The sequence below is a fragment of the Sceloporus undulatus genome, chromosome 4 (genome assembly GCF_019175285.1).
Source record: "Sceloporus undulatus isolate JIND9_A2432 ecotype Alabama chromosome 4, SceUnd_v1.1, whole genome shotgun sequence".
Lineage (NCBI taxonomy): Eukaryota > Metazoa > Chordata > Lepidosauria > Squamata > Phrynosomatidae > Sceloporus > Sceloporus undulatus.
This window is the reverse complement of record NC_056525.1, coordinates 91222498-91366676: the sequence shown is the minus strand read 5'-3', so window position 1 is coordinate 91366676 and position 144179 is coordinate 91222498. Positions and strand designations below refer to the sequence as shown.

General features: G+C 40.1%; 4 protein-coding genes across 7 annotated transcripts in view; 2 read left to right on the top strand and 2 right to left on the bottom strand.

Moving 5' to 3' along the window:
- Nucleotides 1-3682: 3682 nt before the first annotated feature.
- Nucleotides 3683-29594, top strand: SERBP1 (SERPINE1 mRNA binding protein 1). 2 transcript variants are annotated; one of them, XM_042462131.1, is made up of 10 exons: nucleotides 3683-4239; nucleotides 9964-10117; nucleotides 10639-10785; nucleotides 10908-10997; nucleotides 11442-11516; nucleotides 13611-13788; nucleotides 17730-17777; nucleotides 19573-19746; nucleotides 21671-21709; nucleotides 28017-29594. In XM_042462131.1, exons 1-10 carry the CDS (start codon nucleotides 3810-3812, stop codon nucleotides 28071-28073), a joined length of 1392 nt encoding a protein of 463 aa, XP_042318065.1. In that variant the 5' UTR covers nucleotides 3683-3809; the 3' UTR covers nucleotides 28074-29594. The 2 variants fall into 2 exon arrangements, with proteins under 2 accessions (XP_042318065.1, XP_042318066.1); XM_042462132.1 differs by having other exon boundaries at nucleotides 3684-4239; nucleotides 10926-10997.
- Nucleotides 29595-33564: 3970 nt separating this feature from the next.
- On the bottom strand, nucleotides 33565-74144 carry IL12RB2 (interleukin 12 receptor subunit beta 2). 3 transcript variants are annotated; one of them, XM_042464703.1, is made up of 22 exons: nucleotides 74053-74144; nucleotides 69865-69979; nucleotides 69008-69089; nucleotides 63676-63844; nucleotides 63390-63501; nucleotides 62715-62790; nucleotides 62407-62490; nucleotides 60596-60635; nucleotides 59218-59495; nucleotides 56443-56557; nucleotides 52621-52790; nucleotides 52168-52310; nucleotides 50201-50339; nucleotides 48327-48463; nucleotides 46484-46691; nucleotides 45322-45519; nucleotides 43659-43760; nucleotides 43426-43581; nucleotides 42244-42378; nucleotides 40078-40180; nucleotides 38146-38242; nucleotides 33565-37387 (listed from the first exon to the last, which is right to left on the bottom strand). In XM_042464703.1, the coding sequence occupies exons 6-22, from the start codon at nucleotides 62725-62727 to the stop codon at nucleotides 36866-36868; spliced, it is 2640 nt and encodes an 879-aa protein (XP_042320637.1). In that variant the 5' UTR covers nucleotides 62728-62790; nucleotides 63390-63501; nucleotides 63676-63844; nucleotides 69008-69089; nucleotides 69865-69979; nucleotides 74053-74144; the 3' UTR covers nucleotides 33565-36865. The 3 variants fall into 3 exon arrangements, with proteins under 3 accessions (XP_042320637.1, XP_042320638.1, XP_042320639.1); XM_042464704.1 differs by lacking the exons at nucleotides 60596-60635; nucleotides 62715-62790; nucleotides 63676-63844; nucleotides 69008-69089; nucleotides 69865-69979; XM_042464705.1 differs by lacking the exons at nucleotides 62715-62790; nucleotides 63390-63501; nucleotides 63676-63844; ... (1 more) ...; nucleotides 69865-69979; nucleotides 74053-74144 and having other exon boundaries at nucleotides 60595-60635; nucleotides 62407-62491.
- Nucleotides 74145-95610: 21466 nt separating this feature from the next.
- Nucleotides 95611-137075, bottom strand: IL23R (interleukin 23 receptor). The gene is given in 16 exon segments (XM_042465016.1): nucleotides 95611-95878; nucleotides 95881-96462; nucleotides 97916-98006; nucleotides 99499-99604; nucleotides 104036-104113; nucleotides 109921-110004; nucleotides 111009-111206; nucleotides 113013-113226; nucleotides 114754-114836; nucleotides 117763-117922; nucleotides 120072-120143; nucleotides 120145-120218; nucleotides 122218-122381; nucleotides 127612-127735; nucleotides 129204-129494; nucleotides 136946-137075. Coding segments are annotated over 16 exon segments (2463 nt in total). The 5' UTR covers nucleotides 137046-137075; the 3' UTR covers nucleotides 95611-95836.
- A 6656-nt stretch (nucleotides 137076-143731) lies between these two features.
- LOC121929792 overlaps nucleotides 143732-144179 on the top strand; it is a 19116-nt gene continuing 18668 nt past the window's right edge. The window contains exon 1 of the mRNA XM_042465704.1: nucleotides 143732-143849. The gene's annotated coding sequence lies outside the window, so the exon portion shown is untranslated. The remainder of the gene's footprint in view (nucleotides 143850-144179) is intronic.

Below are 144179 nucleotides of genomic sequence, written 5' to 3'. Positions count from 1 at the left end.
GTTACTGTAATTGAGAAGGTAGGAGGAAGGAACATCAACAATCTATGATATGCAGATGACACCATACTACTAGTGAAAGGCACTGTAGACTTGGATCAACTACTAAAGAAAATTAAAGAAGAAAATGCAAAGGCAGGCTTACTGCTGAACACCAAGAAAACAAAAATAATTATAATGTAGGATCTACATACATTCAACCTACACAATGAGGAAAGCAAAATAGTCAAAAGATTTCCCACACCTTGGATCACATATTGATCAGAATGGAGACTGCAGTAAAAATATCAGAAGACTAGGAATGGGAAGGGCAGCTTTGAAATAACTAAACAAGATCCTAAAGTGTGAGGATATGCTATTGAGCACTCAGGTTAGAATCTTCAAAGCCATTGTATTCCCCATCACCATGTACAGATGTGAAAGCTGGACAATGAAGAAAGTGGATAGAAAGAAAATCAACTCATTCGAGATATGGTGCTGGAGAAGAATGCTGAGGATACTGTGGATGACCAAAAAGACAAATGGGTCCTTTCTGGATCAAGCCAGAAATCTCCCTGGAAGCTAAAATGATGAAACTGTGGTTGTCGTACTTTGACCACATAATAATGAGACGGCATGACTTATTAGAAAAGACAATAATACTAGGAAAAGCAGAAGGTAGTAGAAAGAGAGGAAAACAGCATGCCAGATGGTTGGACTCAGCCAAGGAGGTCATGGCCTGAATTTGAAGGACCTAACCAGAGCAGTGGAGGATAGGGTGCCCTGGAGATCTAGGGTCTGTGGCGATCCATAGGGTCACCATGAGTCAGGGTTGATTCAAGGACAGTTAACAAGAAGAACAATAATGACTTTGTATAATAAGGAGTTGTGTTGATCATATATTGCTTGGTCTCATAGTACTTGGTTCTGCATCTAAATGCTTTCTAGTTTGGACCTTGTATATAGGTTTGACTATAAGTAGTACCTTTGCGACTGAGTGAAAGACGCTATAGCATAAGCTTAGGGTCAAGCAGACGGGCCAGAAAGTACTTACTGTGTGGGGGCTGTGGCAACCACACACACCTGGCCCTGATCTAGGCCACTGCCACAGTTTTTCACATAACCTGGAAAAGAGCAGCATTTTACCACTTCTTTTTGGCCCAGTTCTTTGGGAAAGACATGGCCTCAGCATGGTTTCCAGCAGTGTGCAGGGCATGTGGTGTCTAAATGCCACTCATCCAACATGGCCTGGTGGTGGACCTTTTGGCTCTCTGAGACCCTGGTCTGCATCCTCAGATGCAGATGTATTTTTTGTTAGCTTCTATGTTTGCTACTTCAGTTAGGAAAAGCAAATAAGATCTTATGTTGCAAAAGTATCCACATCAAGGACAATTTGCATTTTTGCACATTAAATCCAAAATCTAGTTTTTAGTCTCAACTGGAATAGGCACATTTAAGTAAATGGGAACTTGGTATGTAAGCCCTTATAAATATCACATTGACTCCACAGGCTTGCTCTTGTTGGGACTAGAAATGGGATTTAGGCCATATATTTCTTACTTGAGAAAAGTATAGAGGAAATAGGGCATCTTTTGGCTATACTGGCGGGGAATGATGAGAGCTGTAGTCCAGCACACCTGTGGGGCACTAGACTGAGGAAGTCTAAACTACAGGAATGTGGGAAGATGGCCAGCAGAATCTAGATTTTAATGATATGACTATATGGTCAAGTGGAAGTGACATCAAGCAAAGCTAGAAACCATGTATTTTGCTGTTGTGATGAGCATCCAGTTCCTAATTCCATATCATTAGATTGAGATTAGTATTTTTGACAATCATGTTTAGGAAAATCATGTGGAACCACATGTTAAGAACTAGTTAATTATATCTCTAATTGGAACTGTCACAATGCACACACCTTCTCCTGCCATTTGTGCATTCACCAGTCTCAAAGTTATTTATTGCACATCAAATCTTACAAAAGGAGACATTATTATATTTTTACTCTCTAAGCATGAGAGGAAGGCAAAGACAAATCTCCACCAAACAAATTTTGCCAAGAAAACCCTGTGACAGGTTCACCTTAGAGCTGTCATAAACCGGAAATTACTTGAAGGCACACAACAACTAATAAGTGTACCCAAAATTTTTTGCAGCATCCAGATTACAGGTGTGTGTAGGACAGTTTAAAAATCACAACAGCTGAAAATGACTGTTTTCAGGTAAAGCCTGGATCTAAGGAGGATACAAAATTGAATCAGAAGTAGAAATTAGATATAACATGGGTTAACATCATAGCCTTATGAGGATGATTTTGGGCAGTTTGTCACATATCCTTTCTGGTTCCTAGCCAACAGAGACTGCAATTGGCTCTCCACATTTGTGGATTTGATTATTCATGGATTTGATTAATATGTTCTCTCTAGATCTTTCAGCACATCTCTGAGGTCAACTTCCACCAGAAGTCATGATGGAGAACCTATAGATTCCTAGAGAAGATGCGGTGGAGAATCTACAGATTCCTCAATGGAGAACCTACAGATTCCCATTTCTCTAGGCATTTGTAAGTCCTCCAGTGCAATTCTGTGCTCAGTTTCTGGCAGATGTTGATCATGGAGTTGTGCTGGAGAACCTGGATTCCTAGAGGCGTTGTCTCAAGTAAAAAATACTGTAAAAGTTTATTTGCAGTTTTCCCACTGTCATGGGAGCCCTGTATCCCTAACATCATCAGTGAATGTGGAGGGCCGCCTATTGTATATTCCAAAACCTCTTCCATTCATATGGTCTGGCCTTAGGTAACATTTTTCCTCATGCCTTTGGCCCTCAAGGCTGTTAGAACTGAACTTGACACTCATCACCATACCCACAGGTTTTGCATTTCTATGGCTATTTGTACAGTCCGATTATAAAGGTCCCTCCCTGGGCAGCAGTTGACACCATGCATCTGAGGAAGTCTGTGAAAGCTTATGCTACAAACGCTTTTGCTCGGTTAGTCTCAAAGGTGCTACAAGATCCATTTGCGTACTGAAACAGAAATAATAAGTGACTGAAAACGGGTATTCCTAAAAGCATTGGATGTTTGGGCATCTGCCTTTTGCAATGAAGTCTGTTGGAGTGGGAGAGGTAAGCAGCCTCCAACTGTTCCAGGATTCCTTGGGTCTTGGTATGGAATATACAGAATGATCCTGAGGGAGAAGAGCGGTGTTGTTTCTCCAAACACTGTTCAGTGTGAAGGTGGCAGGTGTATAGATCAAGACATTTTCTCTCTTCTCAAGCACCTCTGCCTGGAGAAGAGAAGGTTAAGAAGTGATACTATAGCCTTGTATAAATATCTGAAGGGGTGTTACACTGAAGAGGGATGCAGAGAATAGGACCCAGAGCAGTGAGTTCAAACTACAGGTTTTTGAGGTTTTCAATAATCTAAACTGGAGGAATAACTCGGTTTGGCACCGCTTTAACTTGTTGGGCCCCACAACAAACTCCAACTCCCAGAATTCCACAGCTTTAGAGCCAGGAAAGAGTTAAAGCGCTGCCAAACCGAGTTATTTATCCGACATGGCTGCAGCCCAGAGTGTTTTCCATGGGAAGCTGGCCCCCCTCAAGAGCCATTCTCCCTCTGGCGCAATGCCTGCCGGGAGTTGTAGTCCGCCCTCAGTCCCGGCCTCCATCTCCCGTGATGCCCCGTCCCTGTTCCCCGGATGTGTCCTCCTCTTGGGCCGGAAGAGACGCCTGCCTGGCTGCTTGGGGGGCGACGGCCATTTTGTGTGTCGAGAGGCGGCGCGGGGCCTGGGCAGCTGCGGCATCCGAGGGCATCGGGGCCACCGGGGCTGACCATGCCCGGACACCTGCAGGAGGGCTTCGGGTGCGTCGTCACCAACCGCTTCGACCAGCTCTTGGACGACGAGTCCGACCCTTTCGAGGTGATCCAGGCGGCGGAGAGCCGCAAGAAAGAGAGCGGAGGAGGAGGAGGAGGCGGTGGAGGAGGCGGCCATCAAGGGGGCCGCGGCGGAGGCCCAGCGTCCCAGGCTAACTCCTCCTCGGCTGGCGGAGGCGTCGGCGTCGGTCTCTCGGGGCAGTCGGGCTCCGGGAGCGCGGCCAAGCAGCTGCGGAGGGAGTCGCAGAAGGAGCGCAAGAACCCCTTGCCGCCCTTCGCCCCCGCCTCGTCCGGGGCTGGAGGGGCAGGGGACCGGCGGGGAGAGGATGCCGGAGGCGGAGGCGGAGGAGGAGGGCAGCAGCCGGGCGCTGCGCCCCTCAGGAAGGAAGGTGAGCCCCAGGGAAGGTCAGCCCAGCAGGAGGAGGAGGAGGAGGAGGAAGGCGCCCTCTCCCACGTGGGGTGGCCTTGCCCCGCGACCTCCCTCCCTCCCTCCTCAGGCGCCTGCCTTTCTTGGCCTGCATCCGCACTGGAGGAACAATAACCCGGTTTGGCACCGCTTTAACTCCTTTTCTAGCTCTAAAGCCATGGAATGCTAGGAGTTGGAGCTCTGCTCCGGGCCCCACAACATGCTCCAGCTCCCAGAATTCCACAGCCCTTGAGCCAGACGGAAGAGTTAAAGCGGTCCCAAACCGGGTTGTTATTATTTCTCCCAGTGTGGATGCAGGCACAGAAAGGGGCCGTCCATCCGCGTGTGTCAAAAGAGGAGGAGGAAGGGCTCCGTGGCCTCTGGGGGGTTAAGGGCCTTTGGGGTGCCAGTGGGGAGGGAGGGAGCCTGCAGAGAGATCTGGGCATGACTCTGTGAAGGGATCTTGTGGCACCTTTTTGAGGCTAACTGAAAGAAAGTCCTTTCCGACTTGTGGCAGCTGGCCAGTCCCTTGAGGCTGAGAGAGTGTGACCTGGGAGCCCTGCGGGGCCAGGGAGGTCGGGGTCCCTGCAGGGGAGCCACGTGCTCGGCCCGCGTGCTGCTTCTCCTCGGCCAGGAGGAGGAGGAGGAGGAGACAAAATGGAGTCCCTTCCGTGGGCTACACTTGCAGGTGGGCAGCATGCATGAAGCCCTTCTGCATCCACACTGCGTCTTCAGTGAAACGTCTGCATTGCCTTTGTGGCTTCTTCACTCTCAGGTGATTTGTGCTCCTTCTGAGGCGAAGGGGTCCCAGCAGTGCAGCCCAGTCTGAACCCTCCCTCCCTCCCTGGCTTTGCAGTTACATTTTCACGCCGTGTGCCCCGTGCTCTTCATAGGGATAGATCAGACTTTCAAAATATTCATTACATTGTAGGCTGCATCCACACTGGGGAAATAACCCAGTTTGGCACTGCATTAACTCTTAGCTCAAGGCTATGGGATTCTGGGAGTTGGAGTTTGTTGCCCACTCTGGGCCCCACAGCATACTCCGATTCCCAGAATTCCATAGCGTTAGAACCAGATAAGTCAGAAAGAGAGACCGCTGTGCATTCTTTTCATAACACTGGTGCTTCTGAATAAGAGAGATGGCATGGTACAGTGCTTTGGATGCTGGATCAGGTGGGCCCTGGGTGGCCACAGTTGGGATTCCTGCTTGGCCATGGAAAGTGGGTGGCCTTGGACAAGTCACACTCTCTCAGCCTCAAAGGAAGGCCTGAACAAACCCTGTCTAAACAGATTCACCCCATGATCGGTTCACCTTATGCTCCCCATAAGTCAGAAATGACTTGAAGACATGTGACCAATAAGTGTTCCCAAATGTGTGTTTTCTTAAAGAACATTCTTGTCATGGACCTTGATGGTTTTAAACATTACAAAGAGTAGCTTACTGTCAAAAAGGTCATGCATAAAAATGTCCTTAAGTATGCAAACTAAATAATATTTGTTTATATCAAGTAAATATTTTTAAATAAAAACATACTGTACTGTATAGTGCACTTAATATAGCTATTTTTCCCCTAAAGAGCACTTAGGATGTATTTTACAGACTATGTAAATTAATAGATATTAATTGTGTTTAAGCTACTGCTTTTTTGTACAAATAATTGTGTATGTGGCACACCAGGTCTTTTTAATACACACACACACAGAGAGAGAAATACATATATTAAAAATATGCGATGTGCCATTAAAAACGGATTGACTGACATTCTTTTGGTTAAGTGCAGTTGGAGTATACCTTTTCAATTAATGATTCAGTGGTTATTCAAAGATAGGTAACTGCTATTGCTTTAATGCAGTGGTCCCCAAACTCTGTTCTTTAAGAGATTTTGGACTTCAGCTCCCAGAAGCCCAGCCATGTTGGCCAGTGGTCTAGGATTCTGGGAGCCGAAGCCCAAAATCCCTTAAGGAGCACAGTTTGGGGACCACTGCTTTAATGGGTCTACTTTACTTGGCAGTAATAATAGGATTGAGGCCAGTAGTAGTTACTAGGCTTTCTACTTGTGGGAGTCTCTTCTTCTGGTAGATATTAATTAGTATAGCACTAGTGTCATAGTTGGTCTCAGATATTTTGAATAGTGAAAATATTGAAACTTTATACTGATGATCATACATAAGATTTTCCTGTTTGCTGGCCTAGTAAAGAAAGCTCTACCGCTAGTGGCTGGTTTTATACCCTTCTACTGTCTTAATTCTTCAGAGAGAAAGGCATAGAAGAACTGTGTGAGTTTCCACTATGTATTTGATATATTTTTATCCTGCCTTTCACCTGTCGTGGGAGTCAAGGTGACTATGCAGTCAGTTACTACCCCATCCCAAAACAAATGGAGAGGGGTAAGGGGTCCCTATGAATGTGGGATGTCTGTGGCAGTGGGCCTTTTGTGTACTTGTGGAAGGAGTTTGTGGGAGGATTAGCATGTTGCCAAAGCTTGATTTAATAAAATCCTTTTTTGTGTAGCAACAGATAGAGGTGATTATAGGCTGTAGCAGAAAGTTGGCAGAAAGTTACTCAAAAATATAGCTTAATGAATTATGAAAACATGCTCAAGCTGTATTTTCTTAACTGGATTTACAAATGTGTTTTACAAAATCAAGTTGAGACAATTCTGCACAGCCAAGATCCCTCAATAAATCTACCTTTGAAGCCAGGTAGTACATTCTCTCCCCCCCCCCCCGCCCCCATTTCCAGAGCACTGAAGAACTGGGCACCGAGTAACGATGCATCCAGGAGCATTATGCCTTGTTGATGGGGAGAGGGCTGGATGCCTCATAGCTCAGAACCTGCTTCTTCAGCATTCAGAAATCCTTTGGGGTATGTGTGACTGCCTGCCTTCAGGTTTTTGAGGGTGTTTAGGGGGGTTGCAAGGGTGCAACGACCATTAACATTAATCCCAGTGGTGACAATGTCATATCTTAAGTTTATAATATTGTAAATACTGGACAGGGTACAGTTCATACTTTTATTTGCTTTATCAATAGTTGGGATATTTAAATTTGGGCCTAGGTGTTGAGCCTGGTATCGGTTATTGTGAGGCTTTCTGAGGCACATGCTTAAAATTCAGCAGGAGCATCTTAGCACTCACACTAATACCTGTACAAATCAGTCACATATTTATGTAAGTGGGTGGAAGTACTTGGCCTTCCAGATGTGCTTGGCTTCCATTGCCATTGGCCATGCTGACTGGGGCTTCTGAGAGTAGAAGCTCAAAATATTGGCGAGAGCAAAAGTTCCCCACCTCTGCTGTGTAACTTCTATGGTTACCTAGGAAAATAATTTTCTTCATATTCCTATTCTTGAATGTCACCTAAGGTAGGAATATTTAGTTAATGTTAGAAACTTTTGGCAAATGTATGGAAGTTTATTTAGTTCATATACTATTTTTCATGTTAAATGTGTAATGCGCTTACAAAAGGGGGGAAACCAGATTTAAGGGGCAAAACAAACCACCCTGAAACGGCAGTCTGGAATCGCCTGTTTTAACTCCGGAGGGACGCTGCAGCAGCCAAATGGCGCAGCATTCCTCCAGAGTAAAAAGAACTTGCCATTGGTGCACCAGTGACGTATGCAACGTGCAGCAAAGTCTGTATGCTGCACATCCCTTACATCATCTTGGTGACACCTGTGTAGATGGGACACCGCCATGATTCTGGCACCTGTATGGACTAGGGTTCCCGGAGCATGTTGCGCGCTCCGGAACCCTAGTATCTGTGCCAGCACACAGCTTTGGGCCCATCTGTCATGGGCCTAAGATAATTGTGTTTCAGATCCCCATTTCAATGTGAAATTTATATATCTCTGAAAATGTATTTATATAGTCCTCTTTCTCCGGAGAATCCCAGGCTAGTCTTTGTTGAATGCTATGGCTAGGTCAGATCCTGCTTGTCATCAAGATATGATACCGTGGCATGTTCTGTTGATATTTCATGTAATTTATGTTTTTACAGTAAAATACTTTCTTCCAGGCATATCTTTTACTTATTTGATAATCAAAGTGGTGGAAGGTATTTTTGAAAAAGACCCTTTGCATATTATTCTATTACACTACACTTGTGAATATCAGACTACCTAATTATATGATCATCTTATAGAGGAAACCAGCCCATACCTGCATTACCACCTTAGTACAGAATTTTAGTGCAGTTGATACTTGTGATGAAAAAGCATCAAAATACTGTAATTTCTAGAGGGTGGTAGGCAAGGTATGGTATACGCTGCTCACTTACGAGTTAGCATGTGTCAAATATCCAGTATGGGCATCCCTTCTTACCCAATCCTGGAGAGGGAAGGCCATCTCCTTTTGTTCCAAAGCACATCTTGATCTGTCATCCCTTTGTCTGGCAGCACAGAAGTTTAAAAGGAACAGTGGCAAAGGCTAATCAGAATCTAGTCATTCTATCTTTTGAGAGAGAGAGAGAGAGAGAGAGAGAGAGAGAGAGAGAGACGTAAAAATAGTAATAATAATAAAATTTATTTTTATCCCGCCCCTCTGCGCAGCGCAGCCAGGCGGCTTACAACATTAAAATATACATTCCATATCCCACACAAACCCCCTTAAAATACAACATGAAATTGTGGGGTTGCCATAAGTTGACAGGCAGCTTGTATGCTCTACGTTCCATGTCTTGGGACAACTTTTAAAATGTGAATTTTTACATGAGAGATGGTAAACAGGTTCAGTATAACAGGACTTCAGCAGTAATTGGATCTTTAAAATCTGTGCTGATCTTTCAAACCAGAGTTCTTTTCAGCTTCCTTAACGAGCCTAATAACTGCAGAAAAGCTATTTGGTCAGTTTGCATATTGTTTGCATATAGTGTCTTTACATCATTACTACATCTGCAGCCTAAACCAAAACTGACAGTGGCTTTTACTACCTTTGACTTCAAATGTGGTGCAAGAACAAATGTCACTGGCTTGAATTCATACTAAATTAGTCCTCATTTAGTCCCATTTGAAATCATTAGGACAAATTAGTCATTAACTCTCTTGATAGTAAAACATGACTAGATTAGTGTTCTAGCTGCACCTATGTAATGCTTTCCGACATAATTTCATACTCTGTGATTTGTATTTCATTATTTTAAAAATTGAGTTATTCCACCATTGCTTGAAAATGCCTCACAACATTTTGAGCTCCAGGTTTCAGTGATCCTAGCTGTCCTTGAAAGCCAAAATTGGAAAAGGACAGCAGCTCCATCTCTCATTGCTGCAGCACAAGAGGTAACAATGGTATGCGTTACTGCCTGAAATAAATATTTTATAGAGTGCTTCAAAATGAAAGTATACCACTAGGTTAGTGGGCAGTAACTGTTTGTGGATTTTTGATAAAATAGAAGTGGGAGGAAATTATGTTTGAATATGTTTCAACAGCGGTTGCTTCTGGTTGCTTGCTTTTGGCTTTTCCAGATAAGAATTTCAAAGTAGTGTAATAGCTGCAAAGCTAGTTTGGCCAGAACTCAGGAAACAAAACAAAATCACAGTACTCCATGGGCAAAGGCAGTTTTAGTATTGTAAATACTGCTTCCAAGTCTTGGAAATATTATTTTCCAATCATCTGTCTATAAACTCTGTAGTGTATGGTAATAAATAGCAGTTGTTTTGTGGAAGTAGATAAATGACTTAACTCACGTGGATTGTCTTCTATTTTAGGAATAAGGCGAATTGGCAGAAGGCCTGACCAGCAGCAGCCTCAGGGAGAAGGCAAGCCTATTGAGAGGAGGCAAGAGAGGCGGCCTCCCCGTGAGCGGCGATTTGACAAACCTGCTGAAGAAAAGGGTGAAGGAGGAGAATTTTCCGTTGACAAGTGAGAACGGAATGCTTTAGGATTTAGGATTGAGTGGAAGAGAAAATGTGTTCTGGTTCTAATGCAGAAAACGCATTATGCAGGCTTTTGAATTTTCACTGTTGTCTTCATTAACAAAGATGTTAAAAACCATACAGGAGAAATGTGAAGTTGTTAGAGTCAGAGGCCTATCTTATGTCTCAGATCTTATTTTATTTTCAGTTAAGATGCTATTGAGGGATTTTAGTGGAAGCAGTGTTTTTAAAATAAGGTTTTGTTCCTATATGTTAATAAAAATATAGTTAATATTTGCTTTAAGAGGATAGTAGTTTTAAAGAATGTTAGTAGCTCAAAAGCAGCTCCATTGTAGTTTAAAAACTAATACTGTTGTAAGATAGGAAAGCCTAGAAAAGATCTTTCCTAATATTGTTAGGTTAAAATAATTGTGCCTAATTGATAAAATATTTCAAGGGGATAGGTGTAATCTTTGTTATTGGAGGAAATTGTAAATATAATTCCTAATTGCACTTCTTTTATGACAGACCAATTATCGATCGTCCTATGCGTGGCCGTGGTGGCCCAGGTGGAAGGGGTGGCCGTGGTGGCAGAGGGCGTGGAATGGGTAGAGGAGATGGCTTTGACTCCCGAGGCAAACGTGAATTTGATAGACATAGTGGAAGTGACAGATCGTAAGTATTAAACCAAGTAGTTCTTACTTTAAGATAGATTTATTCTTAACAGTATAGAGCTTTCAAAATTTGCTTTTGAATTGCTGTCTCTCAACACTATTATGTTAACTCAGTTTTGTTAGTTCTCTTTCACATTTCAGTGGACTGAAGCATGAGGATAAACGCGGTGGAAGTGGATCACACAACTGGGGAACAGTCAAAGATGAGCTAACGTTAGTATTTTGCTTTGAATTACATTTTGGAGTAAATTTAAATGATAAGCAAAGCTGTATGTTACGTTGACACAACAATGTAGAAATATATTATCAGATTACATTCAGCGTGTTAGGTGTCACAAGAACATGACTTTATAATACAGTGCAACAACATAGTAATGAGCAAGCAGGTTTTTTAAAAAAAATCAGCCTTATAATTTTGGTGGCTGAATATGTCTGCCTTGAATCGCAAATGACACAAGACCATCTGTTTTATTATCTCAGTTATTTGCAGTCTTGAGGAAATACTGTAAAGTTCCTTGGAAATATAAGAAATCATTGTTAGAGAAACTGAAAATCCTATAAAATCATTACATATATTTTCACACACTATGCATTTTGATAGATGTATAAAATGTGCTAATTTTAAGCATCAGTCATTAAAACAAAACTTAATTTCAGTGACTTGGATCAATCAAATGCAACAGAAGAAACACCAGAGGGAGAGGAACATCCTCCTGCTGACTCAGAGAATAAGTAAGTACTGAGTTGAGGAACTTCAGTGAGCACTTAAAGATAAGCTCTTACCAAGAAAGACAGTTCATAAGGAAAAGGATTATTTTGTAGAAAGTTTACTTGTTAAAAACAGATACCTGTACGTGCTGATAAAGTTACCTTTTAGACATAATAAACTGATTAAAATTGGCATTTCAATTCAAATGAAAGTTAATCTAAAATTTTGAGGCTTGTGAAACTTTTAGTGTAAACAACAAGGGCCCAAAACACACAGGCCCAAAGTGCCAGCTTTGGGCTGATCTGGAGGCGTGGTGTATAGATGACATACACCCCTGGCTGGGGCCAAAGATACACCCGGCCACCAGCCAAAGGAGTGCAAAAAAATTCTCCTTGCTGGTGGCCTGTTTGGGGCTGCAGTGTTGGCCAGCCTCAGGACTGTGGTGTCTGGTCGCTGCAGTCCCATGCCAAATGGGGAGTAACCAGGGCTGGACTCCAAGATCTGCTTTTGAATGATAGATGGTGAAACTTGTGAAGTCCAGTGTTGGTACTGAGCAGAAAGTAAAGCAATAGCAGATTTCAGGGAATTGCATTTCTGTCTTGATCCTAATTAAATGGGACAAAAAATTAAAGTGGAAGTGTTATTTGATCAGGGTTGGCATAAAATCATTGCACACATTCACACAACATGACAAGCTGCAGGAATCCTGCTTGTATTGAACAAGCAGCATGCTCCTTCGTGCAGCGTTGGTTATAATAACCACAGCTTCACGTCACAGAGTTAGCGGACAGTTTTATTTTGAAGTTGATTGCCTCCCAACAAAGCACTAGAACAATCCAGTATTTACTCTTTTTTAAAATTTTCTTCTTATTATTGGTGATGCTGAGGGTGGGAAACAGAAGGAAAGGAGGTAGTGCCAGGTGACATGACGAACTACTTATGGCACATTTGGTTTGTTTAGTTGCTCCTAATGCCACATGAGCATGTTGCTTGTTAACAAGAAGTCAGGATTCCAGAAATTCTCACTTCTCATCCAGACCCATTTTGTTGATGCATATCTGTGTGTCTGACAAACCTATCCCTTTTTGATGTAACAGCTTTGTGTACTCTGGCTCACAGCACTTTATGCCATGCTTGGATGTCGCATGTACGAATTTAGCCCATGCACTTTCTTTGGATATCGATCTTTTGTTTTTGAACCTTCTATTGAAGCTCATATATAAATAAATAACATGTTTCATTTAACTTGAGTTGTTTAATTTGTGCTCCTCAAGATACTGTTGGAGCTGCATAGCCAATGATCATGGTTAGTGGATAACAGTTCACCAGCATTTCCAGGCCACAGGTGGTCTACCACCGACGTGAACCATGACTTTGATGTATTTATTTACATCATACCAAGCAGTTTACTGATCACTATTTTAGATAGAAATGTTTAAAACGTGGCCATGGAATTGTTATGCAGTTCAAATCAAAATGTCTTGTAAGTCAGCTGTTTAAATTACTGCACATAATTTTGCTGTTTAATGTGCTTTAGATCTGGTATCTTAGATGTGGTGTACATCTAGTAGCAGGTTTGTGGGAGTTAGTTCAATTTAATTTTTCCTTGTAGCTGCCTCTACATGTAGGTTGTCTAACCTGCAACAGTATAGAGAGAAGGGACTTCAGAAGCTATAAGGGACTATTAATGGAATGTTAATGGCACTCTTGGGAATAAAAGCAATTGAGGAAGAACTGGGAATAATAAATGATAGCGTACAATTATTTTTTCTGTTAGGGATATATAATGTGACTTAATTCATAGCTACCAGTTCTCTGCAGTATATTTTGAGGATTAAATTGTCCAAGAGACAGATGTAATAATGCACTGGGTTGTAAGATAGGTGATAGTAAAGATGATGTGTTCAAATGATTTCTGGAAAATTATCATTTTGTCTGAATTTGAAATGCATTAAAATAAAGTTTTTTGTGTAAAGGGTATATTCTAGCAGTGTACATTTTATTTAGGTGGCCTCCCCATTTCCTTGTAGTGTTCATGTGTTCAGACTTCACTATTTAAATGTATACTGACTGCAGAATACGTGAAATGAGCACCCATCACTATAAACTTCTTGCAGAGAGAATGAAGTAGAAGAAGTGAAGGAGGAGGGGCCCAAGGAAATGACTCTGGATGAATGGAAAGCTATTCAAAACAAGGATCGTGCAAAAGTTGAATTCAATATCCGCAAACCAAATGAAGGTGCTGATGGACAATGGAAAAAAGGTTTTGTTCTCCATAAGTCAAAGAGTGAGGAGGTAGGCTATTTCTGAATTGTCTTGTATTCACGTTTTATTACAATAAATAATTTACGTTATACTAACAGTATTACATTGTGTTAACTTTGATATTACCACGTGAGCATAGTAACTGGTATAGGATACATTAAACCTAAAACTCGCAGTATTTGTTTTGAAGCACAGCTTTTTGATCTTGGCAGCTAATGAAAAGAGCTTGGAAATGCATCTGGCAAAGACTCAGACAGGAATTCCAGATGTGTTGAAATCCGAGGTGTAGATTGGGATGGGCAGCATGTGGGCCCTCTCTCCCCATTTATTTTTTGAATAAAACATGGAACATTGCAGTTTGGGATTCATGAATCTCCTTAAGATCAGAGTGCACAGTGCCCATGTGCCCTGTTCTGGTTTTTAACACATCTGGTTTTGTTGGGAGGATGTAGTACATCTTGTGGTGCGTGGTGGTGGTGGTGAAAATTGCTTCAAGGCATTCAAGAATTACCTTTGTTGTTGAGTACCTTAAAGTTGTTTCCAACTTATGGCGACCCTAAGGCAAACCTATTGCAGAGTTTTCTTGGCAAGATTTTTTCAGAGGGATTTGCTTTTGCCTTCTTCTGACACTGAGGGCTGAAACAAATGGCCTGGTAAAGCTGGCTTCTAGCTAGCTTGGGAGTGTGGTGTTTAGACATGCCATGCCCCCAAGTCGCCTGGAAGCCACACTGCGATTACATGCCGGCTGGCTTCTGGGCGATTTGGGGGTGTGGCATTCAGATGCCAGTCACCTCAAAGCCGGCAAAAAGTTGTCTCTAGAGGCATTTTGCTGCTTCTTTTTGGGCCGGAAAAATGCTGGATCAGGGTCACGGTGTGTGGTTGCTGCAGCCCCAAACCGGCGCTTATACAGCCGTTTGTTTCAGTCCTGAGAGACTGACTTGCACAAGGTCACTAAGTGAGTTTCCATGGTCAAGCTCATCCCAGTCTACACTCAGTGGGTTTCCATAGCTAAGCTCTTGGGCCTGCACCCGCCCCTTTCCCCAATGGATTGGGGCCTGAGCAGCCACAGCGACAGCCCTGGAGGCCCCGGTCTGCCACTTTTCCAGGCCTCGGGGAAGCAGCAAAACGCCGTTTCCCTGTGGCCTGGAAAAGGGTGTACTTGGGGCTTTGTGCCCCAGGACACCCCAACAGCGGCGGGGAGAGAGAGAAAGGGGCCACTTGGCTCCTTTCTCTTCCGTATTGCTGGCGCGGCCATATAAAGGCTGTACCAGCAATACGCATGCGAAAGGGCGCCACAAGTGCCCAGTAGCGGCGCCAGTACGTCACGGCCGCGCCATTTGGATGCAGTGCGGCTGTCACATCAAAATGACGGTGTCCATGTAGACAGGGCACTGCCATTTTGACGTACGGAGTGTTAGGGATGATGGGAGTTGTAGCTCTTCACCTCTGGCTTGAACTCACCACCTGGTTGTGCACCGCGCTGACCAGTTTTGGCCAGTGGTTATAGCTTAGCAAGAGTTACAGAGAATAGGCTGAAGACCCTGACAAACTCTCCAAGCCTTCTCACTCTTGCTTCCACAGAAGTCTTCACCCTTCTTCTTGAGGATCCAGCTGGTTCTTGTAGCTTCACCCAAGACACCAGACAACTCAGTAGTCTTAAATAAAAGATCTACTTTATTCTACTATATACAGCTCCAAAACTATCCAACACAACAATACTCTACTCCTCACTGTCCACTACTACTACCCACTACTACCCACTCTACAACCCACAAAATACATTGGGATGCATAGTCATTATTATAGTCAATGCATGGTACCACCCACTGTTGTCTGTTTCCACCCAGTAGGTGTGTACAACATTCTCATTGGTTCGCTTGGTTCATCCTACAATTAATGATTTCATTATCTCAGCCTTGACCACTTAACAATTGTCAGGTGTGTCCAATTATCCACTTTACATTTCTTGTCCTTGGCATTCAGGACTTGTTAATTGTATTACCATTTACACCTGTGTGGTTCTCAATTGGCTTCTGCTGAGTCACCCTGACTCTCACATACATGTTTTATTTCATTTGCTGTATATCCCATGTTGCTTTTTCCTTAACACGGAGGACGTACTAGGGTTAGGGAGCGTATGAATGGTGCACTCTCCCTAACCCTAGAATTGCTGCCGCCATGCTGCGTTTTGGCGGTATGTATCCCGCTTAAAATGAGCATGACATCTGCCCACTGGCATGTGGATTTGCACCCACACTTCATTGAAAATCTGGATCTTGGAGCAAATTCAGACCTGCAGGAATAGCATATGTTTTCATGGTGTGGTTTTGATGTAGGTGCATAATTCAGTGTTTCACTGTGTATATAGATACGTCTATAGAAAGTACACAGTTTCATAGGACATGTGTTAATTTACTTGAAGTTTTCCATTCAGTTTTGTTCTTAATGAGTAATTTCAGGGTGATAAATGTTAATGCTAAGGAAGGTGTTTAGAACAAGTCATTGATTTAAATCAAATGTCCATCCTTTTAAAACTACCTTCTCCCCAAATGGAAATGATTGTCTACGTTGCTAGATGTGGGAAGTACATGTTTGTGAGAGTTACTGAAATAGTGTAGGGGTTTAGGGGTAATTGTTTTCCCCTGAGCATTGCCTGTCTTTGTGGTTTGCTTGCCTTTTGTGCTTCTTATATTTTTCTTGCCTGTCCCATTTTTTATGGTAAAATGTGTCAATGGAAGTCCCCCCCCCCCAAATGACTATCTGCTGATGGTATTCTGCTGGTGGAATCCTGTGGAACTGCACTTTGGTATTTCTGGACCTCCTCCCACAGAAAAACTCCCATGCGCTCCCAAAACTGTTCTGGAACCCATCTAATGCTTCATTCTGGAAATGCTGAGAGTGTGTAGGGAAAGGGGAGGAAGATTTTTCTGCAGCTACCAGCAGTATGTTAAATTTCACTCTTTCAGACTATTTATGACCAGCCTTTATTCTTTGGAATTTGTTGTATATTTTCTCATAGGTAGTAAGCCCTATTGTACATATTTACATCGCCATCATATATGCATTGGGGAAAAGTGATAATAGAAAGTATTATGAATATAAAAATAGATAGAAATCCAAATATAGTATTATTATCATTATATAACTCAGAGAAATGGAAAAAAGAAGAAAAAGATATGGTAACAAATTTGATTACAGCAGCAAGATTAATTATAGCAAGTTGTTGGAAAATGAAAATAACTGTAGAATTGGAGGACTGGTATAAAGAGGTATGGATTAATGATTAATGATAAATTGACATGCAAATTGAAAGTAAAAAAGGGATTATGGAAAAGAAGTGATTTTGGTGGAATTTGGAAAGAATTTATCGAGAATGTATTGAGAAAAGAAGATGGAAGATTACCTCCACAAAAGGAACTGAGATTTTGGATGGAATGTAAGGGTGAAAATGGCTGTGGGGAAGGGGAGCACTGAGGTGGGATATAAAAGATATTTAGACAATTGTAATAGGATATAGGAAATATATATACAGAATTATGTATTATATAATAATGTATGAATGAATGAGTTTTAATAATAAAAATAATTAAAATTAAATTTTAAAAAATGAGTGGGGCTTATTCCTGGGGGTGAGGAGTGTGGTTCAGATTGCAACCTAGATATATTTTAAAATTCTGGATCTGAGTACTGAGACTGCATATTAATGAAAGATAAGATTCTGATATAATTTCATTTCTGCTTTTATTTGAAGCTAATCTTGGCATTCTTATTTGGCATGACTTTCAAAATAACAAGCTGGAAAACCTGTAGTTGCACAGTATCATTTTCCGCTTGCTATTTTTTACTTAGTTGCTTTGTCCATCCTCCTGGTTCACCTGCTTAATCATAGAACATTTTATTTCTGTGATGTAGAGTCTCATTTTCTTCTTTTTGTTTTTATCCCTTGCGTGTCGACATACAACTTGAATCAGACAAAGGGGATGACAGAGATGCAAGGGAGTCAGCTGGAATCCAATGAGGTATTGACAATTTATATGTATTCAGTGGATGAGGAACAAGATAAACATTTAAAAGCTGAATTTTAGAAGTGTATGATGAAAATACGGCATATAGCTCCTGATAGTGCTTTCCTTCATTTTCGATAACATTGCTGCTTCTCTAACAAATATGTTTTGTTACTGATAATTCATCTGTACCTTCTTGTTTAACTATGGCCTGTTACAGACTGCCAAAATAAAGCTGCTTCGGGTCTCTTTGGAGGTATGCTATTTAAATGATGCATGGGTCCTAAGAGTCCGGAGGTCGCGCCAAAGCCCCACTTCATTCCTAAGCACTCGAGTGCAGCTTTGGTACAGCTTCCGGATTCTTAGGATGCATGCATCATTTAAACAGCATACCTCCAAAGAGACCCGAAGCAGCTTTATTTTGGCAGTCTGTAACAGGCCTTTGTTATTTCCAGCAACGTGAATGTGGATCTGTTGTAATAATTCTCATACTCTTACATCTCTGTAGATACTGGCACCCAACTCCTAAATACTGGTTAAGGCGAGTGCTGTGAAATGAGAGAGTGATTCTTTCCTCTTCCTTTGCAGATCAGGCTACAAGCAGTTGCTTATGTAGCTGGAACAGTAGTGTGTATGCATATAATGGAGATAGCAACTTTGGGAAAATTCCTGGATTTGTAGAATAAAATCTTTGGGACCCCCCCCCCCCGCCCCAGTTGGGAAGGCTAAAAACAGTTTGGTGAAGTCTTATGTTGCTCAGCGCCTGCTGAATACTAACAAAATAGTTTTGTGTTTTATGGTGATTTTTAAATTTATTTATATGGTGTTTTAGTTATAACTATATTTACTCTGTACTTCCCATCTGTTAGTATCATTGAAACTGTTATTTAAGTTGCAACATGGCATATGGACATAATAAAGTAAAGGAATATCAGGTCTCATTTGTTTTATGAAGTCAGGTGTCCTCCTTAATTATGTTTTATATATTGAAAATGAGATTTCGAAGTTCTTACTTACAATAAAGCAGGAAAGTTCTAAGATGAAAAGCAGATTTATGTAAAAACTTGGAGTGTTGTGCAGAATGGGATCCATTGGTGATAGAAGTTTCAGGAAAGCCCCTTGGATAGCTTTCCTGCCCTGATGCCTTCCAGCTCCTGTTGGTTCCAGTAATCATGAGCAAAGGTCAAAGGTGATGGGAATTGTAGTATGTGGGTTGCCCTATGGTGAGCCTTCAAACCAACATCAATCAAAGCACATTGTAAGCAATGTGTAAAGAACAGGAAGGAGATAAAAGATATAAACTCAGATTGTAAAAAGAAACTATTGGCTTGATTGGTGTTTCACATAGACATTTAAAAATGATATAAGATATCAAGATATAGCATCTTTAAAAATGATACAGTGTTGCCTGTACACTAACTCTTGAGAGCAAGAACTTCCTATAAATGCACAAAGTCTGCCCAGCCCCAAGGAGTACATTGAAGAAGTAGGCACAATATGAAGCCATTAATTCTGACCTCCCCTGTCCCACTTTTTATGCACATCTCACCTACATTCATACATAAAAATGATGCTTTCTTAAAAGATGTATATAAATGAAACTGCCTGGTAAAGCATTGTATACTTTTGCTTTCAATTTATTTTATCTTGCCCTAGTCTCAAAACACCCTGGGATCAGTTGTAGCTTTTCAAGCTGGTAACAGTGGTGTAATAGCACAGTAATCTTGTTGAATTACTAGATGATTTAATATCCAGTGAAAATACCTTTAAATTACAGTACTTGATTTGGCATAAACTCCTTTCGTTATAGTCTCATGCTGAAGATTCTGTAATGGATCATCATTTCCGTAAGCCGGCAAATGACATCACATCTCAGCTGGAGATAAATTTTGGGGATCTTGGTCGTCCTGGGCGTGGTGGTCGAGGTGGAAGAGGAGGCCGTGGACGTGGGGGAAGGGCTAACCGTGGAAGCAGAACTGATAAGGTAATTGTTTATTCTTTTCTAATACGAAGCTGCTTAATATTTTCTGATTGCGGTAAACCCACACTGCACAAGGCTTCTCAGGAAAAGGGTCATTTGCAGCCATAGAACACAGCATTGGACATTGTTTTATCCTTCCAGGCTTTGCCTTTAGCCCAGCTTGCACTTCTATGCCCTACGTGTTTTTATAAGAGCAAGAAGCAGATTTAAAAGGTCACATACGTCACCTTGCGACCATAAGCATGGATATTTGCCCATGGCTTTTCCGCAAACCTCTGTGCATGGGAAAAAACAATTTTGCTAATACTTTGAATGTGTTCCTGGTGGCTGCCTCCTCTCCAGCAGCAGCAGTAGCCGTTCATGCCCCTAATATAGGTTGAGTAACTCTTATCCAAGTCTGTGGTTGTTTGGCATCACGATCATTCCAGACTGTATTGATTCTTACACTTATTTATACAGAAATACTGAAGAGGAGAAAATAGAATATATCATTAATACAGTGAAAAAATAATGTGTTTAGGGTAACTGAGCAGCACAGTAGTGTCATCAAAATACCTGTAGCAGGGGGTTGAACAACAGCAACAATAAATGTAAGACGTTTTACACTGCTGGCCTTTTTCTCCAGCAGCTTGACTTTCTGCATCCTCTTTTTCTTATCACTGCTACCCATAGGAGTACCTGCATATTTTAAATATTTGCAACAATACCTTGAAAACACATTTTCAAAAATATTAAACATTGGATATACAGTCTGCCCTCCCCATACGAGGGTGATCCATTCCGGACCCCCTCCCCTCCTCATATGGAGAAAAGCATATGCTCAAGCCCCATAGAAAATAATGGGGCGCATGGTTGCGAGAGCACATCATGAGTACGTGCCCCATTATTTCTGCTGGGGCTTGCCTTCTGCATAAGCTCCAAGCCACGGAAGGCAAGCCTGCTTATAAGGAGGGCCGACTGTAATGAACTGCAGGTTCAAGATGCAGTAATTAATATTCAGGGGTATGAAATACAGAAGATCGTGTGCAGCCAGTCACAGGGCAGCAGCAAAGGTGGCAACAAACACCAGCTGCACATTCTTAGGACTTCCCCATCTCTGGGGAGCTTGCTAGCCACCAAGTGCCACCTTGTGAATGAACAAGCAAGAGTGCAGTAGTAGCCATCTTGAAGGCAGAAGTGGGTGATTGGTGGGCTCACTAGAGGTAGGGAAGCATGAAGAATGCACACCTTGCAGCTAGGGCTTTTCAGCTTCTCTACTTCTGTCCTATAAGGACTTCAGGCACCTGCAACGCGTCACATGAAATGAGGTGAAATTTTCCACTGGTGGTGTTGTGTTGATGCTCAGAAAAAATTAGAATATTTTTTTCAAAACAAATAGTTCCCAGTTCATGATAGCATTTTCTTTAACTACGCTATCCAGATTACAGTTTCCAAATATAGACTGATATTCCAGTCAGTGCTAGAGTCATTTGCACAGAAGATAGGAATATTAATCTACATCCCTGAATGGTAGAACTCTAAAGGGTGATTCTGTTGACAGGCGTTTTTCCTTAAACTGAACTGTGGGTTGCCCTTCCGTTAATCCCCTATTCGTTCCCAAAACGTTCTCTTGAAGCCTGGGAAGCCATCATGATTTTTGGTGGGTGCATAGGTCTGCAGAGGGAGGCAGAGAAAAATCCCAGTGTACTAGCAGTTCTACTCAGTGCAACATTAGTTTTAAGACATCACTTAAGTATAGTACCATTGTGCATAAGAGGGGGGGGCATCATTGTCTCGTTAGTAATTCAGTTCACAGGATTTCTTTCTGTAAGAGTTCTCACCATTGACACTGCTTCTCAAATCATTTGTTATCAGAACCTTGTTCTTTTGTTTTTGTTCATTACAAATTTGTACGCTAATACTTGTGTTTCACCATATTTCCTTCTAGTTGGTAAAGGAGTTTGATGTGATTCACACACCCAATCAGGTTAGTGATTTGATACAGTTTTATTTCATGGTTTATGCAAGTTTTGAAACCTCTTCCCTCCCTCCCTGCCCCTGCTCCTAAAATTATGTACAAAATTGATAGGAGCTAATATATTAATACCTTAGGTCTAGTTATACATTTATCAGTAACATAAGTTGTCATGATAATGCTGAAGGTTTTTTGGGCTTACATGAAGCATCCTTCCCCACAAAGTGGTCTCTGTGTTTACAGGAATTCAATCTTACTGTCTTATCCTCAGCCTGCTTTGTAATTTGTGTATACATGACATTTCAGTATGTGTTTACTGTTGCTTGTTGGTGGTGATGGAGAGACAGTGCTTAAAAAAACAGGGAAAGTTAGGGCAGTTTAAGATATACTTGTATAATAGATTCTTTTTTTTAGATACCAGTGTAAGAGGAGCCAGCACTTGTGGAGCTGAGTAAAGAAGTGTCAGAACATACATGTAATGTGATGATACGCACATACACTGTTGTTGTTGTTGTTGTCGTCGTTTAATTATAGCCTGCTTTTTCCCTGGTCTGGGACCCAGGGTGGCTAGGGTGACTTACATCCGTTAAACATAGCTCATATGAAAGTTAAAAATATAATTATCAGTAAAATGAAACTAGTTAAAAACATAGCCATTAAAAAAAACAAGTAGAAAACACTGCCAGGCCTGTTTTACTTTGGAGATCAGTCTTCAAAGGTCTGCTGAAACAAAAAGTTTACCTTCAGAAAGACAACAAGGAGGACACCATTCTAAACTCTAGGAAGCTAGTTCCAGAACCTGAGAGTAAATGCTAAGAAAACTCCTATATTCTTACCAGATGTATCTGTGAGGGTGGTGGGGCAGAGAGAAGGACCTCTCCAGAAGATCCCAAAACAGGTATTAGAATATGGGTCCTTCAGATAACTTGCATCTGAGCAATATAGGGCTTTATAGGTCAACACCAGCAGAAAAACTCCAGGTTCAAGGCTGAGTCCAGTACACCCAGTCTACAAACATGCATCCTCCAGAGGAACATAATCCCATCCAGCATTGGTTGAATCCCTATTCCCTGATCTGCCTTTCTGCTGGCCACTTCTGTTTTGTCTGGATTAAGCTTCAATCTGTTAGCCTTTAGCCAATCCATTACTGATGTCAGCCAGTGGCACAGAACCAAAACAGCTTTGTTATCCCACTATTCTCCCAATATAAATACAATACAGTTGTTCATGCTAAAGTTAAACCACAATTAAACTAAAGTTTGATTTTAAAATCAGAAAATAAAAACAGCATTAAGAATTTTGGAACACAATAAAATAAAACGCTCCCCCCCATTCTGCCACAGTTTACTAAAAACCAAATGACTCTTTAAAATGGTTGATGGAAGGATATCCGGGAGAAGCCAATTGAACCTCCTAGGGAAGAGACCTCCACAACTTGAGAGTAGCAACTGAGAAGGCCCTTTCTGTCTTGTGTCCTCAGGAGATATGCCCGGGATGATGGTAGTGGGACCCAGAGAAAGCCTTCCCTACAGATCTTACAGCATGGGCAGGCTCATTACAGGGAGATACAAATATATTTCATATAGGAAGATGGTTTTTCAGATATTCTGGACCCAAACTGTGTAGGGATTTAAACTATAAGCAGCATTTTGAATTCTATCCAGAGGCAGATTGGGACCCAGTGGAATTGTTTCACCAACCTGGCTGCAGTATTTTGGACCTGCTAAAGTTTCGGAGTAATTTCCAAAGGCTGCCCCACAAAGTATGTTTGAATAATCCAGATAGAATGTAGTCAAGGCATGTGACTCCATAGCTAGATCTGACAACTCAAGAGACAGGAGCAGCTAGCACACCAGTTTTAACTGCAAATCCATTCCTGGTCACTGCTCAGATCTGAGCATCCAGGCTCAGATCTGAGTCCAGATCCATGCCCAAGATACAAACCTGAAATTTCAGGAGAGTGTGACCCGATCCAACACAGACAAAATCTGTTCAGCCTTTCAACTGATCTGTAGCACCTGTCTTGTCTAGATTAAGTTTTAGTTTGTTTACCCTCATCCAGTGGACAACTTACTTGGAATTTGATGGAGAGAGAGAGTTAGTGTCATGTAAATGTTAAATAACATGGGGGAATAAAACGCAGCCCTGGGATACCCCTCAGGCCAGTGGCAAAGGTGTTGAACAAGAATCCCCAGCACTACCTTTTGAGTTTGCCTCACCAAGAAGAACTGAAACTACTGTTGAACTGTGCTCTCAAGTCCCATCTTAGAGACGTGGCTCGGAAGGATACCATGGTTGGTGGCTCACCATACTATCCAGCACAGAAAACCCAATCTGAATGAACTCCATTGCCTAATGGCCACAGGATCAAACAGATGTCCCCAGCATCACTCTGGCCAAGATATCCTATCAGTACTAGCATTTGAGTGCTGTTTCAAGCTTTGCAGGATTTATTATTATATTTATGCATATAAAAATACAGAAGGATTCCACAAGGGCAGTTAATGCAGTCTTGGCTCAGGAATGGGCTCGGGCTGTCTGGGAGACCTTGGGAACTACAGTACAGTACAGTGTTACCCCGGGATACGAATGCGCCGCCTTACGAAATTTCCGGGTTACGAAAAAAATCCATTAAAAAAAACTGTTCCGGGTTACGAAGGTTATTTCGGGTTACGAAAAAATTTTTGGTGCTTTTCGGCGCTTTTTCGCACGAAATCGCGGCTTTCGCTATTAGCGCCTATGGGGCTTCGGCTTGCGAATGCTTTTCGGGTTACGAATGGCGCCGCGGAACGAATTAATTTCGTAACCCGGGGTACCACTGTATTCCCCATTGCAAAGCTGAAGAAGTGCAAGGATTCATTCAAGTTGGCTGGATAGAAGCTTCTCCAAATAAGAATTTACAGTATTATTTAAGAACCTTGGATGGCCCATGCTGAACAGGGATGGAGAAGCCCCCTGCTCAGTTGGAGATTTATTACAATCCAGTGTGTAAACACAATTTGTATCATAAATATTTGAAGTGCCCCATTAAGAAGTACAGTATTTGAAAGTGAAACTAAGAGCAGAAAGAGATTTGATAGCATACTGTAGCACTTAAAAACTAAGCAGCTATTTGGACTGGAAAGTAAAATAGAACTGGTGTTTACAAGAGTTACTGTATATAATCAGCTATAAGTTGACCTCATGTATAAGTTGAGGGCAGGTTTTGGGGCCAAAATTATGGATTTTGATATAACCTGTGGATAAGTCACGGGTAAAACTTAAGGCCACGTAACAAAGGATCTAAAGGATGAATCAAAGGAAAACAGTGCCAAATGAATGTAACAAAATTTCAACTGTTTGCACTCTAATCCTAAAAGCTGGATGGATGAGAGAATAGAGCGAGGTCAGTGCTTCCAGGACAGATTATTCTCTTGCCTTTCACCAGGGGACGGTACCTATTTTAAAATAAGAATTAAAGTACAATACTAACATTGATCCATGGATAAATCAACTCTGGTTTTTGGGTTCAATTTTTTTGACTAAAATTTGTAGACTTAATCATGAGAATCCCTAGCCATCACTTCTTTAACCAGCTTCAAAACAGAGTTGAAGACCATCCTGTTCAGTGAAGCGTTCCCAGGCATTGCACAATTGTCACTTGCTATTTGATGTTCTTTTGATGCCTGTTTTATCAAACCATTTCCTGTATTGCTATGTACTTTATATGTATTAGCCTGCTAGCCACACCACCTTTCCCTTCTCTTTTTATGTCATGTCTTTTTAGATTGTAAGCCTGAGGGCAGGGAACCGTCTAATTAAAAAGATTGTATGTACAGCGCTGTGTAAATTTACAGCGCTTTATAAATAAAGGTTAATAATAATAATAATAAATAAAGTGATGGTGGACCTTTTAGAGACTGAGTGCCCAAACTCAAAGGCGTTCCTGCCTTTGTTACCCAGTGCGGGGGGGGGGGGCGTATGGGGGCGGGACTTCCCTGGAGACAGCGAATGCCTGTGAAGGTGGAGGGAAGACAAGGAACAGGTTCTCAGGCCTTCAGCTGCCTCCCCAGAGAGACAGCTAAAGGCACGGGAGGTCAAGGGAAGAGGAAGAACAGGTGCGTACCTGTTCTTACTCTTCCCCTGCCTTCCCATCTCTCCGCATGTCCTCAAAAATGATGTTGCATGCCTGAGAGGGCACACATACCATAGGTTTGCCACCACGGCCCTAGCATCATCATCCGCAATCATCCTGAAGGATGGAAAGCCAGTGTAAAACTGTGCCTTCAGATCCCATCCCATGGATACAATCCATGGTGAGAGGTATCAAAAGACACCGTAAGAACCAGCCGAGTCTGCAGGGACATGGTTCCCCACTCATTTCCCAGATTAAGTCACCCTCCAAAGGTAGAGAAGCACACCCTGGAAACGTCAACATTGTCCCCTGCAGATCTAAAGAATTGCAAGAATTCTTTAAAGTTGGCTAGATAGAAGTATCTCCAAATAAAATTTGGGGAGATCAATAAAAGAAGAAGTGAACAAAAGTTATTCATGGAAATGGAATATAAAATTTTGGTGGCAAATCTGCCTGGGAAGGAAATGGGAGTACCCAAATTTTTATCCTAAACTCAGATGGGCTATTTTGTAACCCTGTCAGATATAAAATGATCATAGTTGTTACTGTTCTAAGCTCTGCAAAATCAAACATGCCTAATAGATTCTAGTTTGAGGGATCATGGTTTCCAGTTTAAAAGTTTAGGGGGGAAATTACAAGATATTACAAAGCTGCTTTTTTTTCAGCTCCAAATGTGCAGTTTTTCTAGCCCCTGGGGTATCTTAATACTCTTCTGCAAAATAGAGCTGTTTACTGGCAGCATACAGTACAAAACATTTGTGTATCTAGATAAGTATGGTACCTTAAAATCCAGATACATATTAATGCCCTAGGTAAAACATAAATTTACGCTGATATTAGATCAGTTGGGGAGAGAGTGTAGATCGTGGGTAGCAGTAAGTAAACAGCTGGGAGAACAGTATGTGCTGAGATGGGTGGTGTGTGTATGTGAGTGTGTGTGTGTGAAGGTGAAGCCATATATTTTTTATAAAAGGAATTTAAAAAATACCCTGGAAAAACCAGTGCAAGTAAAAATGCCAGTTAAAATTACCAGCTCACTGCTGCTGAAGAATTGGGGAAAGTTGACAGTCTTAAAGACCAGGAAGTTACACATTTGCTTTTGGAAAAATATAGATAGATCAATTTTGGATCATACCAAATGCCCCTGGTCCAGCACTGTGTTCTCTGAATGTAGCTGATTGTATCTCAGTAGAAAGCCACAAACAGCACATGAGAGCAGTAGCATCATTCCACTTATGTTGTTAGGTGTTGATGTTGGATGCATTCATTTACCATGGCAAGTTGAAAATCAAGAGACTCCCTTCTTACAGTATATTGGTGATCTAGCTTTGACAGAAGCTAACTTTATGTTTTGCCTTTTTCTGTGACAATCCTAAGAAGTGATGGTTTATGTGGCTTGTCAAGGACAGACCAGACAGGTGGTTTGTGCTGGTTTTGTAGCTCAAGATGAACAAACATGGAATGAGGCCTGAGATTAAGGCACTGCGAGCTCAGAATGTAGGCAGCATGCAGTACATGAATCATGTTTTACTGTAACGTCTAGCCCAGCTGCTGAGGGAGGTATGCTTCCGACATGGGTAGCATATCACCATTGTGTTTGGTATGTCATTTAAATCCTTATCCTCCATGAATGTATTTATCTGATCTCTCAAAGCTGGCCAAGTGGTAGAATTGCTACATTGGGTCGGGATAGTGTGAAGTGGGCCTAGGTACTTCTGTGTGCCCCTTTTGCACCTTAGAGCACTTGAGGGAAGGCTGAGACATTTTTGCCATGTTGGTTGCCCCCTGTTCTACTTTAGGCCCAAGAGATGCCTTTTTTCCAATTGCTAGTTAACCTAGAAGTTGATTTCCAGGTCACATCTTGTTGTGAAAGAGGCTTCTCCTGGTCCTAAAACAGGCCAGGGCCGTAAAGGAAATGCCTCACCACACCCACTAAAAGTGTTGGAGGAAGATTTCTTCTAACCTTTGGGGTGATGTGGTCCTCAGAGGTGCCCTGAGCCCTGACAGTTGCACATGCTTGTGTCTGTAACTTACAGAATATATAGCTTGTGTGCTGTACATGTTCATTGCAGTTCTTTACTTTAGCTATACTGTATACTATGTGTTCCTTTAATGCAAAAATTTCACTGCCTTACATAATGCTGCAAATAAAAGTGACAGACATAATGACTCTTTGGCATAATATGCTTCATGTTTTTCTTTCAGTCGAGTGCTTCTGCTCCTGATGTTGATGATCCAGAAGCTTTCCCAGCTCTGTCCTAAACTGGATGCCCTAAGCCAACCCTGCCCCTTGTTGGGCCCTTCTCTTCAAGGCTTGCATGCTTAAGGATCCTAAAAACAACTTAAGAAATTTAAAAGGGGACTCTCATTCATACCATTCACACCTGAAGACTGAATTTACCTGTTTTGAAAATGAACTTCTCTTGCTACACAGAAGCAACAATATGGTAGTCAGTTTTGTATTTAGAAATGTAATGGTAGCAGGGATGTTTTCATAATTTTTTTCGGAAATTATGCATTCTTCATGGATACTTTTTTGTATTGCTGCTTGAAAATATGCGTTTCCAAACTTGAAATATAGGTGTGAACAGTGTGTACCAGTTAAAGCTTTCACTTCATTTGTTTTTGTTTTTTTTAAGGTTAGGATTTTAGATGTGTTTCCCTAAACTACAGACAATTTTAATTCTTGCACACTATCTTTCTTTTAATACTGTTTAGCAGATAATTTTCAGTCCACAGTCAGCTGGGATATGTACAAAAATTGTTAGTACTGTGTGGAATACTAACATTGGAATATTTTGAGTTTTTAATACTTAAATTCAAACTTGGAAAAGTCCATTTTCTTCTATCTTTGGTAGTTTGTGTATTCAAAATCTTTATACAAAATTGATATCAGATACTTGAAAAATACTCAAAGCACATTGGTTTATACTCAATACCTGCTTATGAATCTAGCAGCTGTTTGGATAATTGGTCTAAGCCATTTTTTTAAAAAAACAAAATTGTGTTATACCTCCCATATCCACCCTTTTAATCTTAACCTGTTTTTCTTCAACAAAAGCTAGTTGTCTGTTAGTAAAACTTCATTTAACCTTGTTCATATTGTTGCTACCAAAAATACCCTGTAGACTGGAGCAACTTTTTTTTCAAGACATGGGAGATTGGGAAGGGAGTGGCATCTACTTCTTAATACAGTTGATTTAAAGTCCATTTGATATTTGTCTGGCAGTGCAGTATATCTACATATACATGCACCTATATTTGGTGCAAACACTTGTATTAGCTGCATCATTGATCCTAAAGAAGAAACCAAAGGGCATTGTGTACTGCTCGGGAGGAGGATTATTTGGCTCATGCAAGTCGGAGAACAACATACATCATAATGGGACGGCTGTGGTCTCCGTGGGACATAAACCAAAACCTCACCCACCTAATTGAAATGTTGTGGATTTTGCTCGGTTGCTTCAGCTTCTGGTCTCTTCTGGATGACAAATGAATGTTTTCTTTTCAGAGGGTGATTGTAAGAAGTTCTCCTTTCCAATGTAGAATAGTTTAACTTAATCCTGTGAACAGGAATGTTACCACTTTCAAAACACAGAAGGACTTGAGAAGAGCAAATAATAAAAAGGACTACTTAGGGTTTTTTTTTTCTGTCTGCAACATTTGTTAGGAGGCTAGATCAGGAATATCCATTTATTTAAGGTATTTACACTTTGAGCAGCTTATTACATTTGCAGGTTTCTTAATGGGGTGGAAAACTAGTGGTGGTGCCCTATTTTTTTTTTTTTTTAAACTGTGCTGGGCAGTCAAAAGTATTAAGACAGCTGAATAGGAAACTGCTTGCAGTGTTCAGCTGGATTACATTGTCAGAATGATTTTTAATGAACATTTGTTTACATAAGCAATGGTTACTGTATTGGATTGGATTCTTGACACATTAATCTTTTCAGCATTGTAGTCAAGAGGAAAGAAGTAAATTTTTAAGTGTATCATAGATTTTGCCCGAAGGGTAGTTTTTAAGATGCTAAGCACTGTTTTCAAAGTTTCTTGGTGCTTAGAATTGAGAGCTCACATTTTGGAGCTAGTCAATTTCCTTAGGTCAACAGGTGCACATGTTTTCAGTAAATCTATGGTTCCTGCCTCTATACATCTCATACCACAGGATATGTTGGAAGATAATTGGATGTCTTATATAACAGTTCATCTTATAACCACTGTGCAAATATTCTGGTCCCCAAAGACGTACTTGCTAAATAGGGGTTTTTTTTTTTTTGCTGTTGTTTATATATCCTTTCCTTATACATCCTTTCCCAAGCTAATTATTACTTGTTCTTCCCCATACTGTAGCCCTTTCGTCAATGATATTGCTGAAAGCCAAGCATCCCATGCCAATTTGATACTTGACACTCATTTCCTTCATCTTATGGCATACATGTAATGTAGAACAGGTTTAGGATGGCCTTCTAATGATGGCCTATTTGCTGTTCTTTTATTAGCTGTGTACTTTGTGTCAAGCTGTGAAAAAACCCTCTCTAATATTGGTGTGTGTTAACAAAATAAAGGTTTATTTTCATGCTCTTTTATAAAAAACAATGTCATGAAAAATTGGCATTATAAATGCCTGTAAGATCAGACATGTATTTTCTGGCTGATAAGCTCCTTAAATAGTTTTCCAGGGATGGTCCCATTCTGGGTTAATGAGCGGTGGTGGGCATAGCTTTGGCAAAATAGCTATTTGCATAATTAGTTCTAGTATTAGCGATTACATGAATCTGGTTTTTTATCTCATTTTCTCTTGCTTACCCCTTTTGTACCACTGCATCTTAGGAGTGCAGCATCTCTTAGAATGGACCAATATTGAATATGAATTGGTTGACTTCAATATTTTGAGCATGAAAGTTCATCTTGTGTCAACTGACTGGCAGAAATTTGACCATATGAGTAAAAGAAAAGAGCACAAGGCCTTCTAAGTTTGCCCTTAGAACAAAAACTGTCTTGTGAATATAGGCTGTTTTTCTGTTGGATGGGTAATGCATCTAATGGTTGATTAAGTCTTGCCCTATGAGATTCATTTGCATACCATACCTGTTGACTTAATAAAAGCAGGACTGATGCTTTGGCTGTCTTGAGTGCTCAGAGTATAGATATTTGTTCATCTTCAGTTGTACAATATTAGTTTGGACACTTGCTGAAATGACTAATAAGATGGCAGTTCCATACCACCACCCCTTTGATGGTTTGTAGATTTCAGGTTGGTTTCAACCAGAGTGCCTTCTTGTAGACGCACAGATCATAATACATGGCCTTTCTTGTTCCTTTAAACAGAAGGGGAAAAGGCATATATCCAAATCTACAGATTTGAGGTGGACTAGATAAGAGTAGCTGATGTCCCTCTTTGTTACACCTTTTTTCCCATTGGTATAATCCAAGTGAATCTTTAAAAAATGATTGGGGAATTTCAGGATCAAATCTTGTCTTAATGAGTCATGTCTGTGGAAATGAGAATCTTGCTCCTTTCCACATAACATCTTTGTTTAATGGTTTCTTAGGTTAACAGGGTCTTAGACTGTTTCTCATAGGCTTTTGGCAACAAGAGTTTTGAGCTAAAATATGCTGCCGCTACTAGTGGAAAAACACATCCCCTGAGTAGTTCTGAAATTGAATTTGGCCTTCAAGTTGCAAAGCTTTTCTGTTGCTTTTAAAAGTCACTGGGGTGTCAAGGTGGCAATTTTCATGGTGGGAGGAAGCGAAGATTGAGATTAACTGTTGTAAGAAGGAAGGCACATTACTGTTCACAGCAAATACTGTTATACTTGCACCTTGTTTGTGATTTCAGAAGATCTGTGTTTGCCAATATTCTGTTCTTGTCAGTACAAGCTTATAATTGCATTTGCGAGCATTTGGATCTGGATTTTTAAGCATCGCTTTAGCAATAAGGTAAAGGGGAGGTAAAGCAACACAAACTATGGACTGCAGTTTAACAACCTGTCAGCAAACGGTTGGAAGAAGAAATCGACTCGGAGGGACAGCTTTTAAAAAGGATCTTAAAGCTCCTGCCACATACAAAAGTGCAGTACATCTTGATGGGTTGAAAGGTAGGGGGAAGACAAGGAACAAGGTAAGTTAAAATGTAAAATTTATTTTGAGAAGACAAAATACAAGTTGGCATGGTTGAAAAAAATGAGGAGCAGAGTAATCGGAGTGGAATCCACTTGTTGGATCCCTCAGTGGGAATATGCTTTGGTGAGTAGAAGAAAGAGTACAGTGGTGCCTCGGGTTACGAAATTAATTCGTTCCGCGGCCGCTTTCGTAACCCGAAAAGCCTTCGTAAGCCGAATTGCCATAGGCGCTAATGGGGAAAAGCCGCGATTCCGTGCGAAAAAGCCGAAAAAAGCACCAAAAGTTTTTTCGTAACCCGAAAAAACATTCGTAACCCGGAACAATGATTCCCTATGGGATTTTTTCGTATCCCGAAAATTTCGTAACCTGGGTATTTCGTATCCCGAGGTACCACTGTACTTCAAATATGCTGAAGAGGCCCTCTGCTATTTTAGAAATCACTGACCTAGTCAAATCACCTTTTGAAGCCCTATTCTCATGGAGCGTTGCACGTTAATCCCCAATCAGTGGTAACATTTTTTCTTGCTAATATATTAAATCCTATGAAGGACATTTGGATTTCTGTTCAAATCTTAATTGCTGTCAAATTGGCTCAGACTTAAGGTGAGCCTGAGTGAGACCTCAAAGACATCCTGTTAAAACCTTGCAAATTCAGAACTATGTCTTCCTTGAATATATCCACTAATCTTTCTCTTTTCCTGTTGCTTTCCACGTATAATGTCATTTCTTGATATGTCCACATTTCAGTCACTTTTGCATGTTCTGAAAGTTCAGGCTTGTTTTGTGTTGGGACCCATTGATTTGTTTTTCTGGCAGTCCATAGTATCCCTAGAGTTCACTACCACATTTCAGATGTGCTGATTTTTCTATCAGCTTCCTTCACTGTCCAACTTTTTCACAACCAAACCTTCTCTTAAATGGTGTTCTATATTCTAGGATGTACATTTCATTTTGGGGGGTGAGAATATTTTTAAAAGTCCACATGCAGAAACAGCCTGCATTTTTGGCATTTGCAGTCTGATTCTATTGTAATTGCCTGTTTCAGTGTGTTTGCTGAGTGCTTCCAATTGCTCACAGACAGTTCTTGTCGGACGGCTGAGGAGGAGGCAGCTGGGGAGATCCAGGGAAGTCATAACTCTGCATAAACAGTTTCCAGATACAGCTGGATGTAAAAGAAACTTTAATAATAAAGGAATTAAATGTATGTTTAACTATAGCTTCCTATACACATTTAGGGGTAGTCATGTTGGCCATATAGCAAATCCAATAACATCCAAACAATTATACCTTTATTGGGCCAGCCAAAATGCACAATTACATGTTGCAAGCTTTTTGAAGTTACACTGGCTTCTTCATCAAGCAAACAATAAAAACTGAAGATGTTAGTCATAGGCCTGCATTTTCTGTTTCTGATCTTAGTTCAGGTCGTAAGAGATATCTGCAAGCTGGCACCTCCCCCTTTGGCCACGGGGACACTGGCAGATTTTCAGAGCCAAGGAAATGTAATTCAAGGAAGATGTTTCCTTGGAATCCACCTTGTCTCCTTTGTGAAGCCACAGGCGCCTGTGTAGGTAGAGGACACTGAATTTCTCAAGAAGTATTCATGTTTTGCATAAGGAAAACTTTAGGTGGTCTAGAGGCAAAGCATGCCAATCAGTGCCAAGATTAGGAAAAAAAAAACTTATCTTTGTTGGGGCAGAAGCCTCAGATGGCAAGGTCTCAGTGCACTGGCTTTCTCTTTGGGATTCCACTCTGATGGCTAAAATGTGATGTCTTGCAATCCAAAAAACATCCAGGGGTCATATTGGTCATATAGCAAATCCAAAAACATCCTAACAATGATAGCTTCCTATATTAGGAAACAAATACAGATTGTTTTTGTTATTTATTGGTTTTCAGCGTGTTTGAACATTGGCCTAAACTACATGGAAGAGAATTACCTGCTCCTCGCACCCAACCCCTTTCCTGCTATCCTATTTCATTCCATTTCTTCATAATAATGAGTAAAAATAGCAACACATAGAATATGATAAAAATTAAAATCTATAGACATGCCAATAAAATATTTTTTAAAAAGTTTTATTTTGATTATAGTTCTTGGTAGTTCTAGTTCAATATAGTTTGAATTTATCTTCCATTATCTTTGATGCAAAAATTGAATGGTTGTGTCCTGAAGCTTTCCGGGTATGAGGTTTTCTGCTCTACAAGATAAGGAAGAGGCTGGGTACATTGTATTCCACAGTTTCCAGATGGCATGTCACAGTAGAAAACCATGTTCACTTGCACTTGTGAGGATAACCTGTGTCACTTGTAGCTATTGGTATATGATTATTAATTTGCTTATCTCTCAAGCTGTAACCACTTAACCCAAGGAGACATCCAGCTGCAACGTCTATCAGAAAATGAGACCTATGCAACTATATCTGATTACCTGAAGAATTATATTAACAGGCAGCTCACAGAGATTTGTTTTGGACAGGATTTTTTTTTTTACTATAAAGGCTGCCTGTCCCGTTTCATCCACGTTTCCCAAGTAATTTCTGGTACTGTTCCTTTGGACAATAGCTACTTTTGACATGCGTCTCACAGCAGGTATTACAGAAAATTGATCTTTGTAGTTGTCGAAGTGAACAAGAGTTTGGATAAAATCCATTGATAAATGTCCCTCCATGTCTTTCATAACATCTCCCCCACTTTCCAGTGAATCTTAAAATGTCATGGAATCATCCAAAAGCTTCAGACATTTTGTGATAAACTGCATTTCTCGCACCATATCCAGTCAAATTATTAAGAATACTCCTTATTCACACATTAACAATTCGTATGAGAACCTTTTTGTTCTTCAGATGAATCTGGTTATTCAAGAACATTGTTTAAAAAATATCATTTAGTTAAATGAATAGGAGTTCTCTGTTCAATTGTGAGTATAATTCCACAGACATTAGAAATGCTCTAGATTAGTGTTGGCCCAGGAGTCCACAAAACATAGTGGAAATGTCCCCCACACTTCCCAAAGGGCATATAGGAGGGGGAAATAATAAAATTTGGGGGTGAAAACATTTTTTGATCCCTAGGGGTCCCAAGGGGTTTTCAAACATGGCGGAAATGCCATCCACACCACCTAGAAGGTATTGGAGAACTAATCCCACTTTTTGTCCTGTGGGAAGGTTAGAGCCACAAAAGTGGCTGGGAGGGGCGCATCCAACTCTGGTTGAGGCCCTAATGCCCAGAACTGGATCTTATCTCTCTTCCTCTTTAGGGTAAGTTTTGACTTAAAGATCTGTTTTCCTTGTGGTGAGTGGGAGTCATAGTTCTTTGTACAAATCCACTAACCAGTGTGAGATTTGAATTAGTTATGAAGTGTGGAATAGAATAAATTGCTTTTTTTTATGAATAGCAGTGTCAGATTAAGAATTTAAGGTAACTCATGCATCTTGACGATATAATAAGATGGGACAAAAGCAGCATTTGCTTTCCCGCTGCTGATGTTCCCAGCTTCATCCCCATTTCTCTTTTGGGAAGTGAGGTTGATGCAACCAGCAAAACTAACTAGATTTGTCCCATAGGTTGGTTATTGTTGCTGCAGATCAGGTTTTAGGTCCAGAGATGTCATAGCTATCTAAGCACTATTGGCTTTTTGTGCTAGAAAATGTAATTTTGATCAGGCATATTAGTGCATGCAAGGGCCTTGGTTGTGGTTCCCTGGAATACCTTCCCTACACAGATGCTAATAACACCAGAATTGCAATGGTTTAAAAACTTCCCACCTACCCATATTTTCATTGGCTGATCATGTCTGTTTTATTGAACCCAAAACTTTTCTCAGGATGCAGTTTAGTGTGCTAGATAAATAATAAAATAATCCATCACAGAAAATACAAATAAAAATTATTTTTCACATTTCATGGCTGAAGGTGTTTGCATGAACAATCGGTTCAATAAATTGACACAGAATTTTAAAATAACTATACAAAATCATTCAATTGGTGTGAATTGGTCCAAGTAAAACACTCATTTTAAGCACAACTGATTCCGTTTCCCTTATTATGATGGACTGAAAAAAGGAATTCAACAGAAAACTTTGTCATGGATAAATCATATTCTTGCTACACTAAAAATCAAAAACGATTCATATATTTTAGTGTCCAAAATGGTTTTTGGCCCGCATGAGATGGGGAAACTATTATAGCAGTCTTATGCTACTCAAGGCAATTGGAGGCAATTATGTCCCTTCCCTCTGTGTGTGTTGTGTGCCTTCAGGTCATTTTCAACTTATGGCAAACCTAAGGCCTAATCATGGGATTTTCTTGGCAAGCTGTTCAGAGGTTTGCCACTGCCTTCTCCTGAGGCTGAGAACATGTGACCTGTCCAAGGTCACCCACCAGGTTTCCATGGTCAAACAGGAACTTAACACTGGTCTCCAGAGCTGTAGTCTTAACACTCAAAGCACTAAGCCACATTGTATCTGGACATTCCTTAAGTATGTGTGCCCAGCTAGAACCAGACAAAAGCCATGACGGACCCCTAACCACCCTGAACAAATTTTGCCAATAAAACCCTGGGATTATGGCTTTAAGGACACCATAAATCATAAATGAATTGAAGGCACATAACAATAAAAGAATATCAGAAACATGCTAATATACTCAAGAACAGCTGGATGCAACAAACCTTGGGTTTTGCCTCTGAGGTGGAAAGGCTTTTAACCCTGGCATTCTAACAGTTTAATCTCAAGAGGAAAAGAGGAGAGGTTTAAATCACCCCATCCCATGTGCTGATACCTTTGGCTGTACTGTCATTGTCATGTGTTCCTTAGAAATCAGAAAGGTTGCTTACTCCTAGCGAACATCATACTTCTATACATCCCTACTCTTAGGTACATTCCATAGAGTGAAACAACACTTACTTCCAGATAATTGATATTGGCTTGCAGCCTAAGAATTAAAGTCCATTCTTATAGCATCTAGAGTCAGTTTTCCACCAAGGGAAAATGGCTGGGACAGAAATGTTCTTGGGAAAACTGACAGTGAATTGAGTTCAGAGTCCGAGCTATCCTCATCATTGTTCATAACAGTGGCCGTAATGGTTGGCAAGTAGTCGACTGTTGTGTCTTCAAGTGGATTGGCAAGGTAGTCAGAAAATACCTGGCCTTGGTTTGGGTCTTTGGGTGCAACTTTTCTATACAAAGGTAGCAGCTGATGCTTGTTTGTGTCGCCTGATATGCTGGGGATCAAAGGATCATAGTTCAAGTTTTTCTCAATGGGATCATCCTCCAGCAAAGTGCCTGTCATTGGGCAGTTTTGGCTTTCCTCTTTCTCACAGTTTTTGATGTAGGCCCTATCTTCAAAAGTTGGATATTGTCTTTTCATAAAGGCTTCCTCCACTGTTAGACTTTCAGGTTCTTCAAAGCTGCTTGGTTTGTTTAGGAACTGTGTAAAATGTAAGCTTGAGTCATCCTGAATTAGTAGTAGAATAAACATCAGTTTAATGAGGACAGTTAATACTGTTTCATAAAAGCAAATATCTTTTACATATAACCCAGTGTTTTATTATCATTCTGTAAGAGCATACAACCGCAGAGGAGCAGTTCCCCCTCCCACAATGCAAAAAAATGTACAACATTAATGGAATGTATAGAAAAAATTCTCAGTATGATTGACAATTAGTTAAATATGCAAATACAAAAGCTATAAAACAATAAGCTAAAAAGAATATCTGTCATGATCTTTTCAGTAATGAGATCCACAAATTAGCTTGTTTTGATGCTTCATACAAACCAATGAGTGCAAAGTATTATTGCTCTGGCCTCTTGTATATCACATAATACTAATTATCTGGCATTTCATCCTGAATATCTATACCAGTAAAGTATTTCCACAAGGGCCTTGCTGCTTACTAGCAGCTCAGAGTAAAAATTACAAAAATGTATCTAAAGGAAAGAGTGAGAAAGCCACTCTTTAGTACTTCCCTCCAATTCCACCATGATCACAGTTTGGGGTTCAAACCTTGTTCTTCCTCAAAAGAGCAGAACAATGCTAAGTTTTTTAAAACCATTTTAAAACCATAAGGCACCGGAAAGTGTTTTCATATTGGAACAAGAGGCATGCCATGTATTCCACCAGGACTGGGACTGAGGTAAAGATGCATTGTTTAACCTGTAGATTTTACCTCAGATTTGGGGCTCTTCAGTGATTCCTGTTAGATATAAACGTACCTGTATAAATATGAATTTTTTAGCACATGAAGAGTTGGCTGGATCTGGTACAGCTTTACCGTAACACCCAGAGAGAACAGAAAGGAATGAAAAGAACCTAGTAGGAAATAATACAAAACAACACATTCTCAGACTTCAAGATTTAATGTTATCAGAACATGGGTTGTATCAACCAATCCATTTGTAAAGGTATACAGAGAGACGTGTTTCTACTGCAAATATAATACACTAAATAAGAGTAGGTCATTGAAATCAATGAACCAAGTTTTGGTTCAACATCATCTGCAGGGCTGCATAATTCTGACCTCTGATTTAGCTCATCTTTATCCTATTAAAAGCTTCACACGTTATGTTTTTCCTGTGCTGCTATGGAATAGAAAAGCAGGGTGACTGAAGGCAGCAGATTTTGCTATGCCCTTGAAAGGCAGAACATTGTCTATTATAATTACTGCCATGGAGGTACTATTTAGAATATTTTTTAGCTTGGGCTCCAAAAATGAAAGAGAGAGAACCCCAAAGGTATGTGTACTTCTAAAATATATCCCTATATGGTTGGGAATAGGGGCCAAAGTGATATAGTGGTTTGAGTGTGGGACAATGACTCTGGAGACCAGTTTTCGAATCCCTACTCAGCCATGGAAACCCACTGGGTGACCTTGGGTAAATCACATGCTATCAGCCTCAGAGGAAGGCAAAGGCATTCCTCTGAACAAAACTTACCAAGAAAGCCCCATGATAGGTTTAACTTAGGGTCACTGTAAGTAGAAACAGCTTGAAGGCATACAGCCACAGCAACATTAATGGGTGTGTGAGAAATGCTTAACACTCAGCTTCCATAACTGTTCTTGAAAATCATATACAAGTCAGTGAAAGTTACCATAATCATTAGCAGTAGTTAGTGCTCTATGGAAGCTTAGAAACCTACACGAAAAAGGCCATACTGTATGACTAACAGGGAGAGCCTGTGTTTTATAGTGCTTTAAGTGTTGGACTGGGACTCCAGAAGTCCAGGGTCTGAATCCCACTCAGCCATGGAAACCCATTGGGTGACCTTGGGGAGGTCAGACTTTCTCATCCTTACATGAAGGCAAATGGCAAACATTCTATGAATAATTCTTGTCAATAAATACGATTTGCCTGAAGGTCTCCATTAATTGGAAATGATTTGATGGTTCCCACTGCCCTGCTACATCATGACTACTTCCATTTTCACACACACATACTCTTACCTTTGCATCTAGTGACAATGCTGCTTCACTTTATGAACTGCTGCTCCTCTCTGCTGCATTGATAAACCCTTGGCCCTTATGCTTGGAAACCTTTCAGCTTCCAGTGCTCTTAAGCTCTTGGTTGCAGGATACAATAAAATGAGCACAGTACCACTATGAGGTGTGTCTTTTAATTTTCCTACCTTAAGCTGCCAAGGAACCATTGTTGACCCAAGAGCTACTGTACAACTTGGTTCATTCTGCTAGAACATACTATAGATTTTCAGTGTTCCTTGGATCTTAAGAAAACAATGGGTTGAGTCCAGCTAAGATACTGAAGAAATGACTGAAATACCAAAAATATATTTCAGTCAGTTCTTCAGTGTCTTAGCTGGATTCAACCCACTTTTTTTCTCCACAAGAGCCAAGGAACACTCTGGAAATGAAGTTGCTGATGGATTGCAAAATCCAGGACTTTTCATTTGTTTTAATTTTCTGTTTAAAGTAGAATGGGAAGAACAGCCTTGACTTTAATGGCTGAAGGACCTGACCATTTAACTTGAATATATATATATATATATATATATATATATATATATATATATTTCTGTATACATTTTTAAATTACTATTTTTCAATATGTACTATCACATTAGATTCCACTTGCTTGCTTTATCCATCTAGAATCCTCAGTCATTTCAAAAGTTAAAAGTAATTCACTTACTTTTGCCTGGCAGGTGGTACACAACAGGTGCAGGCTAATAGACCGACAGCGCAGAGAACTATAACAAGAATTCCTTCAGGTGCATCTTTATGTGAAATTGAATCTGTTATGGTAGCAAAGTATGTTTTTAATGAATATGGTGACTCTTATGATAGAAGAGTTCAGAAGGTTAACCTATTGTTAAAAATTAGACATAGCTATCTCTGATGCCCTTAACAATAGGGGGGGAAAAGAGTTCTAAGAGAGCAGAGAGTTCTAAGTAGCCCATCAAACTACAAAGTCAATAATTCCCTGGAACAATTAAAGTGGTATGAAACTGATACAAGTGTGTAGTAGTCTGAATTTGAAAGTAATTGCAAGGATAATGTTGTCCAGAACACTAGTGGAGCATTTAAGCACCTCACCACCAAGCTGTCAAGTCAGGATTAAAGATGGAAAGTTTCTGGAAAGTTTGAAGCCATAGGGAAATTTTTTTTGGGGGGAGGAGGGAGGAAAATGATTGACAAATTTCAGGAAAAAATCAACAAAAAACAATAACTTCTTTAACAGGCTGAACATTACTTTGTTACCTTGAGAATATAAAATGCATTATTGGTGTAAATGTACACTTTTTAAAGAAAATCACTGGAGTCCTATATGACCACCTGACAACGTTGCTACATAGTGAATTCTGGTGTAACCCCCCTTGCCAAGCCCCCACTTACTGGTAAGTAGCTGCTGGGATCAACAGAGGTCCATTCCCCTGTTGATCAAGAAGCTTGACATTTCCACCCCTCCCATGAGTGATCTCTGGTTTGACAGGCAGAAAAAGGACCCATTGCAAATCCCCCTTACGCTGGAGATTGCTTGTGTGAGGGATGGTGGGAATGTCAGGCAGCTGCTTCCTGAATGATAGGGGAATGGACCTCCATCAATCCCAGTGGCTGCTTACCAATAAGTGGGGTTTAGGGGACTTTCACAGTTCCTACATAGCCCCTAAACTAGAGGATGTATAGGGAGCATGAAAATGTAGCAGTTGTGAATGCATAACTGTAGGTTACATATTCACAACTGCTCAACAGAATACCTACAAATTTAATTCTTTAAATTTAATTTTTTGTTGCAGGTGGAACTACAAGGTCCCAAACCATAAAGACCCTCTGAAGTACAAGAAATCTCTTTGCTTGTGTCAGTTATGATGAGCTGGCATAAAACAAACCAATAAAAACAGTAGAAATAAACAACGTTAGTAAAAAACCAAACATTTTGCCTTTCCCCCTAGTCCTTCATAGTACCAAGCAGATATAAAGCCCTCATTCCCGTAAAATGAAATGAGAGAAGGCCATTAGGACTAGAAATTGCAAAGGCATGAGATACTGCACATATCTTCTATAAACATTTAACTGTTACACTGATTTTAGAAATAATGCAGGAGGGGCAAATCTATTCTTCTATTCTTCATTCCATAACCTATTTTTCTTTCTTTCTTTTTCTCAGAAAAAGGTGCTTTAGAAAACAATGGAAAAAACTTTTTTTAAAATCCATCCCCCCCCCCCCCCCCACCGGCCTTCACATCTCTAAGCCAGGATTCTGTAGGATGGAACCACAGCAGTTAAAGTGGTGTGAAACTGATTTGTGCACTGTTGACTAGCATATCCCCGTACTCTTCCTATTTCATATGTATTTGATACCAGTGATTGAAGATCACCACCCAATTATCCAAATGTCTGTATACTAATCTGCCAACTGAGGTAACACATGCAGTTCATGAAGTAGGCTGTAGTCCAACAAAGCTTATGTCATATTTAAAAATGGTTAGTGTTTGAGGTACCTCAAGTTTCTTTGCTTGGTTTATGTGAGACTGAATGAATATATGCACGAGTGCATTCAGTCCAATTAATTGGGTCACAGCAAGGATTACTGGGGAAGGTTTATACCTCCCCTTGGTTCCTCTTTACCCAGCTGGAGATCTGAAGCTGCTTATAGTAGGCTAGGACTGGGAATACTTACTGAGGAGACAATGTGGATAAAAGTTAACTCCCCCAATCCTCGAATCCGTTGTTACCCTCTACAATTATATGCAGTCTTCACTAAAATCTAAAATGGCATTTCTGATGCACAGCAACTTAAGGCAATATTCTGTCAGTTTTTCACACTTCAGCTTTAGAAGCAGATGATCATAATTACTTTTTATGTAAATGATTTCTTCATTCCCTTTGGGGCTCTCACCAGCCTTAGTAGAAGCCGTCATCCATACAGCATATACAGCACCAGCAGACACATTATTTATTGAATATGGCTGCAGGGTTGATTTAGAGATATCTGAGGATGGGAAACAGAAAAGACATGGATATGTATTAAAGTTCTTGCTGGATGAGGCAAACGAGAGCATAAACAGAATCACATCACAACGATCTTCCCCCAGCCCACAAGCACTGATTCCAGGACCTGTAGTAGAGGAATTTATCATCCTCTACCAGTACTCCTGAATTTTACTATCTTCACATTATGATTGCTTCAGCTTAGGGTTAAGCACCAATTTATTTTACCTGAAATAGCCTCCAAAATGATTTTACAAGGAGAGTGAAACAATGAACAGTGTGGTGAAGACAAGAACTAAAATAGCGTACACACACGCACATACTTCAAATACCATTCTATCTGCTTGGCCTGTGAAGCAATGCAGTCTTCATTACAAGAAGACATGAAAGTACAGTATGTCTCTTCATGTTGCCATGACAATGGAGCCATTTCCCCTTTCTTTCTTTCCTTTCCTTGCACTGTAAGTCGACAGGTAATTTCAAGGTACATACCTTACAGTCAGCTCTCCTTATTTATGGATTCAACCATCCACAGCTTAATATTTAAATATGTAAAATATCTCCAAAAACCCATGGCTCTTCTATTTTATATAAGGGACACTATTTCACTATGCCACTGTATTAAATGGGACTTAAGCATCCATGGATTTTGGTATCTACAGGGTCCTGAAACCAAACCTCAGTGGGTAACAAGCTCTTTTAGGAGGGGATATGCACCCACCATATTTAACAGGAAGGCAGGGAACATTCATCAGTTGCCTTGGCAAGAAGGACCAGTTCCCTTCCCCTTACATAAGAGGCAAACATTTATGTGTCCCTTTACACTCTTACAGAAATATTGGTGAAAGTGTGGGAGACGTCCTTATTACAAAGGACAAAACCTTCATAAAAAGAAGACTCCATTTTGACTCCATTACAGTGTCTTCCACTGTATTTAAGCTTTTGAGCTTTTAGTTTTCAAATAACCACACACTGCCCCTCTGTCTCAAAACTGTTCCTCCATTTCTCAGTGCTAGAACTGATGTGCTGATATTTAGCAGGTACTTACCATAGAATTCAAAGGGCACATTGAGCGATTGCTTCTGCACATATATCCTGTAGTTGATGATGCAGCCCATTTGTTGGTTGAACGGAAGATCTTCCCAAGAGACCAAAATTCTCCCTCCATCTATGGTTGTGTTAATGTGAAGTCCTGTTAATGGGGCTACAAAATACAAAATCTTGAAACTGACTTGCCTTGTTATGTCAGGTCTTGAACTGAGCATCCACCATCACTCTCACCTTTTGCTGACACATTTTCTGTCGTGGAAGCTGCTTTTCCTGCTCTGCTCTGATAGAGTGCAAATACATTGATCTGATAGCACACATTAGGCTTTAGGTTCTCTAGGAAAGAAGAAGTGATTTTGATAGACAATTGACTTAAATGTTTCTAATCTTCCATTACTACCAGACTAGGCTAGTTCTAAAGGAACCATAGTGTGGTTGTTTTAAGACATTTTTGTTTTGTTTTAGAAGGTGGGAAATGGGCAAATCATGATACTGGATAGAGATAACCAAGGGATGGGTAATATGTGGCCCCTCAGATGTTCATGAATCACACCCATCATTCCTTGCAGCTAGCTGTGCTGGCAAAAGCTGTTGGGGGCTGCAATTCAACAACACTGATGGTAAGAACTGTTTGATAGTGAAACATGCTGCCTCAGAGTGGTAGACTCGCCTTCTTTGGAGGCTCTTAAACAGAGGTTAGATGGCCATCTGTCAGGAGTGCTTCGATTGTGTATTCCTGCATGGCAGGAGGTTGAACTGAATGGTCCTTAGGGTGTCTTCCGATTCTATGATGAACACAAGAGAGTCAGTGTGGTGTAGAAAATACCTATTCCTAAAACCTGGAAGTTAGTTTTTTAAATGTATTATTCATATTTTAGTTGTATGTTAGATAGGAAAACAACATTGTAACACAAGTGGGTGTGCAAAAAAAGAGACCTAGGAGGAGACTTGAGAAATGGTCCTATTTTAGTCTCTTGACATGTGGAGATCCTGCATTTTTCCAGGCTTTTCTCCATAACCATGAGATGAGTAAAATATCTGTATATACACTTTATACACTTTTACAACTTCAAGAAGAAAGCTAGGTGTGTGCTACTGAATCAGCAAGGCATGGTTTCAAATTGTACAATATTTTGTTTACAAGCTATTAACACATGAGTTCCATCTATGTTTCTGGATATTCTTTTCCCAGAAAACAACAACAACCCATAATCTTCATTGCTGAAGGATTGTCACACCAGAATTTTCACATGATGATGAAATTGTATGGAAGGTCCAAAATGTGTTACAATTGTAATCTGCCATTTTCAAAGAGCATCAGCATTGAGCTGAATTGGAAGGTGGTAAAGTGTGATATTAAAATGCAGAGGCAATGTTAGAGCTGCTAGAACATTTTTTCCACTATGCTACCGAACACACCTACATCTTATAATGGGCTCACCATTATAGTATACATGGGTTTATGTGGCTTAGCCTATAGTACAAATGTTTAAAATTTTGTAGCAAAATTTAAATTTTATTTATAAAATTGGCTGTCCCATAAAAATGGCTGTGCCAACCAACATTGAATTTGGAAGCAGTACTGTGTTGGGTAGGTTACCCCGTTTTTCCCAGATGAGCTCAATTCATTTGAAGAGACAAAACACAGAATGCTTTGATTTGCTGTCAGTGATTTTGATGAGATGTTCACCTGAAAACATAATCTGGAGCCATCTGGAAAAACTCAAAGACAGGATTAGCTAATGCATGCAGTGCAAAATTAAGGCTTAATGTGTGGGCAAAAACCAAATACCTATTCTAATTGCTTGTCTTTAGCCAGGGGCACAGCACCAGTCTTTACGCTAACAAAGCAGCTAACATTAGCAATATGTGTTCTCCTCCTGTGCTTTGTACCTACCTATTTTTATTGTAAAATTGGATGCAGGTACTTTGATCCAGGTTGGGTGGCTTTTCAAGGGCTCATCCTGATGGAACTCTGTCCAGTCCACTATGTAGCCATTGATAAAAAGTGAAGGTGTGAGTGGGGCTTTCCATGTCACAACGATGCTTTCATTCTCCTCTGATACAGCTGAGAGGTCCCTAGGTGGTGGCAAGTCTTTGAAGATTAAGAAACAAGCAGAAACTGGCTTAGAGAAATTTGGCTTAAGAAAGTGAGATGTCATCCAAGAGGAAAAGCAAAACAAGCAAGAAGTTAGCAGTTCTTAATGGAATAACATCTTGAACTGAATAGTAAAACAACGAAGATATCTGTGTGGCAGTGATAACTGAAATAATAGTAACTGAAGGCTTGATCCATTCACGGACAAGGAACTTCAATGGAGAAAGCTGGGTTTTTGTTTTGTTTTTTGTCATTTCCTCCTCTCCAGTGGCATTCTGCAATACTTCACATGTGGGGGACAGCAGGAAGGACACATCACTAAACCACCTAAAATATACTTGTCTCCTTCTTTTTTCCAGAAGGAAGCTTCTATGAGCACAGCTCTGGATATCTGAAGTTTGCATATTCACCAACTTCTGTGAAGCACCCGGGCATCAGCAACATGTGTCAAGCATTAAAAATCCTCAAAAGGTAATGTAGTAGAAACAACAATCACCTGGTAATTTAGATATATTCCTACTCCCCTTAGAAATGACAGGAGAGGAACCTGCAGTGTTGGCACTACTGCTGCAGAATTTTTATTTGCTATTGAATCTGTTAAACTGTAATGTTTAATATTAACAAAAATGGCTAGAACAATTAAACTGAGAAGATCTTTTAAATACTGTTGGTATTTAATGAAAAAAATGAAATCGTTGCTGAAAATTTTAAGAAATCAGGGGTAACAATTTTTATCCAGATGATCCCCAAACTCTAGCAATTTGTGAACTAAAGTCTGTTCACTGCTAATCAAAACTGAATGCAGAGTTTAGAAAAAGTCATAACCATTCTTGCCCCAAGCCAAATATGATTTCTTACAGCTCAGACCTGTAATTTAAAGATCAAGTAAATTAAACATAGTGGTTTAAGTTCTGGTGTATATAAAATGAAATGTTTAGAAGTGCAGATGGGAATACTTTACCTGTAATTCCTAGTTTAGTTGTGATGTGGACAGGTGGAGATATTCCCCGCAAATTGTAAGAACAAACTGTTATGTTATATCCTGTTTTAGGAATAAGTTGTGAGAAAACTGTATGCACTGTGGATGCACTGTAAGGCTTCTGGCTGATGGTCTGAAATGTTACTCGGTAACCATGGTTTTTACTTCTCCTTTCTGATGTCTCCATTGCCTATAAAGAAATAGTGGTGTTTTTTTCTACTCATGTTATATCACTGCTCATCACCACCAAAAAGATCTTGCCAGTGTTTAAAGCCTAGCATGGGCTAGCACTAGTGAAGCTTGGGTTCAAGATTCAGTCATAAAGATCACTGGGGGATGTTGGACTAGTCACTTTTTCACTTTCTCAACTCAACCTTCCTCATAGCAGAGTTGTGAGGATAAAATTTAGAATGCACTGGGGAAAGAATCATACACAACACTATAACCAACCTAGAGAAAGCATGGGAGAGGAATAAAAATGTAAAAATACTATAATGAGGTCCTTGCTTTTACAGTATAGTTAAAAGAATTTCTACTGCAAGCCATCACATCCAAATTGCTTCAACACTATTGTTATTCCAGCAATTCTCCAAGAGAAGGCAGGATGAGAGACTACAATTTGGCTAAAGCCTCTTTCTTAACATTGCTGTTTCAGTGAAATTATGAGCCTGACTTCCCATGGCTAAGCCATTCACTGCTCTTCCATAATGGTCTAGCATTTCAAAATTTCTCTCACAATGTCTTTCTGAAGTAATTTCAGCCTGACAGATGGAGGAAGAGAATGACTGCCTGCAGCAAAGGACAATAAGTCTTTCCTCAAATTCCCTTCATTAAATGTATCACTTCAACCTGAAGCTTACTTGAGGACAGTGGCCAAATATATGGGTGGGAGAAGAGGAACCTTCCCTTCCACAATGCATTATGTGGAGAGAGAAGTGAGACTGAGTGATCCAGTGGCAGATACTTGCTCTCACTAAGTCTTGATGGTTTGGTACAAGATGTTTTCCCTTGACAGGAGAAACCAGATAATGGCACACAAAATGCCAACTCTCCTCATGCATCCACTTTCCAAAATGTATTGTTAATTATTGTTAATAAACGGAATTAAAATTAAGCAATAAAATTGTGGTTTGAGTGTTGGATTATGACCAGGGTTTGCAATCCCTGCTCGACATGGAAATCCACTGAGTGACCTGGAGAAAGTCAGCCTCAGAGAAAAGACCCCCCCCCCAAAAAAAAACAGATCTTGCCAGGAAAACCCCATGATAGGATCTGTATAAGTCAGAAATGACTTGCATCTATATAACAACAGTTAAAATTAAGATTGTGGAACACACAACATGTGCCAAGTTACTGTATCCTCTACATCTGAGAAAGCAGACCAAGTCTTCAAAAGCTTATGCTACAACATTTTTTACACAGTTAGTCTCAAAAATGCTGCAAGATCCCATGCATAAAGCAATACCAAGATTGAGACAGCAAAGATGAACCCCCACCCCTCCCGCTTTGAAATAAATATGAACAATTAACAGAACTTTATACGTAAGTTCAACTAACACTCCAAGACTATCTATTGTAACCTGCTATCAGGAAACTCAAGGGTTCTCACTAACTATTTCATCTCTATAGTAGACACTGACGATGTAGTCAATGCAGTCTGAATAAGAGTTTCTTAAAAATGAGGTTAAAGATGTCTAGGCACTTTTTCTTCCTCATATCTTCTTTTCAGTTAGAGTTAAGGAGTGGCACTTAATAGGTTTTTTTATTATTCATATTCTCATACATCAGCATCTTCACATTGGGTCAAGTGCACAGAAATTCTTACCTTCCAAAAAAGAGTTATGTTCTGTGTTTGGGAAGACACATCCTTCTGTAAATACCAGACATCAATAGGTTCAAATGGCACTGGATAAAAACAGAAGAGCTCTATAATGTAACAGGTATATTGATAGAAGAGTGAGTCTGCAAATTGTTGAAACATCATGCAGGAAATAAGTGTAAAAGGGAAAAAGTTAGCTTTGTACAATTGAAGACCTCCACTTCAGGAATGAAATAGGTGGTGAGTCATACCTACTTATCAGTTGGGCTAGTCACTAAAGGTCCTCTGTACTGCTCACCAAAAACTTTAATCAGAACCTTAGCTTGGAAAAATAAGAGTGGAGCCCATTCAGGTATGCTTCAGTTAACAAAGTGTATGTGTTCCTGGGCATGACTTATTTAACAATAACAACAACACTGAAAACAACACAAAAAAGTTACCTGAAGGAGAAACTATAAGGAAAGAATAGGGACAAGTTCCCAACACAACAAAAAAGAAAAGTAGTTCTATATGTTTCAGCAAACATTTTATTCAAAAGTAAAAATATGCACAAGTGAAATGAAACAAATCAGGCAACCCTTGCATAAGTAAATAAAATATTTTGAACCTTCTAGAGACCACTTGCTTACAAAATGCATCCAGGGATTATTATCTTTCTTTCACTAACCTCCACTTTTCTAATGATTTCCATTTTGGTGCTTGATCTTACGATCAATCTGCTAATCTGCCTTCCCCCTTTTCTCTTATTTTGCTGTTTACATGTGCTCAGTAAAATAGTCTGGACTCTGGAAGCAACTGCCATTTTCCTTGCCAGCATCCCATTCTTTCACAGCCCAGGCTTTCTTATATTGTTTACTGCAGACATGCTAACTTGTCACACACTGTCTGTTTCTCCAACCCTCTTCACAATCTTCTTAAAACCAATGTTGCTAAATAAACTTCTAGCTATATACAAGGATGAGGAGAAAAAGGAGTGAGCTGAGAATGTAAAGAGACTTTGTAAAAAGGAATGTCTTTATTAGAGGCTTTGTTAATTGATACAATTGTATTTTCTTCCACAGTACCATTTCCAATATGTAACAGGGTTAGAAAATATACAGGGATGCATAAAAATGCAACAGAAGTGAGACTGAGAAAATACTTTGCTTGGTATCCACAAAGTATATAAATTTGTGCAAGATAGATGGCTAGAGTTACATTTTTGAATTTGAAGTTGTTCTTACATTAGGTATGACTTTGCAAGTTAAACAGCATTTCCCCCAAATTACTACTTACAGCAATCCAGCATTAATCATACAACAGCAATTCAGGGCTCCTTCCCTTACTATTTTATTGGGCATGATCCAGAGCTCCACAGATTGCTGCATTTGCCTGCTCATATATGCAGGATGATTTTATGGAATCAAGCTAACTTTTGTGCATATACAGTTCTTTATGGGAATCAGAGTCCAACTTCTCCATAGCAGTCAGGCAGTCATGCTAGGAAAAATTTATTATGATACTGCTTAAGTTGCACTTGGTTGCCTGTGATAAAGTTGGACTTCAAGGGGTTCCACATTTTGCTTCTTAGACAGTTCCATGATGCTCCACTGGAATTAGCAACACAGATCTGCTTCAGATGTATTTGTAAACCTTCCTTACTGATTTGGGATAGCTTGTACCTACATTTTGTGAAACACTAACATCTCTTCCTTATTTCTTGGTGGTTGGTTGGTTTAGCTTTCAGGATATATGAATATATGTTGTATTCCTCACTTACTTCGTTTGTGATTATAGTCCAGCTGTAAATATTCATGTTATCTAAAATTAATTTTCACATAGGAACAAAATAAACACTAGGTGTAAGTTGTTTTTAATTCTACCACTGCTTATTTTATTACCTGCTTCTGTTTGAAATGGAATGCTCCAGTCACTCCATAAGCCTTTGTTGGGAAGAAATCGACTAGAAATTTGGAATTTGTATTCTGTATCTGGCTTCAAGCCATGTAGTTCGTATCTTCTTGTTTGTATATTTTCACACTTGAATGAAAAGAAAGAAAAACACACTGAAGCAAAATGACCAGTGTTGGCATTTATGGCTGGCTGTGATTCTTCTATGAAGGAGAAGGGCTTTTTTTGGCCGCTTGTGTTTGCTGCCATCCTGCAGTATTTTATATGTCCTACAGGCACAATTTGCAAAAGTTACTTTTTGGACTACAATACCCAACATTCCTCAGCCAGTATGGCCATGCTGGTGGGAGAACTCTGGAAGTTGTAGTCAAAAGAAGGAACTCCCAAGCGCCATCCAGATATGCAACACAAAGGGGATGACACTTTTTTTTTTAATTAAAATACAAGGTCAAGCAAGCACACTTCCAAAAAGAAGGGGCTTGGCTGTAACAGCCAGAAGGCACAGAAGCGCTTGTCTATCTTTTCTCTCTTAACAGGTTTTCCACATTAAAAAGAAGAAAAAACCATGCAAGAAGGGATATAAAAATATGGAAGGATTGCAAGTGGATTTCAATATCATGATGTGAAAACCCTTTCTGGAAGTATGAGTATCATCAGGGATATCAAACTGCCAACCTCCTGGAGGTTTTAATCCTGCTTGTCTATAGCACTACACATATGCCACATGTCTTACTAATGTGAGGTATCTCACTTGTTTGCATAAGTAATTTTCAAGTTTTCTTTTCACATATATTGTAAGTTTCCCATAGAGAGGAGATTAAAAGCATGTTACAGGGACTTAATATTCATTTGGATACACAGGCTGAATATCCCTTATCCTAAATGTCCAGAAGTGCTTTGAATGAGATTTTTTTTCCCCTTTGGATTTTGCAATTCCAGTACTTGCATGTACATATATAGTGAGATATAATGAGCTGGAACCCAAGTATAAACACAAAATTCACTTATGTTTCCTATATACAGTGTACACATAGCCTGAACATAATATTTCAGATTTTGGATTTCTGGATAAGGGAGACTCAATGGGCGTGTGTGTGTGTGTGTGTGTGTGTGTGTGTGTGTGTGTAAACAATCATTTCACCACAAACATCTCCCAGGAAAACATACAGCTTTTCATTGTGTCAGCCCCTTCTAAGCATTACAAAAAAGAACAAGGATAAATGTGAGGGGGAGGGACATGGTTTGTGTACACACCACATAATTAATTATTCTGCTGTTATCTCAGGATCAGGTCAGGAATATATGCATATCTGAACTGACTCACAGCCTGACATCAACTTAGTTTACATGGCTAAGTTGGGGAGGGGAGAACTGTGGAAGCTTTGGGGGCCTCATTAGCCCTATAGGAGACCTTGGGGGTGCCTACCTCCCACTACACTTGTTCACACACACTCTCCGCCCCTCCCCCAAATACGCTTTAGGGGACATAGGAGCATTCCCACCATATCTGTGGCCCTTCCTAGGGACCATTTGAGGTAAGATTTTTAAAAAACTTTTGCAAAAATCTGTTTTGATCCTGGTGGGCCAAGGGGGCCTTCAAGTGAGATGGAAATTACACATCCCCTAGACATAATCTGAGGGCATTTTGGAGCAATAAATTGTTTTTGTTTTGTTTTGTTTTTTTGCCCTGGTGGGCAACATACAGCCCGAACTTTGCTTAAATTGGTCTACCACTGTAGAGCACATCAAACTTTTTCTAAGCAGTGTTTTTCCATGGGGATAGGGACAGTTCTTCACACATAATCTGATAGAGACCACATGTTGGTAGTGGGCAGAACCATAGCTCAAAGTAGGGATCTCACCCCTTTACTTCTCGCCTTCTTTCATCCACTTCTCTTTCCCACTCCTTCACGGTACTTTCTACAGATGCAGAATGATACATTTAGGAAAAAATTACCATGGTCCAGGAAGAACTGTGAACTGGCTGGTATCTTAGTCTAAAATGTTGTGGGTCTTCATTATTTTGCCACAGAATGGTGCAATTTGTCGCAGCAGAGTCATCAAATTTCACTGAGAGATTCACTGGAGAATAAGGCTGCACTGATGTATGGTAACCAAAAGAACATAAGAATGATTTTAAACATGCATATATAAATTAATACTTGGGGAATTGCCAGTGGCAATATACAGAAACTGCTGTTCTATACTAGTAACAATGTAAGATTTGTGTGGCTAGAATAATCATTAGTATCCATTGATAGCCTTTTCCTTGGTGGCCACGTTCCTTTGTAGAATAAAATATGGAAGCAAGCTTGAATGCAAATATTGCCTGCTCATTTGGGAACTGGACAGTCCAATGAATCTACCCCAATTGAATGACGAATAATCAATACAAACACCTTATATTTACCTATATCTAGTGATGCAAACTGAATTGGTTGAGCAGATACATTTCCCAAATTGTTTGTGGCAGTAACCACCACTGTGTATATTGATTTAAAGTCCAAGTTTACTTTGAGATCCACTTTATTGTCTTTAGAATCAATCACTTTCAAAAATGTTCCATTTTTATATGTTAGCCTGCAACAGAAAGAAAAACCTGGATGAAAATGTTGATAATCCCAGTTCTGTAATGCAAAAGGATATTGTGCTGTTGTTGAGATAAGATAAAGTCACATCTGTTTAACCAAGTGGACAGAATGCTGTTATTATTCTGGTATTCTTTTTGACTGTTTGGTACCATATCATTGATCAGATAGTGTTATGTTTTCACTACCTCCATACGGGGGAAATGGTGGATCTACAAAAAACTGAGGAGGAATGGTAAACATCCCTCTGCCATTAGTCCCTTGCCACCAGAATGATGTGTCATTTCCACTTGTTGAACATGCTACAGAATTGATTCGTTTCAAAAGAACAACCAAAGAACTAGTGTCAGGAAAGAGCATGTGTGTGTGTGTGTGTGTGTGTGTGTGTGTTTTCCTCACTTCACTGTGATTGAAACCAATCACAGTAGGATTGGAACCAGTTTCAAATGGGAATGACGGTCATATAACCCGATCGCTTTAAATCACAGCCCTTTTTTTTGCATTTGCCTTGCTTTACCACGACAGAAATTGATCAAAGTAAGATTGGCACCAGTTTCAAATGGGAATGACAGTCATTTAAACCAATCGGCATCCCTTTCGAGGCTGGCTTATCAGATCTGACAGGTGCAGCTCAGGAGTTCATGAATACCATGACTACCATGGGCCTGTCCCGATTAGTCTCAGGTCCTACACATTGTAGTGGTAATACACATGATGTGGTTTTTAGTATGGAACAGGAATATCCGTGGGTAGAGGTAACTTGCACCTCTGCCCTGTCATGGACGGATCATTTTCTGATCAAGGTGGGACTCAAGGTTACCACTCAGATCCCCCTCGGCGGTGGAGGACCCATTAGAATGGTCCGCCCTCGAAGGCTGATGGAACCCAAAAGGTTCCAGGAAGACCTGGGTTTTATGGTTGGGAATGATGTCGAGTCTGTCAAAGCCCTGATTGATACCTGGAATAATGGTCTTACCAGGGCCATAGATGCTATCGCTCCTGAGCGTCCTTTCTAGCCTGCTCCAAACAAAAAACCTTGGTTTACGGAAGATCTTCGCCAAATGAAGCAGGCTGCACAACGACTGGAACGCTGCTAGCGGAGACATCAGCGCATATCCGACAAAACACTCCATAAGAACTTATTGGATTCTTATGGAATGGCAATAGATGCAGCAAAGAATTTGTTCTATGCTGCACGTATTGCGTCTGCAGAGTCTCGTCCAGCAGAGCTGTTCAGGGTGGTTAAAGGGTTAACCCAGCTGCCTCCCACCCTGAACCTTTTACTAGAACCAACCAAGGCCTGCTGTGATGCTTTTAATGACTTCTTCACAGATAAAATCTCTTGGATAAGGGCTGATCTTGATGCCGGCACTATAACAGAAACAATAAGAGAGGTATCCAGTGACTCCATGGGCCCTATTAAACTGGATCACTTTGAGTTTGTAAATACTGATGAAGTGGACAAGCTCCTTGGAAATGTAAGGAGGATGACATGTCCCTTCGATCCTTGTCCATCATGGTTGACCGCCCATGGAAGGGATGCAATAAAAACATCACTACAACTTATAATAAATGCATCCATCCAGGAGGAAATATTTCCATCTAAATTAAAATATGCAATAGTAAAATCGCTTTTGAAGAAACCCTCTCTAGATCCCCTGATGAGAAATAACTATAGACTGGTCTCCCTTTTACCATTCTTGGGCAAAGAGATCGAGAGGGCAGTCGCCCTCCAGCTCCAGGCTGTCTTGGATGAAGCCGATTATCTGGATCCATTTCAAACTGGCTTTAGAATGGGATATGGAGTTGAGACGGCCATGGTCACCTTGGTTGATGATCTCAGTCTGGACATCGACAGGGGAAGTGTGATCCTGTCGGTGCTCTTGGACATCTCAGTGGCCTTCGATACCATAGACCATGGTATCCTTCTGGAAAGCTTGAGGGAGTTAGGCATCGGGGGCACTGTGCTCCAGTGGTTCCGTTCCCACCTCTCGGGCAGATTCCAGATAGTGAGGCTGGGGGATAGTTGCTCCTCTAAGAGAGAGCTGACATCTGGCGTCCCTCAGGGTGCCATTCTATCTCCCATGCTATATAAGATTTACATGAAGCCACTGGGAGAGATCATCAGGAGACATGGGGCATGGTGTTATCAGTACGCTGATGACACCCAGATTTATTTCTCTATGTCTCCGACTGCTGTAGTGACTAGGGATGGCATCTCTCCTCTGGATGCCTGTCTGGGGTCAGTAATGGGCTGGATGAGGGAAAACAAACTCAGGTTGAATCCAGAGAAAAGGGAGGTACTAGCGATAGGTTCCCTAGGTCCTGAAAAGGAAATTAGTTAACCTGTCCTGGACGGGGTCACACTTCCCCTAAAGGACGAAGTTCACAGTTTGGGAGTACTCCTAGACTCATTGCTACAATTGTCATCTCAAGTAGATGCAACAGCCAGGAGTGCTTGGTACCAACTTCGGTTGATACGCCAACTGCGTCCCTACCTGGACCGAAAGGACCTTGAAGCAGTGGTACTTGCACTGGTAATCTCTCACCTTGATTTCTGTAATGGCTCTACATGGGGCTACCCTTGTACCAAGTTCGGAAGCTTCAATTAGTACAAAATGTGGCAGCCAGATTGGTCGCTGGTTCTTCGAAATTTGACCAAATAACATCTATTTTGAAAGATCTTCATTGGCTATCTATTAGCTTCCGGGCGCAATACAAGGTGTTGGTTATCACCTATAAAGCCCTACATGGCTCGGGCCCGAGTTACTTAAAGTAACACCTCTCCCTGTATAATCCGCCCCACACTATCAGAACCTCTGGGAAAAATCTTTTGGAAGCACATTCAACCAGATTGGTCTCAACTTCCCAAAGAACCTTTACCTCAGTGGCTCCTAAACTATGGAACAACCTCCCGGAAGACATCCGTCTTATTACCTCCTTGGAGGGTTTCAAGAGGGCAATTAAGATGGATCTCTTCTGGCAAGCCTATCCACCCAATCTTCTGTAATGACATCATTCACTCCTCTATCCAGGATCAGAACATTTTATCTTATAAAAGTTGACTGCACTGTTTTTAACTGTTTTAATGTTTGAAATTATATGTTTTATTTTTGTATTATACTGTTACTGTTGGGCTGTAATCCCGCCTCAATCCACCTGGGAGAGGCTGGAAATAATAATAATAATAATAATAATAATAATAATAATAATAATAATAATAATATTTTAAATCATAGTGGGAACAAGGCCCAGAAATTATTTTGATAGGGTACAGATGGCTGTAGAAGGAAGGAGGGAATAGAAAACTGATCCTTCTCTTTCTTGCCTTAAGATACGAGCTGTTTTATGACAGGATCCCAAGTGACCTTATAAAAAAAACAAACCAATTTGCTGTGCTAAAGGCTGAGAGGAGAAAGCCAGATATCTATGCTACATTCTTCAATAAACAATCCTGTAATTTTTCAGCATTGGGTCAGTTTCCACTCTGTCCATCCAAAGTAGGTACACAAATACATAGGGACTGAAAATATGAGAAACTAGGATTTCTGAAGGTGAGTAAAAGGAGGAACTAAAAAGGCAGGAATGCATACTTTTGTGTAAGTGTACATCATTACCATAAAATGAAGTACAGGAAAACTTACTGTATTGTGTAGGTAGTGACAAGATGAGTAGAACGCCCTTTATCCCAAGAGCAAGTAGCAGATCCATTCTTTCCATACTGATGGCAGAGTATATTTTTTGGCTGGTCTGGAGGAACTACAAAAAGAAAGAATAAGTTAGGAGCTAAGGCATGAGCTGGTTAATATAAGTCCCTCTATTCACATGAATGCCTTTTTAAAGGAAGATGTTAAGAAATACATGTGTGGAAATAGTTCATATTTGCTTTGTGTCATTTCTTTCCAGAAAATTCTAATATGATGTACTGTTGATATAAATTTATAGATTTCCATAGCAATCCATGTTAAATGGCAGAAGCAAACCAAAGTGCTAAACTTATTTTGCGGTTCCTTTGAAGTATTAATTAAAACCTGGATCAGATTCAATACCCGACTAAAATGGAATACACTAACCACCATTGGCTATGTGTGTCTGTTCACCATTGTATTAAAGACCTGCAAGTGTCTTATCACTAATATAAATGTACAGTGGCCCTGTCATGTTTGCTAGGGTTAGGGGTGAAGGACCCCCATGAATGTGGAAAAACTGCAAATAAAAAAACTATACTTTTTAACCTGAGAGAACACCTCTGTAGGAATCTCCAGGTCCTCCAGTGCAACTCTGTTGCCGACATCTGCCAGAAGCTGATCACAGAATCATTCTAGAGGACCTATATTTGGGCCCTCCTGCACAATTTTATGGTCAACTTCTGGCAGAGTTGCGCTTGAGAACCTAGAGATTCCTAGTAAAAACATATCAATCAAAACTGCAAATAATCAACTTGCAAAAGTCAAAGCTGCAGATGTGGAGGGCTAACTGTAATATCTCTTATTAAATCAATCCCCCCCACAAAAGTAACAAGTAGTAACAACATGATGAACAATGCAAAAGTAACTTTTAGAAAACTGTAAAACCAGTGGTATCACTAGGATTGGTATCACCCTGTGCAGTAATGGTGTCACCTCCATGGACATTCTGGGATGGGGGTGTGGATGGGGCGAAAGGTCCCATCTGCTGCTGCCATCTCTGCCAGCACAGACAAGACACATAGCTCCCCCCAGCAAGAATAGTTTTTAATTACAAATGATCTCCACCCTCATAGAAAGAGAAAGTTACAGCAAATAGACTCCCATCAGAGGACAGCGGCAGAAAGGAGTCAAACAGGTCAGTAAGGGGAGCTGTCGGAGGGGGAGCAGAGAGAAATGTCCATGGCTTCCCCCTGTCCCCAAAGGTGAGTGGCACACCAAGAAAAGTAGCCCCTTTCTTTATGGGGGGGGAAGAGAATTTGGGAGACACTTCATCACACTCCCTAAAGCGTAACGAAAAGAATCCCTTCCCCTGAAAAAAGTAACTTCCTAAACATCTATGTTTGGCAGTTTACAAAGACATCTAGCCAAATACATGCTCCTAGTATAGGAGCTGTACAGTGTATGAGGACTGAGAAGAATTCAGAGAGATCTAAAACTGATTTTTTCATGTTCCCAACTTGAACAACAGAAAATTTTGTTCAACTAGCATACCCAGAGGAACAAATTTGTACTGCTTTTCATAAATGAGATTAAAAACAGTAGTGTCATGGGCACCCACGTGAGACAAACATCCCCACATCACCAATATTTTATTATCTTGGTTCACATTTTTATTTGTGCAAACCACTTGCAAGACATAATATCCCTAAACCAGACTGCACAATAAAAGTATGTTTATTGCCAAAATTGCGGGCTGAAGTGGGGTAACTCCTAAGTCTGATTTGTACACGGTTTCCCCCCTAAGATTTAATGCAGATAATACTATGAAATCATTGGTTACTTTTGCAAAAGTTTCTTTTACACAGGAATGAAAAGAATTTGTGAAATGCTTGCAAACTGCATCAGGAAAGACAGTGTATAAGTGCTAGAAATCCATAACTTCCAACATTTTCACAGATGAAAACTGGGACACAAATGGCCAAGCTACATAAGGGTGTGGTCAAGATGGCAAAAGTTAATGATGAGGAAGAACACACAAGGCAGGCAGGGCAAGATTGCCCTCTCCTCTTTTCTCCCCCCCTACAGAGTTAAGTGAGAATACTTTCCCACTTTGAACTCAGTTTGCTGCAAAGGAGGTAAGCCAGGATGAAAGGGAACATGGGAGGAAGAGAGAAAATGGAAAATTTTAAAAGCAGCTGAAAAACGTGAATGACAGAGGAGTAATAAGGATTGTCCTTGCCAATGCAGTTGGAGAGTATGGAAACCAAGGTGCTAGAAGCATAACAGGTAAGCTAAGGCCTCTTAAACCTCACAGATTTTGACAGAAGAGGAGAATAAAGCCAGCCACGGATGCTGGTGAAACGTCAGGAATAAACCCTTCTACAACATGGCCACATAGCTCAAAAAACTCACAAAAAACTATGGATGCCAGCCATGAAAACCTTCGACTTCACACAGGGGAAGTTAACAGCTTCTTCCTATAATGAACACTCAATTCCCAGAGTTTGGAAGGGCTACTTTTGGAGATTCCAACTCCCAGCATCTGTCAAAGTAACTTTCCCAGGCTTGGTTTCTTTTTACACAAGCACATCCAGGCTGGCATCCTGTTGGATAGTTCCAACTGGAGGAGACCCATCAGTTAACTGTTGAATGGTGAGTCAACACATATAAATCAAATGGATTTGGTGAGTCTTCCTTGTACAGGACTAAAAGAGAATTTAGGCCTCAGTCCGTCAACATAAGAAAAATACAAGAATGGAAATATAAGCAATACAAACAAAAATATCTTACTTCCAACGTAAATGTTGATTCCACATATGAGCATTGGTGTGGACTGGCTCTTTCCACACTCACATTTAAATGTATGCTTCCCAAGTGTGTCCAGTAAAATGAGAGTGCTGACTGGATGACCACCATTGCTATGGTTTACTTCTCTGTTGTTTTGGAGAATGGATATTTTGTAAAAGCCGTTTAAGATGCACACACCACTCCTGTTTGGCCAGCAGGATAGAGTTATGGTTGATCCATGAGACAGATACGTGCCAGCGCTACTAGCATTCATGTACCCCCTATAATGTAGGAAACCGACATTATTAGTACTGCAACAATGCATACATTAGAAAACCTTTTGGATTGGGTATTACAGATTTCCCCTCTATCCCAATAAAAATAACTCCACGTGGGCTGTTTTGGGTCCCATTCTGGGAGAAAAGAGGCATATAAAACAAACAAGATTATCAAAGCAGGAAATGGCTGTGCTGGCTGGGAGTAAGGAGAGTTGTAGTGCAGCATCTCTGGAGAGCACCTGGTTAGGAAAAGCCGCCTTGAAGAATCTCCAGATTCTGTCAATTTTCTCCTTTTCTGCTGTACAGAGAAATCTTCTGCTTTGGCCTGTCTGTTTTCTTAAAGCTACTTTGATGTGCAAAAATGCAAAGAAACTCCATTCCCAGATTCCCACTGCAGGAGTGTCTCACTCCCATGTCCAATGCACTTCATGTCAAGTAGGACCAAGATTCCAAAATGTGGAGGCCCTTGTTTGTTGTATTATAAAGCTGGGAATGTGTAGCTCTACAGGGGTAGTTGCTGTAACACCCATAGTCCCTCACAACTGCCTATGCTTGTTGGGGATGATGGGAGTTGCAGTCCAGCCACATCTAGAGCCAATGGTGGCTGATGGATTTTCCTTTCTTCCCCATGTCATATAGGACCAAGATTATTTGTTGTTTTGTACCTCCAAGTAATTTTTTACTTACAGTGACCCGAAGGCGAACCTACCATAGGGTTTCTTGGCAGGATTCTTCACAGGGGGTATGCCATTGCCATCCTTGAGGCTGAGAGGGTGAGACTTGTCCAGTGGGCTTTCATGCTCAAGTGAGGAATTGAACCCTGGTCTCCAGGGTAGTAGTCTAACACTCAAACCACCTCACCAAGCTGGTTCACTCCATTTCAAGATACAAAGGTATATTTCAGGTACATTTTAGGACTACAACTGCCATGAACCCTAGCCACCACAGACAATCGTGAGAGATGACGCAAGCTGCAGCCCAGCAACAACTCTAAGACCACATGTCCCCCATCAAACAATTAAATTAGGAATCCTAATGGGTGGTTCTTAATATTTTTAGGCTAATAACTGGAGAAAAATGAATGAAAAGTAATCATACTCAACTCATCATCTGTGCAGGCCTCCAGTCTCCCAAAATGTACTCCTAGAATTAAGAAAAGGCAGTGCTTTCTGATAACCAATGTAAAGATAAAAGAATAAAACCCCAAGCATGATTTTTTAAAATGATACAATATACAATTCACTATTTGAAATATTGCTGATAAAAATATACAGTCATCCCTCCGCATCCATGGACTTGCCATATGAAATTTTGATTACTTGCAAATGGCAAGCCCGCAGCTCCCTCCCTTCCTTATTTTACAGCTGGCGCAGCCTTCCTCTGACAAGCTGGGCCATTTTCTTGGCTGGCACAGCATTGCTCCAGCTGAGACAGCCAAGGTAAGCCTGACCAGCCCAGGCCAGCTGAGAAAACGACGATGCTGGCCAAATCAAGGTGGTGCCAGCCAGAAGAAGCCCATGCCTCAGCTGGCACAGGTTGCCTTGGCGGGTCCAGCTTACTTCCGGCTGGCACAGTCTTGCCTCGGTTGGAGCAAGGCTGTGCTGGCTGGGAAAATGGCCATGCTGGCAGGAGCAAGGCTGCATCAGCTGGAAACAACCCTTGCCTTGGTAGGGGTGGCCTTCCTCCAGACGGCACAGCCTTGCCTCAAACGACATGGCTATGTTCCCTGCCAGCACGGCCTTGCTTTGACCAAGGCAAGACCATGCTGGCTGAGGCAAGAGCTTATTCCGGCTGGCGCAGCCTTGCCCCAGTTGGCATGGCTGTTCCTCCAGCCGGCGCAGCTTTGCTCCAGCCGAGACAAGGCTGCACCGGCCAGACCTAAGCTGTGCCTACTGAGGCAAGGCTGTGCCGGCCAGAAGAAGGCCATTCTAACTGAGGAAAGGCTGTGCTGGCCAAGACAAGGGTTTCTTCTAGCTGGTGTGGCCTTGCCCTGGACAGCATGGCTATTTTCCCAGTTGGTGTGGCCTTGCTCTGGCTGGAGCAAGGCTGTGCCGGCTGGAAGAAACATTCACCAGCTCAGACAATGCCTTCTTCCAGCAGCTTTTAATGGCTGAGGAAAGTCTGCTCTGGCCGGGAGAAGGTGTGCAGGCTGAGGTAAGGGCTTCTTCTGGCTGGAGCAGCCTTGCCCTGGCTGGCTCAGCTGTTTTCCTGGCCGAGACAAGGCCACGTCGACAAAGGCAAGGTGGCCAGTGAGGCCTTGCCTCGACCAGCGCAGCCATTTTCCCAGCCGTGTGACCTTTCCTTGGCTGGTGCAGCTTTGCGGCAGCCGACTCCATCATTTTCACAGCCTCACAGAGGTAAGGAGGGAGGGAAGGGAGGGAATGTCATATTCATAGGGGGTGGTGGTGGTGGTGTCCAGAATGGATATCCTTCAAATTCGGAGGGACAACTGTATAGGCAAAGTATATAGGGAAACAATGGCAAAGGTTTACTTTTTCACATAGCTTCAAAAAGGACACCAAAGTTGGGAATCTGATGAGAATTCATGACTGACAAAGGGACCATGATTCCCAAGAAAGAGCATCAGCCACATTATTTGAATTTCTGAGTGCCTATATTTAATCCCTCTCTTCTTCCAATTAAAAAAAAAATCTCTGGTGATGTGTGTGTGTGTGAGAGAGAAAAGGAGCTCAGCTAAGACCCTGGAGACTAGTGAACAGTAAGCAGGGATAGTACTGTTTCTGATGGAGTTATAGTCTAACATGTTATAAAGCAGGTTCATATGTTGATGTGGCACCAAATGTATACTTCTTGAAAAGAGAATTTTCACTCTTCATGTGCTTCATATCCCCATTATGTTCATGGAATCCCCAAATCCTGCAGCAAGTGCAGATGCCTGGAAAAAGAAACTTACCAAATCCCATGTGTACTAAAAGCCAAAGTGTTAAGGGCATACTCCCTTTGAAGAGCATCTTGACGAAACTTAAAGTGTTTTGCCCTGTTTTAAAACAAACAAATAATTAGTGCTGGATGGGGTGGGGGTGAAGGAGCAGGATTAGTCCTATTGCTGTCTGACACAGTATGCCACTCATGATATGTTCAGAAGCTGACCAGAGTAACAGTTGAACTTTATTCTGACAGCCAATGGGCCAACAAGTTCCACTGTACTCATGAGATGCAGACTATCTTAGGGAATTCAGGGCAGATCCTTCAACATCTTACCGCTAATCTCCATCTCCTCAGCTCCTGCTGCGTAGGGCAGTCAGTCACCCCACTTCATCTAATCCTATGGCCAGCCCTAATACATGTGTTAATAAAGGAAGATGTCAGTTGCAGAACTCAGAAATAACACATTAGAAATAATATGTGGTGGTGGTGGGAGTAATATGGGGAAGGATAACAAAGCCAAGTATTATTGGCTTTTTGAAACAGTGTAACAGCTTTAAAATTAAAAATCTTTATCATTATAACATTATAATTTTTGTGTTCTGCATAACCTTTACTCATTATTCATCAAATGTTCTTGGGGCCATGTGTGTATTTTCAAAGCTTTTTAAAAGCAACTAAAAATAATGTTAAGAGTAACTTGCAACAAACAAGTAATTTAATGAGTTATCCTTGACAGAAATGAGTAACATTATCAAATTGTTTTTTTAAAACTGGAACAAATAACAGGAATGGAATACTTTTACAAAGTAGCATGCTGAGTAATGGCAGTCTTAATATGAGGAAGAGATCCTCAAAGCTTCAACATCCAAAGCACAGTGTGGACCAGTGGAAGGGTGTTTTAAAACGACAACACAAAAATAATAATGTGATATAAAGAAACACAGAGCTCCTTCTAGAAGCAGGGTGTAACACTGAGATACAGTCACTCAATTCTTTTCATATTCTTGCCTTTTATGAGCATTATTTCTCTGGTTTCTTTTCTGGTTCATGAGCAATATGACTCAGTTTTTTTTTACTCATGAGAAATATTTCTGCAGTTTCATTTCTGGATGCATCAGAGCTAAAACACAGAACAGAGAATTGAATTATGTCAATGGTCATATCAGATTCTGGCTTGATTTTTTTAAAAAAAAGAAACATAGGCATGATTTGTATGACTTGGAATATATTAAGTTTAACAATTCAGTAATTTAGCAGAAAGCTCATATATGGGAGGAAGAAGATTATATACTACCTGTCACTGAGACATCATTCTCTGATGATAAGGCAATCCAAGCTGGATTCTTCTGATGGTTTTTAATCTAGTGCATTAATTAAAATTATATCCATCTTAGCAGACATAAAAACTGTCTAGTTTTTCTCAATTTCAGTCTTCCACCTATTGAGAAGTCTGCATTTTCTCCCTAAGGATGAAAATAAATCTGGGTAACAGATGTATTTTTAAAAACTATTAAATACTTTTAAAATGGAGGATTGATCATTACTTATTTCTTCATCTTACACCAGTTATAGTTATACTCCTATATGTAACCACCTACTAGAGCTCACTGAACTGTTTGCAAAGATCATCCACATCCCATTCCACATACCAACTCTTATGATTTTGACAGCAGCTAGTAGTTTCAGTTCCCTGAACCTTTTGTTTGGTTTGCTGTGTAGCCTGATGAACTATTCCGTATAACTCAAAAGCTCTAAGTCTAACAAACATGGACTGTCATCCTATTCATGGCACATCAACTTATAACTTTTTCTTATGCATTCACATATCTTTTTTGGGTGCTGCAGAATTTGGTATTCTCTTGTTTCATCTGTAAGAGTAGCATGCCTCAGCCAGATTTTAAATCCTTTTCCAGCCCATCTATACCTTTGCTTCACTCCTGTTTATCCCAGTTCTCTACCTCCCAATCTCCCATCCTTCCAAAAGAGCCAGACAGGTTTTAAACCCCTTTCCAGCCCATAGATCTCCTCACCCCACTCCTGTTCTTCCTAATCTACCACTTCGTTCTCAATCCCTCCTCCTTCCAAAAGAGGCAGCCAGGCTTGAGAGATTGAGAGGTGGTGGGTTGGAAAGAACAGGAGTGGGGTGAGAAGACTTATGGGCTGGAAAGGGGTTTAAACATGGCTGGCTCTTTGTTTTTTTTCTTATGACAATCTTGATCTCCTCAAGCAGGTGCTCTCTGTCATTTCTTGTGACATCATTATCCTGCAACAGACGTTAAATTTTAGGTTATAGAAAAGGTCAATACTATTGATTATGTCAAGAAAATCCCTTGGGTCTCTTCCAGGAGAAAGACAGCATACAAATGAAATGAAATAAATAACTAAATAAAATTAAAATTTTTGGTCCTCAGAGGCCTGAATGAGGATCTTGCCCTTCTCCCACTCTTATAAATTTCCTCTGAATAGTATAAAAATATAATAATAACTCCTCTTTTTGGCTCTAGGTATTGTTACTGTCACAATTAATGGTTCAGATTTATGGAATTGCGATGAGATAAAACAAATGTATTTTGTGTAGTTCTGTGAACTTGCATGCAACAGCTAGAAGAATTCTCACAAAGACTGTCGAGATTAAGCCACACAACATAGCTATAGTGGTTGGATATCATCTAACATACTAGGATTCTTTAGCGCAGAAGTCTACCGGTAAGTGCCTAAAAATACCTAGAGATCCCAAGCTTTTTGAAAAGGGGATTGGAATCAATAAACTGGAATAATTCAGAGTGGAAGAATATTTTTAATGTCAATGCTCATCTCTAACAGCCTGGCTTCTGAAACATGATAATAGTTTTCTTAAATGTGAAATGTTCAAAGAATATTTAATCTCAAAATGGGTGGGCTTGTGCTCATTATAAAATAATTGCAATTTGAATACATTCAGCAGCCTTTATTTCTCTGGATAGATGTTTATAGAGGAATGAAATTAGAGTGAAATTAGAAGTTAATTTCTAGATGGAATTTCAATTCCAGTTCACATGTGTGTGCCAGGCAAAATCTTCACTAAACTAAAGGGCAAAATAAGTACAAAACAGTGACAGCAACTTGCCAAGGATAGGTACCAGAATGCAGGAACTATACTTGGAAAACAGAGGTATGTTTGAGGCCTTTGCTAGCAACAATTGCATAACATTCTGTTTAGTGGGATCTCCTACAGGCTCTTCCCAATACCATAGATTATTTATGTCACTGAGTGTGGAAAGTTGAAATGAATAGAAACTGAGACTTCCCTCCTTTAGCCCAATAATGAGAATCAAGCAGCAGAAGTTGAAGTTGCAAAATTGCATGTCCTAGCAATCCTAGCCCGCCAATGGTGAGGAATGCTAGAAATAGCAGTCCAACAGCATGTGGAGAGCCACATGGTTCACACTCCTGGTTTTTCTTATGGTATATGTGTGTGTGTGTGGGGGGGTAAATTTATCCATGGGACACAGATACACACACACAAACATGTCTAGTTTCTTCAGGTTGATCTGTCAGGTATGATGAAGCACACCACATAAACTTTCTTTTCAGTTTCTTTATCTGTCAAGGGCACAGACTGGATGAGTGATCAGTCCAGGCCATTTACAAGAAAGATGTCTGGTGCTGTTTTACTAGAATTGTTTTCAGTGAAGACTAAAAGTTCATCAAAGAGTAGGGAAAACAAAAGATACCTCATGGGTTTATATCACAAGATTTCAAGCGCAATCCTGACATGTTCTGGAACACTTTCTGCTGAGGACAAAACCCATAGAATTCTGACTTTTGGGGACAATATGTACCTTTGCCAGAAAACCAAACATCCCATTTCTTCATGTGCTGTACTATCTCAACTGCTGGCAATCCTATTGCGTTATGGTATGAAAATCACAAGGGAATGAAGAGGAGAGAGCAGGACACTAGCTGAAGAGCAGTATGAAGCAGGATTTTGTGTAGAACCACTAGCCCTCAAATATATAAACACTGCAGTCTTTTTATATTCCTCACATTCATTATCATAAACACATTAAAGTACATGTAACAAAAGAAAATGATTCTTCATTCATTTGGGATTATAGAAAAAAGAATATATGAACACTATTGTTTTTAAGGTTGAAATAAATTAGAAGCAGCAGGAACATTAGTTTCAGTGAGTACAGATTGAACAAAGAAGGCAGATATACAAATGATTTTCATGTACACAAATATCTTCCAAGCTATGAGAAATGGGAAAGAAGAAAGTATAAGGGATTAAGAATGGTATCAGCATGACTAAAAACAATCCATGTTGTTCCTCTGGTATTTGTGCAACCTCAAGTGAAACAATTACCACAAGCATCATCCAAAGATAAGCTGGTAGTAAAGAATGTACACACATTACATTAATTATTAATATAGTTTTTTTAAAGTAAAAAAAAGTTGTATTTGCATTGGAAGGTAGAGTTTTAAACAATTAAGTTACAGTAGTTGATATGTACTGTATATACTCATATATAAGTCTACAAATTTTAGTCAAAAAATTGACCCCAAAAACCTGTACTGTTACAGTATTATTCTTTAATTCTTATTTTTTTAAAAAGGAACCATCCCCTGGTGAAAGGCAAGAGTGTAATCTGTCCTAGAAGCACCAAACCTCCTCTGTTCCCTCATCCATCTAGTCTTTAGTGTGACTACAAACAGTTATGTTTGCTGGAATTTTCTAATTTCTTTGGCATCTTTTTTCCTTTGCTTTGTCCTTTCATCCTTTGTTACATGACCCTAAGTTTTACCCTCGACTTATAAATGGGTCATATCAAAATCCATAATTTTGGTCCCTAAACCTTCCCTTATACATGAGGTTATACATGTTACACTGATACACTGAACGCCTTGCAAGAATTAAGGTTGAAAAATACTGTGCCCTTCCCTACAAGGGCATTGATTTTTTGAAAGCCCCATTTCTCATCTCACTCACCAAAAATCTTTTCTTGCTTTCCCATTCTCTCTCCCTTATAATCTCATTTTCTTTCTCACCACCTTTCTTTAACTTAAGTCCAAAAGACACTGCAGAAATAATTCAGTTTGAGACCGCTTTGACTGCCCTGGCTCAGTGCTAGGGAATCCCGGCAACTGTAGTTTATTGTGGGACTACTAGAGCTGTCTGACAGAGAAGGATAAATGTCTTACAAAGCTACAGTTCCCAGAATTCCCCTAGCACTGAGCCAGTTACTACTGCACTGAAGCCTTTCTTAAATTGGTTTGTGGAACAAAAATCCTGTTTTAGGGGGAAAAAACTTCCTAAATTCTTTTTATTTAGATATTTACTCTACTTTTCACCAATGGCTTTCCTCTTCTCCACTACTCACTTCAAAAGCCCCTTGACACAATTCCTCCAACAAGTAAATGGTTTGAGTTTTATGGCCTAAAACCAGTAATTCCTGAAGGACTATAAACAAAGGAGTAACTTACTCCTACACATTAATGCAACAAATAAACAAAGCCCTAATTTAAACAATAACAATGGCTTTTTGTTTGTTTGTTTGAAAAACTGTCCCTCCAATCCTACTGGAGACCGGTTTTTAATCTCTGCTCAGGCATGGAAACCACTTTCTCACTTTAGGCAAGTCACTCTCTCTCAGCCTCAAAGGAAGGCAAAGCCAATCCCCCTCTGAACAAATCTTGCTAAGAAAACCCTCTGATAGGTTCACATGAGGGTTGCCTTAAGTCAGAAGTGTTTTGAAGGCACAACACATTTTGGGTAAAAACCTTAGAAATGTAAAATGTGCTGGATGTTTAACACTGTCTCGTTTAATTAATAACTTAATTATGCAAATAACATTAATACTAAAATTCCAACTTAAGTCAATCACTTCTGTTAAGCATAATCAAGTTGCTGCTTCCCACTGGCAAATTTCTAACTTAGTTGATAAATTAACTGGTTTTAATTAGTTCCTATCACTGGCAACACCCAACTTCATGGGCATACCATAAATAATTGCATAACAAGTTTTAGGACAGTTTGTAAAAGGGCTTACCATGAATCAGTAAGTGTAATAACTTGTTGAACAGTTTAAACAAGCAGAATAAGAGGACTGGATTTGATACTTGCACAAGGAATGAAATGGGAGTTTTACAAGTGGCAGAAGCTTTGTGGTTGTGTCATGACACAACTGTACACTATGGACTAAGAATTGAAAGAACACTGCAGAACAAAAACCTAAATGAAATACAGATCCATGAGACTGGAAAGCTCTGATTTCTGAGCCTTTGAAGGTCACTGCCTGGTGTGGCTTTTGTCATGTTTAAATGTTGATGGAGGAGGAAATTTTCAGTCTTCCAGATTCTTCATCAAATTCTAGGTAACATGCCATTCTTGTCTTAAAAACAACAAGAAATCCCAGGATTAAACACTTGAACAATAAGTCAGGAAAGAGAACCAAGAAAGGAAGGAAGGAAGGAAGGAAGGAAGGAAGAAAGAAAGAAAGAAAAGAGGAAAGAGGCAGGGGAAGTGCAAGGAAAGAAAAGAGGAGGCCCATTGAACTGCATGTGTTGTCCGTTTATGTGCTTGCATTGATCTTCTATGAACTATTTAGATTCAAGCTACTACATACACATAGAGATATACATACACATATGCAGAATTCAAAGATATAGCTGTATTAGTCTGTAGATTCAGTATGTAGGGAGATCTTCTAGCACCTTCAAGACTACCTAAAGAAAGGAGTTGGCAGTATGAGCTTTCGCAAATAGCTTGGACATGTTCAGTTATTCTGAAGATCATATTGTGAGTTTACTTAATGCACCCTCTTTTTTGGGCGACCAAAGGGAGCACAATCCCTCAGAGCAGGGGGACTGGAACAAACTCCAGCATCTCTAGGAGAAATGAATGAAACTCAATATGCATGCAGGGGCTTTAGGGGATTATTGCAGAAACCTCAAAATCCCCAGAGGATTGAGAATATTATAAGAACCAGGCATGTTCCCCCAGAGAGATGCATTCTGTTAAAAGTGGTTTGCCATTCTGAAGAAGTGTTCTATGGACCTGATGATTTTATTGATAGAAACTTCCAACAGTGAAATTGAGAAACATAAAATGGAAATCAATAAAATTGAACAGGAATTTAAAAAAACACCAATGGACATTACCACATTTTGACAGAGAATTCTAAATATAGATAAAGATTAGGATAAAAAAACTATAAAAATTAGAGAAAACAAATTGAAAAAATTCCAAAGAGATTTAAGGGACTATCGGGAAGACAAGGTGTATAATTGGAAAAAAATCAAATAGACCTAGAAAATCTGTATCCTTTGCCTATGAATCATCTGATAATACTATGAGTCCTGATGATAGCAGAAGTAACGCCTCCTTTAATGCTAGCACTGATTATTCTATGACTTCAATTGCTCCATCCTCTACATCGTCTTTTTTACATGCAAGACAAAACAGATACAACATGAGAACAAGACAGGACACCATACCTACCAGGTTTCCCAGCAAAAGGATTCTAAAAACCAGGAGATAGTCAATCTATCTACAAGGGAATTTACTTTCCATCAACTTCAGGTATTGAAAAAAGGCTTTTCTTTTGTCTCCACACCTAAAATAAATCATTTTCAGACAATGATTGAGGTACAGAGACTATTCAGAAAAATTAAAATTGCAGACTTTTTAAAGACTGAGCAGATTGACAAAGATAGAGAGGTAAGACCATTTAGGGCTAAATCCACCTTTAATCCGGTTACTACCAATCATAACATTTTGGCATTTGAAGACATTATCCTTAAAGAATTAAAATCCACTAAGGACCAATCCCTTACAGTTTGGTACAATTTATCACAACAGGAGAATTTGGCCCTTAAAGAATTATGCCAACTCCAAGATGTTGTCTTCAAGCCAGCGGATAAGGGAGGAGCAATAGTTGTTTGGGGTATGCAAGAATATGTAGCTGAAGCCCACAGACAATTAAATAACTCATTACACTATGCCCCTTGTGGACATGACCCCACTAAAGAAATCAAAAAGTCTATTTCTGAAATAGTCTTTATTTGTTACCTAAAATACACAAGAATAAATTTCCAGTCCTGGATAGACCAATTATATCTGGATGTGGCTCCTTATTGGAACCTCTTTCAGAATATGTTGATTTTTTTCTGAAGCCCTTCATCCCACAGGTATCTACTTATATTAAAGACACTGGACACTTCCTGCAGGTCCTTAAACAGATCATATTACCCAATGATGACTGTATCTTGGTGACATTGATGTGGTATCTCTTTACACTAACATAATTCATGATGAGGCAATGGAAATTATAGAATCAACATTGAATAAGAGGAGAGATTACCTATATCTCCCTACACATTTTTTGTGCACATTAGCTGAGATTTCTCTTAAACAAAATTACTTTTCGTTCCAGGACAAGTACTATCGGAAGATATCAGGTACTGCAATGGGGTGCAAATTTGCACCAGAATTAGCAAATCTATTGATGAACAGCTTTGAATAACAGCATACAGTATATTGAATGAAGATAACATCTTTAAAGCCAACATATTAGAATTCAAATGATATCTGGATGATATCTTCATTATCTGGAATGGGCCAGAGACTGATTTATTTGAATTCCATACGTATCTCAATAATGTGCACAATACCATTAAATTTGAGCTGAATTTTGATCATGTCAAAATCAACTTCTTGGATGTATTAGTGGAGAAAAGAGAAGCCTTATTGAAAACTGAACTTTACAGGAAGGAGACTGACACAAACTCCTTCCTAAGATATGAGAGTTTCCATCCACCCCACATGAAGCGAAATCTACCCTATTCCCAGTTCCTCAGGCTAAGAAGGAATTGCTCTGGCTTAATGGAATTTGACAGACAAGCCAAAACTTTAATAGAACAATTTGTTGTTTGAGGATATCCCAGGAAGGGTTTGAAACAGGCTTAAAGTAAGAAAAATGGAAAGAAGGAGCCTGTTCCTGAAAAAACAGAGAACGTTCATACCCATCACGTATAACAGACACACAAGATACATACAGACTGTCATTCTTAAATATTGGGATTTACTCCAGGACATCCCTGGGTGCTCAGAGAAACTCTTATAAACATGCCAAGAATCTTGCAGATCATTTAGTCCACAGTAAATGCATGGTTAAGGAGGCTCAGCCAAGTTTGTTACAGAGGAAAACCAAAGGGAATTTTCCATGCTATAACTGCAGTGTATTCAGATATTGTGTTAAAACTACTGAATTCATCAACCCTGTCAACAACAGAATGTACTTTTTGAATGATTTGTTTACTTGTGATACTAAGGGGGTTATATATGCCATCCAATGTCCTTGTGATCTTTTGTACATCGGCACGACTACTCGAAAAATCAAAATGAGGATATCTGAACACAGGAGGTGCATAAGGAACCGAAGAACTACTGCACCAATGGTCCAGCATTTTATACAGTTTAAGCATTCAGACATGGACATTAAATTCTGGACGATTGAGAAAGTGTCTGGTACTGGGCCAATTTGGAGAGAAAACTTCACCAAAGAGAACTCTTTTGGATTTTCTCTTTACAAACACAGAAACCCTATGCATTAAATGAGAACTGCAATTGGGCTGAGATTCTGTAATTGTTCCTTTTTCTTATCCTGATTTATGCACTTGTATGTCTGAATGAATGCTATCTTCTCCGGATGTAAGCACTGACATATTCACTTGAATACAACTGTAGTGGATATTAATACCTGCAGGATCTTACTTGCTGTTAAACGACCTCAGGCTGTGTAAAACAGGTGCATTAGATTTGAGATTGGGAGAGGGATATAGAGCTCCCTCCTGTTAACAACTGTCAGAGCTTGTATCTATCTGTGGGACATCTAAGTTTCTGTAATTTCACCAAAATCTTTGTTATTACAACTTTTAATTTGTCTCTATACATATATTTCTCTCTAGGTACTGCACAAGGTCCATATTGGTCAATTACTTGCTAACTATTACTGGATGTCTCCACATATTTTGATATTTATTTTTCAAGCTGCAACACCAGGTATTTCTGTATTACTGTATATACTCATGTATAAGTCTAAAAATTTCAGTCAAAAAATTGACTCCAAAACCTAGGTCAACTTATCCATGGGTCAATGTAAATACTATACTTTACCTCTTATTGAAAAGAGAACCATCCCTGGTAAAAGGAAAGAGTGGTATTTTTCTTGGAAGCACTGACTTCTCTTTGCTCTCTCTTCCATTCATCCTTTAGTGTGAGCCAAAACCATTATGCCTGCCAGAAATTTGTAGGTTCTTTGGCACTGTTTTCCTTTGTTTCATCATTTGGATCCTTTGTTTCATGTTCCTACGTTTTACCCTCGACCTATCCAAGGGTCATATCAAAATCCTCAATTTTGCCCCCAAAACCTGCCCTTGACTTATACATGAGGTCGACTTATAGTTGAGTATATACGGTATGTGTTATCTATTATATGGTCCCCACCCTATATCCTGTTGATATGTGATTCCTAATCATTTTATTTTTTCAGTTAATCCTGACCACTGATGAAGACTCTTAGTCAAAACGCATTTGGTCTGGGTTGTCTTATTTCTCAGTTGTAATGGGCTTACTGTGTTATCCCTTTTATTCATCTTTTTGGAGGTGTTAAGTATCCGTACTAGTACTCTGTATGTATGACACCTCCATACATCTGATACATTATTTGGGATTTACAGTTTTCTAGCCTAGTACATATTGGTAACACCAGCCCTTTATTTACATTTGGGCTTTGCACACAGACCAAAACAAGTCAGTCTGTCTGCAGGATTGTATATATTTTATCTTTTTAATTCTTCTTGCATTCTATCGCTTCATTTTGTCCCAATAAAACTACTGTGTTTTTATAGTTTTTTCCCCTAGACTTGTTTGCTTTCAAACCAGCATTTTGACACTGAACAAAATGATAGTTTTCCTACAAGTGAACACATTCATTCTAACTGCGAACGGTGCAAAATGGATAATGTTTAGATAGTGACTGTTCTGTCCTAATGGTTTTTCCTCCCAGATTCACCATCCCATCCAAAGTTCAAGAACAGTCCACATCAGAGTGTGGTTTTCAGTCAGTCGACCTTTTTATATTCCCCCAGCATTTGCTTTCCCTTTCTCTTCAGTTTCAAAAAAATACCTATTTGGAACCAAGTTTGAAAAACTTGCCTTTTAATGACTACATCTCCCAGAATCCCCTCTACAGAAGTTGTCTGGAAGCCCCTTACCATGTACTCACTCACTGTATGCCCATCCACACTACCTAATAATACCACTATGATTCCGCTTTAACTGTCATAGTTCCACGCTATGGAGTCCCAACTGGCTTCTTTCTGGCTGCTAAGCTAAAACATGGCTTTTTATTAAACTGTTGGGGCTTTATTTTTTGCCCCTCCCCCCAAGTTACACATACCTGGATTACACTGTTTTAGTTTCTTCTGAAATACAGCCCACAACACCTACTTTTCGTGGTCGGTCTCCCATCCAAGGACTGACCGGGGCTGACCCTGCTTAGCGTCCGAGATCAGACAGGATCTGATGCCTTCAGGGTCTTGTGGCCACGTTGGAAAAGACGTGAAGGCACTCACCACCAAAGAAACCAACCACTTTCCCTCCCTTTAGTGAGAGAAGAGAACTTACCCCAGTTTCAGCCCCAGCCTCCTGGCCCCATCTGCACCTGGAGAGCGAACCCGGGAGAAGAGGGAGCAGACGTCTGACTGAGGGAAAGGAGGAGGCAGGGAGGGAGGTACTTTCCACCTGCTCAGCCCAGCAGACGCCCACACTCTCTGGCCTCTCGCTCTCCCCGCCCAAAAGCGCCTGCCTCGAACTCAGACCCTCTCAGCAAGCCCAGACTGGGAGCTTTTCAAATGGGTTGGACTACCAGTCTCTCCAGTTGCCTAGTCCAACACAACTCCGGCCAGTGCCTGATTGGGGGGGTGGGGGGCAGACGTCCTCCTTTCCCAGGACGTGTCCTACATTTCAACCTTCTGTCCAGGAGGACTAAGAAGCATGCATTCCTATTTCTAGGAGTGTTTTTAGCTTTTATTTTCTGTCCAGGAGGGATTCCCAAACGTCCTCCATTTTGAACAGGACTGAGAAGCAGGAATTTCTATTTCTGCGAGTCTCTTTGGCTTTGCTTTAGTCATGTCCTCCATTTGCCTTGACTGTCCTCCGTTTTGTGGTGCCTTGTCCTCCTGGGTGGTTTGGACATCTGGTCACCCTGCGTTCAAACCACTGGGTGCCCGGCCTCAGGCAATAAGTCACACTCTCTCAGCCTCAGAGGATAGCCATGGCAACCCCCCTCTGAAGAAACATGCTAAGAAAACCCCACGATAGGAGTCTGGGCCATGGTGGAGCGAGCCAACGACGTGCCACTCTTGTTTTGGGTCGCCATAAATCAGAAACCACTTGAAGGCACACAACAACAACAAGAGGCACAAGAGTCATGGGCAGAGAATGTGTTTTGGGCTATTGTTGTTGTGAGCCTTCAGTCCTTTTCAACTTATCGCCACCCTCTCATGGGGTTTTCTTGATAAGTTTCTGTAGAGGGGGTTTGCCTTTGCCATTCTCTGAGGCTGAGAGAGTGTGACTTGCCCAAGGTCACCCAGTGGGATTCCATGGCTGAGCCAGGATTCGAACCCTGGTCTCCAGAGTCATTGTCCCACACGCAAACCACTACACTCCAAAGAAATATGGGATCATGTGAAACTTTGTTTGTTTATTGTAGGGTTTTCTGTGAGTGTGGAGTTTCAAAATTGTCTGAAACCCTTTAATAATGAAACTGCTGAAGATGTTTGTTTTCTACCTATCCCCAAGTAGAAACCTACATTTCTCCAGCTGCTTTGCGATTGCAGCTCCCATCAGCTCTATTCAGCATAGCCAATAAGAGATAGTGATGCTCTCCATCAAAATCTGGAGGGATGCAAGTCCTTTCTCCTGCCTGGTTTAGAAGTACACTGTTGTGTGCCTTCAAGTAGTTTCTCACTTCTAAGGCAAACCTATGACTCGGGTTTCTGGGGCTGCAAGTGTGTGACTCATCCAATGTCACCCAGTGGTCATCCATGGCTGAGCACGAATCAAACTCTAATCTCCAGAGTTGTAGTTCAATGCTTAAACCATTATACCTTGTTGTTAGATGTATGTTATTGTTGTGTGCCTTTCAAGTAGTTTCCAACTTATGACAACTCTTAAGGTAAACCTATCACAGGGGTTCTGCGGCTGAGAGAGTGTGACTTAACCTAGGGCCACCCAGTAGGTATCCATGGCTGAGCAAGAATCAAACTCTGATGTCCAGAGTCATAGTTCAGTGCTCAAACTCCTCCACCGTGCTATTAGATGTATTTTGACTTATGGCGACCCTAGTTGGGTCCCTTCAAGTAATTTCCCACCTATGCCAAACCTGGGGGTTTTTGGAGGGGGAGAGGTGGTCTGTTAATAGTACAGTGGTACCTCGGGATACGAAATACCCAGGTTACGAAATTTCCGGGATACGAAAAAATCCCATTGGAAATAATTGTTCCGGGTTACGAATGTTTTTTCGGGTTACGAAGAAAATTTTTGGTGCTTTTCGGCGCTTTTTCGCACGAAACGCGGCTTTTCCCCATTAGCGCCTATGGCAATTCGGCTTACGAAGGCTTTTCGGGTTACGAAAGCGGCCGCGGAACGAATTAATTTCGTAACCCGAGGGAGCAGTGTATGTCACGTTGGTCGGAGAGGAGGAGCTACACTTCAGCCTTCTGTCCAGGAAGAATGTCAAACTCTCCTCCTTTCTGAGTATGGCTAAGAAGTGTGAGTTTATATTAATGGGTTTTTAAAAATTTATTAATGGTGTTTATTTTTATTAATGTTTTTATTAATTTTACAGAAAAAGATAAAATAAAAAAAAAACATAATATACATTGTCATACATCATCATTTTATACCATTTCTCTGAAGTCTTTCACATACTAAATGAATGTATCACCTTTATAGTCTCTGTAATATAATACTTGTTTTTCTCAGTATGGAAATCCCTCTTAGTTAATTTTGTCAACTTCCTATCCCTCTTTATATCCCTTTCTCATAGGGACATAATTTGAACATAAATTGTCTGGTACACTTCTTAACAGAAATTCTGATATTTAAATCTTCCATAGGATGGATAATATACTCTCTTACAAATATGTTATTATTCCTTATATCCTTCAAATACAATAGTTGAAAACTTCCCCTTCTTGTTTTCCACATAACTTATAAGCGGTTCCCAAGTTCTATACAATTCTCTCTTTGATTTCCCTTTTAGTCTCAACATAAGATTATCCATTTCTACATATGCATACAGTTTACCTAACCGCTGTTCAATTGTTGGAAGCTCAAAATCTTTCCAATATTGTGCGTATAGGTTTCTGTCGGTGTTCAACATGTAAAACATCTTTCTCCCATGTTTCCTTTCCAGTTCTTCACCCATCATTGTAAATAAATATAAATTAGGACCCTTAATCAAATTTATATTTAATATATCTTTAATGGTGGTGTGAATTTCATTCCAATATTTCTGTGCTTGGTTACAAATCCACCAACGATAGTAGGTACCTTTTTCCTTTTCACATTTCCAGCATGTATTCTTACATTTCTTATTGAATTTGGCAATGACATGAGGAGTTAAATGCCACCTGTACTGCATTTTAATCATATTCTCCCTTAAATCATAATCTGAGGTGTATTTGATTCATTTTTTCCAGTTTTCTCCCATTGCTCAAGAGGGATATTTTGTCCTATATCCCTTGCCCAGTCAATCATACATTTCTTAATCACTTCATGTTCTAAATCATATTTAAGTAATATTTTATACAAATGTCCAGTTTCATGTATCCCTTCTTCTTTGCTTATTTTCTCAAAATCAGCCTCATTTCCCCCCAGTCCTTGAATTTTTGGTCTAATTTATATCTTTCGTTAATTTGTCTATACAGAAACCATGTACACCTTAGGCCATCATTTGCTAGTTCTAATTCCGTTTTTAATCTTCTTTGACCCTCTTCTATTAGTGTAATATCATCATATGTTGGCCAGTAGTCACACGGCATTTTCTCATTCTTAAAAAGAGCTTCATTAATAGACATCCAAAGTGGTATTTTTTGAGTCCCGTATTTTTTGGTTTTGTGCCAAATATTTAAAAGGGATTTCCTTATGAAGTGATTATTAAAATCCTGATTAATCTTGATTTTATCATATATTAGGAAACCATGTAAGCCATAAATTAGGCCTTGCACTTTCAAGATTTAGTGTCTTTGATTTTTTTAAATCTAATCCAGTCCAAAATCCAACTTAATCCTGCTGCCTGATAATATAACTTTAAATTTGATAATGCAAGACCACCTCTTTCGACTGTATTGTACAATAATTTCATTTTGATTCTTGGTTTTTTAACACTCCAAATAAATTTAGATAAATTTTGATTCCATATTTTAAACAGGGCTTCATTCAAGATACAGTGGTACCCCGGGATACGAATGCGCCGCCTTACGAAATTTCCGGGTTACGAAAAAAATCCATTGAAAAAAACTGTTCCGGGTTACGAAGGTTATTTCGGGTTACGAAAAATTTTTTGGTGCTTTTCGGCGCTTTTTCGCACGAAATCGCGGCTTTTCCCCATTAGCGCCTATGGCTTTTTCGGCTTACGAAGTATTTCGGGTTACGAACGCGGCGGCGGAACGAATTAAATTCGTAACCCGGGGTACCACTGTAATCGGAAGATTTTGGAGTAAGTACAATATTTTCGGGAGTATCGACATTTTGATAACAGAGATTCTTCCCAACCATGAGATTCTTAAATTGTTCCATCTATTCCTATCCTTTTTGATTTCTTTCCAAATTTTTTCATAATTATTTTTGAAGAGGTCAGTGTTTTTCTTGGTCATCTCAGTTCCTAGGCATTTCACCTTCTTCCACAATTGGAATCCTGTTTTCACTTTAATCTCTTGCTGGTCTTTGTCTGATAATTAAAACATTTATTGATGTTTTTGACTTTTAGTTGGCTGTGTCCTCGATTTTTTTGAATGTCCTACATTTTGTCCCAGTTTTGTGGAAGAGAATTATGGCAACCCTAGAAAGCATCCTCGCACCATTGTGACTAGCCCACATCCCAAACACAAGAGGGATAGGTGATTTCAGCTCAGACTCACAAGAGGCTCAAGTGCTTGAAGGTGGGAGGTGCAGGCGGTACACAGCTGATACTAGAAATCAAGGAACAAAGATGAATTATTGAACCAAGCCTATGGATTACCTTTTTGGGTCTGGTAATGCTTTTGTTGGAGCTGTCACTGCCATCTAATGTTGGAACACAGAAGGGAACACCGTCATGCCGCAAACGTTATCCAGGTGCAAACTTGCCACTGCACCTGTGTTGGAGGCCGGGTTCATCAGACTAGAGGACAAGCTGTAACTGCTTCAGGAATCGCTAGCCATAATAATAGACACTGGCATGAAAGTGCTGAATCTCCACTCACTGAAGAACGACATCGTACCCACCTCTCCATGGAAAAAATATATGCAACAATTGGGAAGTCGTTTGTGGAAAGGGCTGTTGTCAAGATGGCGGAAGAAATTTCCACGGCTCGAATGCCAAGATGCTGCCACGCTAGATGGAAGAAGCTTAACTGAAGAATATGTCTTGGTGACCAGCACTGAATTAATAAACAGTGTTTGAATCTCCTTCTCAGTCTGTTGGAAGGACTAATGCCTCCACTGCTTCCTCTGAGCTTGTTCCAGAGGGAGTGGGACACCCAGGCAAAAAGTTAAAGCGGTCCCAAACCGGGTTATCTCTGCTGTGTGGATGCATCCCTCCAATGACAGCCCAGGCCCATATTATCAAGCTCACTCTCACCTTTATTGACTTTTAGATACAGAATCTGATTTTCTTGTTTTAAATCATATAGTTGTTCTTGTAACTTTTTATTCTCTTGCATTAAAGCCTCTTTCTCTCTCCTGTTGAATAAACCTCTCATTTGTTCCATCTAGCAAACCCTGAAGTTTGAGAATATCTTTTTATATTGATGTAGGGGTTTCATTAGCACTTTTTGAGGAATGTTTCATCTCAGAAATGAAATATTCCAGCTCTGAAACAGTCTTTTCTTTATTGTCTAAACTTGCTTTTAGAGTAACAGTTTCCTCTGTTTTACCTTTCAACAGACCTGGTAACTTCTGGTTTTCGGATAGAGAGGCTCCTCCCTCCCTAACTGTCATCTTTCGGCCTCTGAGGGAGAGAGAAGGCTGGCCCAGTACCATCAGGGGCTAGCCTGAAGAAGGAGGCTCCTCCCTCCCTAACTGTCATCGTTCGGCCTCTGAGGGAGAGAGTAGGCTGGCCCAGTACCATCAGGGGCTAGCCTGAAGAAGAAGAGCCCTCCCTCTGGTCCATCTGCCTTGGTCCAGGCCTCAGAGGGAGAGAAGAATGCTGGACCTGATTCCCTCCCCCCCTCACCATTCCCTCCTCCTTTTGTGTCGTGTCTTTTAGATTGTAAGCCTGTGGGCAGGGAACTGTCTGTTATCCCCTCTATTGTAAACCGCTCGGATTCCCAGTGATTGGGTGGTATATAAATAAAACCTATTATTATTATTATTATTATTATTAATCTCCCTTCTCTGTGTGTGTGTGTGTGCGTGTGCGTGTGTGTGCGCGCGTGTGCCTTCAATGGCTCTATCGTGTGTAGAAGTGTTTCAGCTTTAAAGCTGACTTGCACATTTTCCAGAGCTTGGAAAAGAAGTGTGTGTTGTGTGCCCTTCAAGTAGTTTCTGATTTATGGCATTCCTAAAGGTATATCTTTTGGGGTGTTTTCCTGGCAAATTTCTTCAGAGTGGGGATTGCCCTTGCCATCTGCTGAGGCTGAGAGAGTGTTTCATTTGCTCAAGGGCACCAATTGGGTTTTCATGGCCAAGGCAGGATTCAGAGCCCTGGTCCAACACTCAGACCAGTAATTGGGGAATGGGGGATAGTTTTAAAAGAGACTTTTAATTCCTTTCAAGTAGAGATTCAAACCGTGGTCTACAGGGTCATACTCCAACGCTTGAACCACTGCACCACAGTGACCCCACTTGGAAAATATACTTTTGGGGAATTATAGTTCCCCAGCCAATATGGTCAATACTCACCTTTTTCTCTCCTTCCTTTTTTATGTCTTTCAGGAGTGGCAGGAATGGGCTCTGTGTGTGTGTGTGTGTGTGTAAGAATTCAACATGTTTTTGACAAATGCGTGGTCCTTCCTTCCTTCACTCTGATGATGAAATATTAACAAAGGTTTGAAAAGTTCCAACTCTCAGAAACTCTAACCAGTAGTTAGTACCCAGGCTGGCTAGGGGATTCTGGGAGATATAGTAAAAAGGGGGTGGGATGTTTCCAACTTCTTTTAAGTGGTGTCTTTTAAAGAAAAAAGAAAATAAGAAAACTGAGCTGTAAATAGGTGTTTTGCACCTGGGTGTACTGCACTTTTAGCATTCAGGGAAGAACATTTAAACTGCCATCACATAAATGAAATAAAGAGACTTTGAATGTGGGCCTCCCTGATGACACAGGAACTCAAGAGTGGGATGTTGGCAGAGTGCTTCCTGTTCAGTGGTTTGCAAACGGGGGCCCATTCACAATACATAAGTATAGCTCTGTTATTCCACCTTAACTGCCATGGTTCCACCCTTTAGAACTTGTGGATGGGCAGTTTGGAACGGACATTTAATTTTCTCAGCCATACTATATGCACCAGGGGCTCACCCAACTACAAGCCCCAGGATTCCATATGATGGGAATGATAGCAGTTAAAGTGGAATGATATGGGTCCCAAGTCCATCATCTGCATTCCATCTTGTCAAGTTACAAAGCTTGTTGCATCTTTGAGATTTGTTGCCTCTTTGAGTCTAAGGCCCAGTACAGACAGGCCCAAAAGGCTGGGCTGGGGCTACGTTTTGTTGCTGCGCAGCAGTGCCGCAGCAACCAAATTGTGCGGCGCTGCTGCACAGCAAAAAAAGGAGCGCTAAAAGCAGCTCCCTTTTGTGCCACCACAAGCAGCCTGTGGTGGTGTGAACACATCACTGCTGCACTGCTCCATTTGGACGCAGCACAGCAGCGACATCGTTGCGCACCCCATCTATATGGCACTGTGCAGCGATGATGCCTTAGTCACATGCTAGAGTTGCGGGGCATGTGGGCGCTCTGCCCTGAGGCAACCCAAGCACGTGACGAGGGTGTTACTCAGGGCCCATCTGTACTGGGCCAAACTGAACAAAAGATGTAGCATAAGCTTCCGTATACTTGAGGCTTTATCACACATGCCTGCTGTCCCACTAGTTTAATAACAGAAACAAACTGGTTTTGCATCAATGTTTCTCACATGTTCTCCACATTAGCACTTTAGTACTGCTTTGGTGATCCATGGCTGCCCAACCTGATTTCTGCACCACTGACAGAATGTGGCCTTCTGGCCCCTGCATGCCCTCCCCTGCGCATGCAAGCCTTTCCTTCAGTTTTTTAGTTTGATGTAATTTCCCAATTGATAAAGAAGAAATTAGAGTCTCTCCTCATTATTTCTTTGGCAGCGAAGAGGGAGAAAATAAAAGAAAGTTATTATAAAAGAAAAGAAGAGGAAGAGGCACTAAGACCACATGACTGCCCAATACCTAACCAGCTGTGCCAGGAAACTATCATACCAGTGGACAAATGCTACAGCAGTGCTTTTGGGAACTTATTGACAGGTTTTCCCCATCATTGAAAAGGGACACTCTAGTAACACTTTATAGCAAAGCAGCAATGAAATGGTTACACTGGTGTGTGATGAGTATTACCAAAGACATTATTCTCTAGCGTTAATAGAAGATTTAAAGCAGGGGTAGGCAACCTGTGGCCCGTGGGCCGGATGCGGCCCGGCGAGGCCTTGGGACCGGCCCCAGCCCGGTCCTGCCGCCGATTGCCGCCGGGACCTTTGGGGGGCAATTATCTATAGAAGCCTCAGAAACATGCATTTATATTAACATTTTTTAAAAAATCAGCAAATTTTTTCGTGTGTCCTCCATTTTTTTTAAAAAGAGTGTCTTCCATTTGAAAATTTTGTCCTACATTTGTCCTTGTTTATTTATATATTTAATTTTTTACACAAATTATTTAATTATTTATTTTTTGGCTTCGGCCCCCTAGTTGTCTGAGGGACAGTAACCCGGCCCCCGGCTCAAAAAGGTTGCCTACCCCTGATTTAAAGCCTCACGTGAAAATCCTCTTGGTCTACTTACTCAGACACTTGGAGTGAACTGGTGCACAAAAAGGACTTTTATAATCAGACTATGACTAGCCATAGAAATGCAAAACTTGTGGGTATGATGATGAGGTGACAAGTTCAGATTTAACAATGGTTGTTGAGGGGCAAAGGCGGGCCAAGGTGGCTGGATGTCCATACGATAGGTGGAGGAGGTTTTGGAAGAGGGTGGGTGCAAACTGGAAAGAGGTATGATAAACAGGACAAAAGCTGAGGAAATGGGGAATATTGTGTAAGACATGGCACCAGTGGGGAGTGTCTATGCTTTGTAACTTGACATCACACACTCCAAGCTCCTCAACAGTGGTGAGCAGCCTTCACAGAGACTACAGTGCTTCCATCTTCACTTCAGGTGACATTGACAAGATCACATACCTTCTGTTATCTTTGTCTATTCCCATACTGCTCCAAAAGTCAAACAATTTTTTGTTTTTGTTTTGGCAGTCACTAACACAAATACCTTGCATTTAAAATAATGCCCTCATAATTGCTTTCCAGGGATCTTAGTTTTGGAAGGTCTATGGGCATATTTTGTTTAGAATAGTGCTATTCAAAGAGGTGGTTTAGGGACTGGAGCTGGTCCATAAGACCTCAGTTGCCAGTCCCTGGTGAGTTTTCAGGAAAGAAAGAAACAATTGTAGGCAATAGGTACAAAATTTGATGCTGGTAAACTAAGAAAAACATTGTTGGTTCCTCACATTAGGTGGCTGGGAAGCACTGGTTTGGAAAATGTGTCATAGAATGGTCAGTTTTTGTTAACAGTGCTTTTCAATGAGTCTTTACAAGGATAGCAATAGTAATAACTATATTTTTATACCACTTATCAGTGCACTTAAGCACTCCGTACGCAGTTTACAATGTGTAAGCTAATTTCTCCCAAGAAGCTGGGTACTCATTTTAGTGACCTCAGAAGGATAAACTTACAGTGCTTTATAAATAAAGGTTAATAATAATAATAATAATAATAATAATAATAATAATAAGGATGCAAGGCTGGGTTGACCTGGCGTGCCTGGCTGTTACTGAACTCACAACCTTGTGGTTTGTAAGTGAGTGGCTGTAGAACAGGCATTTAACCACAGCACCACCAGAGCTCTTTGTTCATTTAAATTTTACATTAATTCTAGATTAATTTGCCTCCATAAATACATTTGAACAAAGAATGACCAATGTATTAAGTGCATTTTGGTAGAATGGGGAGAGTCTGACCTTATTCCGGTTGTAACCACTGCTTTTGTGTGGAAAGTACAGTGTAAGGTGACATAAGAATTACTGTAGTAAAGCAAATCAAGATCCATCTATCAGAGCTCTGCAAAGTTAATATTTTGGGACAAAGACTCTTAGTGAGCATGTTGTTGTGTCTTCAAGTCATTTCTGATTTATGGTGACTCCAAGGTGGTCATGGGGTTTTCTTGACAAGGGTTGCTCAGAGGAGGTTTGCCATTGCTTTCCCCTGAAGCTGAGAGAATTATTATTATTATTATTATTATTATTATTATTATTATTATTATTATTAAGCTTTATTTATATAGTGCTGTAAATTTACACAGTGCTGTACATACAATCTTTTTAATTAGACGGTTCCCTGCCCTCGGGCTTACAATCTTAAAAGACACGACACAAAAGGAGAAGGGAATGGTGGTAAGGAAGGGGATCAGGTCCAGCAGTTCTACTCTCCCTCTCAGGCCTGGACCAAGGCAGATGGACTGGAGGGAGGGCTCTGCTGCTTCTTGAGGGTAGGCCCAATGGCGCTGGGCCTGTCTTTTCTCTTCTTTCAGTCTGGATGGATTCACAGGCTGGATGAATGTTGATTTGCCCAAGGTCACCCAGTGGGTTTCATGGCTGAGCTGGGAACTGAAGCCTGGTCTCCAGAGTTGCAGTCCAACACTCAAATTACTATGCCACAAATGCATCCTCACCATAGAAATATTGCAATTTGACACCACTTTACCTGCCATGGCTCCATCCTACTGAATCCTGGTATTAGTAGTTTTCTGACGCTAGCACTCTGGCAGAGAAGGGTAATTTGTAAAACTACAAATCCCAGAATTCCATAGGATGGAGCTAAAGCACTTAAAGTAGTGTCAAGATGCATTATTTTTACAGTATAGATGCAGACTCCTACAGTTGCCATGGGCAGTGTCTCTTTCTTAGCCACTAGCAAGACTCTGAAAACTTGCCAAAGAAGGAGATGAAGGTGTGTTTAGCTCATCCATCCATCTCCTTAGTCTTGTCCACAACATATTGGACAAGATTACTTCAACACCTTCAGCTAGAAACATCTAATCTTGATTCTAGAAAATGAGGCACTCCTCCTATTTAGCCCTGCGCACAGCCCTGCAGGCGCGCGCAGGGCTACAGGAAGCTGCCGGCTGGCGCAATGGTGCCAGCGGACCCAGGGCAATCCTGGGTCCAGGAAGAAACTGGGATGGGGTGCCCCCGCCTGGTAAAAAAAGCAGGATTGTCCCACCGGGGTGGGGGTGGGACATGGCAACCCTACCCACCCCACGTGATTCTGATTTGCCTCTAGGAAATGTTGGTTCCAACTTCCAAGAAGTTAAAAGACAAAGGAAGAATGCACCCCTATTTACTTTGTTTAAAATGCATTCATAATCTGTTCTACTTGTTCTTTTCAAAACATATAGCCTTAAATCCATCTTTAATAAAACATATTCCTTACACAACCAGCAGAAATGTGTCTGCTCCTCTGTCTTGCTGGCTGTATACAAAGAACAAATATCAGCTTCTTGACTTCTGCTGGTATCTGCCCTGAACTAAAGTAATGCCGAGCATTTCAGCCAGTGCTAGCAAAACTGACTGTGAATGTGCAATATACTGCAACAATTTAATGGTTTCACTTTCTTTCTTTTTCACATCTTCCAATTTCACACTTTTTATGGTTCACCAGTTTTTTAGCTGGTTTTGCTTTGTGGTTCCATTTATCTGAAAACTTGTGCTAACAGGCTAGATAAAAGCATCATCGTGCAACTCTTTGCGCTATTTCTCTTTGGCCATTTGTTTAGAACAGGGTTTCACAACTAGAAATCCCAGGAACCCTAGTACTCTGCAAGAGTTTGCTAGGATTTCTATAAGAGATCTTAATTGGAGGCGGGAAAATAAACATATTTATTGAACTGTATTTATACGGGGGTTCCCTGAGACCTGATAATTTTTTGGGGACTCAGGGGAAATGATTTTCCAGGGCAAAATGTTTGAGAAACGTTGGTTCAACCTTTGAAAGGTTCAAAATACTCAGTAATGGCTCTATGGCATTCAACCATACAGAATTAATCAGGTTCACGCCCTCTTTGGTTAACATAAATAATACTGTTAGCTCTGGGGCCACAACAAACTACAGTTCCAAGAATTCCATAGTATTGAGCTGTGACAGTTAAAGTGGTGTCAAATCAGATTATTTCTGCAGTGCAGATGCCACCCTTTTTATGTTTGATGCTTACTCATGACTGTGACAACTACTGCCATAATTTTAACTCCTCCCAGCGTGCTTTATCAGGCATCAACTGCATGGGAAAGAAGATCCATTTTGTCAGCAATTAGACTGCTGGGGAGGTCAAGGCAGAAGAGGTTACTTAGTTAAGTATTCTAAATATATATATTCAATAATACAATATTAAGAGAAGATCTTTGAATGATTGTTAGTCAGGATCTTAAAGTTTTCAGAGATTTTTGCTAGATAAAAGTTGTAGAGACTTTACATATAATTTGCCAAGAAAGTTTCTTGCACAAGCTGTTAGGAACTGTACAAAAAAACAGTCTGGAGGAAAATATGCTATTATTTGCTACGCTGTTTCCACTGAAACACTAGCATATTATTTATCTCACACATCTGAATCATTTGGTATTTGATGTCTTTATTATTAACCTTTATTTATGAAGCGTTGTAAATTTATGCAACTATCATTTGATTTAACTGGGTTCAATCAGGATATCTTTCTAGTGGATAGTATCAAACACTTTTGTACATCATAAAGAGGAGCCTACCAAGTTCACAATATTTGAAGCCAGAAATTCAAAGCACAGGTGCATTATCTTAGTTTGAAGACTAGATATTAGCAAATGGCTCATTCAACACATTCAGCATTTCACAATGCAAGTAATGTAGAAACCTATACAACTGATTCCAGAACAGTTGCTATGTTGGTCTGTTACCGTACAAATAAAAAGAAAGTCCTGTGACATAGTTATGGCAAGACAGAGGATTGTCATCCTGTAGGGCAAGTGAATACACCAGAGCAATCTAACAAGGAATTCTACGTACCTCAAACTACAAATTCCAGGATTCCATATGATGGAACCACAGCAGTTAAAGTGATATCAAATCAGAATATCTAGGCAGTGTAGACAGTGGCACCATTAGGGGGTGCTGAGGGTGCGGACCACACTAGGTAACACTCTGGGGTGTGTGTGTGACAACACTGCTCCTCAACACCTACCTTTTGGCAGAAACAGGCTGTGGCATTCACCTGCTTCCCTTTAAAATGCTTTAAGAGATGTGGGAGTGGGCAGAGGTTCAGTGGAAGGAGAAAGGAGAGGCCTCAGAATTTTTTGAAATTAAAATTTAAAATTTCAATTTTTAATTTTTTTAATTTTGATTTTTTTAAAAAAAATATATTCTTTTAAAATTTTCTTTTAAAACATCACATTTTAACCAAATCTTCACTATGTAAAGTATATGTAAATACATTCAGTGGGATATGGGAATTAAAATTTATAAGTAACATTAGTGCAAAAAAACCCCAACAATCACCCATTTCTAAGGATTCTGTATGGTGTGAAATGGGATGAAGTCAATAAGCAGGGTAACACCATGAGTTACCACATTGGATGACACCAACCCTAGTGATGACATTGAAAGTAGATACTGTACTCTCTCATGAAAACAAGCCTATGATCCTTAATACACTTAAGCAAGGAGCAAGATCCATTGAGCACAGCTGGATATATAGCTGGCCCTCCATATTTATGGGTTTTATTTTTGCAGATTTTATTATTCATGGATTTGGTTAAAATGTTCTCTCTAGGAATCTCTAGGTCCTCCAGCATGACTCTGTTGTCAACCTCTGCCAATGCTCTAGGCATTTGAAGGTCGTCCAGTGCAATTTCATGGTAAACCTCTGGCAGGTCTTGATCATAGAATTGCTTTGAAGGACATAAAGATTACTACAGAGTTGTTCTCTCAGGCAAAAACATTCGTTTTTTTAATTTGCGTTTTTTCCACTTTCATGGGGGTCCTGTTCCCCTAACCCAGTGAATGTGGAGGATCCACTGTACTTGCATAGGATTATATTTTAGGTTGCCAGATTGAAAACTGGAGAGGACTCCTATACCTTTCATGTAAACATAGCAAGTGTACACAACCAGGTAACAAGACCTGCTGAAGTTCCCTCTTCTCCACAACCATTAAAGACATAGCAATGCTTTCCAGTTTTCACTCTAGCAATTCTAATTGTACTCCAACACTTTTAAGGCCAAATCCAATTGTTACTGTCAACTAAAATAGCCCCATTGAATCAATGAGGACATGGTTAGTCAACATTTATGCCACTAACACTGATTCAATGTCTCTAGTCTAGTTGGGACTAACAACTGGATTTACCCCTTGGACTAGACTGAGAATCACGTGGACCTTGATGTATTGTTGGACTGTTGCTCCTAGCATTTCTCTCCACTGGCTAGGACTTCCAGGGCAGCACAACCCCTACTCCTGCCTTAGACTTTGAGTGCAACATTACTGCCTTTTGTTTCATTGTCAAACCAGGTTCAAAACAAACTAACAAACAGCTTCATTTATATACCGCTTCATGGTGAACTAACTGTGTCTAAGCTGTTTACAACTGTAGCTAATAAATCTGATAAAGATGTTTTATCTAGTCCAAGGGATGGATATATCCTATTTCACACACCCTAAATTGAATTGGCACTTACAATAGACATTTGCCAGAATAGAAACATTGCCAGCTTATAACAAAAGCATGCATGCTCCTAGTTCATGCACTCAAAGTGCCAAAACAGTGATGAAAAGTCAGTTTATTACTTTCCATATTGTGCTTTTTAAGTTCTCATGTATGTGGCTTTTCTCTTACTACTTCCTTCCTGCAACAGCTGAAACCACTAATTTTAGCTCAACTTGCATTCTATGTTCAATGATATTTTTTCCAATTTCTTGGAAGTCATTCATTTCTTTCAGAACCTTCAGATGAGACATTTCCTCAAGTTGGGTATATCCCCTCATTAAATATTAAAGCTGCAGTATGCACATTTTGGTACTTCTTGAAAGCAGCTTTGATAGGCATAATGATAGATTTCTCTTTAATGGGATCATGAGTAAACCATGTTAACAACTGTTCCAGAAACTGGCCTGGCTCCTGCATTAAGTCCACATCATGGTTGACATGAAAACATAAGAACCACCAAGTAGGATTAGCCCAGTACAGTGGGTCCTTGGTATCGCTGGGGTTTGGTTCCAGGATACCCTGTGGAAAGCAAAATCTGTGGATTCATAAGCCCCATTAAATATTAAACATAAAATGTTAAAATTGTGTCCCTTATATAAAATGGCAAAATCAAGGTTGGCTTTTTAGAGTTTATGTATTTTTTTGAATATTTTGAAACCATGGATGCTTGAATCCGTGAATAAAAAATCAGTGGATACAGAGGGCTGAGTGTACTCTACACAGCCTATTATCCTGTGTGTCATGCTGGTCTGAGTATTTCTGAGAATTGTAATCCCCAAAATATAACTTTTCGAAGCTCTGATTAAGAGGCATGTCACTTCTTAGTCAGATGACAGAATACAGTTATCATGACTATCACCAGTTGTTTTATCCTTCATGAATTAATCTCTTTTCCCTTTCATACTGTGAGTTGGTGGCCATCATTATACCATGCGGAAGCAAATTCCAAAACTCAGCTATGCGTTGTGAGTACTTCCTTTTGTCTCTCCTGTATCTACGACACTCAGCTACATTCAGTGACTCTGGGTTCTGTCTATCACGACCTGTGTCCATTGTTTCCAATCCATACATGTTTTTGTAGACCTCTATGGGGTCATTCACACTATGGTTTAAACCGAATCATGATCCAGTTTAAAACACTATGGTTCTCACTTGGGAATCGGTTTGGAACCAATTCGGCAAGGGGGAGGCATAGTTTCCCCCCATTTAACCAGTGTCAAAAAGGAGCTGGGTTTTTCTGCTCCTTTTTGGGCTGAATTGATTTATTTGAGAATAAATTGATTGAGCCCAGTGGGAACCCAGAGCAGATTCGAATCTGCCCTGGCAGCCCGTCTCTGCCTCAGCCATGGTTCCCCCATCCTCCTGGCTTGCCTGCCTGCCTTGCTTCCTTCCTCCCTTCCTTCCTCTACTCCTCCTCTTTCCTCCTTCCCTCCATCCCTCCTGCCTGCCTGCCTGGGAGTCCTGATGGCGGCGGTGGTGGAGAGGGGGCTGTCAGGGTTCATTGGCCCTCTCCTCCGGTCGTTGTCCTCCTCCGTGGGATCCACGCTGCTTCTCTGCTGCCCAGCCTCCTTCTCCTTCTCTGCCCCAATAGGCTTACGTTAGAAGGAGGTGGGGCAGAAGGAGAGAGCCAGGCCTGGAGGATGGGGGCCGGATCCTTCTTCGGTGCCCACTGCGGCTTGCCTCCGTCCTTCCTGCAGCAGCATTTGGGGCTGTCGGGGCTCCTTGGACATGCTTCTAGTGTGCCTCTGTCCTCCAGGAGATGTTGAAGGATGGAGGCAAGCCAGAGGTACGTCCAACGAGCTCCGACAGCTGCCACCACTGCAGCCCCCATCCTCCAGGCTGTCGGAACTTGTTGGATCTACCTCTGGCATGCCTCCATCCTCCGAGGTCTCCTGGAGGATAGAGGCACACTGGAAGCATGTCCAACAAGCTTCAACAACCACCGCTGCTGCCATTTCCACTGCCACGAAGAGCGTAGCGGGCCTTTCTTACTGCAAAAGGCCTTCCTGCCCAGTGCCAGGCATGGCAGAATGAGCAGGCACCAGGCAGGAAGGCCTTTTGCGGCAGAATGAGCATGCACCAGGCAGGAAGGCCCGGCATGCTCTCTGTGTCGCAGGGGGAAGCAAAGGCAAACCAGGAAACTGCATGAAGGAGAAGCGGAAATGGGATAGGAAGGCTCCCCAGTGGTGCGGAGAGCGCGCCTGGCCTTCTTACCTTTCTGCTCGGGGATGGAGAGGCATAGGCCGGTGACATGAGAAGCCTGGGGCATTCTTACCCACCTGCCCGGTGCCTATCATTCCTCTTGCAGCGTTAGCCACCAATCCAAACTGATGAATTGGTGCAGTGTAGTGTGAATGAGGTCACAAACTGAACCAATTCACCAATTCGGATCAGAACCCAATTTATAAGGTAGGTGGGAATGGCCTGTAGGTGTCTCCTCTTATTTCTCTTTCTTCTGAGCAAAATAAGAAAAGAAGAATTGCTTTCTGGTGAAATTGATGAGGGTCCATCTTACTGGTAACTGCTACATTAACCATACACAATGCTAAAGAGGGTTAGGAAATACTATTTTCTTGGCCTATTTGGACTCTGGGATAGGATGTGGACCTTCTGCCTACAGAACATTTATTCCGTCACTGAGCTACAGCGCCACTGTACCCAGGGAATTTATTCCAGTACCTTAATCAATTCAGTTCCTAACTTTTTCCATTCCCCTAGTACAGTTTTTGAGGCCTGGCAACAGAACTCTAGCCAATAGTTCAGATGTAGTTTCATCACAGATTTGTACAATGCAAATTTGCTTCTATTGTACTGGCTCACACTGCATCATTGTATACAGGAAGGCAGCCTATGCAACTTCATCCCTTTATATGGTCTATGCAATTGTGGGATCCTTGGGATGAAAGTCACTGACCTGAGAAATATTCATGTAATTGGTTGACAATGTCAGGACCTGTAGGTTCTCAATGTCTATAGAAAAAGGAATGTTTACAGGATGAAATGGCCCACAATAGCAATGTAATTCATCAATGGGTAGGGAGGTTGTAAAAACAAATACGCATATGCAGAAATATTGGAGCTATAGGCCCAGTCTGAATGGGCCAGAATTCTCTGGGTGCAGCTCAGACTGGCTCCAGAGCTACCCTGACGCCCTCCTGTTACAAGGCCCTCTGTTGAAGTGCTGGACAGCTGTTTGCACATGTGTACTGCTGTGCTACACAGCACAGCTGTCATTGCAGCACATCACTTGCTTTGATGTCAGAATGAAGCACCAAGCATTGATCACATGGCTGGACATCTGTTTCTGGCCTCAGACTGAGCAATGTGTTATGGCAGCTGCACTGGGAAGCACAGCAGGGTGCACATCTGAACAGCTACTCAGCACAGCAACGAAGGGTTCTGATCTTTTGGGAAGATCTGGAGCAAAAGATAAGTTTTTTAAATACATTATCAGAGGGGTATACCCCACTTCTGGTACTGAACAGGCCAGATATCATCCAGACTGTTCACACCAGACCAGGGTTTGGGCCATGTGCCCTCTGTACTCTCTGCTGAGAAGATGGGGGGAGGATGTTTTATTTGGGCCATGCAGACAGGGCTTCAAACTACTAAAGAGAGGATGTTGTGTAATGGAGAATTATGCCTGTCTATCAGATTATCACAATAGGTAATGAGTTCTCCATCTATTTACCTGATAGTAAACAAGAAATATTTGATCCCTTGTTCAAAACTGTTGGCTCATTTACTTGGGTTATAGAGTGTAACTTGCTCTGCAAGTTCTTCCTGCAACACACCAGTTTTCTGGATTAGAAATGTTGCAGTCTCAGTTTATACAAATGGATCTGTGATAAGATGACCCTAACATTAGGTGGATTAAGGTGGTGGCCCCCAACAGGAGATGCTGGGAGTCAACAACAAGATGCTGGCCAAGGGAGTGTTAAGGTGTCAAAGGGACACTGGTAGGGATATTGCTGTCCCATTCAAGTCTTGAAAAAGGCTTCTGCTGCCAAACCAGTCAGCCTTTCTTAATCTTGTGCTCTGTCTTAGACAGCAAAATGTCTTGGGTCAACCCTCATCAGTGAAGTGTTCATATGATCAATTCTTTGCCAGACTTTCTAGATGATCTTTTAGCCTCCTCTAGCTCTCCAATAAATAAATTGCTCATAACATCAAAGCAAAGTGGCTTGAGAACTTTCTAACCGTTATTGCTGCCACAATCATCTTCTTGACTTCACTGAAGACAACAAACCCAGAATGTTAAGGTAACCTTGGGTTATTCTTCTCAGAACTGATAAAAAGTGTTATATGCCACTGTTTCAAGATACTTGTATCCTACTTTCTTACAGCCCACACAGTCACTTTGCCATGCTTTGATTTTAATCTCATCACCTCTCAATTTTTATTGTTGGTTTTTTTTTTAATTTTTAATTTTTAAATTTTATTAATAAAAAACATGTATACAAATACAAATACTGTTAAAATATATTTCTAAATTGTATTGAAAATGTTCAGATGTGTCAATGGTTAACTAAGGTTTAAAATGGTTCCTGTTGCAGGCCAGAAAGCCTAGGCCTGGAAGAACGTCTTCAAGGACATGTGCTGAGACATAATATAAACAAATGTGTTATTGTTATGCTTCTGTGTAGCATGGTGACTTCATGGGAAAGAGGTGTGTCCACTTGGTGGGAAGTTTGATCTTTTGAGAGAACAAAGACTGATGTCACATTCAAGCTTTTAGCATGGACTCTGAAAGAGTATAGACGTATAGTAGCCTGCTGTACACTGTAAATAGCAACAAAGTCAATAAACCCTCATTTGAGTGAAACTCTGTGTGGAAGTTACTTTGATATTGAGTAGCTGAGAAGACTGCATCTGTTCCAGTTGGTACCAGTCCAGAACCACCGGTAACAAGAGACATCAACCATCCCAAAGATCTTTTTCTCTAACAAATACACATATGTTATCACATATCAAACATATCAAACATCTATACCCTAACTACTGGGAACAACCTAATTACAATCCAGACGTAGGCATTATGGCATACATACCTAACATCTTCTACACCTAGTATTCTAATTCCTCCTTACTTCCTATACCTTAAAAAATTCCCCCAGCTTATCTTCTGCTCTACTTACCCTCCCCCTTCCATTCTTCTTCATTCATCCTAACATTCATACAACTTCCTTCCTTTTCCCACTGTTTGTATCATGTACAGTGGTACCCCGGGTTACGAATTTAATTCGTTCCGCGGCGCCGTTCGTAACCCGAAAGATTTCGCAACCCGAAAAAGCCATAGCCGCTAGCGCTGGAAAGCCGCGATTTCGTGCAAAAAAGCGCCGAAAAGCACCAAATTTTTTTTTCGTAAGCCGGAAAAAAACAAAACCGTAACCCGAAACAGTTTTTTCCTATCTAATTTTTTCGTATCCCGGAAATTTCGTAACGCGGTCATTTCGTATCCCGGGGTACCACTGTATAACCAATAGTGACTTTCTATACTCCAGTATATCATTTGTAACTTCACCCCTTTACATAAAACTAAAATATATAAATAAGAGGAGTTGTTGAGATTACCTTGACTTAATCCGCTAATACAAAGTAATCACTTCAATTTCAAATCTCGGCAGTCCTATCTGTTTCGAATTATTCCAACATATCATAACAATCCTTTATCTGCTATATCTAAGTAACAGTTCTCTTACATTCTAAATAACACCCAATTATAGCCCCTCGTTGCATCGTCCAATCCTTAAACTGACCAGATCTTTTGTAAATACTCCGTTACAGGTTTCCACTTTTCATCTATCATGTCTGCTGGTTTTCCTCTTAAAATTTGCGTTAGCTTGTCCATCTCTATTACAGTGGTACCCCGGGATACGAAAGCACCGCGTTATGAAATTTCCGGGATACGAAAAAATTCCATAGGAAAAAACTGTTCCGGGTTACGTTTTTTTTTTGGCTTACGAAAAAATTTTTTGGTGCTTTTTGGCGCTTTTTCGCACGAAATCGCGGCTTCCAGCGCTAGCGCCTATGGCTTTTTCGGGTTGCGAAAGATTTCGGGTTACGAAGGGCGCCGCGGAATGAATTAATTTTGTAACTCGGGGTACCACTGTACTTCATAGAGGTTGGATAACCATTCTTTCTTGTCTGGGATCTCTCCATTCTTCCATTTTTGAGCTAACAGGATTCTTGCTGTGGCAATCGAGTAAAACAAAATTATACCGAAATCCTTTTCCAGATTTACATCAATCATATTAAGTAAGTACAGTTCCGGTTTTTTCTGTAATGGGATTTTTAACATTTCTGATAGTGTTGAATTAATCATGTCCCAATACTTCCCCACCTTCACGCAAGACCACCAGCAATGGAAGAAAGTGCCAGGCTCTTTTTTGCATTTCCAGCAGAAATTGCTGCTGTTTTTATATATTTTAGAGATGATGTCGGGAGTCAAATACCATCGAAAAAAAAGTTTATAACAATTTTCTCTGATTCGTTGTGAAACAGTATATTTCCTAATGTTCCGCCATGATTTTTCCCATTCTGCCAATTTTATGTCATGACCAATATTCCTGGCCCATTTGACCATCACTTCCTTTACCGTTTCTGATTCTAGATCTTCTCTCAATAATAAATCATATGTTCTCCCAATCATACCTTTCTTCTCCGCCAAAATAATTTTAAAAATTTCAGGGCTTTTATACTTCCCATTAAATCCCCAGTGTTTTTTGTCTAAATAAAATCTCTCATGAATTTGTCTGTAAGGGAACCAGTCAATCTTAAATCCTTCCATTTCTAATTCTTCTTTGGATTTTAGTTTTATTTCTCTCCCCTTAAATTTTAACAATGTATTGTATGTGGGCCATTTTTCATTCTGGGTGGTATCTCTTCTCTGAAAGGCCTCTGTGGGGGATACCCAGTCTGGCAATTTAGTTATCCAGCGCTTCTTGTACTTTTTCCAGACCTCTAATAAGGACCTTCTGATACAGTGGTTGTTTACATCAGGGTTAATTTTCACTTTATCATAAATTAGATAGGCTGCCACAATCATCTTCTTGACTTCACTGAAGACAACAAACCCAGAATGTTAAGGTAACCTTGGGTTATTCTTCTCAGAACTGATAAAAAGTGTTATATGCCACTGTTTCAAGATACTTGTATCCTACTTTCTTACAGCCCACACAGTCACTTTGCCATGCTTTGAGGAAAATAAGGCATTACAGTACATGTGTAGAATCGTTATCCACAACTTTTAAGCAAGAGAGCAATTCTTCTGGTATTAAGGTCTGCTCTTGAACATTGTCATCTGAAAGCAGGAACGACCACTGCTCTGCTGTTGGTGTATTTGGTTCTTCATCTGCTGGGCTGAACACATTGCTCTGCCCACTTCCACCACTGTTCAAAACAAGGCTGATTTTCTCAAATAAAAGTGTATTTTCATCAGGCCATTTAGTGACCATGGGACTCATGTAATCTTTGATTGAACTATTCATGGGCAAAGTTGGAGAATTTGATATTGCATCTGGGTTTGGACAGTGTATTTCATTAGTACAGGTGAGTATATTTCCTAATAGTGCCTTATTGGAAACCTGAGGCTTGTATCCATTTGCTTCTATTACATCTGAGTTGCTGACAGACAAGATCCTTTCAGGAAGATCAGGCTTCTGAAGAACTGCTTCCTTGGTTTCCTTCCTGCCATCCTGTGCCTTATATTCCTTATGCACCAATATCTCCTCCACTTCAGTTATTACAGAATCCTCATAACCAGAGAATAGCTCTGTGGAAATCTGTGTTACTGAATCATTTTCCTCCTGAAAAACAATCAGGGAAATTTGGTAAAGATTCTACCATTGCAGTTTTATAAATAAACGTAGGAAGGGGAAATAACAAACTTCCATTCACTTTCAGTCTCCCATCTAGAACAATAGGATGTCATTTCTAAACATGGTACTTTCTGAATGTTACAGCCTTGCATGCTGGTGGGAGGAAGCTGGAAATAACCTCCTCAATTGGCAGCTAAATTGATCTGTTTCACTCGACATGGCTGCTGGCTCTTTGTAGCCTTACTTAATGCTGAGCAAACAGAGACCTTCCTTTGCACTCTGTGTGTGTGTGTGTGTGTGTCTTTTAGTCACCATTCAATGTATGGCAACCCCATGAGTTTCATAAGGTTTTCTTAAACAAGGAATACTCAGAAAGGGCTTTGCCACTTCCTTCCTCTGAAATATAGCCTACAGCATCTAAGCATTTATTAATGTTCTCCCATCTAAATACTAACCAGGGCTGTCTCTGCTTAGCTTTCAAGATCAGATGAAATCTGGTGCCTTAAGGGTATTTACGTTTTTAGGGCCACTTGACCCTTTTTCCTGGAGATGCAACTTGAATTTTGGCTCTTCTGCATGCAAAATGTGTGATGTACTGTACCTCTGATTTATGGCTGCTCCCCACTGAATGTTTATATGGCTGTTCAATGGCTATGGAACACTCTCTTTCACTCTCAGCACAGAATTATGGCAGCTGCTCTGCCCCTCCACCCTCAATATCTCAGGCCCCATTCTCATTATGCAAAGAGATGGAGTGTGCAGTAGCACTAGGCATTTGAAGAACTTGTCTTGATTTTAATCTCATCACCTCTCAATTTTTATTGTTGGTTTTATTTTTTGTTAAGTGCAAGAGCCAGCATGACATAGTGGTTTGAACATTGGACTATGACTCTAAAGACCAGGGTTTGATTCCTTGCTCAGCCATGAAACCCACTGGGTGACCTTGGGCAAGTCACACGGTCTCAGCTTCAGGGGAAGGCAATGGCAAATCTCCTCTGAACAAATTATGCCAAGAAACCCCCATGATAGGTTTGCCTTAGGGTCACTATAAGTCAGAAAAATTTGAAGGCACACAAGAACAACCACAAATTAGGGTTTTTTTTTTTACTGATTTTAATCTTCCTTTTATTATGTGCAATCTCCTTTCATTGTTTCATTATACACACACACACACATGCAAGCAAGCACACCTTACTGTACACCATACAGAGAATTCTGATTATTAGATGGTCTCAAATTCCAGTCAATCAATGAGTTAATCAACAGCCCAGCAACTGTACCTCATTGTATCATAGGCATAAAAGAAGAGCATCTATGCTCAGTTTTTAAAGATAGCATGACATGTTTAAACATCCTTAAAGAGACAAAGTACTCCCTCCCTCCCTCCTCTTTAGTTGCTTAGAACACAAGGAAAAAGTAGAAAGTTTACCTTCAGAGTTACCTGAAGTGACTTTACCACACTGCTGTTCTGTAACTTAGGATAATCTTCAAAAACCCACTTTGGTGTTACTGAACTCAACATTGTAGTAATTCTTAAAAACAAAATGAAAGCAGGTTCATTGTATTTTTGAAGTATTATTCATAATTCCTAGTCTTAGAAGAAAATGCTCTAGCCAAAATAGAGACATTTGTCTTCAAATAAATGTCACTATCAAATAGATGTGAAGTGAGATTGAATTAAGGTAGATAGTGGCTTCCATGTGAGTGGGGCAATGAATCTGCTCTGGGTTCTAGTCAGCTCCTGAGGAGTTATCCAAACTACTAAGACCATCCTGAAGGTAAGTTTCAGTCCCTTGAATAACTCCTTTAAATTATAAACAGAAGCCTGGGAGAGATTCACTGCTCCAATGATACAGAAGCCACTAAAAGCCACTGGATTCAAGGGAATTTTTAAAACAGAAGGATGGGGTGCAAAACACTGTTTGTGTATATTGCCCCACAGATCCCTCTTAGGTTATTCCCCTCATTTCTGGTCTTTGAGTAAGCTGGAACAAAAACCACTGGTAATTGCTTCCAGGTGAGGCTTCTCCTGTGCAACCAGGTTTACTGAATTTTATGAAGGTACACACAGCATCATCTCCCATTGTTGACCCTTCTATGTTTTTCAATTTCTTTGTAAGCAAAACTATATGCAGGGGGGGAAATGGAATAGCTGCACAGTGTCTTTTGACTGGTATTGAAGGGGCACACCCTGGAATGAAGGAGACAAAATTAAGAAAGTGATGAGAGGAGAAGTTCAGTGCCATTCTTTTATATACAAAGTTATCATACATTCTACTTTTCTGGCATTCAGATCTATGCCTGATCTGAATTCTGCCATCAGTTGCAACTTTAATACTGAAATACTGAAGTTAAGAATATTTTTTTTTTGACAGCGCTGAACAACGTTACTGGTGAACCACATCCTATTAAAATTAAATGTAGACTTCTGGTGCATGCAGATATTGCCTGGATAAGTTACATTTTGGATTACAAATCACAGAATCCCTCAACCTCTGCAAATTGACCAATCTTCAGTTTGCAAATTGGCAAACTGATATACCTCACAATCAGGAAAGCACTGCAGTTGACATTTCCCAGCACTGTAGTACCTTGGAAACCCTTTGTTTGGGGTGCTATCTGTCTGAAAATATAGGTTGTGGAGGTCATGTTTAGTTGTTAATTGCACTAAACGTGAACCCCCTAAGTTATGAGATCGTAAATTCAGCTTATTATCTGTACCTGCTTAACAGGATTCTAGCTGTTATTTTTAGTCTGAACTTACGAAACAGTTAAGGATGGTGATTATGATGATAGCTAAAATAAAGTGTAGGAACAGTGTGTATCGTGTTTTAGAGAAGACTTGTACACTACTGAAAATATGATTCTTTCATGGTGGGGGGAGATAAAGAAAGTGAACAAAATTGTGGCGGGGGGAATTTTAGCAGATGTAAAAATGGGGTGACCCATATACAAGCCACACAATCCCATACCTGCTGTAAGGCGTAAGGAAGGAAAAACTGGGGGAAACAGTGCTATCTGTACCTTTTTCTGTAAGATTTCTTAGCAATCAAAGTCAAAATAAAGATAGACAAGACTGTTGCTCCAAAGCCAGTTCCTGCCATAACTCCAACATCATAATCATTGCCATCTGGAAAGAGAGAAAGAGTGGGTGAGTGGGAGAAAACAATAATTACCATTTTAATTTTATACCATGTTTATACATTCTATATTTCTGAATAATTCTGAATAACAGAACAATGGAATAACATTACTTTTCTTAGACATGATTATGCTCTGTAGGTTGCACTTGAAGCTAATCCATGTAACATAGCACAGTTTGTTCAGTTTTAAAATGTGAAACTACATTGGAATCATTCAGCTGCGAACTGTATGGAATATTACGTATCTACTGACCATTCTTCATGTCTACCACATCAGCCACTAAGGCTGCATCCACACTGTAGAAATAACTCAGTTTCATAACACATTAATTGCCATAGCTCAATGCTATGTAATTCTGGCAATTGTGGTTTGTTGTGGCACCAGAGAGATCTGCCAGAGAAGGATAAATGTCTCACAAAACTATAAATCCCAGAATTCCCTAGCATTGAGCCATGGCAGTTAAAGAGTGTCAAACTGGATTATTTCTCCTGTGTGGATGCAGTCTGAATAAACAAACTGAGGCACTGAGGGTGGATTTTCCCGTGAAACCATGTAGTTATGTGGGGTTGATTTTCCTAAGGAAATCAAAATTATAATTGTTGACTATTATGGAGAGAGAGACCCCATGTTCTTGGTACTATTCTCCTCTTGCCCATAAAGATAAATCCAGGTTTTGTTTTTATTTATTTAATGTATTTCTGTATTGCCTCCTACAAGAGCTCCTGAGGCAAATAACAAATTAAAGCAATTTTAAAAGTACAAACACACTTACTAAAATACTTTTAAAACACTTTTTAAAACAATCTATTTTTAGAAGAGTTAAAGTGGAGCAATTTGAAACATTAAATTATATTATCATACGTTGAAGACTATTTATGTCAGGGTATAACACTGTGTTTTTACCTATTAAGCTTCGGGACCCTAATGGGCTTAGATAGATAGATAGATAGATAGATAGATAGCAAGCATAACACAACCTAATGGAAGAATTGCTGCAGAATTGCTGACCTGCAGATCCCTGCAGATTCTAACACCCACCCACACACCATGACTGAAATATAAAACTGTGAAGTCTTTCTTGTGGTGGTATGTTACTCCTGCCTTTTCATATATGACCATTTATGAAGCTAAACCGAACATCAACTTTTGATCAGCCAGATGGGTGGGTGGTGATGTTGCTAATATATGCTGGATCTATGTGGACTTTTTATGGGTATGTGTAGAGTAGAAAAAGGAATGAGATCTAATGCCATTAGCCATTCTGGCAGGGGGTAATATCTAGAGGGCATGAAGTTTGAGAAAGCTGTTGTAATGCTTAAATTCTTTATATCAGCTACAAACATATGCAGGAGGGGAGTATATTTTGGCCTCTTACCTACTTGTAATGTATTTTCGTGAGCCATAAAATTCTTATCACTTTATCCAAGGCCAAAAGCACAGCCACTGTATACAGAAGTGAGCTGATGACAGAGTGGCCCATTTAGAGCCATGCCTTGGACAAGGGTCCATATAAATAATGATATTCTATCTTGATGTAGCTAGCCTCTTCAAAGGGTCCAAAACACTTCACCTATTTTATCTTGTTGAAGACTATATAAGAGGCGGCAGATGACATTGCTGGGCTAAGATTACCTAAGGACATTTCTTTAGTCATTGTGCAGAGGTGATATTTAAGGCTACGGGGCTTTTAGCCTGTTATTTTTATTGATTGTATGGTTTGTTTTTATGTGTCTGTATTTTATATTGTTTTTGATACTGTTGTTTTTAACTTATGTTGTAAGCCGCCCTGATCGTAGGAAGGAGCGGGATAAAAATAAAAACTTTATTATTTATTATTATTATTATTAAATAGCAGCTTCTTTGACACCTAAGACAAGTTGCTCACTATATCATATGCAGGATCCTCCAATAGTCTTGTTTATCAGAGTGTACTGTGCTCTCTAAGAAATGCTCAAATAAAGCATGCTTACAATTTCCAGCTCTTTTCCTAATCTGTCTTGGAGAATGTCAGAAGAGAGGGGATTTCCATTGCAGTGTTGCTCAGAATAATTAACCTCTATGATGAATTAACTGCCTAGAAGCCAAGATGACAAGACGAAGGCCTGGTACATACCGCCAAGAAATGGCAGCCAGGCGGCAATTCTAGGAGTAGGGACCGCGCAGCAACCTCACGGTCCCTAACCCTAGCACATCATGGTGTTGGCATAATGGCGGCCTACAGGGGCTGCCATCGTGATGTAAGCGATGCGCAGCGTATAGACATCGTTGTGTATCACTTAAATCATGAGTGTGCCAATAGTACACTCGTGACGTTCGCGCAGCATCCAAAGAAGGAGGGACGCCGTGTAGTTTGGCTGCTGTGGCCTCCCTTCGGAAGAAAATCAGCCACCTCTAGCCCACCCTTTCGGGAAGGTTTGTTTCACACCTTAGACTGTCATACTTTGGACACATCATAAGAAGACATGAATTGTTGGAAAAGACAATAACGTTAGGAAAGGTGGAGGGAGGTAGAAAGAGAGGAAGACTACATGCTAGATGGATGGACTTCATTAAAGAGACCATTAACATGAGTTTGCAAGAGCTAGGCAGAGCAGTAGAGGATGGGGGGTGGGTGGGGATGGGGTGGAGATGTCTCATCCATAGGATCGCTATGGGTCAAAGATCAACGTGAAGATAGTTAACAACAAAAAACTACCATAAGCAGTGGGATGGTCTTACACTCTTTAAAATATATTCTGTGCTCTTCTGCTTTTTAAAGCTTTGCTTTGTTTCTCCCTACCCATATTCAGCCTTCACAGGTTTGAGTACATAGATCAAAGAAAGAGACAGATGGTTGAAAACAAAGGACAGGCATTATCTAGACTCCAATTATGTTACAAGCATTGATGCTTCTTTGCTTTCAGCACTGATGTGTTTATAAAGGTGTGGGAATGGGAGGGTTTTAAAAATTCCTATTACTCTATGCTTTATTTTTTACTCACACTGACACTTTATGAGCTTTATAGTCCAAATTTTTCTTTTACACAGACAATTACACTGTCATTGATAGTTTATGGAGACCACCATGTAAAGAAGCCATTTTAAGCATTTTAAAAAATAGTACATATAGTGCACAGCTGATGGGATTCAAACATATATATCAGTGGGTGTTTTTAAAAATAGATATTTCTAATTGATTGTGCTCACAAACATATCACACTTGGCAAAAAGCCCCTGCACCATGACCTGTCCACTGTGCTTTTTTACTAGAGAAATTCATCCACTTTCCCTGAAAATTCAGGCTCATCCATTTTACTTTCCCTGAAGATTAAGACCTCTTTGATCAATTAATGTGGTTCCCCACAGATCACCTGCAATACTCTTGTGAAAGGGTTATCTGTGGATCACAGAATGGGAACCATTGCTCCATTCCAATCCCCTTCTTGATCTAGAGCTACAGTATACCCATCCTTTTCCTGGAGACTTCTAGTACTTCTAGCCAGAGCCAGTTTGATAGTCCATGAGATATGAAATTTGATGACACCTGGGTGATGGTGGAGTTGGACATATTAGGTTTGAGTAACTTAACTGACTCTATTAGCTACTTACTCTAGTTAAATAAGTTTTAGGGGGTTGGGCAAATTGGGTCAGGAGAGGCTACTTAGTTAAGGCCCAACACCTCACCAAAACCGCAACAGAAACATCATTCATCTGTCCTTAGATCACTGGTAGAATGGGCCTCCTTCTCCCCATTCAGCGGATGCCCAGTAAAGTAGGGGAGTTCAGACCGTGGCAATAGCATCACAATTATGATTAAAACTGAATTTACACTGCAGGAATAATCCAGTTTGTTATCACTTTAACTGCCCATGTCTCAATGCTATGGAATCCTGGGATTTGTAGTTTGTTGGGACACCAGACCTCTCTGACAGAGAAGGCTAAATGTTATAAACTACAGTCCCCAGAATTCAATAGCACTGAGCCATGACAATTAAAGTGGTGTCAAGCTCGATTATTTCTGCAGTGCATATGCATCCTAAGTAGTGATTTAGATAACTTTCATATTCATGATCACTATCTAGTCACAATTGTGAGCTGGTATACCTAACTAAACAGCTGATGTAGAACACTGGTCCATACAACACATTAAAGTACATCTACAGTATATGACTTTAGTAATCAAACCGATCATTTTAAAAATTCAGACAAACACATATTGGTTTATATTAAGTAATCACCTCTGGATGCCTCCAGGTTGTGATTGATTTTGTGTTTAATTTTTGATGTATGAAAATACCCTAAAGTTTCATTTTCCTGGAAACACATAAATGGCTGTTACATTTAGTTCCAGCTACCCTGAGAGATCATCATTCATTTGTAAAAGCCTCCTCTGCTGGTCAGACAGAAAACTCTCAATTTTGCAAAACCCAAAATTGACATTTCATACCATTGGTAGCTGCAGAAGAGCTTCTTGGATCCTTCTCCACATGCCTGTCCTGAACATTTTTCTCCAGTACTAATTATGAGAAACAAAGAAAGAGAAAATTATTTCCATCATAACATGACAGCACACACGGCATTCCTTTAGTAAATTCAAACTAAAGGAAAAAGAGGTTCCACCCCAACATTAGGAAGAACATCCTGACAGAAAGGGCTGTTCGACAGTGGAACACACTCCCTTGGAGAATGGTGGTCTCCTTCTTTGTAGGTCCTTAAACAGGGGCTGGATGGTAATCTGTCAGGGACACTTTGATTGTGAGCTCCTGCATGGCAGGGGGTTGGACTGGAGGGCCCTTGTGGTCTCTTCCAACTCTATGATTCTATGATTCTAAGTAAACAGGCAACTTGAGGGCACATACATATATGCCCATGGTGTTTAACCTTTGTTTTAAAATAGTATTTAAAATTGTTTTCATTCTATTGTTAGTTAAATAATTTGAATTGTTAGTTGAATAAACCTCTAATTCTATATGTTTTAAACTACTTGTCGTTTTATTGCAATCTTCTGTCTGCTGTAAGCTGCCTTGTGTCCCATTCTGGAAAACATGTATGATAATAAATAAAGTGATGGCTGGCTGAACTGAGTTCACTGGTGCATCTAGTGTAGTACTGTATTACCTGCTCTGATTATCAGTGGCTGTCCAGGGGTTTCCGACTGTAGACTTTCCCAACCCTGCCTAGAGATTTGGGTGACTGAGGCTGGTCTACACAGGCCAGAATATTCCAGGAGCAGCCCAGATTATTCTGGTCCTGATGTTTCCCATTAACTGGGGGATCATTGCCATCCTCTGAGGCTGAGTAGGTGTGACTTGCCCAAAGACTCAGTCGGTGTTATAGCTCAGCAGAGATTCAAACTCAGTTCTCCAGAGTTATAGTCCAACATTCAAACCACTACACCATATTAGATCATATTTCCCCCTAAACATCTGATTTCATTCTTAAGCAGTTACCCCAGTGATCTCAATTACCTATTTTATTTTAAATCACAATTTTTCATTATGTTATTATGGGCTCTTCTTACCCATTGGGGTTTGGTTCCAGTGATAGCAAAATCTGTGAATGCCCAAATCCCATTATATACAATGATGCAGTAAAATGTTCCTTATATAAAATGGAAAAATAAACATTTGCTTTATGGAATTTTTCTTACAATATTTTCAATTTGTGGATGGTTGAATGCAGATATGGAGAGCTGACTGTCCTTGATTTTATTGTACTTGTGGGTTTTAATATTACAATATTGTAAACTGCTTTGGGATTTTTGAATGAAAAACAGAGAGATAAAGTTTCAAATGAAAAGTAATCAGATAAAGTCCCTACCCATAGCCCTGGGAACTGATCAAAGAGGCCAGGTGTTGACAGTTTCTACCCCAGTAAAGACAAACTATGGTATACAGTATATGAAAGCCATCCTGTGTGATCTCTGGTATAAAATTAACAATGACTAGTACTAGATTGACAGTCCATTCTGAATGCTACTCTTAGATCTCCTCAGTTCATTATGTCTTATTGTTTCATATGATCATTTATTTTATTAATATGTATATTTATATATCTTTAACCATATAATGACATCCAGATCAGCCAATCAAATAACAAATGTGTCAGTGAAAAGGTGACATGTCTGCCCAGAACTCCACCTGCAATAGCTGGCAATGGGCTCTTGCTTTGTGTTTAGCTCTGGATCACTGCTATTTATTTAGTGTTCATTTACAGTCCCTTGATTTTCAAATTTACAGCAGCTAATCTGGCTTCACCCTGAAGTATGTGCCATTTTCTGTGTAACCCAGAAAGAGAGAAAGAGAGGGAGAGCATGCATGCATCTGTGTGTGTTTCAGTTCAGAAAGGAGAGTATAATTTTGCCTTTGATAGCATGCATAATTAATTAATTAAAATACTGTCATTAACAGCAAATAGAGTTGCTAGATGTTCGTCATCTTAAATCTCAAAGAATATACTGGTCAAGGTCTTGCATTGTCTGTGTAATAAACCATTAGGTAAGCAGTTTGACAGACTTCCTTGCACAAGAATAAGAGCCAAAAAGACAACAAATAATGGTGGATCACCCTAGTTACCTCCTGAACTAATGACCAGACTCATAGAGTACTACTCTATGTGTAGCTTCCAACAGATTCTAGTTTTACCCTGACTTACCTATCACTTCCCTATAGGGTTTTCAGGTCAGCAATATCCCATTCCCTGAGATTTCAGAGCCAAAACCTGGCATCAGGAGGAAAGACCTCCTGAGGTCACAGGAGACGGCCTTTGTAACGTGATGGAATTGTTGTGTGGCATTATATCTTCTGGTTTTAAGGTACATGTATGGATCACTAAATCATATTACCCAGCACTGTGGGTAGAAAGAGCCATAAACAGGGACATGCATAGTCATTTTTAATAGCTTTTAAGCCTATAGTTAGACACTATTAAGCTCTTATGTCAACAGCTAAGCAACTCCATGGATAAACATACCTGACTATACTTGCATCTCTACATACCTCAGGGATTAATTTAGGTGCTTCTTACTCTCCTTTTCAAGGCAGCTGACAAGAAGTCATGTCTAATGTCCTTCTGTCCCATATAATGCCCTGAAGTGCCTTCTAAAATATGAGACAAGGTGTGTACAGATGTACACACACACACACATTCACACACCCCTGGGATGAAGCAGATACCTTTGTCTTCGCCTTAGGAGGAGACAAGGTGTATGTCAGTCTAAGGAAACTGCAATGGTCCTGGGGTATCCTTGAGTGGGCTCTGTTTGGTGAACCCAGTCCTGCATGTGCTGTCAGAGCATTCTGGGTTAGCTGTTTCTGGAAACAGGTACATCAAGAATCTGGGTTAAATATGGCTAACCAGACCATATCATAATCCAGAGCAGAAGGTTGTGGACAATTTGATAGCCATATCGATAACAAAATGCACTCAACAGGTGCAGTGGTTGCTGGTAATCTATACTGTTTATGGGGAGTCTTAACAGGTCTTATGCTATTTCTAGGACTTGCGGAAGGCTCATTATCAATCATCTGTCTCTCTCTGTCTCTCTCTCTGTCTCTCTCTCTGTGTGTGTAAGGGGTGGGTGGGAAGTTAAGTCCTGTGCCTCTACTGCCAGAGCATGTGTAAGAAGAATATGGCTCATGAGTTGTAGTGCTGGCCTTCCACTTCCTATCTTGCTCTGAGATTCCATCCAAACGATAGAAGTGTACATAGGTATCAGCAGTGCTTGGGAAAAGAAGGCTTATGTTTTAACGAAATGCTGCCACCTTTTGGCTTTAGGAATCATAGCAGGTTCTTTCAAGAAACTCTGTAATAGTATGAACTTTTAAAAATGGAATCATTGAGACATCAACACTATTCATTCTCTGATTGTCACTTCTAAGATTAATTAGACATTTCAGTCAGCAAAGATTTTGTATTTATAAAATATTTACTGCACATGGATGATTTTATAGAACTTTTGTAGTTAATGTGTCCCATACTGGGGGAATCTCTAGCTTTTCTATTTCTGTCTATCAGACACCACCTATGTGGAGGACCAGGATGATACTTCCCTTAAGAAGGATGAGGCATAGAGTGAGTTCTTTCCTCCTTCCTTACAAACACACACCAGGAGGGTCTTGCTAATTGAAGGAATTGATGGCCAAAATAGCTGGCACACATTTCTCCAAAGCCAGCAAAAAAACTGTTTTGGTCAGGATGCCTTAGGAGATCATCTGTGCTACTGGTACTCTTCCACAGTATTCCACCCACAATGCCATGCCTTGTAGAAAGAGCCAGGCATTTGACCTAGCTGGGTCTTTGTGAAGCAGCACTAGCTGCTTTGGATGGCTAACACTCTTTCCACAGAAGTCCTCTGTCCACTGTCTTTCTCTCAGAGGGAGACAGAAGGCAAGTGGTGGAGGCAAAGATTTGTGGTGGTGGTGGATGACTTCTCCTGCCTCATGCGATAAGAGAAGTCTGATTATTATTGCTGCAGGAGAGGAAATGTAGGGTAAATATGTAATAAATATATTGTTTGGTTGAGAGAAGGCTCACTTGATTCAGTAACTGAAACCTGTCAGAAAGGATAAATTCAAGTCGGAATACCAATTCACATTGGGGTGTGGGAAATTAACTTTCTTTGCATTAAGGAAGAAAGCAATCTGGCTATTTATGACTGTAAATAAATCATTAATTTCTATATGGTTGTAGAATTTACTAAACTGCAGTTCACAATATCTAATTCAATCACGGCTGTGCCTAATACTTGGCATGTCAAAGTTGTTATGACTGAGCATCTTTGGCAAAGTTCGCTTAATTCCTGTCAATGTGTAAATTCTTTAGTAGCTAAGTCACTTACTGCATCTCTGAACTGTGACAGTGCCAATTTGTATGCTTTGTTAGAACTGGGGATACCAGAGCATTATAACTCAAGGGAGCAGTAAGGTGAGCTAAGACTGTACCACACATTATAGAAATTAGCAAGTGTTCCTGCCATAGAATGTTTCTACTAACACATGAAAGGCATCCTCATCTTTATTTCCCTCCTGTAAATCCATGGAGGGAGCCAGGAACAACTAATTATAGTTCTCCATCTATTTTGTTAGTTTAACATTTGCAAACTTACGGAAAGCTTTTACCGAATTAAGATTAAATATGATGGATACACCATACAGAGATGGAAGATATAGAGGTATTCCAGCAAAAGAACGTACTTGTGTATATGGTTGTCAAGAGGTAGAGGACCTTGTTCATTACATGTTTTTTGTCCTCTCCACCAAGAAACAAGAGAAAGGTTCATTACACCTATAATAGAAACCAGCCCCAGTCAAAACCCATAGGATATGATTTTTTATCTTCTACTGGACCTGAATAAATATGTAACTAGGAAAGTAGCTTTGTTTTCCTTAGCAGCTAAAAAAATCAGGAACAAGTATATAACAGGGATAGCCATAAACTGTAAAGGCGATGACTATATTTGACAAAAATTTTAATGCATAATGACAATTGTTGTTGGTTTGTCTAGAAATTCTGTACCAGATACGAAATATCCGCATTTTAGATATAATTTATATGTATTTTTATACTGTTATACTGTTATATTGTTATATATATTGTTATATTGTTGTGCTGTGCAATGACCTTTGGTCAAAAGCAACAAAATGTGAATGAATATCTCATGGTTAGTTCTCCATCTATGTCCAGTGGACATGCATTCATAAACATTTCTTTCTTTTCTTTCACAATGGAAACATAGTGAAACACTATGGTTGAGATCTAGCAGTTCTGCCCGAATACTTAAATTACATTTTCATTTTTTCCCCAGCTCTGGAGTGCAGTTTGGTGAGTACACCGGAGGTCCAGGAGGGTGAAGACTGTTCTTTCCACCCAGTTGCAGCTGGACACTGACTAGGTGCCAGATCTTTGCATCTTTGGCCATTGATTGGATGCAGAAATGACCACATCATGCTATGGTTGAACCATATAATGGGATGTTAGCTCAAGGAAGAAATGGATATCTTCTTTCACAATGTTCACAGAAGTGCATATACTGGCATCATTAGTGATACAGGATTCTATCCATAGATTCTAGCTATGTAACCATTCTTTCTGTAACATGTAATTTTTCACAGGTTTTGAGGATGTACTGAGTTTAGTTATGCACTGGCTACTTTTAGCAAATACACATATGCAAGTGAAATGTGTTTATTTTTTATCATATAAATCTATATTGGGTGATATGGATGATTGTCTGTCTATACACCTACAGAACTGGATTATGTTTACTTCAAAGGACCACAGTGAAACACTGTCAACCCCCTCACAATACCCTGTTGTACTTACTCTGAACAGAGCAGGCTCTGCTGGTGCCATCTTGATACACTGAATATACTGAAATGTTGGAGTTCCTTTTTATTCTGAGGTGTTCTGTAAAGAATAATGTTTCATTTAAAAGAAACTTGTTTTTATGGTGAATTTTAGCAACAAAAGGTTCTGAAGTACAGTTTTAAAAAAAGATGATGAAAGGAACCTCTGAAACAATGAATTGTGAATTCTAATACCATGGTTTTGTTTTGACTTTTTATATGATTTGGCGCAAAGAACAATAACTTCTTCATTACTCCATAAACTTAATGGGAAGTCATTTTGAAAATTTCCAGAGCTATTTTCTCCTTCACACTTAAAATAAGAGAAAATGGGCCAGTTTCTTCCAATTTGTTTTTATATAGGTGAGTTTACTATTCCAGTCTTATGTTCCCCACATTAAATTTGGACTAATCAGCACTATCCAATATAAATGAGGTTAATGGAGGTGTTACATTTGGATGACATACTGAAGCCCAGACAAAGAGAATACAAGACAAACAAATCAAAATTGCATAGAGCATAGTGCAGAACAATGATTTGTAAGCCATCATTGAAGCCTTTTTGTTGTAAGGGCATGGCACAAATACTTTAAATAAAATAAATCAATAAATGATAAATAAACCACAGCTCCCTTGTTGTCAAGATCTTATTGTTAATGCAGCAAAAGCTGGAAAATATTGGTAAAATATAAATAAATTAGTTGTTTCAATTAAACAAGTTGGCTGGCATAAATAGAATGTAAGGAGAAATATAAATTGGGTAAAAAAAATTAGATGTTGGAAAGTTAAGGAAAACCAAAATAAAAAAACAAACTATTTAAGGGAAAATGTTCATGTAAAATTAGAATAGAGAGAAATTGTGCAAGGATATACATGCCTGAAGTGAAAACTGGCCCTTCTGAGATTCGAAGTCTGTTGACTTGAATAACTTATATTAAATTAGTCTTACAAAGTCTAAAATATATATCTGCATTTCTTTATCTATTTTACCATTGTAGGAATAAAATTGTACTTCTTCAGCCTTAGAAATTATGAAGGGCTAGGTGAAAAGATTCTGTATTTTACCTTCAATATATGTTGTTTTGTTCTGGCTCGGAACTTTTCTCCACATAATGCCATGATGGTAATGACTGATGACTACGGAGGTCCATTCCACTACGTACCACAAAACTGCTTTTCCATAAATTTTGGGAGGTTCCCATCTAACAAAAAATCCTTTCTGGTCATCATCAGTTACCTGAAATTTGGTAGGAGGTGGAAAAACTACAGGGAAAAACAGATTGGAGTACTTAGCAGCTTGTCACCGGTCTAACTTCTATTAGAGAATATTTTGTGTAAAATATTTGAAACAGCATATGCTTTATGACAAAGAGGTCTGTCAGCCTAAAGCAGTAATCTCCCTGCTAGCCTCAATTGTAGTTCCCGCTACCGCAACCTGTCCCAAACTCCCTGGGATTGTCCTGATTTTATCACTGCTTGATTAAATCAATGTCACTGTCATCAGCCAAAATATTCCTTTTGTAACTCTGAAGTTAAAATCATCAACCAGCTGGGAGTTGTTTCTGGGATTTCTGAAAAATCCACAGAACTGCCTCAAGACACAATTCACCCCATAAATATGCCTACCTGGGCAATCCTACTTCAGCCCAGTTTGGAATCAAGCAGAAACTGTCTAATTCAGACTTGACTCCTTATTACTTGCAGCGCTGAGCCACATTCAACACACAGCCTTCTCCAGATTAGGGCCATCATCTCCGCAACTGGTAAAGCAGAGATTTACCCTCCAAATTGTTATGTTACCACCTTTTATATCTTAGTTCTTGTATGTGGGTGTGAGAGTGTGTGTTCTTGTGTGAAAGTTTATTTCCTTTTTACTGTACAAATAAAATTACATGTGGACCTTGCACTCTGGAGTTCTGGGAGTTTGGAACAGATACACATAGGCTAAAAGTCCCAGTTTTAAATTATCAAAGTCCTCTCACCACTTCCAATAGAGCTAAATTAATTTTCTCATTGAATTAAGTAAGACAGTGAATGCCCTCTTGAGACACCCTGCAATTTCATGAAGAAATACTCTTGGTATTAATGAAAAATGGGGTGGGGGAAATTGGCCCAAAGACCAAATTGCCTTTCAGGGAACTCTCACAGAGACCACATGCCAGTAGTTTGTATCAAACTACACACCTACACACACAGAGCTCTCCCAGCCCTTCTCCTTAGCTGACCTATGCAGATCCCGTGATGTTGGTGGGGGCTTGTTTATTGCCAAGAAAGAGAGTCCCATTTAATGATGACCAGGGAAAGTTTGTATTTTCAATAAGCACAGCTGCACTGAGCAATGGAAATCTGTTCAGCTGGGATCAGAGTGCAAGAGGAAGACATTTTCTGACCTGTCAAGTGAGACTGTAATGAGAAATCATGGCAGGCATCCTGCTTCTGAATGCTGCAACCTTGTTTGCTGGTGGAAGGGGGCTGGAAATACCATCTTTGTGTGCTCCGGTTGCCAGCTGAACAGACTCCCATTTCTTGATGTGACTGTTAGCTATTAAAGTAGGTTGGAGGAGGGATTTACAATTGGGCAATTGTGAGGAGCCCTTGAGTTTTCATTAGTAAAAGGCACTTCAGAAAGTTATACCATCATGATGAGTGTCAGTTTATTTTAAACTAGAGGCTTTAACAGATACATTTATTTAATTGTTTAGGGCATATTTAAAATAGAGCATATATAATAAAATTTGGGGTGGGTTTTTTTTTGATGCCATCAATTTTTTGCTTTCGATTTCATCCTTGCAATGAAATAGGATTGTTACCTGGTTAGATATTTGTGATTCTGGGTTGTGGAAATGAAAAGAGATGGCCCTGATTGTTAGCTGCAAAAGGTTCAATCTGAAAGTTAGATTGGCTACAGACTAAGCAGCGATCTGCTCTGAGTGTTGGGAAGTCTTACATATGAAAAGTATTTTTTCCAGTACAATATAACTATGCAGTACCCATTTCTGAAATGTTTTGCATGAGTCCCAGTTTAATATAAATGGAAACAACAGTAGCAACAACAAAATTCCTTACCACGATCATCATGGTGCTGATGCTTCACTGTGATATTTGCAGGTTTAGAACTTCCTTTGGAATTGTGCGCTGCCACATACACAACACTCACTGCTGGGGGAATGAGAACTTTGCATGTTGTTTCAGTTGTTTTACATAACTCCACAATGTCCCCTTCTTTTTCACAGTACACTCTATAACCCAGAATTCTTCCTCTGCTCTCTTTGGGAAGAAATGGCTAGAGAAACAGAAAAAGAATTGGCTTTTGAGAAATATTTTGTGTTGGACTTTTAAAAACATGGTTTGTGTAGTCTTACAAATCTTGTGTCTAAGATGGCTCTTTTACTCTTCCTTTGGTGGTCCCAATTACATAAAATAAATGTCAGTCACTACGGACGATATACCACACGACTGAAATTGGAAGTATAATCCAGTGTTATCCTGAACGGAATCATGCATATTCACATTATTGTGTGAAAGGTTACCACGTGTGATTACTGGCAGTCCGAATGCACTCTGAACGTAATCGTGTCAATCCACAGTTAAGTAAATTTGGTGAACTAGCGAAGTCACAAACCCTGTTCCTAGACAACTTCGCACTCAGTGATGGTGTGATGTACATGTCTCCAATCTGGAGAAGGGGTTTCCCATGAAGCCATGCTGCAATTCTGCTTCAATTTTGCTTCCGCTTGTCCTTCAGCATTGCGGGGGGGGGGGGGGGGGCTGCTGCCTGCTAATTAAGAGGCATGGATCTGGAGCTATTGGATAACCATTATATTCACGTTTTAATGTGACAAGAGTGAATATATGCTTGTTTTAACGTGAATAGAACATGCTCTTTCAATCATTCTCCCCCCCCCCAACCTCTTTTGTAAATTATGGGGTTCCTTGGTTCCTCTCTCTCACTCGCCTAAATATGCTATGCTCCCACCATCTGCAGTCTCACTGAGCATGTGCAAGGGTGTCAATTTGCAATTAAGAACCCACTGATGGGATAGCTTACTTTACACAGAATTTGGGTCACGTTCGGGGAGGCCATTACAGTGAATTTAAGGTATGATAAATAATCACGTAATTGCGTGAATTTTCAAATTGACCTCGCTATCTTCTCTTTCAAAATTGAGAGCCTCCCGTCCTGTTTGATAAACTCCTACATCTAATAATAGCCCAATATTATGCAAAATGCTCCAGACAGAGGTAATCAGGAGCAGGAAAGCAACAAGGGAAGACATATATAATAATTTCTTGCCTGTCATTTTGTGTCTCCCCATTGTTTCCTTGATTCTATAACATTTCTATCTGTCGACTCTTGGAGAACTTGGAAAAGTTGCTTTTTTTGGAGCATCACTCCCAGAATTCCCTGGTCATGGTGACTAAGGGATACAGGAGTAGTAGTCCAAAAAACAACTTTTTAAAGCTTTGCTCTTTCCATCTCATCTATCTTCCTGTCCTTAAAGACAAGTGAGAGCATATACTTCCTACTGATGGCTCCCACTGAAGTATGCTATCATGTATTTTTTTCTGAAGTTTTAGACCAAACAGTTATTGAGTCACCATATAGTCCCATGATGGATTATCCCAGGTACTGTCTTCAGTTAATTGTTTTCCTCCTAAAATTCATTGATTAGATTTTTAAAATGTTTCTGTGTTCTAGAGCTATGAGAATAAGATGACCCAAAGCCCTAAATATTAAGGGTTGCTCCTTCCCTTAATGAAGAGTTATAATTTGATATGTATGCAATCCAGAAAAGAGATCAACTATCACCTTGATCAAGATGGTCACCTCTTGGCTGCCATTCTGGTAAGTTGGCCCTAGATATCTCCATACATCAAGTACTGAAGATGGCTCTGTATTAAGAAAAATTGAAAACAGGATTTTTGGCATGTGATTATAAATAGATATTGTGGCAAATAGCAAAGCTTATTATGCATTTTTGTGTTTGTCTTAGATGCACCCCAAAACTTCATTGCACCTCATATGACTTAAATTTCCATTTCTGCAACCTCCTCTTACACTACACCTTGAAGACTCTGACCATGTAGACTTCATGATTTCAAATTCCAAATTAGCCTTCCCTCCTCTTTTTAATTACAGCCTGTTTCTTTTGGTGTTGGGGGATGAGGTGAGAGGGAAATAACAATAACCTTGCTTGAAAGATCTTGAGATATTGAAACCTTGCATATTTTGGTGACTTTTGTATTTACATAATAAAGACGCTAGTTTTTGGATGAGCAGTTATTCTGTGACCACAGGTTCTTTTTTCAAGCTGAGAACTCAGCTTTGTAATGTGTGTTTCTGGTATATAATGCTGTAAGACTGATAAACTGCTTGCTCTCCATGGCAACATACATAATCTCTCTTTTCATCCTACATTCTTTTGCCACCCTTTAAGAGAAAATAATTTAAATACCAGCTGGTCATATTGTTGTTTCTATTTTTAATTTGCCTTGATGTCAGTTCTGAGTTCTAACAAAACTATCATTGAGGTTTCAGGGCAAGATTTCAGAGGAGGTTTTCCATTGTCTGAGAGAGTGTGACTTGCCCAAGATCACCTATTAGCTTTCTGTGGATGAGGGAGGATTTGAACTCTGGTTTCCTGAAGTCACAGTCCGATACTCAAACCACTAAACCATGCTGGCTTCCATAGTTGGACATATGCCTAAATTTATAAGCATACATTTTTTACTTTAAAAATTAGGGAGGGAACACAAAATTTAACATTCATTCAGATCTTGAAAAAGTTGCACGTAAGTTGGTAGTTAAGGAATATTGAGAACTGTAGTTAAAAAAAGTATTTTTAAAAAAGATTTTGTATCTCTGACATCGGGCTTTCTGGCTTTCAGATGGTATCATCCTGAATACATAAATTTAGACTTGTTGTAAGCTGACCTGGGTCCAATGTTGTTCAAAAAGTGGGAAATTAATTAATTAATTAATTAAATTTGATATCTGAGGTAAAGCATCACATGGGGTCAACCCAAAATTCAGGGACCTATTCACACTGTACTAGTGTTATTATTCCACTTTAATTGACATGGTTCCATCTGATGGACTCCTTGGGATTTGTAGTTTGGCGAGGCACTAGAGGAGGACTCTAACTGGGAATTCTAAATGCTCCTACCTAAATTACAAATCCCAAGATTCTATAAGAAGGAAGTAGAATCATATCACTGTAATTCTGTAGTGTGAATGGGCCCAAGGAGAATTGCCCTTGAAGTGAGAAGCGTTTCGACAGCCGACACAAAAATAAAAGTTTCTCTCCTGCTTTCTGTCATTAAAAATATTACATAATATGCTGCCCTTTCATGATAATAAATATCACCTGCCTCAGGTGAATGCTTAACTCTTCCTAATTCTAGGGCTGGCCTGTGCCTTTTATAGCTAACATCAAAAAGTTGCAACATTTCAAAAATGGAGATGCAGTGATGGTTTCATCTGACAAACCTTTCTCCACCTTTTATCTATTAGAGCAGGATCACTTGTCTTCCTCCTCCTCCCTATGGTAAACAGTGTGATTTGTTCCTGAAAGTGTAATAAAGTATACTCCCCCCAAAAAGCTTAATATCGCAGTTTTGTCAGCAGGGGTCAGTAATACCTAATAATACTGTATGTGATTTTCTTGTAACTTTAGGGATGGCTAAGAATTTTATTTGCATTGGTTTTTTTTAAAAAATAACTTTCCTTTTTTTTTTAAAGTCACCCCCCCCCCCCACAATAAATCTGATGGAAAGAACTTCTGAGTTTAAAGAAATGTTGGGAAAAGAAAAACTAACATATTCATCCAGCCATGCAGAGGGCTTTGAGGTTGTTGTTGTTGTTGTTGTTGTGTGTGTACTACCTAGGGCTGATGGAAGTTGCAGTCCATTCATACCTGGAGGCCACACTTTGTCCACACTGACGTATTTGAATTCAGTTAGACCTATGTAGGAGTCCAAGCTAGGAAACGTTACATTGTTGGACTATAATTCCCCAAATCCACCATCAAACATGGCCAGTAGGTATGCTGGCCAGATAATTTCTGGAGTCTAAGAAAGTATCATTTAAGTCCTATTCTGGGTAGGCTTGTGTTGCACATCACATTTATTTGCATACCAGAGTTGAAAGAGTGGTGGTGGGAATGTATTATTAACTCCTCTCTCACAGAGACAGGACAGGTACATTCATTTTGGTTCCCAAGTGATGAATGATTTTTCAGCTCATGCTAAAACTGAAAGTGAGAGGACATATCTTGCAGAGATATGTCCTTTTCCCTGGGGGTTTTCCATACACTTCTGAAATTTAGAACATCACAGCATGGCGGATGTATGTGCTACCATTACTCCACTATACTATGCAGCAATAACTATTGTGTTCTGTTGAAGACAACACAGGAAATAAGGGCACAGGTAAAGATATAATCTAATATTCCAGTTCCTGAGCTGGTGAAACTACAGCTTCCTGAAGCTATTTTGAACATATGACGGTGCTGAAAATGATCAGAAAACTGCTGGGTGGCTTACGGTGGCCAAAATATCTTGACGCATCCCCACACTGCTTCTAGGCAAGGCTTTTTACTGGGTGATTGCTCTACTTCAAACATGGCTTTTTATGAGGATGCTGATGGCATCACCTTCCACTTGTAACCCTCTTATTTGTTTTTTATTTCCACAAAAATCTCCCTGAAGCAGGACAAAGTGGAGTATCTGCACAATGCTTTTAGAGTTCAGCTATCCATCGGAACTATAGAAGCACCTTTAAGCAAGGATTTAATAGTCAAGAAGCTATAAAACTCACCTGCTTCTGGAGTCATATACATTGTCGATTCACTCCAACTGCTCCAGAAAGCCCTGGCATGAATTAATTTGCATCTTACTTGAAACTCATACATTGTGATTGCTTCTAAGTTGTACTCACTGTGATGTTCTGTTTCAAAATCAGAATCCCATTTTCTAACCTGAAACGGAGAAGCAGTGGAATTCAGTTCCATACTGTTCTGTTCTGTTTTTGCAGGTTTGCATCAAGGATTCCCCCAAAGTGTTTTTAGAAGCATTATTTCATGTGAACCCAAAGCCCATCACGCTAGCCACCAATAAAATAAGTTGTTTCTGCTTTTCTCCTAGTTACCTCTGCATCTGACATAACTAGGTAATTCATACAGAGACTGTTATTTTGGACTAACGTCATAAACCACAGCTGTAATAAAAATTCATAAGTACACATGAAGAGCAATGCTGGATCAGGCTAGAGGCCTCTTCAGTCTAAACATCTGTTGTATAGTGGGTACTATGGGAAACTTACCAGCAAGTCATGGGCTACATCTACACTGCAGAATTAATGCAGTTTGACACTGCTTCAACTGTTATGGCTCAGTGCTATGGAATTCTGAGATTTGTAGTTCTGTAAAATACTTAGTATTCTCTGTCAGAGGTCTCTGGTGTCACAAGAATCTATAGATCTTGGTGTTCCAGAGGATGGAGCCATGATAGTTAAGGCAGTGTCAACAGTTATTTCTGCAGTCCAGATTAGATCAGAATTATATACTCTCAGAGCAAACATGCTTAAATTAATGGCAAAAGAAACAATGTTAGTATTACACAATGTTAGAGTTTGAATTCATTGGGCTTCTCTCTTCAGATGGCAAGATGGAGAGCTTTATGCAAATAGGTATTTAGTACCTCCTTGTATAATGCCTTTGATCCAGTTTCACAATGGCAGTGAAAAATCTCCTGGGAAGGTTCCAACCCCTAATCACTGACAAGCAGTGAGGTTGCAGCCAGGGGCTTTACAGCTGCCCTTGTGCAGCCAGTGAAGTGGAAACAGCCTTTGCTGGATATCTGGAGGATGAAGAATGCTACTCTTTCCCTGGCCATGCAACAACAGTTGGACATCACCTAGGTACACCGCTGCATTCAATTTGTGAGCAAGGGGGTGGTGAAACTGTGGCACAGAGCTAACTACCATTGCACAGCCAGGGAAAGCATCATGGTGCACCTTTGAGACTAACAGAGAGAAAGAAGTTGGTAGCGTAAGCTTTCATAGACTTCAGTTTCCTTAGATGTATATTTACCGACTTTTTTCTTTCACTTAGTCTTAAAAGGTGCTACAAGATCCCTTTCATACTGATTTTCCAGATTAACATGACTATATTTTTGATTATTGCCAGGGAAGAAGGAGTAGACTTCATTCTCTGGACCTCCAGCACAAGCATGCTGGCATAGCTTTCTGCTCTGCCAGTGGCTGGACAGGTTCTTGGCCTGTGAATCTGCTGGATATTGTGTGAATCAGAATCATCTGATGATGTACTACTTTCAAGGTATACAATAGATCTTGATCTACTGTCTCCACACCTTTGCTATAAATTATATGAGTGAATATAGGGTTCTAAACACTTGGGCTGTGTGAAAGTTGTCATTAAGTACAGTTTGAGTCTCCCTTATCTGGAATTCTGAAATCCAAAATATTCCAAAAACCAAATCTTTTTTTATGGGTGCTGAGAGTGTGACACCTTTGCTTTATATATTTCAATGTACACAAACTTTGCTTCATGCATAAAATTATTTAAAATATTGTATAAAATTATCTTCGGGCTATGTGTATAAAGTGCATATGAAACATAAATGAATTCTGTGTTTAGACTTGGGTCTCATCTTCAAGATTTCTCATTCTGTACACACATGCCAATACAGGTATTCCAAAATCCAAAAAATTTAAAAATCCAAAACACTTCTGGTCCCAAGCATATTGATTATGGGAGACTCAACCTGCACATGCTTAGAGAAAAAAGTAGTAGAATACATGGGTTGTCCATCCATTTAACTTCATTGCCTTTAAAAAAAAATATTTCTTTACTATAAGAAATCGTAGCTACCAAATCCTACTTAGATAATGAAAGGCAGCAAATATAGCTATCTACAAAAGTACAACACAAGGAAAAACATTTGTCCAAATAAGATAAATACTCAAATTAATCTTAGGAAATTTGCTCCATCTTACAGATGTATAAAGGTATGCATGCAAAGTTTGGCTCTGACATCAGTGGGGAAAAAAGCAGTAATGCTATTGCTACTGATACAAATAAAATATGGAAGAAGAGATTGCCTCACATGCCATGTTTCACTTGTTGCTTCCTTATATCGTTCTTCACAGTAAGTTCCATTGATTGCAGTTTTTTTTTCGCCACTGTATTATAGTCTTAAACACTGGAGACTCTACAGTTATATTCTGGATCACAACAGGATTAGCTGGTATCACTGGAAGAGATAGAACAATACTAAATTCAGTATTTGCTGACAAAATTGCTAACTATTTGCCAATAGGCAGATTTTAGAGGCTGGTTTGTCCTAACCTTCAAGAGAAGCATATTAGTAACAGGTGGGTTATTCTGTTAGGCATGTGGCATCATTGTATGCCAGTGGCTGGGGAACACAAGTGGTAAAGTGCTATTATGTCCATGTCCCACTTGTGGGCAGCCGAGACAGTTGAGGAATCCACTTTGTATGATGTCAGTGGGGCAGAGATTCCACTCTGAAGTTTAGTTTGAATGTTAAAGGACCTACCTAAGATGTTAAACCTAATTTCAGCACCTTGGATAGTGACTTTAATAATAATAACAATAATAATATTTATTCATATTCCACTTAATCTCAGGGAATCCAAGCGGATTACAGTGGTAAAATACAGTACAATTAAAAGAGATAGATTAAAATTTCCAAAATCCCCCACCCTCCACCCTCACATAAAAACATAATCAAGTCCTAAAAAGAGATTAAACTGAAAAAAGAGTTTAAACTAGTATACAATACACTAAAATGAGTTAAAAATTTTCAGGCGGAATCCGGGTAGGGTAAAAGATAAAAGATGGAGGATGAAGGGAGAGAGGGGGAGAGGTAGGTCAGCAAGAGTATTCTAGTCTGGAATGGCCTGCCGGAAGAGATCCGTCTTAATAGCCTTCTTGAAGGTATCCAAGGTGGTAATCTGACAGATCTCATCCTGCAGGGATGCTTGGGAATGCCAGTAGGATTCAGGTTGAAAGCTTCTGTTTCAATCCAATTTCACTCAAACCGTGACTGAAATAATCTCCTGCTGCTTTGTTGATCCTCATTATCATGTCTTCTAAGACAGAAAATCTAACAAATGTCTCTGTCTATCTCTTGGTAGTAAAAATACAGTCTTCATAAATTCAGTAAGTAACAATTTTCTGCCACCCAGTACTGTATCTTCTGCCCAAGGCAGTCACCTATCTTTTTTAATGATAGGCATAGTTGTAATCTAGGCCCTTCCATGTTGCCAATCATGCTGTCTCAGACACTTCCAAGTTGCCAGTCATGCTGCCAATCAGGCATACACCAAAGTACTACTGTATAGCCATGAAATTTCTTCCCCTTTCATAACAGATGCTATAAATTGTTGTTTGGGAAAGGATTTGCAACATGAATGGAAGGAGCAATGGCCTCTGATGGCTTCCATCCAAATTAATGGGGCCGTAAATCTTCTCTGAGTCTTTGCCTATATTTCGAAAGAGCTATCTAGGATGCTGAACTCCACCTTCAAAACAGATTCAACATCTTAGATAACTTCTCTGCAATTCAGGCTAAACCCCTGGAGTGAATCTGCTGCCCCACTGATATGGAAGTGACCAATGGCCACTGGGAAGGCAGGTTGTTTCCGTCCAGAAGGATTTTTGAATAAAAGGTCTTTCTATTAAAGAGAGCAAAAATAGGACCTAGATCAAGAAGATAACTTTCTGCATACTTTGAAGTATTATTTCTCATAGTGAAGTCAAGAAGAGAATGCTGACAGGATTGTAGCCAGAATAGGGTCACTGAGAAACAAGAGAGGGGTACCTAATGTTTGCAGAAGCATAGAAGAAACAAATGGGACAGCTCCTTTTTCCCAGAATAACTCTGTGAGGACAGGATGCATTGCTGACTCTTAAGCTGGGAAAAAACATGGGAAACTGGGTGGACAGGAATAGAGTGACTTGCTGGATGAAGGTATGGCTGTCTGGCTATGACCCCAGACAGGAGAAATCCAATTAGATTGCAACAATACATTGCAACATTTTGTTACAGGCCACACTTGTAGAACTCTGGCATTATATTCTTAGACATGAAGGTGGAGTTCAACATCCTTACTGCACCCATCAAGATCTCATTCTTATCTTAAACTACTTACATAGTAGGCCAAAAAAACCACCCCATTTAAAAGCAGCACTTAAAGAAAAACTCTCCAAATTACTATATATACTACCTATATCACTGAGGTCAACGTGCAGTGGATCCGAATGCACTGTACCCAGATCATTTTCAGCGTGGACCAAAACAGAAAATTGTTGGTTTTCTAGCAGTTGACTCAGAGGGATGATGGCTGAGGTAACATTTGCAGAAAACATCTTATTCTCTTCTGTTAGTAAGCTATAAAGATGAAAGAATGACAGTAAGGACTCCATGTGATAATGCCCTGTGTATCATTGCACTGTAGCTATAAAACATCCATCTAAAGTAGATATTTCTAAAAACATTCGTAAGTTATAGATAAGTTTTTTCAATGCTTAACCCTAATCAAACAACTTCTAGACATATAAACATAAGGTCAATCTTATTCTATTAGCATTTCAAAGTCCTATACATACTTTTTCAGCCTGGTCAGCATTGAAGACACCCATGTCACAGTATAAGAAAACCATAAAGCTGCGTGAACTTCCACATTTTGAGCATCAACTAACCATAAGTATGCTTTTGTAAGTCTCATGGATTGCAGTGAAAAAAAATCAGAGTCAAACCTTTGTTTAAGGCTTTTGCCGCACTGCAGAGTTAGTGCAATCTGACACTCTTTAACTGTCATGGCTTCATCCTATGAAATCCTGGGATTTGTAGTTTGTTGTGCCACCAGAGCTCTCCGATAGAGGAGGCTAGATGGCTCACAAAATTACAAATCCCAGAATTCCATAGCATGGAGCCATGGCAGTTAAAGTGGCAGTGTTGATGCAGCCTTAGACTGTACTTTGAGGAAGCTGTTTTGTAGTGCAGTGGTCCTCAAACTTTTTACCCTTGTGACCCCTTTTACATCTACATGTGGATATTGTGCCCTCCCTTGATGTAGTGTATGAATGAAAAATATTTTGTTTTAGTGTGTATTTTCATTCACACATTTGTGTATATTCATATTTTAACTTTTTGTAAAGAAATAGCGCTCTTCCTCTCCCTCCCCCAGGCAGAGGCTACAAGCATCCTACTTGCTTTTCTCTTCTCCTCCAGAACAGAAAATGTTTGGGAAGCAGGGCAGGAGGAGGGGGAGTCAGGGACTTCAAGTCTCACATTCCTTTTAAGCAACAGTCACACACCCCTACAAGGGTCCTGCTGCACAGGTTGAGAATCACTGCTGTAGTGTTCAGAGCTTGAAAATTTTGCTTTTTTTAATACCTGCAGCTCTCAGTTTCCTGCAGTTAGCAAAGCCACTGTAGCATGTCTGAATCATGCTGGATTATGTCTTAATTTGCAGACAGGGACGTAGACAAGGGGGGGGGTTCTTGGGGTCCGGAACCCCCCTCCATTCGAAAAATGAATGGTGTGTGCTGCTGCGCCGCCACATCCAAGCCCCATTATAATGGTGGCACTTAGTCTGCCCCCCCCCATCCTAAAATCCTAGCTACGTCTCTGTTGCAGAACAACATAATAAGGGCAAGAAATGGTACAAATGTAGACCAGGCACCAGTGAGTCAGTTTTCTTTTAAACTCATTGAGCTGGTAATCCAAACTGGGACTTTTGATTCCCCCCTCTTTGAGTTGAACTTCTCTCTTCACAGTTTCACAAACCTTTTTTTTAAAAAAACTCTTTATCAAAAGAAGATTGCTTTGCAGAATGGAAAAAAACTGCTGTTCAAGAAATGCAAGTCAACCATCTGTGCATGAGCTTTGGACTACTCTCTGCTAGTCTTTGGATCCCTGACATAATATACACAGTATGTAAAGGGATCTTGGACAGTCAGTCTCAAAGGTTCTACAAAATCCCTTTGCATACTGATATTCCAGACATGTCCTGGCAATGTCTCTGAATAGTACACACAAGATCTGCTTCTCTCCTTTCTTGCTTTTCAGCTAAAATGCATTATGAATCCCCCCTTTCCCATTCCACTACATTGGGTACTACTGGAGAGTGAGTGTTATAGCTAAGACTCTTAATTAAGGAGAAAAGACACCAATGGCTTAAGCTAAACAAACAAACAAACAAACACTAAAAGATTTATTTTAGAAACTTCATTAAAAAGGAAAATTCTCTAAGGCAGTTCTTCTTAAGCTATCTGATGTGGGGGACAAGCAGATTACCCTGCCTCCATATGCCAAGGACATGGATAAAAAGAATATTCAAAAATATTCAAAGAACAGTAAAAAACAACAACCACAACAATGTTTTTCTGAGGGTGAAGAAATCCTGAGGACAATAATCCATTAAATTGAGAACTTCTTGTGTGCAAAATTCGCATATGGTTGTTTTGTGTAAAAAACAGACAGCATTTTTTGTACTGAAAAAGTTGCTTTCTGTGCAGATAATCCTGTTTTCTATGCAAACATATCACATGCAAATTGTATATACAATACATCCCCAATTGCAGCATTTTACACACAGGAAACAACTTCTTCTGTACAGAAAATAATATCTCTGCACAGAAATATATTTTTGGCACAGAAAATGTGAATTTTTCCCTCAATAAGAATTCTGTCCCACCAAATTAAATTTTCCCCAAATTTCTAGCATTGTAGGAAACGAGACGTTGAAAATAATTCAAGCTAGAAGATCTATATTTTCTTTTTTTGTATTCCCTTGCTAGCTTTGCCTGACCTTTTTCTTGGAATACTTTAGCACTATTTCTAAATGTCCAACTGAAATTTAAGTCAAAACATGGCTAGAAATTTGGGGACTGAAGGAAAATTTCACTGGGGGAAAGAATTCTTATTTGGAATGGGCCATGCCCTCATTTTGTCTCCTTTACCCATAGTTACACCCCATGAGTCCCAAACTCCAACAGAGGGTCAGCTGCTAGCTCATTATGTCTCTGGCCTTATTGCTGCTCCTCCTTGAAGTTCTCCCCTGTCTTTTCTAAGCCAACTGTTTTCTCTAAGCCAACAAGCAACGACAGGAGCAAGAGAAATGTGGTAGCCCCCATTACCTTCTCTCTCACATGGTAGCCACATGAATTGTCCCCAAGTATCAGAGAGAGATCAAGGAACAAAGAGGTCAATCCCCAAAACTGTAGTCTGGGTGAAAAGAGGGCAGATCAACAAGACAAGAAGGGAACACATAAGTGGCACTTGTATATTTTTTTTCATTGAATATTGCTTCTCCCTTCCCTACCCTTTAGTTTTTTTCTCCAACCTTGCTGTGACCAGATGCTTCTGCTCTTGCTTCTGCTGGTCTCTATCTCTTCATCTCTCTCTCTCTCTGAACTACTTCACGTACATGTCTCACTATTTCCTCTTCTATAGTTAGTTCTTTGAAACACAAACACACATCACACCCATTCACTCCCTTCATCTCTACCACCTTTCTAACTTTGGTTCATAGCTGTAAAATCCATTTAATTTCAAATTTCTATTTAGAAATTTACAGAATTTTATAAGGACTTCAGATAACAAGAGTGAGAAGAAGGAGCTGGATCCACTCAGAGGAATGGATCTACACTAAAGAACTGGTGCAGTTTGACACCACTGTAACTTCCATGGCTCAAGAATTATGGGATTTGCAGTTTTGTGACATATTTAACCTTTTCTGTTAGAGAGCTCTGGTCCCACAACAAACTACAAATCCCAGGATTCCATAGGTTGCAGCTATGACAGTCAAAGCCATGTCAAGTGCAGGTCAGAGTGGAGAGAGAATATCTGGGGCCAGATCAAGACTTCCCCTCAGGCAGAAAAGAAAATGGCCAAGAACAGGTACATAGTACCTGAGACTGGTCAAAGTTATTTTCCCAGCTGAGAGAGAAAAGCTTACAAGCACTTCTATATAGAAGTAAACATAGAATAATAAACTAGTAATAATCTGCTGCCCTGTCATGGCACTCCAAAATATCATGGAAGGGCAGCCTGAGGGATCAATCTCACTCCACCACATGGTAGGGCCAGTTTGTGGGAGGGGGACTACAAAGTACAATTTACATCCCAAACAGGATCCAGAATTATGGCCATAGTTGCATAGTATGTTTGGTTTTGTACCCAGAACCTGTAGAACTTGAGCACTGCTTTTCAGGCCTACCCCAGAAAATTTTCTACTTGAACATTGTTGGGTGAGAACAAAGTTTTTTACTCAGGGGGAAAAGTCTGGTCTAGCATTAAAGGCATGTCTGGTGACCTGCTTTCTCCCCACCCCGAAAGTGTAAGTAGGACACTTTATTTACTAGCAGACAAGATCTACAACACATGCACAAGCCTGCCTGGTTTGTGGTTGCTGTCTGTGACCACAACTTTAGTCCCCATAGTCAGACCACAACATCAGTTACAGATCTGTCATTTCTTCATTCTTGGATAAATTTGCAACTAACCTAGTTTTAAGCCCAAACTTGATGTTCCAGGAAAATGAATATCATGCAGTCTCAACTATGTTGTTGGTGGGTTTTTGAAAATGAAAAGCAGGCTCTGAAGGCTACCATTTTGAGCAAATGAAAGACAGGACCAGGGCTCAGAAAAGTTGCTTTTTTGGATTACACCTCCTCAAACCCTTCATTATTCCAGTGGCCATGCTGGCTGAGGGATTCTGGTGGTTGTAATCCTCATAAGTGACTTCCCCAAGTTCTAGGCTGGATGTGCAACTGTTCATTTCCCCAGCACATCCAGTACCACCAGTCACTCTCCTTCCATAGTTCTAGATATGTATTTAAACTGTCAAATATGTATCTGCAACTCTGCATGGATAAACAAGATTGCAGAGATGGTTTCTTCTGCCTTCTACCTTTCCTAACATTGTTGTCTTTCTAATGAGTCATGCTTTCTCATGATGTGGCCAAAGTATGGCAGTCTCCATTTGATCGTCTTGGCAGGAGAAAGTAAATTAGTGAAGCTGATATAGAAGTGATATGCCCAGGGTGTGAAGATGAGAACCAGACCAATGTGAGTTCTGGTCTTCAAGCATCAGCTTCTTCAAATTCCTTTACAAAGGACTGGTTACAAAACACTTAGCCCAAACTTTTGGAATCTCCCCTAATTTATTTCCCACAGACTCTCAAATTCCTTCAGTGCATCCATCCCTGTGTGTTGAAGAGAGCTAGTGTGGTGGTTTGAGTTTTGGACTGTCCTTTGCCAATTTACTGAATACTGCATGGATTGGGCACTCATAATGTTTTCTCCTAAACACTATCAGTGGTGGTGGGGGGAACACTACAAATAAATGCATTTCTATTTTGTAGAAACACACTTCTATTTGTGTAGTTTTCTTAAGGTGCTGAAGATAGCAGTAGACTATTCAGATGTTCTGAGGAAACACAAGAGCCCAGAAGACACTGCATGAGGGCAAAATACTACTTTAGACTTAATGAGAAGAGAGGCAGAGAACTGTGTTTGCCTCTAATTCACTATTTGCAAGGTGTTTAAATGGCTCTCCAAGGCACGGAGTGCAAAGGCTTTTGGTTTGAGACACTACAAACAACTTTCTTACCTCTTCACATATAAGTTGTAGTTAGTGTTTAAATGTGTATCTTTGCCTGAGTCCCAACTGCACATCATATTGTCCGAATATTCATGTATGACACAAGTTAAATTGGCTGGTCTGTCAGGTAGATCTATAAATTACAAAACATGTGAGGTTATACTGAGTCAAAAAACAAATGTACCAAACTCCAGAACATGGAAACATTACTTCTTGGAGACTGGCTGGAGAATTCTGGGATTTCTTGTTGAAAGAGAGTAACATTTACAAGCTCCACCAGTTTCTGTTTCTGTTATCTTTCTAAATCACTATTTTTGCAAATAATTTTAAATAAATCAATGTCATTTCCTTTAAGAAGATATAAGAAGAGAAATATGGGCAGAGATTTTGAGCACATCCATTTGGGAGACAGTTCCACTGAAACAAAAATGATTCACTATATATACATAGCTTAGAATGAGCTACCAGCCATCTGTAAATACAGTTCACAAAGGATTTTAAAATGTTTTGTAATCATTATGCAGTACATGAATGTGAAATTCATTATCCTAAGGGGAAAAAAGTTGCTTAGGAGCCAATATCATTATTTTCTGAGCTAGGCTTTGCAACGTATGTTTTACCAATACAATCTTAGAAGGTGTTCCATGATCAGTTTTGTTCCTTTTAAAGCCTTTTTTAATGCTTCTTTACTCAGCATTGTGATGTCTCCAAGTCCAAAATAAAAGGGCAGTGTTTCCTTTCTTTTCCTGATCTATATTAAACCTCTTTGATCCATAATCATCTCCTCCCCTCCCTTGGGCTTTGCAGGTTAATATGCTATACAGATGTTGTACAACATGGATGCGGCTCAACTCCATATAGACAACCACTTACCATCAGTGCTAAAAGTACTGTGGGATATGAGAAGTTATCAAAGAAAGTTGTAGTACATTATTCACATGGAAATAATACTGGAATTCCAATCACATTTAGTGACAGGGGAACGGGAACATGCCCCAATTCACACGACTCAAGACACTTCTGAATAAACATCAACAGGATTCATTGGACATCTCACTGACTGAATGAAATGTATACCAAAGTAGGTATGTGCATAAGAGGAAGAAGCTAAATTAACAATGGGACTCGACAGACCATCCCTTTGGAGCAGCATCCTGCCGTCCCTTTCAGCACCAGATTGGGGCCACAGCAACTGCATGCCGCAGCCCCGATCTGGTGCTTTGCTGGTGCTAAAAGGAACAGCAAAATGCTGCCCCTTTTAGTGCTGGGGAAAAGGTGCCCTTGCTGCTGCTGAAGCATCTTTTTGGTGCTCCTTTGGTGCAGTGTGTCTAAACACCATGCCAACAAAGTGCCATAACACCCTCCACCATGTGGTTGGGCACATGGCGTGACACCGGCAAGGGGGCAGCTAGCGTACATATGCCATGCCCACACACCAGCGTATAATGCCGTTCTGTTTAACCCCAATTTTTGAACTTTAAATATAAATAAGTACTCCATCTCTAAAATGTTATCATCAAAAAACCTGGTGATTGTCCCAAATGAATCAAAATAATCTAAACTAGAAAAAAACACATACTACATCATTATAAATTACTCACAGCCTAAACAAAATTGTGTTCCACATATAATATTTTTAGGTTTTTGAGGACAGTCCACAATACACCGGACTGTAGAAAATGGATGTTGATAATCATGAAGCTGAAGCTGAATTGTAGTCTTGTTTATAGCTGTCAACAATTGGTCTCTGACAGGGACATTATTTAGGACGAAGTATAGGCTGCCATTCTGACAGAATTCTTTATCAGCATGGCAGTTGATAGAAATGTTCTGGCCCATCTGAATGAGTGAGGCTGGTTCTGTCCACACATGTCCACTACAGATTATAAAGCCTGTGTTGAAAAAAGAATACCATAATTATGTTAACAGTAAATATGTTTATGAAAATACTAGCTAGAAACAAAATGAAACTTGCTAATCACCAAGCTACAAGAGATTTTGGACTCAGGTTAATACCACCGAAACATTATATTACATATCCAAAACAGTCTAATTAGATGCCTGTTATCAGGATATGTGATTTCAGTGGTCTTCATCTAATTCCAAATTCTTATGAACCATGAGAAAAGCAGAGCAGTCAGCAGAAACTGAATGATCTGAGTTCACAGCGTGTACTTCTATTTAGAACAGACAGACTGATGATATAAACCTTGTCCAGATGAGATAGATGTGTAAGTGTTTCGAAAAGTATGAAGGAAAGTGAGGCGGGTTACAGACCGCAGAAAAGCGGCGCTTTGCCGCTGCCGCCGGTTGCTGCATCCGGGAACCGCAGCAGCCAAACCGCGCAGTTCCCGGACGCAGCGAAGAAGAAGCGCCAAAATGGCGCTTCTTCTTGTGCCCTGGATGGGACACCATGAGGCGCTATTCGCACACTCACGGTGTCACATCCGGGGCGCGACGTGCGGACACTATGCGTCTGATACGTCAAAATGGTGGCGCCCGTGTGTATAGGGCGCCACCATTATTACGCCCCCATCACGTGCTAGGGGTGAGGCTGGTATGGACGTTAGGTCCTCGGCCAACCCCTAGCACGTGATGGGGGTGCTGCAAAGGCCCGTTTGTAACGGGCCTGAGTTAGCATTCATCATTGCAAGGGATGCTAAATCTCAATTTCTCCAAATCCCAACAGTGTTGAGAACAATTAAAGAGTCTTTCATCCTATCCCATTTGTGTCACATAGTAATCCTCGCCCCAGAATGATGGAAAAACATGAAGTTTTTGTACAAAAGCTGTGCAGCTTCCCCAGAATACTACATAGCTTTCTGGAAGCTACACCACTAATCCTGAGAACTATGCAGTCTGCCTTGAAAATTGTGAAGCTTTGGATATAGAAAGGACTGTTTTTAGGCAGCCAAGAGTGTGCTTTGTGTAAGACTGGTTTTTCAAAATGTAGCAAACAGCAATGTTGCACAACAAAAATATTGCAGAACAAAAATGTCACACAAACGACTTCTTCACAGAAATTGACATATGTGCCTCTATCTTGAACTGAAGTTTATGAAAGGAAACATTTGATAGAAATCTATAAATGTATAAGAGAGATCCAGTGTGGTGTATTGATTTGAACATTGGACTACGATTGACCTGAAGGCACACAACAGCAACAGAAAATAAATGTTCTATAGAGGGGATTTAAGAGACCCCTTTACATGGGCAAGATAGCATGTTACCATTTCATTGCTTTTTGCTTCTTAAAAAAGACTTTAAGATTTATTTGAGAATGGCACAAAACTGTTAAATCCTGTCAAATAATACCTTAAAATGCCATTAAAATCATTTTTTAAACAAGCTAGGAAAAATTAGTGGCAGCTGATGACTTCCATGTCATTCTGATGGTGAATCTGGTCTGGGTTTTTGTATGAACTCTAAAAGATATCCAAAGGATTCAACACCCTGGATCCAGTCCCCCAACTAGGTATAGTGTCTTGGATAGTTTCTTCAAAATCTGGATGAAAACCCAAAGTGGCTCTCTGACATGGAAGCCCCCAACAAACACTGGAAAACATTACTAACTGTTACATCAGTAACATAACTTCATTCCCACTTGTTGCATTCCCACTCATTGCATTACAAAGTTTTGTATTCCAGAGCTGCAATGAAATAAGCTGGTTTGATGCTGCTTTAACTGCCACAGCTCAATGTTACGGAATTCTGGGAATTATAGTTTATTGTGGCACCAGAGCCATGGCAGTTAAAACTGTGTCAAACTGGATTATTTGTGCAGTGTGGATGCAGCCCTGAAAAAGGGGTACTGTACATCTTTGCAAGTAGATATGTTGCTTTTTTGTTCTAAGCTCTAGCTAGAATATGGTTCAGCATGAGACTTCCGTGTCCTCTAATTTGGGTAAAGACGTAAACAGAAACCTGCTGAGAGAACTATCTAAATAACACAAGAGGGTTTTTGTCTGTTTATGGCATTGGTGTTAGCCTTAGGAGAAGGTGAGATGGACTTTCTTTGACCTGGAATCAAGCTGAACTGAGCTCAGTGGCTTAGGGTTCACTGAGTGCATGAACACTGAACTAGGTTGAAAAATACTAGTAAGTGACCTTAACCAACCTCCATACTTGTATGGGTTGTTTGAGTACAAACAAGTAGTGGCTGATGGCCTCGAGTCACTGATGTGATGGGTCTGCTCAGGGTTTCAGTCCAAACTTTAAGGGAGCTATCCAAAGTGCTAAGCCTATTTTGAAGATAGGGTTCAGTAATTTCACTTTGTTGTTAACTGTTTTCAACTCATAGCATCCCCATGGATAAGACCCCCTGTCTTCCACTGCTTTGTTCCGGTCCCGTGGCCTCTTTGATTGATTCCATCTATATGGCATTGCCTTGTTTTGCCCTTGGGAAGCTAGCCAGACTCCCAGCAGGAAGCCTCAGTGTCTTGCAAAGGTTTTAAGCAGATAGAGGGAGAGTCCACGCTCACCAAGGTGTCAGTAGAAAAGCAGAGGTAATTATGGGGTCATGCAGATTGGCAGCTTGGAGCAGACTCTGGCTGCTCCAGTGCTAGTTATTCCCTGATTGGTGTTGGACCATGGTGACTGGCTGCCAAAACCAGCCGCTGCCATGGCCCTGAACAGGCTGCCAGCAAGGAGCGGTTTTTTTGCTCCTTTTTTGGCCAGCTTTTCCTGCTCTCTGTGCAGCTTCCAGCCACTCTGGGGGCATGTGATGTCTGCACCCCTACCCCCCAAAGTGTCTGGAAGTGTCCTGCCCATCTATTTTGGATCTATGTCTATGTCTTGTGATTCAGTTCTTCTAAAAAAAAAAAACCCTCTTGAAAAGTGGTGCCAAATAAGAGTGGGTTTTCTGCGTTTACTCTGCTTTTAAAGAACTCTATCGGATCAGAATTAGATTGAAACCGGCAGCAAGTGGGGATGATGGACATTTAACCCAATCTGCAATTCGAAGAAAATCATAGTGAGAACCGACCTTCAGACTGTCCATCAAAGCCTGCAGACTCAGAGGACATGCCAGCATGTGGTCTTCCTCACTTTCTAATGTCCTCTACACTTCCTATCATTATTATATTTTCTAATGATTCATGCCTTCTCATCATATGGCCAAAATACAGTGAACAAACCCATTTATTTGTCTTTTTGGTTGTCTATGCTAGCCTCAGCACTCTTCTCCAAAAACCATATCTCAAATGAGTTGATTTTCTATCAGCTTTCCTCACTGTCCAGCTCTCACATCCATACATGGTGATGGGGAATACAATGGCTTGGATATATTTTCGATAGCTCCTTTGAAGTTCAGAGTGGATTCCCGTCCATGCTGTCAGGGAAACTACCAGTCACCATTATGGTAACTACAAAAATGAATTTCCACCCTTTATCTTCAAAACATCATTCTTTTTCACTATCCAGTCCAATATAATTTGTTCTAGATACAAATTGTGGAAATACAGCTTTACTTTAAGGTGATGTTATTACCAAGCATTATAAAACTATAAACATCATAAAAGCTATAAGGAAGCGGAAGAAGAGAGAGGTACAAGCTGCCAAGCTCAATCTGAAAACTGTGTGGCATTTCTATTTATAATCTTATTATTTGCAAAGACAAAAAAAAAAACCCTAACATTTTGCTCACATTGCAAAGGAACACTATAACAGTACCAACAATACTTAAAATGGGAGGAAATAGCTTTCTGTCCAGTAATTAATAAAACTATTCCATTCCAAAGCAAACTTTGCAAACATTGTTATCTTCCTTGCCTAATACTATTTATCCTAGGGCCAGGTATATGTTAAATACAGATGTTAACTCTAAGCAATTACTATTTCTGAACTGCAATTCACCTACACAGTGTTTTCTTCTACTGATTTTCACACAAGTACAGACAGATCTAACCAGTAAACATGATGTTGAACAATCCAAAGTACTCATCTCTGACAATGGCTTTCCAATGAATAATAGGCTGTTTGGGATTAATTCACAGCACCCTTTCATCATACTAAAATGTGATTATTCAACATATATGTAATGTTTAATGGCCAAACACAACACAGAATTAGGCGTAGGCAGTGACAGCTAATGACATCCATATCTGTAGGGTGGTGAAATCTGCTCTGGGTTTTAGTCCAGTGTTTAAAACAGTGAGCAGAGGTGTTGAATCCTATGCATAAAATAGGTCCAACTCCTTGAGTACTGCTTCTAAAGTTCTGACCAATCCCGGTAATGGATTTAGTGTCTCACCAATATGGAAGCCACCAGTAGACTAAATGATAACCTGATCTTGGAAGAGCCTTCAATACCCTCTGTTCAACCATATATAGGCTAATTGCCTACCATTTGTTTGGGAACAGCTTCTCAAATGGCCATTTGTTCAAAACTGAGGAAGTATCTCCAAATTATAAGCTCTGTAACTAGAATGTGACACCTGTTCAGTGCTTTATTCAGCAGCAACCTGAACAACTGACAGGTTGATCATTTAGAATTCAGACTGTGATGAACTGTGGTCCAGATTCAGTCTAGCAAACTAGTTCTAGATTGTGCTCATTTGGATGGTCCACAATACTTAGTGTGTGTAATTGTTTAGTAGGAACAGCAGAACTGTATCAGCCCAAGGATGCCATACTCACCCACATTAAAGATTCTGCAGTTTTGTATGCTATGTGACTGGGTTAGTTTCTCAGATTATGATATTACAGGTCCAAGACAGCAAACACCAAAAACTCTCTTTATTTAGGCATTGCTAATTTGGCCCATCCGTGGCCCATCACTAGAGGATGTGGGATGCAGAATGCACTAGGTAACACCCTAAGGAGGGGCACCACTGGTCCTCAAACACCTACATTTTGGCAGAAGTGGGTTGTGGCATTCACCTGCCTCCCTTTAAAATGCTTCAAGAGATGGTAGGAGCAGGGTGAGTCTTACTGGGAGGAGAAAGGAGAGGCCCCAGAATTTTTTAAAAATTAAAGTTTCAAATATCAAAATTTTAAATTAAAAAATGTTTTTAAACAACATTTAAAACTTTTGGGAATTTTAATTTTTTAAAAATTCTTTTAAAATTTTCTTTAAAAATACCACATTTTAACTCAATCTTCACTATGTATATGCAAATACATTTACGTTGTGCATACGATATTGTAATTTGAAGGTTCAATTTTAATGTTGTGAGTTGTTTATTTCACAATTATTAGCATGACATTCTTTGGTACATATGGGAATTATGGTTTACAGGTAACATTAGTTCAAAAAAGCATTAGTAAGGATTCTGTTGGGTGTGAAATGGGAGGAGATCTATAGGGGGGGTGACACCATGAGTTACTGCACAAGGTGACATCAACCCTAGGGGTGCCACTGTGGCCCAAGTCAGTTTTAATTTTCACAAACTCATGAGTGATGAAGAAAAGATCTCTTGAATGATTTTGATCAAAGAGGATATAGAGATATGAAGTGTATGACTGAAAGTTCAAGTGCTCTTTTACAAATCAGATTAGAAAGGTTCCCCACTGCTGACAAATATATTTTTGTGAATAGTGTCAATGCTGACAGAATGTTCTTCCTGTCGTGGCATATTTATGCAATGTTTCTCTTTTAACATGAAATACTATCGAACAGATACTTAGAATTACTCAAACTGCTCTTAAAACCATTGTTAAAGGTAAAAGTAGTCCCTTGACATGAATGTCTAGTTGTAACTGATTGTAGGGGTCGGTGCTTATCTCCGTTTCTAAGTTGAAGAGCCAGTGTTGTCCGAGGACTGCTCTGGTGGTCATGTGCCCAGCATGACTGCACCAAATGCTGTTTACCTTCCCACTGAAAAGTGGTACTTATCTATCTACTTGCATGTGCATGTTTTCAAACTGCTAGGTTGGTAGAAACTGGAACTTGGGTCTCAAACTGGCAACCTTCTGATCTTTTGATCATCAGAACTGGCGTTTTAACCACTAAGCCACTGCATCCCTTGTTACAAGGATCATATTAATATATTATATTATCATATTATGATATCATATAAACCATTGTTACAAGCATCATATTAATCTGCCTATATCTTCTATGCTTTGGGACATTGTTTCATTCTACAGGATTCACATAGATATATCATAAATTCCTCATTTGTAAAGCAATTATAAGCGTGTTTACTTAGAAGTAAATTCTAAGTGTGAAAGCACAGTGCTGCACACCTAGAATAAGTTTACTTTATTTGGACTATAGCCACATTACTGCACTACCTTCTCATAGTGCTGCTATTCCACTTTCACTGCTCTGGCTGCCTCTTGTTGCATTCTGAGGCTTGTAGTTCAGTGAGGCCTAAGAGCTCTCTGGTTGAGAACTCTAAATGCTTCTCTCCCTTAACTACAAATCCCAGAATGCTACAGGAGGCAGCCAGAGCAGTTATAGTAGAACAGCAGCACTATAAGAGTGTAGTGTGGTAATCTAGTTGGTCTCAGAACCTCTCAGCCAGCATGGTCACTGAACTTGCTGGCGAACATATTCTGGACATTGTAGTCCACCCCCCTCCCCCCGCAATTGCTCTGCTTGAATCTTGAGCAATCTTTAGATTTATAGTCACTCCTTTTCAGATAGACATCAGGATGCCATAGGTCAATGTGATCGTCTAGCACTTAAACGTTGACCACTCATTTAACCCAAGGCTTCTCTACATGGATTATTTATTCTGAATCTCATCTAGGCTTGCTGTTTTCTGTCTATACGATGTGGGGCCAAAGCCCTGAATTGGCTGTGGACTTTCTTCATGATGCCTGCACTTGATTTGACCTTTCTTCCCCTTTACCTTACCTTTTGATCTGAGTTTTCAGCTCTCCCCACATTGATGACAGGCATCTACCTTTCCATATGCTCCCTGAAACTACTCAGTATCACTGCTGCAAGTGTGAGTCACTCTGAGGTGATAACAAGGTGCCCAGCATTGATAACATGGCTGGGTGCTTCATTGTAACTAACAATGGTTCAGGTCAATGAACCCAGATCACATAGGAAGGTAGCTGCCCACTGAGTATTCTGGCTAGTGAAGACAAGCCCCCAGATTGACAGCTGAATTAATCTGTTTTGTCATAGAATGTCCACAACAATTACTATTACTACTACTACTACTCCCACTTTTTCCCCTCCAAACTTGTGACTCAAGGCAGCTTGCAATTTAAAACAACATTTCAAACCCTATGCATGTTTATTCAAAGGTTTATTCAGAACTTTATTAAATTTCTTCATCTTAAGCATTCTGAGATTACTTGCTTACCATAAAAAGTAATCTGATAATAAAGTAATGAAATCTGGAAATTTAGACATTCCCAGTATCTTCTTGGATTTAATACTTAACTGAACTTGTGTCTGAACAGCGGTTAGAAAGAAGGACTTGGTGGACCTTGCAGGAGAGCACATAGAAGACCATCAAAATTTTAGCTGTAACCACCATCATTCAAAAAATGTGCTGGACATCAGCAAAAAGGCATGTGCTAAAAACAAAGGAAACAGTATCAGAGGCCACCTCTATAAGCATTAGTTCCTGAAAAGTAAATGAAAATAATGTTACAAGACTCCAGTGACTGTCTACTGAGCATACAGCCCTTGCCTGACCTTTCTTGCCCTCTCAAGACAATAACTAAGGATGCATCTACACTGTTAAAGTGATGCAGTTTGATACCACTTTAGGTGCTGTAGCTCAATCCTATGGAATCCTGGGATCTGTCATTTTACACAGTGTCTTCTCTGCCAATGACTGCTGGTGCCTCACAAAACTACATATCACAGAATTCTGTAGGATGAGCCATGGCAGTTAAAGTGGTGTCAAACTGCATGATTTCTAATGTGTAGATGCACCCCAAGTGTGTGAAGTAGGTATGTGAAGGATGGGTTGAAATTCTTCACTCACTGGTTTCCATCTCAGTTGGGATGATGAACAGCAGGCTAATAACGCCCTTCTCTGTGCAAAGAGAGACACAGAGCTCTGTGTTATTCTCTGCATGGGAAAAGGAATTCTATTTTGGCAGGTGTGGGATCTTCAGCTCTCAACCCCTGATGACTTCCAGTCTGCCTGACCAAAAACCTTTCCTTTTCCCCATCCCTTGTCAATCGATTGGGAGTGGTAAGTGTACTTTTGGAAACATGTTTCCTCATCCATTCTCAATGATCCATTCTCAATAATTAGTTCCCTTTGGCAGGGGAGGAAGGAACCAACACTTAACTTGGGCATATAAAAGGTTAACTAATTGTACAGTGGGACCTCAGTATCCACAGACTTGCCATCTGCAGATTTTGGTATCTGAGGGGTGTGTGTGTGTGTATGTGATCCGGAACGGCTCCCCCACAGATACCAAGGACTGATGATAACACCACTCATTCTACAGTAACCACAACTACTTGCCAATGATATAATTATCAACCATGAATTAGTACTTTGTAATAAGAATAATCTTACTGAAATGCATTATAACTAAACTAAGACAGCAATTAATTACCTGGCACAAAAAGGCACTATCTAGTATATCCTGCTTTATGTCCACTGACATTCCTCAAGTAGGCAAGCCAGTCTCCCATTCTTCAAATCTGGATGGTGGCTTCGAGTTTACCAGGACCAGGTTTTCCACTCAAGCTCCTTACATTTGTATTTCTCACCCCCCCCCAAAAAAAAAATTCCACCACAAGAAGGAGCAGTATTGACAATTGTTTGGAGTTCTTTTGCAAATCTGACAATTTGTCCAGTCCTTGTACAGGGCTTTCTCAGATTCCATCACATGAGGTGAACAGATGACTTATTTAGAGATCTGTGTGCCCAAAGCACATGAAAAAAGGATTTAGGGCTATGGAGGCTCTGGTCTTTTCCTGCAACTTGTTTCCCTTATAAGCCATGAGGAAAATCCTTTTCTTAACAAAGCTCAGTACAGTTCTGACTGTATTAGCAGCAGATGATGTTCAAAGCTGGGGGCTATGATGGCTGGAGGAGTGTGGACGCTGTAGTACAAAAAGGAACATTTCCAAGCTGTGGTTATGATAAATAGCTATGATGATTACTATGAGTTTTTCAATACAATGAACACAATTCATTCATGCTTAGTTATAGTTGGCCAATCATCACAGCCATTTGAATACTAAGATACAATGTGGAGGCACTATGGAGAGATTTGGGGATGCTTTCAGATGAGGGATTAGTGGTACAACAACCTATCCAGATGTCATCTTCATGTATTTGTAATGTCCCACCACTCTTTTTATCTCTTTTTCTTACCTAAAATAATCCCTTAAAGAGGAAAAGATGGACTAGTTGCCCTGTGTCTTTTTGATAACATTGGGCCCATACAGACAGGCCAAAATAAAGCTGCTTTGGGTCACTTTGGAGGTATGTTGTTTAAATGATGCATGCGTCCTAAGAGGCCGGAAGCTGTCCCAAAGCCACATTCCAGTCCTAAGGACTGGAGCTCAGCTTTGGCACAGCTTCTGGAATTGTTGCAATTTTAGATATTGTAATTTAGATATGTATTTTAGATATTGTATCATTGTTGTAATCCCACTTCAATCCATTGGGAGAGGCAGGAAATATAAATAAAAAGTATTATTATTATTATTATTATTATTATTATTATTATTATTATTATTATTATTTTAGCATAATTTGGAAAAGTAATTTTTTGCACAACAAATTCCAAAATCTTTCAGGCTGTGAGATTCTGGGACCTTTCCAAAAAGAAGAAGAGGAAGAAGAAGGAGTCTTAGTATGCTGCATTATTTAATTCAAGATACTCTTTGGACCATTTTGAAGTTAGAAATTGGTGTGAGACCTGCAATGTCCAGTCCAGAACCACCACCATCCTTGAAGAAAGCTTTCTTGTTACTCATCATTAAGCCATGTTATTGAAATGATATGCTGGCCTTAGATGTCCATGTGCATATACATTTATATACATGAATACTAGAGAATCAAGATTATATCAAATATTTTAAATGGATTTTTTATTTCTCTAGGAGGACATGAAATAAAAGAATCATTTAAAAAAAGATGGGTATCAGAGAATAGGAAACACAGATGGGAAACACAGCTGTCTAGGGCTACATCTGCATTGCAGAAACAATGCAGTTTGACACCACTTTAACTGTTCTGGCTCAGTGCTATGGAATCCTGGGATTTGTAGATTTTTGTAACACTAGAGCTGTCTGACAGAGAAGGGTGAATATCTCATAAAACTACAAATTCCAGAATTCCATATCTATGGAGCTATGGTACTGTAAGTGATGTCAAACTGCATTACTTTTATGGTGCAGATGCAGCCAAAGAGGAAGAGTTAGAATGGACAAGAAGGTGAAGGCCCATCTGTCAGTGAAACATTTAGAACCACTTGCATCTTCATTCCTCACATGCTCTGAAGTGTTGCAAATCATTAGGCATAAAGAACTTAGAAATGCTGTAAAGTATATTTGGACCCACATAATTTACAACATTATTAACTGTCTGACAAAAATGAAATTATTTTTTACCTCATTCTCCATCAAGCCATGTGTCTCGTATCTCTGCTGAACTTGATTTCACTTAGATAGTCATAGAATGAAACTCTTCTTCCTCTTTAACATGCATTATCTAGAATTTACTGCTATTTAAATCAAGGGGTGGGGTGGGCGAGACAGAAGCTGCTTGTGAGCAACGAATGACCTACATTACAGATAACCTGTGAACAACTTATTTTTTTCTACGTTAAGGAACTTTTCCTCTTTGAGTCAGGCTGTGGGAAAACCCACAGCTCTCAGAAATCTGCCTCCTTTCACCTGAACTCTTTTTCCTCCTCTATTGTAGCATCATCCTTTGATCTAAAAAAAATTCACAGTCTCATGCAACAACATTTCTAACACACTCAGAGTGGTCTCTTTCTCTTTCTCTCTGTCTCTTTAAAGAAATCTTCGAGGGTTTGAAAATGTTGATCTTGAAACAGAACATGGAAAAGATAGTTTTGTGGGTTTTTCGGGCTATGTGGCCATGTTCTAGATGAGTTTCTTCCTGATGTTTCGCCAGCATCTGTGGCTGGCATTTTCAGAGAATGCTTGCCTGGAATGGAGTTGGGTATAAATGTGTGACCTGGGAAGGCAGGAGTGAAAAGACTTCATGGACTGCAACTCCCCTAAAACCTGGCTGATGTAGCCATGAATGTATTGGCTGCTGGAATCTGGAAACTGTAGATCAAAAGAATAACTTTTCCAACCTCTGCTTTAACAGTGGTCCATTTCATTGGGATAACATTCTTTAGGGCCCAGTCTTATGCTTGTTAATTTGAGAGTAAATTCAGTTACTCAGAGATTTAGGCAATGCTTACAACTTGACTCCCTTTAACCTTTTGTACCTAGTGTGCCCCCTACATTTAAACTTCTGTGTTCCTTGGTGCCTCTGCTATAACAAACACAGGTGTCTGAAGCTTTGAAGAAGGCACCAAGCAGTTTCAGACAGCTCCTCTGATGCTACAGAGGGATTGAAGGACTTGAAATGAACATTTCTTATAACTGCTAGTTGGGGCTGGCATGATTAACTATGCATCATGACTTTTTTTTAGAAGATAATGGATTTTCTTTCATTGAGGTTTTTTGAAGGTTGCATCTATACTACAAAATTAGTGCAGCCTGACAACACTTTAACTGCCATGGCAGAATTTAAAAATTCTGTTTTGAATTTCACAAAATTTCACAGGGACTCCAGATGACAAGAGTGACAAGAAGGAGACGGATCCACTCAGAGGTCTAATCTGCAGTGCAGAATTAATGCAGTTTGACACCACTTTTACTGCCATGGCTCCATGGCTATGGAATTCAAGAGTTTGTAGATTTGTGAAATATTTAGCCTTCTCTTTCAGAGTGCTCTAGTGCCACAACAAACTAAAAATCCCAGGATTTCATAGGATGGAGCCATGACAGTTAAAGCAGTGTCAAAATGGATTAATTTTGCAGTCTGACAGCAGTTCAGTGAAGTTTTAGCTATCGTGTTCCCTTCACAGGGCAAAGGGTGGACTTCATCACCTAGCGATCTCTTACATCTCTATGGTTCTAATCAGTGGGGATAGAGAAACAATGTTAGATGGACATCCCATCAAGCTCTTCACTAAGCCTGCAGTATCTACCATGCAACCAGAGAGAGAGGATGCAAGTCCACCTGACCAGATTTTAGACTCTTTTTTCTCTATCCCTTATTTTTGCACCACCAGTCCTGAATAGGCATTATGGAGAAGCATTAGTTTTGTAAAATTCCCAAGGTCCTAACTGATGCATCTGATTTGGTTTTTTGGTTTTGCTCATGAACTACACCACTGTTTTTAAAATTAGACCAAGACACTCCCCCTGCACTATTCTTTGCAAGCCCCAGTGCCTCCCAGTACACTCCAAGACTCCTCTGCCACACACACACAATTTTAAACATTTTCAGGTTAAAAAAAAAACAACCCATAAAATTCGCCATTACTCCAAATGTGGCCAATGAGCTTAATTTTGCCCCACGATGACTCCTAAACCTAGATGGAAAATCAAGTAAAGTAAAAACAGAAATGAATTTTGGGTCATTTCTGCGGCTGAAAATGCATTGGCTGTTGTCCCTGGTGCAGTTGGCTTCCCATTTTAAGACCTTTTTCGGAAGGACATACTAACAAGCCACAGCTTTGGGGTCGTGTACATGACTGGCTGCTGACATTACCAAAGCCCTCATATGAATATAGTTTGAATATAGAAAAACAGTTGGCTTTACATCTGTTGGCCAGTTAGTCACTTAGGCTGGAATCTAGTAACGCCTAGAGAAATTCAAAAAACATTCAGGGGTAGCTGTGTTGGCCATTTAACAAAAAAACAAAAATCCATCAGTGATACCTTTACTGGCCTACTGAATACACAATATATTAATATTTGCTTTATTATTTACCGCTATTCCAAAGATCATAGCGGTGAACAGCAAGTAAGCTAATTAGCAAGTAAGCTAATTTGCCCCCAACAGTCTGGGTACTCATTTTAGCGACCTCGGAAGGATGCAAGCCTGAGTCGAGCTTGGGCCCTTTTGCTGTCTTGAACTCGCAACCTTGTGGTTTCGAATAAATGGCTGCAGTACAGGCATTTAACCACTGCGCCACCAGGGGTCCTTACTTTGTTACAAGCTTTCAAAGCTCGATGGGCTTCTTCATCAGGCAAGATTTTACAAACCACAGGGGGAAAAATAAATAAAAACAATTGGAGTGTTGTTTCACTCCTTAGTAAAGATGGGATGAGAAGTTAGGTCAGGCAGAATTGCAAGGTGCTGGAAAAATTGGCAGCTCTTCCCACAGGCTACACAGTTATATGTCTGGAACAGTAGCCTGGATTGTTTTTGGGGTATATATAACGGTTTACACTCATATCTTGAAAAGATAAATGTATATTGCTATATGGATCATCTGATTTATTAAATGCTATATTATTACCATAGCAAATTATTAACTGGAATTACACAAACACACATTAATACCAGATTTATTTCACTTGAGGAGGCAGGAGATTATTTAGAACCACTGGCTGCTAAAGATAACAAGACTTCCAAAGGAATGCTGGATTTTGTTTCTTAAAAGTAACAGCAACAGCAACAGCAGAAGCACAAACAACATAAGAAACTACAACCATTCTTCCTTCCCTTATCTTGACGAAAGTGATCTTTGTTGCATGTTTACTGAACCGGTTTGGTCACCATAGTTTTAGCCAATGATGATGACACAATGAGCAAGAGAGAAAGCTCTGTCAGACTGTGATCTTGAGAGAACACTTGGTTAGGTCACAGAAGGCATGAGGTATTATGGGTAAATGGTCTATGGTGATTCTGTTCCACATTGTTTTCTAGTTTATATCCTAATTCCCCTTTCTTTCCACCATACTAGCTAGTGTGCAAGGGCAAGATCATGGTATTTGATCTAAACCTGGTCTTAAAGTACTGATTCCTGGGAACCAGAGACAATTTGAATGTCAAGAAAGCATTTTTGACTCTTTACAAACTGACTATGTTTAAAAGTCATAAAGAACTCAGATCTGGGGTGTCTACATCTCTAAATGACACACACACATAATTATTACTGTGTACTGGTTGCATTTGCTTTTCACCATGATGGAATTTCTCAAGATGGCAGACTGGGATATGGAGTCCAAAGACTAGCTACTATCTGTTTTTGAAATCCTAAGATTTTGGAATAAAGAAGACCCAGGGAAAGCAGAGCTTGTTTCCATCTTCCTGATTTCTCCTAATGGTGTAGGTATTAAGAATGTTCAAATTATATCCTTCTAGATTTGAAATGCAGTAATTTGCCAATCTGCTTCTTCTTAAAAGATTCTCTGGAGAAGTGGACAAGAAGTTGTATTATATTGCTGGAAGCAACAATCAGCACCTTAACTAGATATTCGACTTTTATTTGGTTTTGTTGAAAAACGTGTTATTAAAACCGCGAAGACTTTTAGTCATGTTGTTTGATAAATATTTCTTAGAAGTGTGTTATTTTAAAACGATATATGTTACTGATTCAGCAGTTTTCTTGGAGCTTTACCGCATCAGAAAAGAAAGCAGAAACAGAGCAGGGGAATA

Coding starts and splice junctions, on each gene's coding strand:
- SERBP1 (XM_042462131.1), top strand. CDS start 3,810: ATGCCCGGACACCTGCAGGAGGGCTTCGGGTGCGTCGTCACCAACCGC. Junction 10,998..11,441: donor ACAGTCAAAGATGAGCTAAC/GTTAGTATTTTG, acceptor ACTTAATTTCAG/TGACTTGGATCAATCAAATG. Junction 19,747..21,670: donor GTGGAAGCAGAACTGATAAG/GTAATTGTTTAT, acceptor ATTTCCTTCTAG/TTGGTAAAGGAGTTTGATGT.
- IL12RB2 (XM_042464703.1), bottom strand. Junction 52,311..52,620: donor GTTTGCATCACTAGATATAG/GTAAATATAAGG, acceptor ACCATACATCAG/TGCAGCCTTATTCTCCAGTG. Junction 43,582..43,658: donor AGAAAATGTGTCAGCAAAAG/GTGAGAGTGATG, acceptor TGTATTTTGTAG/CCCCATTAACAGGACTTCAC.